At 37.2% G+C, this 144,179-nt stretch overlaps 1 protein-coding gene, 1 long non-coding RNA gene and 1 pseudogene across 2 annotated transcripts; 1 reads left to right on the top strand and 2 right to left on the bottom strand.

Annotated features, from left to right (window-relative positions):
• Window positions 1–32,348: 32,348 nt before the first annotated feature.
• Window positions 32,349–43,816, bottom strand: LOC127484817 (eukaryotic translation initiation factor 3 subunit F pseudogene; annotated as a pseudogene).
• A 477-nt stretch (window positions 43,817–44,293) lies between these two features.
• LOC149119667 (uncharacterized) lies at window positions 44,294–125,011 on the bottom strand. Its single transcript, XR_016228189.1, has 4 exons — window positions 124,649–125,011; window positions 95,794–95,903; window positions 70,594–70,633; window positions 44,294–44,409 (listed from the first exon to the last, which is right to left on the bottom strand). It is a non-coding gene; the product is annotated as an uncharacterized LOC149119667 (long non-coding RNA).
• Window positions 125,012–125,998: 987 nt separating this feature from the next.
• On the top strand, window positions 125,999–129,977 carry POU3F4 (POU class 3 homeobox 4). Its single transcript, XM_017350004.4, has one exon. It carries the CDS (start codon window positions 126,335–126,337, stop codon window positions 127,418–127,420), a length of 1,086 nt encoding a protein of 361 aa, XP_017205493.1. The 5' UTR covers window positions 125,999–126,334; the 3' UTR covers window positions 127,421–129,977.
• Window positions 129,978–144,179: the final 14,202 nt, after the last annotated feature.

The following is a 144,179-nucleotide window of genomic DNA, read 5'->3' as shown; positions in this document are numbered from 1 at the left end:
CGAGTAAATCTTAAGAAAATACTCTTAACCTTTCCTTTTCAACCCTCTAAAACTTAATCAAAACTTGGATGTCAGCCCCAGGGAAAGCATCCCTCAGTTCTCAAACTAGGTGAAACTCCCTTTAATATTTTTCCATGGCACTATGGACCTATCTGCCAGTTTTAATTTGACAGTTATTTATATGAGTGATTGATTAATATATGTTTCCTTGCCATCAACAATGTTTAAGCTCTATGAAGGAAAAAATAGGAATTGTTTTAGTTAATATAGTGTGTTGCATATAGTGAATGCTCAATAAACGTTTGTTGAACAAATTAATAAACTGTTTTTATTTTCCTAGTCATCATTATTACCCATAACTATGCTGAAAATATAAAAGCGTTATCAATTCTTGTTTCATGACCTGATATTGGGACTTAAGTTGAACAAAAACATTGTCCAGAGTTTTCACATTCACTGTTCAACCCTCAGTTGACTAGCTTAAAGTTTTCAAAAATGAAATATTCAGGAAAATACGGTATCCAGTTACTTAAAAATGTAGAAGAGTAGATGAAAACGTAGAAAAATGGGAACATCAAATAAAATACAATAGGTGCCCCTTTATTCAAAGAAGTTAAAAAGTGGAACATTCCAGTCTAATATATTCTTGGTTTTTGTTAATGCTGGGTTTACACCTTTAGCGTGCATGAATTTCCAATTTTTAAAGAAAGATAATAAGACTAATAAAAAAGTAACACTGAAACTATTCTGAGCCTACTTTCATTTTATTTTGAGGACTTAGAATGCACTTTAAAATTTAACAGTGCCCCGAGAATCATCACTGTTAACACCAGTGATCACTGTCTTCCAAACTGTCTGCAGAGAGCTGTTCAACAAAATATCCTAGTTAGGAGTACATATCTGAATGTTCCCACAGCAATAAGTCTAGTTATTACTGTAAGGAGGGATCTGAGGGAGATTTCATTAACATACATGCATGTTCCCTCAGTAGCGGGTGTCAAAACAGAATACAACGGGGTGTGAATTTGTACAAATTCATATTTGCTTTTGGCAGAAAGATGGGCACCCTCCAAAAGTTCTGGTCTGCAGATGGGTATTCTATTGCAAGTTGCCAAATGTCAGTGGCCAGGCATTGTGAGAAACCTTTTCATGTCTATCTTGCTTTTACTTTCTAAGGCTGAGGAGGAGTCCACGTCTTCCCTTTGCTACTGTTAACAGATCGCATTGAGTATTGTTTCAATTAGTTTAGTCATCATTTCCAGATATGCGAATGGAGAATGTGAAATGTGTCAACCGAATCACAGGTATGAGAAAAATATAAAGGGAAGACCAATGTTTAATACTAATTAGAATGACAGAAGAAGACCCAGAATAGTATTTTTCATATGGTTCTCATTTAAAATACATTTTGTAGAAGCATTGACAAAGGAAAGGTATTTTGAGGAATAAAATGTATTTCAGCAAACACGTGTGAAACCTTATTATATAAATGGCTCTCAATAAATGGGACCAATGTTTTAGCAACTGAATTGTGACTGTTCGATGAAATACATAGATCTAAATAAATTACAGAATTTTGTTTCCTTATACAATGGGTGCATGAAGAGATAACTAGTTCACAAAAAAGGAGCAATAATTTATTTCCCTGGATTTTTTTGTCCCTTTCTTCTATGTGATACTAACTTTTGGCTAGTCCACATTCTAAACTAAATCCATATCGTGTGTTACGGTCACAACTTCCAGTATCCAAACACTGTTGTCCTATTTGTCCAACATCTCCCAACACATACACTCATCAGACCAATTAGAGGTGCTCCAAGGATCAAGTGATGAGGGCGAGAATTGATCTGGGGCTACCAGAGTGTTAGGAAGCATACAATCTATTGGGTCCACAGAGATGTTAGTAAAAGAGAGCAGGGCGGAGGCTGGTGTGGTGACATAGTAGACTAATCCTCCACCTGCAGTGTTGGCATCCCATATGCACACCATTTCATGTCCCAGCTGCTCCATTTTAAATCCAGCTCTCTGCTATGGCCTAGGGAAGCAGTGTAGGATGGCCCAAGTACTTGGGCCCCTGTACCCATATAGGAGACCTCGAGGAAGCTACAGGCTCCTAGCTTAGGACTGGCTCAGCTTCGGTCATTACAGCCATTTGAGGAGTGAACCAGCGGAGGAAAGACCTATTTCTCTGACTCTCTTTCTCTTTCTAGCTGTAGCCTCTCAAATAAATAAATAAGATTTTTTTAAATATTTATTTTATTTATTTGAAACACAGAGTTACAGAGAGCGGTAGAAACAGAGAGGTCTTCCATCCGCTGGTTCACTCCCCAGATGGCCACAAACAGCCAGAGCTGTGATATCCAAAGCCAGGAGCCAGGAGCCAGCAGCTTCTTTCAGGTCTCCCATGTGGGTGCAGGGGACCAAGGACTTGGGCCATCTTCTACTTCTTTCCCAGGCCATAGCAGAGAGCTGAATTGGAAGAGGGGCAGCCGGGACTAGAACCGGAGCCCATATGGGATGCCAGAGCTTCAGGCCAGGGCTTTAACCCGCTGTGCCACAGCGCCAGCCCCAATAAATAAAATCTTTAGATTTTTTTAAATTTTTTTTAGAAAACTTTTATTTAATAAATGTGAATTTTGAAAATACAACTTTTGGATTATAGCAGTTTTCCCCCCATAATCTCCCTCCCACCTGCAAACCATCCCATCTCTTATTCTTCTCCCATCCCATTTTTCATTAAGATTCATTTTCAATTATCTTTATATAGAGAATTCCAGTTTCTTTTTAATGCATACATTGGGAGGCATGATTCAAGTACTTGGATCCCTGCTGTCCATGTGGGAGACACAGATTGAATTCAGGTTCATGGCTTTGACCTGGCCTTGCCCTGATGTTTACAGGCATTTAAGGAGTAAATCAAGGTATGGAAACTCTATCTCTCCTGACTTCAAATAAATAAAAATAAAATTAAAAATAAAGTGAATAGAGCTGTATTGTCATCTGTACTGGGTTATAAGAGTAGGTAAGAATCATAGTGTATTCAAAATATCCTTGGTGATTTTTAAAAATGAATATTTTTAAACAAGTGAGCCACCACGGCGCCGGCCCCAAGGCAACTATTCTCTTAACTACTATGCTACTCTGGCCTCAGAATCAGCCCTTAAGGCATTCAGATCTGGCTAAAAAGCCCAAGAGAGTTTCACAGGCTTGGAAAGCCAAGACATTGTGGGGAAAAAAAGTGACCTAAATGAAAGATCTCTGTGAGTGAGATCCCAGTGGGAAGAACGAGCCATCAAAGAAGGAGGTACCTTTCTCTGAAGGGAGTAGAGAACTTCCACTTTGAATATGGCCTTGTCCAAATAAGATTGGAGTTGACGAACTCAAGAGGCTTCCATAGCCTTGGCAGCTCATGACAAGAGCCTCGGGTGATTACTGATGTCATAAATAAGAGTGTCAATTGTTAAATCAACAATGGGAGTCACTGTGCACCTGCTCCCCATGTAGGCCCTCTGTCCTTAGTGTGTTGTACTATGAGAATTAACGGTAAAACTACTACTCAAACAGTGCTCTATACTTTGTGTATTTTTGTGGGTTCAGTCTGTTGAAATCTTTACTTATTATATACTAAGTTGATATTCTGTATATAAAGATAATTGAAAATACATCTTGATGAAGAATGGGATGGGAGAGGGAGTAGGAGATAGGAAGGTAGCAGGTAGGAGGGAGGTTATGGGGGGTAAAGCCGCTATAATTCAAAAGTTGTACTTTGGAAATTTATATTTATTAATAAAAGTTTAAAAACTGCTATGCTAAACACCCACTTCTCCATTCACTTTAAACACAATTTTAAACAAGATCATTACTCTACTGTCTAAAATTCCTTGAAATTTAGACAAATAGACTTCCTTAAAACTTCATGATTTGTTACATATGTGTATATCTCTTCTATTAATCCTAGTGTCTTGTATTTCACTTGTCTTATTGAAAAAGAGACTGTAAAGTAGAAAAGCATTTGTTCTCAAACAAAATCACACAAGGACTAGACTTCAAGTGGGACCACCTAAAACCCTTTGAAGGATGTCTGTTATGTATCTCTGATCCCATTTCCCTGAAAGTAAAGTAGCTTCCCTGATAACCAATTGTGGCAGTGATGAATTTTGCCATTTACACTCAAGGACCTGGGATTTTTTTCCCCTAAACTAGTCCCTGGCAAGAGCCCTGATATCTACTGATTGCTGTCCCTGATGCCAGATTCCCGCCTGCTTATTTGACTCTCCAAATGTCACTTCTCCCTGAATTCCACACTGCTATATTCAGAGGACCCAGCAACGTAAACTGTAATTCCATGTTGGATTCTCTGGTTAGCAACTTGTGATAGTACTCTTCTTTAAGAAAGCTGGTGCCAAGAGACTGGACTTTGAAGAATTGCTCCTTCTAAATAGGAATTTCGGGTTTGAGAAGCTAATAATAATAATAATGATAATAAGAAAAACTGATTTATTTCCCTACTATGAATTTACATTGATTAGTCTATTTAACTCATAAACAACACTACCATGTACATATTTTAATCTAATATTATAGATGAGAGAATAAGACAGAGTTTAGTTCTTATAAGATAAGAGAACAAGGGAATGGCCTGATTTTAGCTTCTATTTCCTGTAGTCAGTCCTACTCCATTGTGGTAATTAAGGCACCCTTATCCTTATCACAAGGTAAGATAGATAACCGTTAAATCTAAAGCATAAAATTGAGTATCAACTGGCGTCTCTAACCTTAAACACACACACACACACTACTAGCTGAGTTTATCAGTTAAATGGACCAATGCAGAACAACGAAGCAACCTTTGGTCAAGTATGGAAATAAGGACCTTGTTGTTTTCTAGCTGCACATTTTGTCTGGTGAATTTAACCAAACGTCTAATCCATTCCTACAAAACAGTTTTTAAAAAATCAGGCCAAAAATCACAACTGTCTCAAGAATTAATGCCCATCACCCTATTAGGGATTCAACCATATAGTTGCCATGAATTACAAAACACCCAAAAGTATGTAACTCATCTGCAGACTATAAATACATCTTCAAATTAAAAGTAGGTATATTTACCAACAATACATAAATGGATGTAACAATACAATGAATTTATGTGGGGTTAAAATAGAGAAGGATTTAAGTTGGTATATACTCCTATATGGGGAAGGAGGGCTCTAGAATTCCTTAAAAAAACGAAATTGAAAAGCCTCACTGAAATTGAAAAAGCTACACTTTAGAGTGGCTCTTCATATTTTGCATTCTTCTATGATTGTGCTTCTGGGTCACAGCTACATCCCACCACTACAATTTTGTTTGACCCAATTTTTTGTTTGACTTTTCCTTATAAAGCTAAAATACATTAATTAATGTCATTTTCAGCAATATCTATGAATAAACCAAGAAGTTGACAGTTATGTGATATCTGTAGACCAAGATTGTCCACGATGTCACTGTTGACATATGACATTGGATAATTCTTTGTTGTGGGGAGAAGGCCTCTGTGTTGTGCATTTTTAGCAACATCCCTGCCTCTACCTATTTAGATGCCAACTAGCACCCTACCCTTTGACTTGTGACAACCAAAAATGTTTCCACATATTGCCAAATTATGGCCCAGAGGGAAAACTCACCTTCGTTTATAAAACACTGCTCTGGACAAAAAAATGAGTTACCTACATTTCTTAAATTATCCCCTCAACAATTTAACTCTCCAATAAAATAATTGCTTATCTGGGGCCTCATACTGTTTGCTGTTTGGAAATTTTGGAGTACAATTGAAATTGGAAGCATTGTCACTCTGTAGAACAGATCTGAACTATTAATTTAACTTTGGTTTTAAATGAAGTTATAGATATTGAGTGTTTATCTTATGTTCACATATGTGAAAAAACACACACATATACATACATGCACAAAAATGTACATATGTATACATATATATAGCTTATATCTTCTATCAGCAAGATCACATATCCATTCATAACTAAGTATATGAGACACAAAACAATTGTTTAATATACTAATGTACACAGAATATTTTTCTTTGAATCATTTTACCCCTTATCCTTTCCTCTGACAAAACTTCCATAAGGTTCAACTGTGCAGGGATGGAGAAGGGAGTCCTTCATGGAGAACTCATTCAGCTGCTTAGCCCAACAGCATAAATTTGATCTTGTAATTAGTATTCAACTCAGCATCTTGGACAGAAACCAGCGTTACAGCCAAGAGGTGGTTTAAATCACATAAATCATAGATCAATGACAGAACTCGAAGCACTGGATAGATTACAAAAGTAAAGCTTTAGTTAAAAATGGATTAACTGTTTCCCTGCAGGAATTCTTTAATCCCACGAAATATATAAAACAAATAAAATTAGATCTGATCATTTTTGTAGCATATGCACATAATGTTGAAATGTAGGTTTGCCCCATAGTCACAGTGAGGTTTTGGAAATGTAAAAATGTATGTTCACTCTGTAGTCATGTAAATATTCCACATTTCTAAGACTTTATTTTTGGATGATGTTATAAGAACCACAAAATACATTTGTTATAAGGAGCAACTGTGTATTAGTGACATGAAAGCTGTTTTAAATTACTTTACGAGCATCAGATTTTTAACTCAAAACACAAACTGAAAAATATGCTTCATTTCTCAGGCAACAATGACTATCTTTCAGTTCAAATCTTGCAACTACCAAAGTACATATGAATTTTGAGGTTATAGTAAAATGAAACTACTAAATGGGAGCGCATATGAATTTAACACAAGAAATCACCCATCAAATAATCATTTCATTAGCCTTTTCATTATTCCATTAGATTCCAGAATTATTTAAAAATATGCAAACATGACTTGTAATCATTTAAATGTATACATTTTTAAGTGTGGCATATTAAAATGTTCTCAATAAAATTGACAATTCAACTTTAAGTCTCATTAAACATTTCTTCTATGGAAATCCCAAGACCTACTTTAAAACAGAGTAGTTTTTACTGCAACACTGAGGAACATAAGCACAGTAAAAAATAAAGTTTTTCTAATACAATTCTAAACAGATGAAAAATACAAATCAATAAAATGCAGAGTTTAGACATGTAATCTTGTCACTTTAAATGCTCTTCTTTGGAGTATTTAAATGCATTTTCAGGTTAAATTTTCTGGAAAAATGATCAAATATTATTTAAGAAACAAAAGCTATATCATGAGGTTTTACAAAAGGAAATTGTTTTATTTTCTGGTATGTACTATCTGAAGAATTAGTACCAATATATCAAAAATGAAGACAACATGTAAGTAAAATTGTTTATCGTTTTATATTTATTATTCTTGTGGCTCCTTTTCATGAAAAAATATTTATAGGTCATGATTATTTTTCTAAAGAAAAGGTAAGAAACACTTTCATAAGCAATATAGCTTTTGTATGAATTTTAATTGTAAAGTGTTGTTGCTAGCAGATACACAAAAATAAAATGTTTAAAAGCCAATATTAGTTAAAGTCATATAGAACTATCTATTACTTTTCTATGTATTGTTGGCTATATATTTAAGTTACATTTTGCTAGGTTTTATTTTATAAGTTTCTGAAAGAATCTTAAGAGATTTGGAATGGATCTCCGATATTGAGATTGAATTATATAAAGCTATAATTAATAAATAATAACCTAATAATTATTTAAAAGATGAAACTGTATGTTTAATTTTTGGATACAATGTCTCTGAGCTTTCCTGTCTGTAATTAAAATGCCTTAAAATATATCAACTTCCACTCTGTCTATTGTACCTAAAACTTTAACATATATCTAAAAATATATAATAAACTCATTAGAAAGCATCAGCCATATTGCTAGAGATCCACTTAAGGAATATTAAATATCCACAGGGTGATGGACCATGTTCCCCCAATTGGTTACAATTCATAAAACCTCCTTTAGATTTTATATGGTGATTTCTTAATGTCTTTACTGTTTAAATATACTTAATGGGCAATGTAAACAACTGACACAATCAAATTCAAAAGAGAATATAATTTTTCAAAACCGCAGCTAACATCTAAGGTTTAAAAAATCCACATTGGATAGAATAGAAACTGCTATTTCAGAATGTGATAGACATTCAAAACCGGCATTTGAAATACTTCTTTACAACTATTAGGAATGAATATTCTGGAATGAGACGAGTATATAGCAGTTAAGTATTCTGTGCATTTTATAAGAAGCGAAAGGATACCACACTGCCTTCAGTATTCACCTGATGAAACATGTGAGACATTAAATGAATGAAGCAGTAAATGCAGCCATAAAAGTTCATCATTTTATCCAGTGATGCCATTATGTCAGTCTCTAAGTTTAATTTTTCATCCAAAATGAATATAGCTAGTATGTCACTGAGAAAGTTTTTCAAAGGGATTGAGACTCACAAATATGTATGCATTTTAATGAGTCCTGATATCAAATGTTTTATAAGGAAAAAAAATAAGAGTGTAGAGTTTGGGAAACTCTACCAGATCTGTTGCAAACTAATGGAATTTTTAAATACCACCTAATGCAAAGCGCACACTATAGCTAGTCATAAGATTAAAAGCTTTTCAAGTTGCTATCTTGGGAAATTTCTTTCAAGGAAATTACTACAAAGCCTTGTTTTAGTACGTTCCCCTACTGTGCTTTCCACTGTGTTTTTTTAATAAGGAAAGCTATCCATCCATAGAGGTGTATCCTGTTCTCTACGCTGCAGTGTCTAGCAGCAGGCAGATACAGTAGACACTCGGGTGTTTGACTCTTTAATTTTCACTCCATAATGTTGATGCCTGCTTTTGCTGACTGATGCATGTAGCTTCATGGTTGTTTAATTATAAGTGGGCACAGATTTTCCCCACCCCATAACCTCCTCCATTTCTAGTCACCCTCAGCCAAAATAACACACAATCTGAGATGTCTTTATGTAAATAAGGTAATACATGTTTGGTGTAATCATAACAAAAAGTCGAACTATCTGTTTCACATTATTGAAAAATGGGCAAATTTAATTACATAGGATCAAACTATTTTATTACTAATATATCCAAAGTAAACATCAGAAGCTATTTTTGAAATTCTGGGATTTTTATTTTCATTTTGCATTTCAAATTACAAGGGGAAAGCATCAAATAAAAGATCATTGAAAAATATTACAGAGGCCTTATAGAGTGGCTTATCAAAATTTGCTCTCACACTATAAAAATTCAGACTGTGAGATTTAAATTATGCAGAAGAAAAAATATTGTTTTAGCACATAGGGATCTCTTTATTTGTTATTTTAAAGTTGAAATACCAAATGTCTTTTTTTTTGTGAAAAAAAGAGCTTCCAATGCAACAATATAACAAAGTGGTTTTTTATTCACAAGAAAAATAAATGTGTGGTCACAAGTAAGAAGAGGACCTTTTGGACATTGCACTTTCAAGGCAGTCAGCTATGGTTTTGGCAAATAGCAGGTCCATTTCCCTGCTCATACACACACACACACACACACACACACATATAGTGTTATTGAATAATAAAAACTAAGCTTTTTGAAAATCCTAAAATTCTTCCCTTATATGGAGTTACATATTGCTTTTCAGGGCCTAGATATCACCATAAGGTCTAGGACAAACATTCTTGTGACCATTTATTTCAGCTGCCAAGATTAGTTACTTCAAGGGAATCTGTACTTGTTCTAATGAAATACATTCTTTAGAACTGATTGTACAACTTTTATAGAACAAATTTTAGGAAAATTAAGATTCTCTGCAAATTGAAAAAACTGCATCTTATTTCTATGAACTGCTATCTCTCCCCACACAACATACCCACAAAAGCGTATAAACAAATTTAATTGAATCAATCAAAATGTTCCATTTTAAGAATCGATGTATTCATGATTTTTGTTCCTGATTTTCATAACTAATAATCAAAGCAATATTTTTCTTAAAAAGAACATTTAAAAAAAACTTCTTACATGCAAAAATAGCCAGTGTGTTCCAAAATTTAAGTGCTTCAAATATCAAATAAATAGCATGGATTTTAGTATAGTGATTAGATTTCACATATAATGAAATTAAAATTGGTAGATAAAAATGAGATTGTACAAAGCCTAGTGGAAAAGTGTCACCAGTATTGGGTTGTGCTGCATCCATGACAACAGAATGGAAGGTTGCCTTTAATACTATTATCTTACATACTCACAGCTGAATGCTAATGCAGCTATACTGAGAAAAATCAAGTTTCAGATCTGAAGCCACTGAACGTACTTGCACGATGCATACAGTTGCAAATGCAGAACATAGAAAGATTAACAGTAAAGTATGAGAATCTCTCAAGAAGTCGTTGCTTTAAAATGTACAGTGATGGACTAATTATTAAACATTTAAGAATCATATAGATGCAAAAAATCAGTAAAAAGGAACACTTTGCTGCCAGGTTCTTATATTCTGTTATAGAGCATAACAGTAAGCTAAAGATTACTCGATTTCCCTCCAATGAAACTCAAAATTGATCATCTATTTCAAATAAGTGTTGACTGTCTTATAAAGTATTGTCTAACTTTGAAAAGAACAAAAAAGGATGCAAAACACAACTATACAACTCTTACTGAGTTGATGAAATAAAGCCTAGATTCATTTTAATAAAACAAAAGGAATGCAATACACAAATTTCAGATTCCTCTTTCCTTTGTTTTAAAAATGAAAATCTATTCCTAAATATAGATGATTAGATAGATGATAGGTAGAAAGAAAGATCAATAGATAAAAACATACATATATAGATACATTCACAAATCCCAAAGTATCCAGGTGACAATAGTATATTAAAATCCATTATTAATTTTACTGCCTAATGATGGAGACTCTTAATTACATTATTGCTAGTTCTGATATCGTCTCAGAGACTATATGAATGCTTCTAGAGATCTGTCTCCAATATGGTGAATCCTTTTCTTGAAAATGGAATTATCCATGTGTCTATACACAGATAGTGTGAAATGGAGATTAGGACTAATTCTAACCATTATAAATATGGGAAACTTGAAAATTAGCCAACTCACCAGAATAGTTCCTCTTGTCAAATTATAAAACCAATATTGGTAGACAGAAACACACACATAAGTATGAGGTAAAGATTGAATCATGTAATATAGGGTAGTTATTCCAAATAACAATCTCAAACAGTCTAGAAAAATCAGTTGTTTGGCTCTTAGATTCCTATCTCTTCTGCCTTAACAGTGGTTGTATCAATGCTCTCTTATTCACTTTTCCATTCTCTTCTCCCTATCTTCTCACATTTTTTAGTAATAAAATCAGATTGTGTTTGTACGTGGAATAATAGGAAATGTGAAAATATTGGTCTTGAGTTTCATATAAAATTAATCTGAAATTAATATTTCTTCCTTTCACTTTTTTAGAAAGATTTATTTATGTATTTGAAAGTCAGAAGTACACAGAGGGAAAAGGAGGAGCGGGGGCGGGGGGGGGGGGCAGAGAGAGAAAGGCCTTCCAACCACTGGTTCACTCCCCAATTGGCTGCAACGACCAGAGCTGCACTGATCTGAAGCCAGGAGCCAGGAGCTTCCTCGGGGTCTTCCCACATGGGTACAAGGGCCAAAGCACTTGGGCCATCTTCTACTGCTTTCCCAGACCATAGCAGAGAGCTGGATTGGAAGTGGAGAAGCCAGGACTCGAACCGGCTCCCATATGGGATGCCAGAACTTTCTTTAGGAAATGCTCAGTGCATGTTTTAGACAATTATAAAAACACCTCAGAAGAAAGATATTACTGGGTCAAAAGTGAGTTGTTTGACTTGCACTGGACATTGCCACTGATTAAGTGTAATGAATAATTACCCAATTTTCTTTCTCATAACAATATTAACAGTTGGGTTGTCCTATATAATTAGCCCATATTCATATTAATTCATCCATTCACTCTCATCCATTCAATAAATGTTTATCAGCAATTTATTATGTGTGTAAGATAAAGGTTATCACTGATTAGCATTCCTAACAGGAAGTAGCACAATATAGTAAAATGAAATCTAGATTTTTGAACAACTGAGGTGAAAATCCAACTACTACCATTTTATAGTTGTATGTCCTTGGATAAATTACTGATCCTCTATGCGCTTCTGTTTTCTCATCTGTAAAATGAAGGTGTTAACAATATTAACTATCTATAAGGTGTGGTATAGATTGAGATGACTGATATAAAGTACTTGACCCAAGAACTGTTGAATATTGAATCCTAATAAGTATTTATCACAGTTTTTCTTCATCCAGATGAATCACCAATAAACCATGAAAGACTCAAACTACAGACGACGGATGCCAAATACAATGTTAGGTAAAATTTTGATACAGGACAGAAATTGGGTAAAAAAAAAAAAAAAAAAAAAAAAAAAAAAAAAACTTTGAGAGGGCGACATGAGGCAACTATAGAAAACTGGATAGCAACAGTGGAATCAGTTGACCAATCATTTCAAACTTTAAATGCAAGTCATGTAAATATAAATAGCAGAAAAAGGCTACCTGAAAAAAAAAGCAACATCAAAAAACTAAAATTAGAACAATAGATTGACAATATGCAAATTACTATGTGAAACGCTTTGTTTATTAAATCTGATTTCAGTCTCCACATACCAGTCATGCTTTCCGTTTGTGTGTGTCTTCCCCTATACTCCTACTCATCCACTTAATGTGTTTTCATTTCTTTAAATCACTGTTCAAGACCTATTTCCTGGAGAGTCTCTTCTCATAAATACAACCTACTTTCTAAAAATAATCTCAACATATTGTATAATCTTCGTTTTGAATTGCATAAGTATTTTTCTGGTTATAATGATATTAGTAGCTAATATTCATGGAGTATTTACCACGTAACAAGATCATTGCTCGGGCCGGCACCGTGGCTCACTAGGCTAATCCTCCACCTAGCGGCGCTGGCACACCGGGTTCTTGTCCCGGTCAGGGTGCCGAATTCTGTCCCGGTTGCCCCTCTTCCAGCCAGCTCTCTGCTGTGGCCCGGGAAGGCAGTGGAGGATGGCCCAAGTCCTTGGGCCCTGCACCCCATGGGAGACCAGGAGAAGCACCTGGCTCCTGCCTTCGGATCAGAGCAGTGCGTCGGCCGCAGCGCACCAGCCATGGCAGCCATTGGAGGGTGAACCAACGGCAAAAGGAAGACCTTTCTCTCTGTCTCTCACTCTCACTATCCACTCTGCCTGTCCAAAAAAAAAAAAATCATTGCTTGGCACTTAACAATTATGTTATTTAGTTTTGATGACATTCTGTGAGATAGGTGGTTTTTTGGTCATCCTCATTTTATAGAAAAGGACACTGATAAGATGGTTCATGACTATCACTTGAATTTAGTCAGTAACTAATTATTTTTTAAAAATTAATTATTTGGGAGGGGCTGGCATTGTAACAGTAGATTAGCCACTAGCTACATGCCATGCTGGCGTCCCCTATGGGGGAGGCACTGGTTCATATTGCAGCTGCTCCACTTCTGATCCAGCTCTCTGCTATGGCCTAGGAAAAACAGTGGAAGATGGCCCAAGTTCTTGGGCCCCTGCCACCTACATGGGAGGCCTGGAAGAAGCTCCTGGCTCCTGGCTTTGACCTGGCCCAGCGCTGGCCATTTTGGCCATCTGGGGAGTGAACTAATGGTTGGAAGACCTCTCTCTTTCTCTTCCTCTTTCTCTCTGTAAATCTGACTTTCAAATAAGTACATCTGATTTTGAAGTAAGTAAGTAACTAACTAAATAAAATTATTTAACATATTATATGTCCCAACATATTCATATTGCTCTGCCCTTTAGGAGCATTAGGAAACGAAGAGTGACTGTGTGCTGACAATTGTCTTTTTCAATAGTGATTTTATATATATATATATATATATATAGAGAGAGAGAGAGAGAGAGAGAGTTGCTTATAATGAACCAAATGTTGCCAAAATTCATTTTTCTAAGCTTTTGATTTGCTCCTGAGTTCTCCTAGCATGTGTTAAGCAGAGGGGCATGAATAGAAAGAGAAACACATCAGATTGTAATGACATCTAGGATTCATCTATAGGACATCAAAACATCTGGCTCATTTAAGTAATTCAATCAATCCTCAAAGTCTTTTAGTTATAAAGTCAGCAGATACAATTCCCCACCCTTGAATTAGGTCACATGTGCCTTTAGATATAATTGTGGGGACAATGGGGCAAAATATTTGAAATTAGAACTCACTTGGAAAATCCGGGGCATATGGTCACTATATCTACGTAACAAAAATAAGTAGGAATGAATTGAGCAGATGTTTTAGCACCATGCAGACACAGGCTTAATTTGTAAAGATTTTATGCATGTTTGAGGAAAACACTGTGTAGCTGTGTTTTTAAATTGTTCTGTTCTGTCTGTTCAAAAGTGTTTAAAATATTCAGAACAACAAAAGGGCAGAGCCCCCTGTGAGAAGCAGTAGAGTTCTGAGAGAAAGCCAGATTGGAAAATGTAGAGTTTTGTTAAAGTGATCCCTTATGATGTAAATGACCCATGAAGAGAAGGAAATGCTCCCTGAGGTTACTGGAAAGGAAAAGCCTAAAAGTAGCTTGTTCTCCCCAGCTTAAGGAGAAAATATATTTCTGGACATAGCATACAATAATCATGTCTTAAATTCTAAGGCATTTTAAGCCTGTCAAATTGATTTACCTTAGCTTAAATTATCAAATATCCAACAAGTTCTTCTCTTAACAGAAAAATGCATCAAAGGATTTGTGCTAACTCAGGTTGAAGTGATAACCAAAATTTAGAATGGATTCACTAATAGGCAATCCTCAAATCAAGAAAATCTCCCTTTTTGAAGGATCCTTAGAGTAATAGTCATTCCATTTGTCTTCCTAAACTATAACCTTCCCTTGACCCATCAAAACATATTTTCTATACTTCTTTTTAAACCTTGTTTACTCCACATGATAGTTAATTATATTGTAGTCTTATTTTCTTTACCAAATTGTGGAGTCTTTAAGGCCAATAGGTATGGTTGCAACCCATAATTGACTAGTAGATGCTCAATAAATGGTTGCTAAACTAATGGAAGTCTATTGTGGCCACACTATAGCTTTATTTTGACAAGTACTTGACAATGTTCCATAACATCTTTGTGAATGAGAAAGAAAACACAAGCCATATGATAGCTCTATTAGGGAAGTTGCACTGGGTTGAGTAATCATACACTAAGACTGTAAGTTAATGAAACCACATCAAACTGGCAAGATTTCCTTGTCCTGTTCAAAACATAGATAATTTAAACAAACATGTTGATGGCTTGTTTAGCAACTCAGTAAATGAGACAAATCTAAGAAATAACGCATAATTCAAAATCTAGACTGTAGAATAAATCTAACTAGATTAAAAAGGACTAGAACAAATGTAACTTCTTTATTAATAATTGATTAAAACCAATGGTACAAATACATACTAAATTTCAATTTTATCTTGTAAAGTAGAAGTTTTCAAGATTATGCACAATATTAAAATAAACCAACCATAAGAAGGAGGACATAAGTGACTCAGGTGGTATGAAAGAGAGCATTAAGTCAATATTGATACTGACATTTTTGGAGTTAAGCAAGTTTGGATTCAAACCTGCCATTTACTGGCTATGAATCCTTGAAATCCTTACTCACTATCTCTGATTCTCAGTGTAATCATCACTGAAATGGGAATAATAAAAGCACCTACTTCACAGGAGTATGATGAAGATTAAATTACATGATTCTGATAGAGTAGCAGTTTTTGATGCATAACAAGCACTCGAACTAATGATAGCCCATAGCAGAAAAGATGGCACCTCAGCATACAAATTATTTTTCTGCATTATACACTGCTCAGAATAAATTTGTGGTAGCATTCCCATTTGTGATCTAATCTTAAGGAGAATGTTGACTCACTGGAGACCATGCAGCAAGAGCCTCATGGGATTTTAAAGAATCTGGAAAAGGTCTCACATAAAGAATTTGGAGAGACTGGAAGGCAGGAAGGGCATGATTAAGTTTTCTTAAGTGTTGAAATGCTATCATGTGAAAAAGAATTTGAATTTTTTTCTGTGTGTTACAATGTGAGAGAAGAAAAAAAATAAGTATTGATGCAAATCACAAAGAGGCGAATATCAGCTTGATATTCAAAAACATTTTCTGACAACATGAAATAACTCATGAAATAAACTCTAGGTTTATAAAATGAGAGCCTCATCTGAAGTTGTCCGAATTGAAATTAAATGATTTCTGTACATGTACATTGAAAAATAACTTCCTCTACTGATAGGGCTTGGCCTTTTCAAATTCTAACATATTCTGATTCTATAAACAGAGTCGTTATTCACATGAGGCAAATAAATTATAATTCCATCTTAGTTATAAACAAAACAAGCAAGCAAACTGACCAATATGAAGTCAGAGTGGTGAATGGCAGATATAAGACAAAAGTCAACATATATACATCTGAATAATGTAGTGGAAGTAACCACAAGTCTGGGAAAAAACACATTATTGACCTGTGTGTCTTTAATGAGATGTCCACTTTTGTTGAATCGCAATTTCCTTTCCATCAAGTCAACATCTGGACTAGATGGTCTGTAAGGACTCTTTGATTTCTTACAGCATCCTGCTGTTCACTTTTTGGAGCACCATTTAGTCTTACATCCTTGACAGCCAACCAAATCTATTAAAAATCATCAAAATTGTTCACTTTCCTTCCACAACCCTACGATAATACAAAATTACCTGCTTATTAAGCATTTTCACTAGGCTATATTTTTTTACTAGGGCTGATCCCATTCATTTCAAACTAACATTATATCAACATTTATTTTCATAGTGAGTAGTGTTTCCAAAATCTCCCTGTCAGACATATTTTCCAAAATTTGGTTTGCATTATTGAGATAACATGCACCATTAGTGCAAGGGGATTAGCTTCTTCCAGACCACAGCACATCTCTTCAAGAGTTTGGAAAGCAAAAATGAAATACATAAATGCTTTCAGTGTTTGCAGTATCAAAGAACAACATCATAGTAAACATAATAAATTCCATCATTTAAATTAGCAAATAAAATCACAAATAAAGACACAGTCCATTGAAAATTCTATACATGTTTGTTCTAGCTCTCTCTCAAATTCCTTCAAACTTATATTTAATTTCAATCTGTTCTGCATTCGAGGTGCTCCCACTGTTCCTTTTTTCCTGGGGGGGGGCGGCAGCCTTTCTTGTCCCTCATCTACCTCTAGTGGCAAACTCCCAGCTACTGGGAGTCAGGGGTGGGGGAGTTTCGTTTTCCATTTTAAAGGCCTTCATCCCATGGAATTAACAATTTGGACTGTTGCCAAGGGGAAACCAATATCCAAGAAAATAAAAGAAAGCCTAGAGGTTGGAGAGAAGGCTTTAGTTTTTGCTAAATGGGCCAAGGTGGCACAACATCTGACCTTCTGATGACCTCATTGAGGACAGACGGGTTGCAAGTGAAGGCATCCTCTATCTACACACTCTTGCTACACTCATATTTCTAAATGAGCACCGTGAAGAAATGCCATTATTGTTAATGTTCTTTTTCCAGATCTACATTTCAGATAATACCCATCCTTCCGCTTGATCAGTTCTACAAAGAGAAATTTTAAGCAGGAAGCTGGTGAGCTCATTTTCCAGTTCAGAAATTCTTAAAAGAAATTAGCCCCTAGTTAGGTAGGTATTTTACTGTAAATTAATTTTAGATACTGTAAGAAATGACCTCAGATACTGTCCCATCTGTTTCTCTTGACAACAATGTTTCTGTTTGAAGTTGTTCTTCAAATTTCACCAGCTCAAAGAGCAAGAGTTTTTTCATAGCGAGTTCCCAAAAGAATCCCCACACCAACAAATAATGTCATTAGCGCTCCAAGAGGTATACAAATTCATCAGGGATTCTTCCTTCCAGCTTGGTAAAATTTGGAAGGTGCACAGATAGTAAAACACACTGCCAAATTTCTCCAACTGTACATTTTTGTTAAGTTTCAGGTGCTTTTACAAACACCTTTCTGCATGATAAAGGTTCACCATCACTCTTCTAGGGATCTGAAAATTTATTAGACACATGAACGTATTCCTGTTTGCTAATGTATTTAAAATGTAAATGTGAGAAAGCAGAGAGTGTGGGAAAATCATGTAATGGGAAGTTAGTAGTTTGGTCTTTTAGTTCCTGGCTAGTTATGTCTGTTGGCTAAATCATGGCATTAATGAGAATAAGGCAACAAGTCTTATCTTCACTGAGCCAATTAACATGACTTCTTTTCAATAACACAAATTGCAACCATCACCCCAGTGAGGCAAATGGCAAACACATAACTGTGCCACAAGACAAAGCAGGTGACTGGTTGGCTCCGTGTAAATGGAAGTCTATGATCAGAAAATCCCTTTCAAAGGACAAGCTCTTCCCATAATGATTATATTCAAAAGTCATCATAAATAGGAGAAAAAAACAATTAACATTTGTATAGCATCCTCTTGTCTGTAAAGCATACTCACAATTATTGTAATACTTGATCCTCTCTAGGAAAGGGAGGGGTATTGCTTTCACTTCATAGAGAAGGAAATATTTGCCATATTTTTTTCAGGCTGTGATAAGCCTCATTAAATCCTACAAGGAATAACAGATTGAGGTACAAAAAGGAATAGAGAATCGTTTTGCGGATTTTGAAATTTTTTATATGGGAGGAAAGTTTATTTTGGGTAGGATGTATCTAAAAAATGAAGGTAAATGCAAAGCTGACTCAAGTCACAAAAAGCATTTCCTTTAAAAATCATCAAATAACTAAGACTGAATACAGTTTCCTAACCAGATTCTCCAGATAATTGTTTCAATTTGACACTTTGTTTTTATATATACATATATAATACAATGTAATATTATATACTATGATACGCTAACATATATACATGAGGCTCCCAAACAGACAGGACTTAAAAATTATTAGTACCCATTTTAATACTCACAGTAGCCTTATGAAGTACATATTATTTATTTTTATAAGTAAGGAAATAAACCCAAAGTTTGTGTGGTTTGCCCATTTTCTTTAGATACATATGTATTTATGAGTTATACAATTAAACATTCATAAATTACGAAAAAACTCCTCAGGTCACATTAAATCATTGATCATCAAATAATACCTGCCTGTCTGAAGTTTAGTTCCACTTTAAGAGTTTATCCACGGTTCCATAGTAGCAAGCCTAAATTCTAAGTATTTTTCATAAGATAAGCAGAACATACTTAGATTATTTCTTTAAACCCATTTTGACTAGCCACCCCTTCCACAAAAGCTACGGTTCTAACTATCCAGATATTCTAAGTAATGCTTTTTTTCTTTGTCTAAAAGTAAGCAAGTATTTCCTTTCTCACCACCAAAGGAAAAAAAAAATAGTTACAGAATCCTGTTGGAAGCAGTGCTAACAGCTAGACAGTTTTTTCCTAGGTTTCTGGATTGAATTTTTTCTGCCAAGTTGATAGAATGCTTAACTGAGTTAACAAACATTTCTTTTGTTGGTTTAAAATTTAAAACAAAAAACCAAATTCTTTCATAACACTTCATTTTATGCAGCATCTTCTAGGTGGCATACCAAAGACCTTTAGGTGATAAAAATGTAGATTCTAGAAATGCTAAACTAGCCATTTCCATTTTGTGTATCTCACCAGATTCACTTTGTTCCACAAGCAAGAAAAATTAAAGGAGAAAAACATTTGTGCAGAGAAAGAAACTCAGCAAATTTGTAGCCACAATCCAACTTTTTTTTTCTTTCCATAATCATGTCAATCTAACAAAGTACAAATTTCATAGGTTTTGTTTCAAATGAAATGCTCTCTGTTGGGTGCAAATTCTTTATAATCCACTCTGATTGAGTTTGGGAAGGGCCACCAGCATTCCAGATAAATTGCATTGCATTTATCCATGCTAATGTAAAACTAACATTCATTTTCTTTAAAAAATGAATAATAGCTGCTAGTGATCTATTACATTTAGAGAATGGAAAAATATGTTCATATTTTTCCATGTTGTTAATTATCAGTGAAATAAAGCCCTTACTCTCTTTTTCCTCTTTTTTGGGGGGGGTGGCTAATGTGTTTGTGGAAATAGAAAAAGAAACAAATCCTTTCACCAGAAACACAAAATCTCTGTTGTACATAGCCAAATGAAAAGGAAAAAAAAATAATGTTTTCTAGTTTTGAGGCTGTTGTCTCAAGCATTAATAAGGTTATCAAATGTGGACTCCATCATACTAAGTCAAAGTACCAATGGAATTGTTATAAAAATTAAACATACTTAGAATTTTGTTTTTAAAGAGGAGATCACCAATCTTAAACAGCTTTTAGTTTATTTACTTATTTATTTTTATTGTTATCAAGAAAAGTACATTAAAAACAGCATAAAGTGTGAGTGAATTAATATTAACAGGGGATTTTTAACTACTACAATATGAGAGAATGCATAACAACCTACTTGAAGTATTTCTTCTTAAGAAATTGTCCTTTATTGAAAATAAATATTTTATTAATAGTATACTACATAATACAGGAAATTTCACCTTGTATTTTCACTTCTAATCTATGTGAGTATATAGAGTCACCATATCCAGAATGCTTTTCCGGAATGAAATATTTCATTATAAAAATTCTATATATTTTATTTTGCTAATATTTCCTTAAAATTCAAAATAAATGGAATCTCCTTTTCAATGTTCTACTAAACTCCTGTTCTAAGACAACATAATAGTTTGAATATCTCTATATCCCACAGTTAATTTAATCGTTCCTATTTTTAAAATTCCAAAGCATTGGTTTGATGCTAAAATAGAGACAGAAAGGCAAATCATAAGAATAAAATGAGTCATTTAATTTATTAAATTGTGTCTACAAAGCCTAAGTTTTAAAACCATGATGTTGTGCATGTGCCTGTTGTGTGTGTAATGATTAAAAATTTACCAAAAACCATGAATGCCATTTCACTGTCACTTCCTTTGATTAACCTTCACCTGACCCCACTCCCTAAGGCAATTTCAGATTCTTTTGTTTCTACATTCACATCTTCAGTCAAGCAGGTGAGTTTATTAAAAATCAGTCATTAAAAAGAATCCCATAGAAGCATTTTTTTGTGATTTTTTTACAGATACTTGCTATAAAAATTAAATTATTTCTCATTAAATGTAACAACCACTTATAACTATTCAATTGGTGGGGCAACTCAATTCAGTGAAGACAGACCTGAACTAGACAATCCTGCAGTTTTAGCAATTATTCCTAAACCAGTGAAAACAGCACAAATAATACATAAATACTCAATATAGCAGGAGGAAGGACATTATAATCATGTGAATTGCTCTGCTGGACCTGGTTTGGAGAAAAATATGTGCGTATTCAAAGAACTCAACAGGACACCATGCCGTGAAAACGGTAAACTTGAAAACAAAGTGAGTACCTAAAAGGTAATCTATAGAAGTGAAATTGACACTTTGAGATGCGAAGATTTTGAACAGCCCTTGTCTGGAATGCTAAAGAAGAGTTGTTTTTTTTTTTTTTTTTTTTCTCATACTATTTGTTGAGCTCTTTACTTAGTGTAGAGTTAATCTTATGTGTATTGCGTTAACTGAAAATAGACCCTAGTAAAAAATAAAAATCAGAACAGGAAAGGGAGGAGGAAGAAAAGTAGGAGTGTGGGAAGGAGGGATGGGAGAGTGGGAAGATTCAATGTGTTCCTAAATTTGTATATATGAAACGTATGAAGTTTGCATACCTTAAATAAAAGGTTTCTAGGTTAACAAAAAGAAAGTTTCTGAAATAATTTCCATCTTATCACATTGTCTTAAAAACCATTGCTTTCTATTAAAATGCTTACTGGAAAAAATTAATGTTAATATTTCCTATTAGTTATTATCATCATTAAATCAAGTATTTGGATTTTCTTTTGAGTGCATTTCTAAAAATAACATATCACAAGTTACTTGCCGGTATTTCATAGAGAAAGTAGAAAGCACAGTATTAAATAGCAAAAATGAAAAAAAAAAATCTTTGTAAAGTGTTGAAAAGGTAATATACCATATTTTGGTATTCATTTCCTATACTTTCTATCCTTGCCCTTTTATTCTTCAAAAATTGCATGCCCAAAAGTATCCATCTCATCTGGTTGCGAAGAGAAATTAAAACTTAGCAATTGAGGGGCCAGATTGTTGCCACTCTAACCAACAATCACATACCATCACTACTAGTGGACAGACAGTATGTGCCTTTTTATAAAATGCAGCCTTGAAGTATGGAGCAGCACCTATGTAATACACTTGCCAAAAAATCTTATCCAGCTTTTCGACTTAACTTTCAGTTTAGAGGAAATAGAGAGACAAGGATGTGAGGAATGAATTAAATACCACAAGAAAGGAAGTAATTAAATCCAGATCAAACATTCTGTAGAATCACAGTCCCCATCTCTTTAACAGTTCAAGTTTGAAAAAAAAAAAGTTGAGGGTCTGTTAGATTATTTTAAAAAATGTGCATGATATTTGATCAGATCCTGATTTGAATAAACTACAAAAGATTTTAGGAACAACAGGGTAATCTGAATATGGACTAGAAATGAAATTACATCAAGGAATTATTGTTGATTATTAGGTGTAATTATGACAGTGTGGATATATAGAAAAAAAGGCTCGATTTTTAGAGATGCCTGTGGGGAAAATAGCAGATAAAGGTCATAATACCTAACATTATCTTTAAAATAATTCAGAAAGTAGTAGATGGGACAAATATGACAAAATAGTCAGGGTCATTTAATGAAAATATTGACTACATGGAGTTCATTATGCAATTATTTCAGCTTATACACACCCAGAAACCTTAAGGAAATCAGAGACCACTTCAGTCAACACTGAAATTCCAAACCAGCAGTTTCCTGTTTCTCCCGTGTCTACTTGTACCTTAGGTGGCATTAAACCCTTCTCCTGCCCAAATTAAGCATCCTTACCTCAAGGTTCCCTACCTGTCTCCCTGCTCCTGCAACGGCTTTCTACTTTCTTACACGAAAGAAAAAAGAATTCTCCGGCTAGATCCCTGCTACAAAAAGCTAATTCCTTCCAGAAAGCTGGAGGGTAAGTCTTGGGCAAGAGCTGTATTGAGATTGTTTAGGCCTTAGGTACTCTTAGATGTAGAAGCCCTTACCACATATCCTATCAAAAATGCCAAAATAATCTAATTTCACTAAACACATCTGATTTTATGTTAAATACAATTTTAGTATGAAAGTGACAAATTTTATACCTGTGAATTTTGTTAAGAAAATATGCTGCACCTTACACTTTGTTATATTTACATAGAATTATTTAAGAATTGAGTTTCAGTTTAGTAGTTCGTGTGTTGGATTACTTAGAAATTTAAACATGTAAATTCTGATATTGCCAATTTTCGGTTCCTATTTGAATTCTGTGTTTTTTCGGGATTTGAGCATGTTTATAGGTCTTTGAAAAGGAGTCCTTGACCTGAACATAAGAATGTTAAACCACCAAAAGAATAACTAAGCCTGGGGGACGGCCCAGCTCACCCCACATTTTACATATTTTGACCAAGCAGTCATCTTCATTAGTATGCAGTGTGCATAAAGAAATGTTATTTAATTCAATTAGAAAAACATAGACTCGAATTATGTTAGAACTGAGAGTATTTACTTCAGGACTCCCAAACTGGAGCGTGTATGTCAGCTTTAGTGGGGTCACAAATCTCAAATTTTTATGAAAATAGTGTAAATATGTGTGAAGAGGGGAGTTGCTCTATTTTCTATTTCCCACAGTACTGAGTTTTCATCAGAGTTTTATGGTTTTGCATTTTTTCTGAAAGTCTCTGCCCCACTTCCGCAAGGAGAGTCACTAATTCTAGTCTAACTTCTTCCCCTTAAAGATAGGAAAACTGAGGCCAGCAAAGGGGAGAGAATTGCCCAAAGCCTCATGGCAGATTAGGGGCTAGAATTTAAGTCTCCTAACTCCCAGTTCTCTATCTTATCACTGGTTCTGAACTTTGTCTTAGAGTGTTGTCCAATCACCATATTATTTTAGGCCTAGGCATGTAGAGAGAGAGCTACCGAACTCCACATGCTTAAGAATACTTTTAATGTCTTACAACAAAGCTGCAGTTTAAAACAAAAGTCCCCTTGCCTTCACTATGCTGGAACATATTCTAGTGGTCTTTGGCATCAAAGAGGTTTCTCTTTATTGTGCAAAAATTCTTAACCAAGGTGAGGTGAACTTTATTTTAGAATTCTTTTGAAAGGGCCATAATCACCAAGGGGAAGGAAGTCGAGTATGGTGGTTGAACACAGGAGTCTGAAGGTCTGGATTTTCTCTTCATTCAGCTACTAAAATATAGGACAGACTCAACGGGCTGGGTAATTATCTTAAGACAGTTTTTAACCTCTTTGTGACTCAGTTTCTTTTTCGGGAAAACAGTAATATCGATTCTGGAGTCACCTACATATGACCCTGTAGCCCATGAAAATGACTACCTTTCTAGAGATTTTTCAAGATTTTCAGACAAAAGGTAGCATATCAATGACAAAGCAAGAGGAAGGCAATACAATCTAACTTGATGTTTCCTACTGAGAAAGCAGCGCCTCTGCTACTTATTCTATCCTTTGACCTCACAATTCGAAATTATTCTTGGGAATTTTCTTCTCTGGATCCACTTTCAACATCCTCTCCCAATCGTGTCAAATAAAATTGCAGATTTTCTATTAAAATTAAAGTAAGTTCTATAAACAAATCTACAAACTAAGCAGTCCCTCTTTCTTTTCTTTTTCCTATGCTGAAAAGGGTCTCCTATTAAGAATGATACAATAATAAAATATGGCAGTAGATCTTAAAATGTGCCCTTCTTCAGGCTGCAGTTATGTAAAAGGTTATCTAGTACAACAGTTATTAATCCTTCTTCACTTTGACAATTGATTTGAATACAGCGTCTGTTGTAGACTCTTTATAATACAAGATCACAAAAGTTCAAAACTAATTTATTGCTCTTTGTTCCACCCGGCAAAAAGTGCACCTTATCAAAACTGTTACTGTCAGATCGATATTGTGCTGAAACAAAAATGCAGATTAGCTGTTAAAGGCTTCTCTTTTTAGCTGCATTCATGAATTACTTTGCAAATTCCAAGCACTGTGGTGGAGGAGAAAAAAAAAAAAACTTCAGAAAAGAATTTTAAAATGGAGTGAAGAGGTAAGTGGGGAAAAAAGGGACTCATAAAGACTTCATTTCTAAAATCCACTGGCGTAAATTTAAGAAATTTACATATTCAAATAAAACATCGATTGTAGTTGGTATGTGCAGATATTGAACTTGAAACTGGAAACTACTAGTGGAGAAGACATTCGTTCCCATTTGGGCTGGTTTCACATTTCCAGTTCAATAATACCTGCACGTAGGGAACACACATCCCAGCAAAGTTCTGCTCAGATGCCAAAAGCAAAAGTATTTGGGCAGACTAGAATTGTTTGGTTCACATTAGTGATGCAAACCTATTGAATTTAGAGGCTAATAAATTCCCAGTTAAAATACAAAGCGCTCATTGATTTAAAAAAGAAAAATCTCTAACTCAACTCTGTTCAACCGGTGTTCACAACAAAGGGCAAAAGGTAGCTGGCTTTGTTTTTCAATTAAGCCTATTTGGAAAATTTATCAATCTTTGTCTCCCCCACTCCTCGCCTAGGCCTTCTCCATTATCACCTCACCTCTGGGGGTCAAAAGGGTGAACAGCTCCACCCGGGGTTAGATGAAAGAGAAGGGAAGGAGGAAGCATTTGGCTGCAGATCTATTTGGATGAAGCTGCACAAATCCTGAAAAGAGATGCTGAAGTAGACCATGCGTTTATGTATTGCCCTCAGACATGGATGCCTTCAAGTTGTATGCATATTTACATTTGTGCATCTTGCTAATAGAACCCTGCAAATTACCTGGCACTTTTGCCATTTCAATAACGCCATGTGATTATTTCTCAAAATACATATATATATATATATATATATGTATATAACAAAAGCAGTATGTTGTACATAATGCCTTTATCCTTTCCCCTAATCTATTTGGTAAGTAGAACTAGAGAGTATATTCCAGTTCTTCCAAATATGAATCTCTTTCTTTTTCTTCCCACAGTATTCCCATTGGAGTTTATAATTTCCAGTGACTTAATATTAGTTAAAAACTGCCCGATTCTCGGTATATGCTCAAGTGGGAGGCTTATATGTATGGGTTGTATTTTTGACTCGGGCTTGTGCTTTTCACTTTTACTTTACCACTATAGAAATGCTTACTTTAAATACTACATAAGAGTCAGCAGTGCCGAATTTAACATTAACGTTTACACAAATTGGAAGAATGAAAAAATAGACTGTTAGAAAAATAATCTGACAGTTATTTTCAGTGGCGTTTACCTCATTTATTACTTTGGAGCTTTCGAGTCACCTTAAAAACTGAAAGCTTTCAAATATAAAGTATATTTAATAGCTGCCTTCTGTTAATTCCAAGTACATAATTTAAACCCACTGGTGTAAAAATGCAATTTCAATTACTAGTAAAAATTCCTCATTTCCTGGAATCTTGTTTCCTGTTTTTGTAAAAATGTTTCTAATTTTTTTCCGCTGAGAGCTCCTCTCCTTGTGCTTTTATTATACAAACTGCATCCTACTGCCGTCTTTGCATTTCCAGTGTAGAGCACACTATGATCTGCATATCATGTCGCTGACTTCCTTTTGATATTTAATTCACAATGTACACCAATTCGCTGGGAGATTCAAATAATAAGGGGGGATTCCAATTTCCAATAGTCTTTGGACAAAAGTATTTAATCCTTATTGTTAAATCTTTTTCTAATACATATTGATGTACACATGGATAAAAGAATATTTTAGGGAGCATATACTTCACAGTTCATCAGGAAAAAAGGGAGCAGTATGAAAATGGCGAAATATTGATAATTATTTCATCTGGGTGTTAAATACATAGGATTCTATTGCTACTGTTTTTCCTTCCTTTCCATATATTTAAAAATTTTAGTAGTAAAAAAGCAGTCCAAAAATGTAAGAACTTGAAAATTTTTGCCCTAGTAGAGTTTGGTAAATTTAGTTGAATCTTCTTTTACCTTAGTGAAGGAACAACCAGATAATCACATGGCAGACACTTTACATACAGTGTCTCATGTGATGTTTGTAACAATCAGTGTAGATAGATATTACTTCTATTTGAAAGAGAAGGAATTGGAGACAAGAGATGGAAAGTTGAGAAATAGCAGCAGATAGGTCTGTTTGACTACAAAACCCACTATGCAGAACCCACTTTATTAAATATCTGCTTCTCACAGAACACTAGTAAATATGGGAAAGCAGGTTAGATGTATGCTAAATTTGAGAACATATTTGGTTTTATTTATTTTGTGCATTACTAATTTCCTAATAAGTGTTTTAGCCTTTTTTGTTTTCTTTGCTTTTTGTGTGTGTGTTTTTTTTTTTTTTTTTTTTTTTTTTTTTTTTTTTTGGCAGTAGAGTTATAGACAGTGAGAGAGAGTCAGAGAGAAAGGTCTTCCTTCCATTGGTTCACCCCCCAAATGGCCGCCATGGTCAGAACTACGCTGATCTGAAACCAGGAGCCAGGTGCTTCTCCTGGTCTCCCATGGGGTGCAGAGCCCAAGCACTTGGACCATCCTCCACTGCCCTCCCAGGCCACAGCAGAGAGCCGGACTGGAAGAGGAGCAACCGGGACTAGAACCGGCGCCCATATGGGATGCAGGCGGAGGATTAACCAAGTGAGCCACGGCACTGGCCCCTTTTTTGTTATTTTTTTTAAGTCTTCATCAGTCAATCTCTGAAAGGCAGAGAATAATGTTAAATTTCCAGCTATAGATTGCAAATTAAAATACAGGACAATATTTGAGGCCTCCTTATAATAAAACTTAGCTAATTTAACTGGAAATCTTATATTTTTATTTGCCAAATCTGACAGCCTTAGATTAGTGAGGCATTCTAGTTAGTTTGGTCATAGTGAATTGAAGTTTTAGTAGACACTGACATGGATATGTAAACACTCTATTACAATGTGGAAACACTTTAACATCTACAGTGTTACAAAAAAACTAGACTTTGCAATAGTAAGTTTAAAATACCAAGTACATTATGTTTCAAAATTTCTGTAATGAATATGTACCACATTTGTAGTAAGAAAAAAGTCATTTTTAATGTTAAAATACATTGATTTTGTACTTTAAAATAATTACCTGAGCAGCTCTGGATAAATGCAATGATATTATTGCTTTGTTTTGGGGAGTAATATTTATTTCCCTCATCACAGACTTTTTCAGGGACTGAACTAAACTAAATACATTACTCTGATTCAGAAAAGTATTAATTCAGTTCACTTAAATTTGTTTCTGGAACTCATTCAATGATGTTTTATTAAAATAGACTACATCCGAAAAAAAAAAAAAAACAACTGAAGATACATATTACAACCACACACACATCGACAGGGACACTCACAAAGATCTTTTTTTTCTTTTTAATAAAAGTGGAAATCCCTCCAACATGCACACCTACTGAAAGTTTGCACCAAATCATTGAGGAAAACTCAAAATATTAATTAAAACCTTAAATTCTTTGGGGCTATTTTTATGCTGTAAAATATGTAGGTGGGTTTATTATGGAATGGGATGGGAACCAGTGAACCAAAATGAGTAACTGAGTCATTTCCATCAACCAGTCAATTTAGTTGGAGTAAGGATAAGAAATGAGTCTGATTTGACTTATTTATACAACTAACTAGTAAGATAAAGCAACTGTATTTTATCCTCAGTTTGCTTGCAAATACCGTGTGCTTCAAGCACTTTACAGGCGAAACAAAGCCAATTGAGAAAAACGCATGCAAGCTTCGTCATTCCAGGCAGAAAAATTATCAAAGCTCTTGGTTGCATCCAAACATGATGAATATATTCTAATGCTTTCTAGCATCTTGTTTTGTCCTGAATAAATATTCATTCTGGAAAAAAAGCAGGTATGATTATCCTCATAGCATTCCATTTGTGAGCCATGCTGGCAAAAAACACTGATCCTTTCATTGGACTATAAAAAGTATGAAAGCCATCAACTCATAATCCCATCCCAAACGATGAATAAGTAGAAGTCAGTAATTGTCTTAGAAAATGTTCTTTACAAAGATAACTTTCAGAAGATTGAATAATGATTTAATTAAATTACATAAAGAGTAAACCCAACAATTAAAACTGCTTAAAGGGGCTGGCACTGTGATGTATTGGGTAAGGCCACCGTCTACAGTGCTGGCATCCCATATGGGAGCTGGTTTGAGTCCTGGCTGCTCCACTTTCAATCCAGCCCTCTGCTGTGGCCTGGGAAAGCAGTAGAAGATGGCCCAAGTCCTTGGGCCCCTGCATCCGTGTGGGAGACCCAGAAGAAGCTCCTGGCTCCTGGCTTTGGATCAGCCCAGCTCTGGCCATTGCAGCCACCAGGGAGTGAACCAGCGGATGGAAGACCTCTCTCTGTCTCTCTCTGCCTCTCCTCTCTCTGTGTAACTCTGACTTTCAAATAAATAGATAAATCTTTAAAAAACCTACTAAAGTGATGCTTGTGAAGATGTACCATTGGTTTTCTACCTATCTGTAACTATGCTTCCCATTTAGCAGAATCACATTTGCATATGCACTTAATTTATAATAAGATCTTTGAAAATGCTAATTAATAGTTTTGATAGGTAAACAGCTCCCAGGGGTGTGGCCCAGGCTCATTAGGACCACCTGGGATGCTATCCTGGCTTTGTGACCGCCAAGCTGATTGGGGAAGCATAGTGGTGCCAGTATCGGTTCTACCCTATAGAATTAGTGTACCCTATAGAATTAGCCCTGAATTAGTTACGCCCCTTCTGCCTGTCTTTTGAAAAGTGTGCATGGTCATTAATAAAGCAGACATGTCCATCCAAAAAAAATAGTTTTGATAAATAATAAAGGTCCTACTTTTCACTGATTTTATTTTCCCCAATGGCTAATATTGCTCTTCACATTTAAAGGTTCTGATCTGTTCATTTTCATATCACTCATGGTCAGTGTTCCTGACCCATACTCATCCCATCCTATCTCCATCTTTCTTAATGTCCGCGATTACATGCCAGATCCCTTGTTGTTTCTCCTCTGCACCACACTGTTTTGACTGACACAGATGACACCTCTACAAATACCTTCCCTCCCAAATACCACCTAACCAACTTTGAAACTTTATGACTCCAGCTCAAATCACAATTGCTCTATGAAATTCTTCCCAAACTATAACCTCCTTACACATCCCCCCCTTTTTTTGCATTTTAAGCTTTTATTCAGTGAGAAAGATGCATAGGAGAGTGAGAGCCCTATCTAAAAGGAGAGAGGTAAATCTGGATTCATACAGCTATGTGAATGAGCATCTAGGCCAGGTAGCCTGGGGTGGGTGGCCCAAAGGCCACTTGCCCTGGAGGTGCAGGGCCACAGCAAGCCCCACACTGGCAAAAGGCCAAAGAAAGGAAAAGGGCGGACACACCATGTCCCAGGCTTTTAATCCACTTCCAGAGGGGAGTGGTTAATTAACCTGATTGGCTGGTGGAAGCACAGGTGTGGCCAGCTAGGGCATGTGGTCACACAGGGGCATGGTGAAGGCGTGGTCTTCCAGCTCACAAACTTAATCAATTTTATTCTATATGCCTGCCTACAACATTCCCCCTTTGGAGACCCCATTCCTTTAATCCTAAGGGATGTTGAGAGGTGTAGAGTCATGGTCTCTTCTGTAGCTGCTTCCTGTTTATGAGGGCGTAGCACAGGCCCTGCCTGTCCAGGGTCTGGAAGTCTCTATCTTAACTAAGAAATTCACTTTGTGAGCTGGAGCAATCTCAATCACTGCCAATGTCTGTGTCCCCTGCATAGTCAGTTACTCCCAGAAGGCAGGGGTGGAATGACCAAGCCATTGAGAGAGGAGCGACACTGCCCCAGGCTCAATGCCTGACCAGGACTCTGCAGGTGCATCCCTGGGCCAGGACCGGGGACCATGGCTGCTGAGGTGGAGACCGAAGACTTGTCCTGCCCACTCCCAGTTTTGGATCTGCCAGAGGGCAGCCCACAGGGAGACACACTGGCTTCCCGCCAGCTCGCAGACCCAGTCAGGGTGGGGGTGCGTTGCCCCTCCCCCCCCCTTTTCTAAGCTCTCAAATATGGTTCTCCAATTCCTGAGGCTTCCATACAGTCTGTGACATCAAAATTATTTCCATTAAAAAATAAGGTATTATCTGCCTTTTTCATTGTGTGGGCATTGTGTGAAAGCAATGGGGGTTAAAATACTATGAACTTAGTGAAAATGAAGGCATTGACACCAAATTGCTAGTAATCATTGTGTATATTAGTCACTGACAAAAAATTAAAGGTAGATACTAGCCACTTATCCGTAACATTCTTGTTGAAGAATAAAGGTGATTAATTCTAATAAATCTAAATGTTTGAACATACAGCTTTTAAACATTTTTATGATAAAATAAAAAGTACACATAAAACATTTTTCTATATACTGAAGTGTGATTGTTATCTCCAGAAAAAGCAATTGTGTGATTGTTTGAGGTAGAAGCTGCTAGTCACTTTTAAAGAAATAAACAGTTTTTTTTTCACTTGAAACAATGACTGAGAGACGAGTATGGTTATTTAGACAGATAGTTGGCAGTTATTTCCTCAAAACTAAAAGGAGCAAGATTGTTACTTGGCAAAAAAAAGTGACAGTATTTGTTGCCAATTATAGAATTTTATCTTTTGTGAAAATATTAATATTGTTGAAAACTTGCATCTGCTGCCATGCATCTGGTAGCCCCTTAGTACTTAAAAATGGTTCTTATGACATGAGTGATATTAAGGATTGTGATTTTTCTCATTTTATATAATGAAACGCATCACTAGAAATGTGCTTAACTCAGTGAACAAATATTTTCATATTTCAAATTCATTAACATTATTTCATATTCCACATTGAAAGTACATTATTTATTGAAGCATTTACTATGTTCTGGGATAATGTCAAATGAAAATATTCCCAGTTATATGAAAAAGGGATTATCTAAAAAGTGCTGAAAGAGTCATTTTTTTGCTTTTGTACAAAAAGTAAGCCATGTTCATTTGGAGTCACACCAAGGAAACTGTTTCTCTTCCACTTCATTCTGAGTCCTTGAGCTGAGAACTAGAGTAAGTAGAGTGCTGCTTGGGGCCTGTCACTGGTTGACCAGTTTACCGTTGAAGGAAACCTGTGACTGTGTGAGACTGTTTAAGTAGGTCAGCGTCAGCAAACCGTTGATATTGCTGTTGACCATGGCATCCTGGACTTACGGAGGAACTATTTTTGGGCACTTGGTTAACCAGACTCAACAAGAAATGGTCCACAGTATTGTCAGCTGACACCTTTCCAGGCAGCATGTCCTCTGCACTGCAGCTCTGTGCTTTGGATATACTGGATAAGAGCTGGCGCCCCTCTTACTCGCTGCACGTCACTTAAGAATCCCATCATTCAGCTGGGCAAAAATAGGTCATCGTGATCAGATCAGCCTTTACATTTCAGTGTCCTAATATTAAAGATGTGAACATTACTCCAATGATCCTTCCTGGGGCAGCCATTGAAGTACTGACATAGGTCTTGGTTCTGGAGACTCTTAACCACAAGGAGTTTTAAGGGGATAGGGAGCCTCTCAGCTACAGTACTCATGGATTAGTACAGATGCTCTATGATGTCATGACCTGTAGCTTATCAGCCCGGGATGAACTCATTTTGAGAGCTTTTTAAAAAAGATTTATTTATGCATTCACTTATTTAATATTTGAAGGCAGAATAACAGACAAAGTGGGAAAGAGATAGGGAGAGAAAGAGCAAGCAACCATCCACTGATTCGTTTCCCAAAAGCCTGAAACATTCACTGCTGAGCCACGTCAAAGCCAGGATCCTGGAACTCCATCCAGCTCTCCCACGTGGGTGGCAGGAACCCAAGTACTTAGGAACTTAGCACATCATCTGCTGCCACCCAGGTGCGTTAGCAGGAAACTGGATCAGATGCCAAAGTAGCTGAGACTTGAACCAGGCACTCTGACATAGGTTTGCAGCTGTCCCAAATAACCACTTAACTGCTGCACCACAACATAGCCTCTGGATAGACTTTTTTGTGTAACTCATACATGCTCTTAGCAAATCCCATGTCAACAGCCCCCTTCATATTCTGACTCTGTGCTGCACTGAAAAGCAATTGGTGAGAAGTTGTCAAAAAAAATACCAGCAGAGTCCAGATAACTCATGCAGAGCCCTCATTTTGTCACTCGTAGCTGCCCACGATGGAGGCTCAAATAACTGGGTGCAGCCTGGTCACATAACTGTCAGGAAAGAGCCCTGAGGGAGCAGGACTCGGAAGTAAGGGTTCCGAGGTCTCTTCTGGGGCTGTGCTAAGGCCAGTGTCTGGTGAGGAGCTGTGATAATAGCCACTGCGACCCCAAGTTCTGTGCATGAGACCAGAATGGCTACTGCAGCTAGAGATGCAGCCAGCACTGTGATGGTGTTAGCACAGTAGCCTGGGTGGCAGCTGGGGTCTGGGTTGGAGTGGCAGGAAGAGCACTCAGCATACTGTCAGTATGGCCATCTTGTTGAGAAAAAAATACTCCTTTTGCCAACCATGTACGTATGTAAGACTGAATTTCCATTACATTTATCAACATGTGGAAAATACAAAACAAGTGTAAGAATCAGCTGTGTTGTGGTCACACCAAAGATGTCAAATGGACCTTCCAGCTAAATTAGGTTTTAATGTTGAACATTTGATCCATTCATGGACCAAAGTGTTTGCAGAGATCTATTTCTTTTATAATGACGTTTTATCGGGAGAGCCTCCACAAATATGTCCAAAAATGACTTGACAAGCTCCACCCCCATTCTAATGTGATGTGCTGCTCCTACTTCGCTGCCCCCACCCCCGCAAAGTTTTAAAAGGACTTGTTCCTGAACACGTGGCTCTCTCACTCTCTCTCTCTCCCCCACCCCCGTCTCCTGATCTCTTTCTGTCTCTGTCTCTCTCTCTCTCTTCCTCTCCGTCTCCTGCCTTCTGTCTCTGTCTCTGTCTCTCTTATGCTCTTCTTCTCCCTCTTTTCCCTTTTTGTCCCTTCCCTCCAATCTGTCGGGTTTCTCCCAATAAATTCTTTCCCTTAAAAAAATGACTTGAGAGAGCAGGTAAGGCTAAATGGACTTGATTTTTATTTTGGTTAGGGGTTTAAGGCTGTACCAGAGTTTAAATGCTTTGAACTTCCCAACGGAACCTAAAGAGTAAGTGGGCATGTATTCTTATTAGATTTCCTAAATGGGGGGCAGAAGGGGAAGAGGTAGGGATGCAGCTTGAGAGCTGTCAACTGTGAAACATTGAAAATCGAATCTGACTTTATTGCCATCTATTTTCTAGTATATCAGATATTCATAAGATTTACAAAAAATGTCAAACTAACTTTCACTAACTTTGTTTAGAAAAACATAGTTTAAAATATTAGTTATTAACATTAACATATAATAGGTTGTTAAAGGATTTAAATTTATTTAAAATTTTTAAAGATTTATTTATTTGATAGGCAGAGTGAACAGAGGGAGAGAGAGGTAGAGAGAAAGAGAGGGAGAGAGGGATTTTCTATCAGCAGGTCCACTCCCCATATGGCCACAATAGCCAGGGCTGGTCCAGGCCAAATCCAGGAGTCTGGAACTCCATCAGAATCTCCCTTCTGAGTGGCAGGGGTCCAGGTGCTTGAGCCATCTTCCACTCTCTTCCTGTTCACATTATCGAGAAGCTGGATTGGAAGTAGAGCAGCCAGGAGTCCAGTCTGTGCTGTGATATGGAATGCCAGCATCACAAGCAGCAGCTTAAGCTATTTGCCACAGTGCTGGCTCCCAAATTTAAAAATTTTAAATAAATATTATCCTGACACTATGCTAGGTTAAGACACTGCAAAAAAGAAAACTAAAAGTCCATATCCCTAATGAACATAGATGCAAAAATCCTCAAAAATACTATCAGATCAAGTCCATCAGCACATTAAAAAGATCATTCATCATAATCAAGTGATATTTATTCAAGGGATGCAAAGAATGCTCCACATATGTAAATCAATAGATGTTACACACAGAATGAAGAAAACCATATAATCATTTTGATAAATGCATTTGACAAAATTCAATGTTCCCAATATGATGAAAATTCTCAACATATTAGGTACAGAAACAAAGTACTTCAAGGCATGTAAGAGAAATCCAGAACTATCATGATTCTCTGTGGAGAAAATTTGGAGCCTTTCTTTTAATATCAGGAACAAGGCAAGATGTTACGTCTCACTACTTCTACTGAACATAGTCCTGAAAATTCTAGCTAGTGTAATTAGGCACCCAATGAGGAAGAAGTTAATTCATTTTTGTTTGTAGATAAAATAGTCATATAGTATATATAAAGTATGCATAGATAGATTATTTATATATAGATTAGTATATATAGATTCTTTAGAATCTACATTTAGAATAAACAAATGCAATGAAGCTGCAGAATAGAAAATCAATGTGCAAAATTCAGTAGTATTTCTATCATTAACAGTGAACTACCTTAAAAAGAAATCAAGAGAATCTAATTGACAACAGCTACAAAAACATAAAATACGTAGGAATAAATTTAAGTAAGTGAGATATCTCTACATTGACAACTATAGAACATTGATAAAGGAAATTGAACTGTCCATCAATGGATGAATGGATAAAGAAAGTGTGGAATATATAGACAATGAAATGATATTCAGCCATAAAAAGGATGAAATATTGTAATTTGCAATGACAGGGTGAGCTTAGATAATATTATGTTAAGTGGAATAACCAGGCACAGAAACATAAATACTACATGATCTTATTCGTGTGTGGACTCTAAAGATACTGATGTCATAGTAGCTAAGAATAGAATTGCAGTTATCAGAGGCTGGGGAGATTAGAGACAAAGAGTGAATGGGAAGAGGGTGGTCAATGAATACAATGTTACAGTCATATAACAGGAAAAAGTTCTGGTATTCTGCTGCACAGTATAGAAACAATAATTAAAAATAATGCAACATATATTTGAAAATAGATGAGAGAATTTTGATATTCTGTCTGAGGATAAATGTTTAAGGTGACAGGCTAATCATTCTGATTTTATCATTTTACTATATATATATGTCTGTGTGTGTGTATTTGTGTGTATGTGTTAAAACCTCACATTACACTCTATAAATAGGTAAAATTAGTCACTTAATAACAAAAATTTTTAAAAAGTTAAAGAAAACACATTGAAAATATAGTGTGAAAAAATTGGAAATACTGTTATTGTTAAAATGATAATTCTTAAAACAATCTATAGATCCATTGAAATGTCTCTCAAAACATCAATGACGTTTTCACAGAAATAGAAAAAAACAATCCTAAAACTCTTATGGAACCACCAGAAAATAACCAGTGCAAGTTTAAGCAAAAAGAACAAAGTTGGAGACATCACATCACATAACTTCAAAATACACTCCAAACATAATAACCAAAATATCGTGGTATAGGGTAAAAACAGACTCATACATCAGGAACAAATAATCACTTATAGCCAACTAACATTTGACAAAAGTGCCAAGAATACACAGTGGTAAAGGAACAGTTTTTTTGGTAAACAGTGTTGGGGAAACTGAATATCCATATGCAAAAGGATCAAAATTGATCCTTATTTCACACCATATACAAAAGTCAACTCAAAATCAATAAAAGGCTTCACAGCAAAATTTGAAAGTATGAAACTGCCAGAAGAAAAAAGTGGAAAATCCCCATGACCTGATTCTGGGCAGTGAATTTTTGAATGTGACCTCAAAGGAAAAGGCAACAAGAGGTCAAGAGATAAATGGGATTACATCCAACTAAGAAGCTTCTGCACAGCAAGGGAAATAATCAAGAATGAAAATGCAGGGGCCAGCGCTCTGGTGCAGCTTGTTAACACCCTGGCCTGAAGCGTAGGCATATCATATGGGTGCTGGTTCGAGTCCTGGCTGCTCCACTTCTGATCCAGCTCTCTGCTATGGCTTGGGACAGCAGTGAAAAATGGCCCAAATCCTTGGGTCCCTGTACCCTCTTGGGAGACCCAGAGGAAGTTCCTACCTCCTGGCTTTGAATCGGTGCAGCTCCAGCTTTTGTGGCCAATTGGGGAGTGAACCATCAGGTGGAAGACCTCTTTCTTTTTCTCTCTCTCTCTGCCTCTCCTCTCTCTGTGTAACTCGGACTTTCAAATGAAATAAAAATAAAATCTAAAAAAGAACAAAAATACAACATAAAAATGGGAAAAGTATTTGCAAACAATATATCTGAAGAGTTGTCAATACTCAAAATATACAAAGAACACAAACAACTCAGTAACAAGTAAATACATACTTTATTTTAAAAATGGGCAATGGACCCGAGTAAACATTTCTCAAGTGAAGACATACAAATGGTCACTAAACATATGAAAAAGAACTGAATATCACTAATCATCAGAGAATCACAAAATAAAATCACCATGTTATAGCACCTGTTGTAATGCCTATTATCAAAAGACAAAATAAGAAGTGTTGGTGGGCATGTGGTGAAAAAGAAACTCTTCCACACTTCTGGTGGAAATGTAAGATACTACAATCATTATTCAAAAGAATGTGTATATTCCTCAAAACTTTAAATATAAAACTATCATATGACCCATGAATACCGTTACTGAGTATATACCAAAGAAAATATGGCAATATTTCAAATAGATAACTAAACTTCTTTATTTACTGCAGCATTATTTATAATAGATAGTGTATATAATCAATTTAAGTCCCCATCAACAGATGAATGTATAAAGAGAATGTGGTATATATACATAGCGAAATGCTACTGGGCTATAAAAAGAATGAAATCCTGTCTTTTGAGACAACATGGATAAACTTGGAGGACATTTATATTAAATGAGATAATCCAAGAACAGAATGACAAATACCACATGATTTCATTCATATATGAAAGCCAAAAGTGTTGATCTCATAGAAGTAGAGAGTGTTATGGTGGTTACCAGGAGGTGAGTCAGTGGGAGGAATAAGATAATTGAAGAGATGTTAATCAAAGTTCATTAAAATTCAAATAGGAGGAATTAGTTCAATCTGTTGTGCAAAGTGATAACTATAGTTAATAACTATATATTCTATTCCTGAAAATGTAGATTTTAAGTGTTCTCACCACAAAATTAACAACGGTGTGAGTTAACACATATGTAAATTAAGTTGACAGCCATTCCACAATGTTTATATATATATATATATGTCAAGACCTCATGTTGCACACTACAAATATACACAATTTTATTAATTTAAAAGTGAAAATATTTAAAAATTTTGAATTTAAATTTTAGTATAATAAATATTAAAAAATAAAATTCACATAAACAAAAGTTCTTTATGAAGCTAATATTTTAAGCATGTGAAGAGTTCTTGAAACCAAAAAGTTTGAAAGCCATAATTCTAGAACTTACATGTATGTTATACTTCCTACAGAATTATATATTTTTCTTATCAGTGATAAAAGACTGTCCGTCAAATAAAGTCTCATGAAGACCCCAGTATATACAATAGATTTTTTCTGAATTGCTATGATTGAAACTAGGGGTGCAGCGTGTCTTCTCCATAGCATTTGGGTAATCTTAGGGTTTTATTAAACCAATTTATTTAGGATTTCAGAAAATAAAATTATTATATTGGTTTCATTGCTTTCTATCAACCTTCCTTCCCATCAGCCTTCTTCTGTACTAATAATCTCAATATATTATGCTTACTTTCATCACTAACTCTTCCCCCATATTGGAAGTGGGAAATAGGAAAGTCTATGTCTTAATGTAGTCTTACCCTTCTTCCAAAAATGACCTTATTTCTCTCTTCAACTCTATCAGCCTCCACTAGTGAAGAACCATTGGATCATCAGATTTGGCAAAAATCTCCTAAAATATTTAATCTACTTACACCTAAGACCCAGATATTCCACTATTATACATTTATTCTATAAATATATTTTAGTCTTTTATGAAAATAGATGAATGTACAAGAAAATTAATTGCTACAATACTTTCATTAGCAAAATCCACCCCCCAATCTCAATATATCATCAACACAGGACTGGCTAAATGAAGTATGATATATCCAAATAGCAGGAAGCTATATAGAAGCTAATATCTGGAGCCAGGCATTTGGTTCAGACGAAAATACATGCTTGCAATGCCCACATTCCATATCAGAGTGTCTGGATTTGAGTATTGGCTATGCTCCTGACTTCAGTTTCCTGCTAATGCACATCCTCTCAGGCAGCAAGTGATGGCACATTTAATTGGGTCCCTACTACTCACACTGGAGACCTAGATTGAGGTTCCACTTCCTAGCTTCAACATGGTCCAGTCCTGGCTGTTGTGGGCATTTGGGGAATGAACCAGAAAATGGAGGATCTCTCTGTGTCTACCTGTGTATCTTACAAATAAATAAGTGAGTCTTTAAGAATCTTTTAATAAGTTGAGCTGATTTTAAAAAGCTAATGAATATAGTAGATATAAATATATATCACAAATTGATAAACATAATATTAAGTGCATAAATCATATTGTAGAGTAGACATACAATATGATTTCATATCTTTGTAAATTAAAATTATGTAGGAAAATCATATCATAGTCAAAGCTAAAAGATTAACAAAAAACTAATTTAAAATATATGTACTACATACAATGAAGGGCTAATATCCGTAACATAAAAAGAGTATGTTTACAAAAGGAAACAAAATCCTAACAGGAAAAATTACTTAGATCATGAACAAGAAAGTGAGTATAAACATAAAAGTTCGTGTAAGTGTTTTGGCCTAGCAGTTAAGATGCTGATTAGGACATCCACATCCCCCAGCAGACTACCTGGGTTTCATACCCAGATCTGGGTCCTGATTCTACTTTCCTGTTAATGCGGATCCTGTGACATAGCAGTGATGGCTGAAGTAGTTGGGTTTCTGCCACCCATGTGGGAGACCTGGATTAAAAACCCAGCTCACTGTTTATACCCTCCTACCACCCAATTTATTGTGGGCATGTGGGGAGTAAATTGACAGATGGAATTCCGTCTTTGTCTCTGTAACGCTCTCTCTCTCAGCTTCTGTAATTAATTAATATGATAAAAATAATTTGAAAATATACTCCTGAAAATTTTCTCAATATCATTCATAATTAAGGAAATATGAGGTAAAGAGTTTACAAATTTTCCCTATCAGACTGGCAAATATCAAAAAGTATAATAATGCTCAGTGTGCAAAACAGAATGGTTAAATAGGCTCTTTATAAAATGTTTATGAGAATGCAATAAATGCATTTATATCTAGAACAAATTAACAGTAGCTGCCAAATTTAAAACACTTTGATTCAGTAATTCCAAATGCAGAAATTTATCATAAAGATTTATATCCCTGTGGATTCTAAGCTGCATGAAAGATGTTCAGTACAACATTATTGTGAGAAAAATAAACGTGTGAGGTTTGATTAAATATAGCATGGTAAATCCAAATAACTGAATATTGAAAAACTTTGTTTTATTTTTCTTTAAAGCTACTCTAATTTGAAAAATTGTATATTTTACATTTTTTATTTATATAAAGCGAACAAATTTCATATATGCAGTTTTCAGAGCATTATGATACTTCCCAGCTTACCCTCCCTCCCTCCCTCCCTCGTGCCCAGTCTGCCTCCTCCTTCCATTCTATACTAACCTCTTTTCTGAATCTCAGAAAGAGATGGGAGACAAAAAGAACCAAGATTGCTGCTTTTTAATTTTAATATAATTGAGGTATAAACGATTTCAGTACTACAGTACAATTATCACTATAGCACTGTAATAAGTCCTGAAGTCAGATAGTGTTCGTCTTCCAACTTTGTACTTCATTATCCAAGTTATTTTGCCATTCTACTTCCTTTCCATTTCCATGTGAATTTTCAAATTAGCATGGGAATTTCAACAACAAAAACCTAATGAAATTTTGACAGGGATTACATTGAACTTATAGATGAATGTGAGGAGAATTAATATCTTAATATTGCCTATTGGGGCCAGTGTTTGCTGCAGTGAGGTAAGCTGCTGCCTGCAATGCCGTCATCCTGTATCAGAGCACCCCTTTGAGTCCCAGCTGCTCCACTTCTGATCCAGCTCCCTGCTAATGAGCCTGGGTGGGCAGAAGTGGATTGCCCAAACCCTTGTATCCCTGCCACCAATGTGGGAGATCCGGATGGAGCTCTGGGCTCCTGGCTTTAGCCTGGACTAGCCTAGGCTGTTTGAGGTCATTTAGGGAATAAACCAGTGCAGGGAAAATCTCTCTCTCTCTCTCTCACGCACACTCACACACATACTCTCTCCTTCAAATAAATAAATAAGTAAATAAATAAATCTCTTTAAAAATTGACTTTTGGATCTATAAACATAATATATTCATCAATTTATTTGGATTTTTAATTTATTCTGGTTTTAAGTATATCACTCATTCACATCTTTTTTCAACTATATGACTCATTCAATATTTTTGCTATTGTAAATGCTATTTATCTATTTATTGATTAAATGTAATTTATTTTTTAAACAGATTTATTTTACTTATTTGAAAGGCAGAATGACACAGAGAGAGGGAGAGACAGAGACAGACACAAAGAGATCTTCCATCTCCTTCTTAGTACACTTTCCAAATGCTCACAATAGCCATAACTGTGCCAGGCTGAAGTCAAAAGCCAAGAACTCCATCTAGTACTGCCAAATGGGTAGCAGAGGCCAAGGAAATGGGGCCACCTTCCACCACTTTCCCAAGCACATTAACAGGGAGCTGAATCAGGAGCAGAGCATCTGAGACTCCAATCAGCACTCCAACACGGGATTCTGGTATCAGTTGCAGGCCATGGCTTAACATGCTGCACTTACTTCTTCCTTTATGATTGTGCTTGAACCAGGTACTCAAACATGAAATGCTGACATCCCAAGCAGTATTGTGCCACAGCACCAACCCTGAATTCAATGAGTCTGTATTGTTATTCAAATCCTTCGCTTCTTTATTTATTTGTTTGGTTGTTCTATCCCTTACTGAAAGAAGGGTAGTGAAGTTTCCCACTAGTATTCTCCCTGTTTTTAAGATTTTATATTTGGGACTCGCATAGTGGTGCTGCTGATTAAGTTGCCACCTGCAACACTGTCATCCCATGTGAATTCCAGTTGGAGTTATGGCTGCTCAGCTTCTGATACAGCTCCCTGCTAGTGTGTCTGGGAAAGCAAAGGAGATGGCCCAAGCACTTGAGCCTCTGCCACCCATGTAGGAGACCCACATGAAGTTCCTGGCTCCTGGCTTCAACCTGGCCTACCCTGGCCATTACAGCTATTTGGAGAGTGAACCAGTGGAAGAAAGATTTTCTTTCTCTCTCTCTCCCCCATATTTCTGTAACTCTGCCTTCCAAATAAATAAATAAATCTTTAAAATTTTTATTTTATGCTTTGATAAATTTGATTATTATATATTGTTGTGCAGTTTCCCCCATGTCCTTAAGGTATACTGAACTTCTTAAATCTGTAAGCTTATAACTTTCATGTAATTTCAAAGATAGTCAGGAATTATTTCTTCAAATAGTTTTATATTTCTACTACTTTCTACTATCTTTTTTGACTTACAATTCTATGTGATGAGCTGCTCAGTCATCCCAAAGCACAATCATTTGTATTTTTTTCATTTTGTATGAATTCTATTGCTATAATTGCATTTTCACTAATATTTTCTTCTGCAATATCAAATTTTCTGTGAATCTCATCCAGAACAATTTTTACCTCAGAAATTGTATTTTGATTGCCAATGTTAAACTTGTATCTTTCACATTTTCTTATATCTACTTAACATGCTCAAATTCTTTTCTATCTTCCTGGTCATATGGAATACAAATATAATATTTTATTTTCTTATTTTGATTGTATCATATATATTATCTCTGTGTAATTTGGATTGACTGAATTGCCTTCTCATTATAGGTCTTATTTTCATGTTTCCTTTCAAGTTTGATAATTTTTGTTGTTGTTTGCCATACATTGTTAATTTTACCTTGTTGAATACTGGATTTTGTTTCATATTCCCAATTTATTTCAACCCAACTGGTTCTTTTATAGGATATTATTATGTACAAATTGCTCTTTTTTTTAATTTTTATTTGACAGGCAAAGTTAGACAGTGAGAGAGAGAAAGACAGAGAGAAAGGTCTTCCTTCCATTGGTTCACTCCGCTAATGGCCACTACAGCAGGCACTGCGCTGATCTCAAGGCAGAAGCCGGGTGCTTCCTCCCGGTCTCCCATGCGGGTGCAGGGACTCATGCACTTGGGCCATCCTCTGCTGCCCTCCCAGGCCACAGCAGAGAGCTGGACTGGAAGAGGAGCAACCGGGACTAGTACCTGGCGCCCCAACCAGGACTAGAACCTGGGGTGCTGGAGCCGCAGGCAGAGGATTAGCCAAGTGAGCCATGGTACCAGCCCAAATTGCTCTTTTTGGGCAGTGACATCAAGATAGCTTACATATGAAGCTGTAAGTACTCATATACTGTTGTCTTTAGTCTTGCTGGTGGTACTCATTGCCTCAAGGGAGTACTATAACTCTTTTGATTGCCTTTCAGTTAACAAAAATAATAAAAATTTCCAATTTTACTAGCAATAGTCTCATGAGCTCTGAGAGGATGGTGACAATGTCTGAAGTATTTTGTATCCCATTGCCTAGTATACAGCTAATGTTCCCCCAAAATGTTTTGAAATGAATGAGACAAAAACCCTGCACAGATTTCCCAACTCTAGACCAGAACCTTCTTCCACTATGCCACACATACTTGAGTATTGAATCTGCTATTAATATCTCCTAAGTTATCTTATCTGTCCTGTCCTTTGTCACAAGGGCAGTCTAAAGAGATATTCTAAAAAGACATTCTCAGCCTAAAGCGATATTGGGTAGCTAGAAAAGGATGACTGTTTTTCAAGATCTTTCTATTATTTCTCTGACATCTTCCATGACCATATTGTGCAGTAATGTTGAAATGGTTTTATAAAGGCTGACTTTCCTCTTACCTTAGCCTCCCAGAAATTGTAAAGAGCATTCCCATCACATGCTTAAACTAACAAACACAGAAAAGGCCAGGAGGCATTTTCAGCATCAGAACTGCTATTGAAGTGTCCCCCTGAAAAACAAGCAAAAACACCTAATAATTAGTTGCTAAGAACTGGGTCCAAAGCTCCTTATACCTCCTCAAGCAGAGTTCTAGCTCCCAGCTACCTCTCTTGGTTGTGTGTAAAGGCAACATTTAGAAAGCCACTTATGGGCAGCAGTGTGAAGAAGTCCTAGGCATGATATTGACAATCCACCAAGCTGATTCTTCATCTTGAGTGCTACGTGAAGAACTTCCACAAAAAGCATCCTTTCAGCTAAAATTCATAAATACCCTTTGTTATACAACAGATGGTTGAGATTGTCAATTTTACATTTAGCAAACTCCTAAAGCAAATATCCCATTGATCAAATATTAATGTCTGGCATTAAGTTTATTAAGTCCTGGGGTCAGCATTATTGGATGAGATTCATGGTGCCAAACACAGACTCCTCAAAGGATCCGCAAGGTGAGCTCAGTGAAGGTTGGACCATATCCAATATCTTTACCAGCCACAGCATTTTAGTACCGGTCTGGGAAGGTCAAAAGTACTTCATAAAGATTTACTAAACTAAAAGGCATTAATTTTATTCCAAGAATATCAAACATAAGCTAGGGTACACATTTAGTGACAATAACTCAAAAATTGACTCTGAGGTGAACTGGAAACAGCAAGTAAAGCTATTTTTCCACAAGCCTAGTTACAAAAAGATGGAATTGTGAGTGTGAGGGATGCAACCTCAAGAGAAGTGTTTTAGTTTTCACTTGAGAAAAGACTTGAGTGCAATTTTAAATTGAGAAAAACCAAAAATACAATCTCCTTTATATTATCCTGACAGAATACTTGATATTTTTGTATTCTTACAAAGAATCACTTTAATGGGATACTAGTATTTAAAAGAAGCAGGCATCCAATGAATAAAACTTAGTAAGATTGGAAAAATGTATATACCTCATGAAATCATCAACACAATCAATGCCACAAAAATGTTCATAGCCTCCATCATTTTTCACCCAAATTTTGCATATACTTAAATATTGCTAACTATAGGCATTATGCTGTGCCTTATTATTCTTGCATAGCTAAAGTGTACCAATACTTCATGCTTTCCTCCTACCTCCACCATTGCCAACCACTAATATACCTATACCCTCTATTGCTATGACTTTGACAATATCCAGTTCTCATGTAACTGGGATCACAGAGTATTTTTTCACTGTGACTGGCTTGTTTCAATTAGGATGATGTCCTCAGGGTTCATTCATGTGGCCACAAATGTTAAAATTTCCTTCTTCTGTTTAAGGTTGAGTTATATTCCACAGTATAGACCTCATTTTCTTTATCCATTCATCCACTAATGAACATTTAGGTTGTTTGCAACTGTTGGCTATTGTGAATAATGGTGCCAGTTCTACTCTTGGCTGCTCCATTTCTTATCAAGCTCTCTTCTAATGCACCTGAGAAAGCAGCAGAAGATGGCCCAGGTGATTATAACCCTGGGACCCAAAAGGGAGACCGGGATGAAGCTCCTGGCTCCTGGTTTTGGACCAGTCCACCTCCAGCTGTTGCTGCCATTTGGGGAGTGAACCAGCGGATGGAAACTCTCTCTCTCTCTCTCTCTCTCTCCTTCTTCCTCTCTCTCTCGCTCCCTCCCTTTGAAATAAATAAATAAAAATGTTTTCAACCCTACCTTACACCTTACACAAAAATTCACTCAACATGGATTAAAGACCTAAACATGTGACCCGACACCATCAAATTATTAGAGAACATTGGAGAAACCCTGCAAGATATCGGCACAGGCAAAGACTTCTTGGAAAAGACCCCGGAGGCACAGGCAGTCAAAGCCAAAATTAACTATTGGGATTGCATCAGATTGAGAAGTTTCTGTACTGCAAAAGAAACAGTCAGGAAAATAAAGAGGCAACCAACAGAATGGGAAAAATATTTGCAAACTATGCAACAGATAAAGGATTAATAACCAGAATCTACAAAGAAATCAAGAAACTCCACAACAACAAAACAAACAACCCACTTAAGAGATGGGCCAAGGACCTCAGTAGACATTTTTCAAAAGAGGAAATCCAAATGGCCAACAGACACATGAAAAAATGTTCAAGATCACTAGCAATCAGGGAAATGCAAATCAAAACCACAATGAGGTTCCACCTCACCCCGGTTAGAATGGCTCACATTCAGAAATCTACCAACAACAGAGGCTGGAGAGGATGTGGGGAAAAAGGGACACTAACCCAATGTTGGTGGCAATGCAAAATGGTTAAGCTACTATGGAAGTCAGTCTGGAGATTCCCCAGAAACCTGCATATAACCCTACCATTCAACCCAGCCATCCCACTCCTTGGAATTTACCCAAAGGAAACTTGACAGGGGATATCTGCATTTTGTTTGATTCATCCACAAAACAAAACAAAATAAATGAATGTGAATGTTTAAATTGTGGTAAAATGGTTGTAAATTAAAATTGGAAATATGTAAAATGATTTGAGCTGTGAACATTTTGTGATTCCTAATTCCTTTGTATCAGTATTCTATTTAAAAGTCTTCATGAGATTTTTTTTTAACTTTTATTTAATGAATATAAATTTCCAAAGTACAGCTTATGGGTTACAATGCCCCCCTACCATAACGTCCCTCCCACCCGCAACCCTCCCCTTTCCCACTCCCTCTCCCCTTCCATTCACATCAAGATTCATTTTCGATTCTCTTTATATACAGGAGATCAGTTTAGCATACATTAAGTAAAGATTTCAACAGTTTGCTCCCACACAGAAACATAAAGTGAAAAACACTGTTTGAGTACTAGTTATAGCATTAAATCTCAATGTACAGCACACTAAGGACAGAGATCCTACATGAGGAGTAAGTGCACAGTGACTCCTGTTGTTGACTTAACAAATTGACACTCTTGTTTATGGCATCAGTAGTCATCCTAGGCTCTTGTCATGAGCTGCCAAGGCTATGGAAGCCCCCTGAGTTCACCGACTCTGATCATATTTAGACAAGGCCATGGTCAAAGTGGAAGTTCTCTCCTCCCTTCAGAGAAAGGTACCTCCTTCTTTGATGACCCGTTCTTTCCACTGGGATCTCACTCGCGGAGATCTTTCATTTAGGTGTTTTTTTTTTTTTTTTTTTTTTTTTTTTTTTTTTTTTTTTTTTTTCCCCCCAGAGTGTCTTGGCTTTCCATGCCTGAAATACTCTCATGGGCTTAAACTCAGGCTCCATGTGGAGTCTTTATAATAACATCACCATCACCATTCCCCAGCCTCATCTTCTTATATTCCCAAGAAGAGCTCAGTTAGCACAAGTATCTTAGTGATGTGTTCATTCTTACCTCTGTGGATCTGTTCCTACAGTTCTCACAATGAATCTTTCTACTTCTTACAATCTTTTTACTCTTTCAGTTCCAATTCAAGCTTCTATAGATTCTCTAAATTTTTGCCTTCTTTTAAGAGCCACAGTGCAATTCAAAAACTCATAATGGACGCGGATGAGTAAGACATAGTCCCTATTGGCAAAAGAACTCAATCTAGTAGGCCAAATCATCACCCTCTACATTTCATGAGTATATGTTACCTCTTTAGCTCTGAGTCAAGGAAAAACAACAGACACAGAAACACAAACAAAAACACATACATATACACATATGATGTATATTTTAAGTCAGCTTCAGATACATCAGTCTCAATGTCAATTCTCACTTTTTATTAGTATAGTAGGTTATGAAAATATGTGTAAAATATTTAGGAGACTGAACTAAACATGAAATAAGCAAGAAATCATCCTTAAGTTTGTACTATTTAATGTTTGTATTATTTAAAGTTTATTTAGTGTCTAGAATTATGTATTTTATTCCCTCAGGCATGGTGAAAAGGAGTTCTGGTCAGTTTAATTTTTTTATATTGGAACTGCAGAGAAACAGAGACAAAGAGAAAGACAAGCATACACACTGAGATCTTCCATTTTCTGATTTACTCCCCAAATGCCTGCAAAAGCCAGGGCCGGAACAGGCCAATGAAGCCAGGAATGGGGAACTCAATCCTGGTCTCTCACATGTTTGTACTTGAGGCTTCTCAAGCAGTATGTTAACCACTGCATTGAATCAATCTCTCTCTCTCTCTATATATATATATATATAACTTTAAAATATAGTTTTAATTTAAAATATAATTTTAAAATTATATATAGATCTAATATACATATCTGTATATAATGTCTATATATATATACATGCATTATTTTATTTATTTCCATTTAAATTTGTAAAATGACAACATACAGAAAAATCGCTCACATCTCTATCAACACTGACTGTAAAGTCTATGATGACAGAGTTACATGAAAACCAAATGAGAGACTATATATTCAAGCATTCTGAAAATTGTAAAATAATACAATAAAATTTGAATAAAATTTAAGTGATCACTAACCTCATCATTCCTTTCTCTTACACAGTCAATGCTTATATAATGTGAAGAATCAGTAAGAATGTGTTGATATATATGTATATATATACCAAATAAAGATTCTTCTGTATCAAATAAAGTACTATTTTTCCCTCAAGATGAGGTGGCATTTGAGGACATACAGTCATTTTTGTCTACATTTTCTTTCAGTCTGAAAAACTGATATATTGAATTAATGATGAACAAGTCCATTGCTTTAATCATTAATTTAATCATTAATTACATTAATCCTTTTGATTAATCTGAGAGAGAAAAAGTAAAAATATAGTCTTTTATTTCATTGAATTATTTTTAATTCATAAATATTTTCCAAACAACACAGTTAACAGTCATACTGGCAACACAGAACAAATATAAAGTAAGAGTACGGTGGGTTAAAAGAGAATTAAAAATCCGTGCTCTCACCTTCTGAACCATTGTTAGGTTAACAATTGTTGTCCCAACCAAAAATACATTTCAATATCAATAATTCTTTTCATTAACCCTATGGAGACATGAAAAATATATGATTTTTTATTAACTAGAATATTTGTGAACAGAGTGGACGCCGTGGCTCACTAGGCTAATCCCCCGCCTTGCGGTGCCGGCACACCGGGTTCTAGTCCCGGTCGGGGCGCTGGATTCTGTCCCGGTTGCCCCTCTTCCAGGCCAGCTCTCTTCTGTGGCCTGGGAGTGCAGTGGAGGATGGCCCAAGTACTTGGGCCCTGCACCCCATGGGAGACCAGGAGAAGCACCTGGCTCCTGCCATTGGATCAGCGCAGCGTGCCAGCTGTGGCGGCCATTGGAGGGTGAACCAACGGCAAAGGAAGACCTTTCTCTCTGTCTCTCTCTCTCTCACTGTCCACTCTGCCTGTCAAAAATAAATAAATAAATAAATAAATAAAATATTTGTGAACAAAAGTTGATTCAATTTAGTTAAGTCTCATTTAAAAAATACTGGATATTTACTGGATTGTTGCAAACTATAACTCAAGGACACCAACCTCATGCAGGCCATACCAGTCCTAAGAGTTTCCAGAAATTTAAAATGCCTCTGCTGTATTCAATATTATCTGAACTAAGAAGCCTGTAGCAACATAAAACCAGAATGGTGACAGAGGTCTCAGATACAGTAAAAGTGAAGAGGTTAGATGACACCAGAAAATGACAAATTGTTTACTTTGTAGAAGCTTAATCTGCTAAAGAGACATGAGAAATCTAATTTCAAAATAAAAATAGGGATGTGCAAATATATCAATACTCAAATGTTTTAAGCACAAATTGGTCTGCATGCCAAAGCAGTGGTCATACGCGTTTTCATCAAGTATTATTGATAACTCCTTCAACAACTTGTTCAAATCCCCAAGCAATATATCATATCTCAGAGTGGCACCAACAATTAGCATCAAGCAAGTTCCAGAAAAAGTCAGTAAGAAAACCCTGCCATTTATTTGTAATCTTCTTATTTTTGAGTTTATGTTTTTATTATTGCTGCTGGTTGCTTTTGTTTGTATGTATACTGTCACATGTCTCCAGAATTAGGGAGGCAGAAGGAATGCTATAGACAATGATGGTAAGGGTATACTAACCAAAGGTTCATGACTAGAACTGAAAGCAGGCTTATGGGTGGGGGATGAGACAGTTCTTTGGAAGCACCCACAAGAGAGATTTCATCTTGAGTGTATTTAGAAGTTTCTTATGTATGGTTGTGAAATATGCTGAGGTCACTCCCAAAAAACAAAGATGAGAAGGTGGGCATAGCAATCATTAACACGGAATTATCATACTATGCCCCATAAATATGTATACATATATGTATAAATGTGTCAATTAAATAAATAAATAGACAAGAGTGAAGGCTAGGCAGTAAATCAGAGTCATGATGGGTTTGGTAAATTTATAAAGAATCAAAAGAGCTAGAGAGAAAGGATCTGAAACTAATAATCAAGAAATAGCCCATGACCAGAACAGGAGGTCAGACAAACAGGCTGAATAGTAATGACTAGATCTTGAGAAGCTTCCCATAGGCATTGAATCAACAGTGCCACCGCAGCAAGTGTCTATGGGTGACACCTTAATCAGGTAAAGGAAATCCATCCACAGTTAAGAACGGACAGAGAGTGCTGGACCTATGGCATAGCGGGTTGGGCCGCTGCCTGCAGCACCAGCATACCATGTGGGTGCTGGCTTGAGTCCTGGCTGTTCAACTTCCAATCCAGCTCCCTGCTGATGTGCCTGGGAAAGCAAGTGGAGGATGGCCCAAGTTTGGGCCTCTGAACCCATATGGGAGATCAGGAAGACGCTCCTGGCTCCTGGCTCCTGGCTCCTGGCTTCGGCCTGGCCCAGTTCCTGTAGTTGCAGCTGTTTGGGGAATGAAGTAGCCGATAGAAGATCTCTCTCCTCTGCCTCTCCTTCTCTCTGTGTGTGTGGCTCCAATTCTCAAATAAATAAAATAAATCTTTGAAAAAAAAAGACAGTTTGTTAGGCATCTTCTGTGTGCCAGACATTGCTGAGAGGTTTATATTCATTATTACATTTGATCCTTACAAATATCTTGCAAGATAAATGTCATGAAAGACAGGTTCTACCTAATTCCAAAACCATTGGTTTACTTTCTTCCACGTTACTTCTCTATTTCTCCCAAATAGAAAAAGACATGACTTAGAATAGAAAGGAATAACTTAGGGGTGGATAACATCTCAGAACAGTTTATTTAAAATCATTAAGGATTTGATTACACAAAAGTCATAAATCCAGATTTTATGGGCTGGATTTTGTCTTAAATTCATATGGTGAAATCCTAACCCTAGAACCTTGGAATTGTATCTGGGGATAGAATCTCTAAGGGGGAAATTAAATTAATGAAGTAATTAAGGTGAGCCATAATACAATATGGTATCCTTGGGAAAAAGAAAATTAGAACACAGACACATGGAGGAAAGACTGCATAAACCCATAGGGAGAAGGTGACCATCTGCAAGCCAAGGAAAGAGACCTCAGAAATAAGCAGGCCTGCAAAACAACAAAGGCATGCCTGTGCTTCAACAAACTTATTGAGGAAAAATTCCAGTGAACAAGTGATAGGAACAGCAAAAGCACAGGGATGCCAAAACCCTGCAGACAGAGAGAAATAAAGCATGCTGCAACTGCTTGCAGCTTCAATGCTTGCTCCCTGGCCAAGGAAACACCATCTTTCCAGGAAAAAGTAAGCAGAAAACACCCTGCCTACCTCCAGCCGCCACCACCACCACCGCAGACTGGGAACCCTAATGGCAAGATACTTCAGTAGTACTCCCTGACTTTAAATCCAGCGTTAAGAGCTGACTGGGATCGGGTCAACTACTTTGCTCCAAAAAAGGAACTCACATTGCCTCTCTCTGACCCCAAAATGCAAAACTCCAAGCTGCTGTGGTAGAGCTGCTTCTTTTTTCTTTAAGATTTATTTTTATTTACTTGAAAATCAGAGTTACACAGAGAGAGAAGGAGAGGCAGAGAGAGAGAGAGAGAGAGAGAGGTCTTCCATCCACTGGTGCATACCCTAATTGGCCACAACAGCCGGAGCTGCGCCGATCTGAAGCCAAGAACCAGGAGCTTCCTCTGGGTCTTCCTATGTGGGTGCAGGGGCCTAAGAACTTGGCCCATCTTCTACTGCTTTCCCAGACCATAGCAGAGAGCTGGATCGGAAGTGGAGCAGCTGGGACTTGAACCGGCGCCCATATGGGATGCTGGCACCGCAGGCGGCAGCCTTACCCGCTACGCCACAGCGCCAGCCCCAGAGCTGCTTCTAAACTCTGCTGAGTTAAAGGACAGGAAGAAATCCCATTGCTCCTAGAAGCCACCAGAGCCTAAGACATGACACTTTATAGGGCAGAGAGCAGACCCCAAGAACTATGCAGCTGGGGGAATTCTGGACACAAGCCCCAGAGACTCACTTGTTCACTGCATGATCCAGGGAATTTCACCCCAGCTACTTAGGGTTTAACACAATCAGCAGGCCATAAAAACTCCTAGAAGACTAGGCCTGGGAAAGTTCTCTCTGCATCTCTTAGCACAGTGTTCTGAGTATCCAGGGCACAAGCACCAGTGTCATCTTGCATGCCCTGTGGGAACTGGTAGGCAGCTTCCTCGGCGCCCTGCAGATCTGAAACTGTTAATGTAGGTGTTAAAATCCCTGGAGTAACTTGCATTCATCTGTGGTTTCTGGAAATCCCTACCTGTATGCCTCTGCTTCAGTATGGTTGCTGCCGGTCTACAATACCCATCACAACTGATTTTCACACTGTGAGACTGGGTGATAACCCTACTACATTCTGCCACTCCAGGACTGTGACTGCTAGTAATAGATTACTCAGAGTCACTGAAATCTACACTGTGGAGCCCAACAAAGAGCCTACTTGAATTCCACCAATCCAGATCCTGACATGACAGAGCGAAAACCCCAATATATCTTGTAATCACCCTGTAGGACTGGGGCAGGGTTCCCGTCACATCCCCTGTGCTGAGAATAAGGTTTTTGGAGCTATAAATTCCAGTACCAGTTACACTTTCCCAGGAGGACATAGGGATGGTCCTATCCACATCACACAGTCCCAGTGCCACAACTATTCTTTTTTTGTTGCCATAACTCTCAGCATCTCTCAGGCTTGCCTGGTGGAAGAAGCCCACTCTGAGTCTCTCAGCACCAAGAACAAAGGTTCAGCTATCATAAACCCTAATGTGATTGACACCCAACTCACTGGGATCTGAAGGTACACACCCTAGGATACCTACATCCACTTCAGAAACAAAAACTAGACAAACTACAAACTAAACTGTGGCACTCATATATACTACTGACATTGATTCAAACTAAAGAAATCACTCAGAGTTTACACTTGTGGGCTCTGCTAGAATCAAAACCAAAGCAACATCCCAAGTTATAGCCCACATACCATCTAAACAAAACATTGTTTTCCTTTAAACCTAATCCATAAAGAATAAAGAATAAACTAGATGCATAGATGTCAACGTAGGCCCACAAGAAATGTGAAGAAACAAGGAAGCATGGTAGAATAAATGAATTAGAAATTCACTAAAGTGATTTAAATCATTAGGAAGAACCAAAGAGAAATTTTGGAGCTGAAAATGTCAATAAATGAAACTTAAAAATTCAATTGAGAGTTCCAGCCACAAAACTGACCAATAAGAGGAAAGAATTTTGGATCTGGAGGACAAAACTTTTGCAATAGTGCAGTCAGATAAAAACAAACAAACAAAAAAAGAATGAAGAAAGCCTATCTAACATATGGGATATCATTAACTGAAAAAAACATTTGTATTATAGGGATACCTAAAGGAGAAGAGAAGGAAATAGGCATGTATTGATTGAATAACATTTGAAAACTTCCAAAGTTTTGAAAGAGATATGAGTGTCTAGAAATAGGAAACTCAAAAACAGACAGACTCAAACAGACTCAACCAAAACAGACCTTTGAGGCATATGATATTCAAGCTGTCAGATGTTAAGGACAAGGAGAGAATCCTAAGACAGTGAGAGACAAACATCAAGTTACATATAAAGGAAAATTTATTAGACTAACAGCAGACATCTCAGCAGAAACCTTACAGATTAGAACACAGAAACAGGGCCGGCGCCGCGGCTCACTAGGCTAATCCTCGGCCTTGCGGCGCCGGCACACCGGGTTCTAGTCCCGGTCAGGGCGCCAGATTCTGTCCTGGTTGCCCCTCTTCCAGGCCAGCTCTCTACTGTGTCCAGGGAGTGCAGTGGAGGATGGCCCAAGTGCTTAGGCCGTGCACCCCATGGGAGACCAGGAAAAGCACCTGGCTCCTGGCTCCTGCCATCGGATCAGAGCGGTGCGCTGGCCGCAGCGCGCCAGCCACGGCGGCCATTGGAGGGTGAACCAACGACAAAGGAAGACCTTTCTCTCTGTCTCTCTCTCACTGTCCACTCTGCCTGTCAAAATAAATTTAAAAAAAAAAAAAAAGAACACAGAAACAAAAAACTACAGATCAATATCCTTGATGAATGTAGTTGCAAAAATTCTTAACAAAATCTTTCTCAACAAAATCTTAGCCAACTGAATCTAACTCTACATCAAAAAGATCAAACACCATAACCTAGTAAGATTTATTCCTAAGATGCAAGAGTGGTTCAACATTTGCAAATTAATACATGTTATAAAGTACATCAACAGAATGAAAAACAAGACTCATGCAAACATTTCAATAGATGTAGAGAAAATATTTGATAAGATTCAACATCTCTTCAAGATAAAAAAATCACCATATCACAAAATTATAAAAGCTAAATATGACAAACAATGAAAATCATTCTTCATAGGAAAAAGCCCAAAGCATTTTTCTCAGATCTGGAATAAGAAAAAGATGTTCACTTTTGCCACTCTTATTCAAAATAAAATTGGAATTATTAGCAAGAGCAATTATGGAAGAGAAAGAAATTAAGGTAGTCAAAGTGGAAAAGAATAAATCAAAATACCAACATTGCAGATGACTTGATTTTGTACACAGAAATACCTAAACATCCCAACTAAAAAGCTATTAGAACTGATAAGCCAATTCAGTAAATTATTAGGATACAGAATCAACAATAAAAAACATTTTTATATGTCAGTAATGATCTTGCTGAAAGAGATAAGAAATAGAGCCCATTTACAATAGCTAAAAAATGTAAATATTTAAGGCTAAATTCACTGAAGACATGAAAGATCTCCACAATGAAAATTATAAAACACTGATGAAAGAAAACATCAGAGACACAAAAATTAGAAAGATATTTCTTGCTCATAGACTGAAAGAATTAATATAATTAAAATGTCCATACCCAGAGCACTCCCTATCAAAATACCAAAGACAGACATTCTTTACAGAATTAAAAACCTAAAATGAATATGGAAACAACAAAGACCCAGAAAAGTGAAAACAATTATGAGCAAAATATTCAAGCTGGAGGCATCACAATATCTCATTTCAAAGCATACTGCATGAAGCTATAGTAATTAAAACAGCATGGTACTGGCATAAAGTCCAGCATGTACATAAGTGGAATGGTATTGGGAGTGCGAAAATTATTTAATGCAAATACAACCAACCTATTTTTATCAAAGATCCCAACAACATACATTATAGAAATGTGAGTCTTTTTGGTAATGGTACTGGAAAACTGTATACTCATATGTAGAAAAATGAAATTAGATCCCTGCTTCTCATTATACACAAAAAGCAACTCAAGACCTAGAAAGACTTCAACTATGAAACTGATATCAGAGAAAACAAAAGGGAAATATCGGTGAAGGCTATGATTTCTTTGAATAAGACCTCAAAAGCACAATCAACAAAGGTGAAACTAGACAAAAGGGATTGTGTCTACTCAGAAGCAAAGGAAGACAGCAAAGGAAATGATCAATAGAGTGAACAGACTTCCAACAGAATGGGAAAAAAATATTTGCAAGCTACTAATATCCAGAATATATCAGGTACTCAAAAAATTCAACAACAAAAATCAACCATCTAATTAAGAAAAACTGAAAAAACAGTTTTCAAAAGAATGAATACAAATAGTCAACAGCCATGAAAAAATGTTCAGGGCCAGCTGCTGTCAGGGCCAGTGCTACTACGGTGCAGCAGGTTACAGCCCCAGGCTGCACACCAGCATCTTATATGGGTGCCGGTTCAAGTCCTGGCTGCTCCACTCCCCATCCAGATCCCTGTGAATGCACCTGGGAAGGCAGCGGAGGATGGCCCAGGTCCTTGGGCTCCTGCACCCAAGTGGGAGACCCAGTAGAAGTTCCTGGCTCCTGGCTTTGGGTCCACTCAGATCTGGCTGTTATAGCCATTTGGGGAGTGAACCAGAAGATGGAAGACCTCCCTCCCTCTCTCTCTCTCTCTCTCTCTCTCTCTCTCTTTTTCTCTCTCTTTCTCCCTCTTTCTGTAACTCCATTTTTCAAATAAATAAAATGAATCTTTAGAAAAAGTTCATTATTACAATCAGGGATATGTAAATTAAGACCACAATGAGATATCACCTCACCCCTGTTAGAATGGCTTTTATGGAAAAACAAAAGTAGCAAATGCAGGAAGAATGTAGAGAAAGTGGTACTCTTACATGCGGTTAGTAAGAAAGTAAATTAGTACAGCCACTATGGAAAACACCTAGATCTTGGACTGCCAGCCTCCAGTCACATGATCCAATTCCTCAGAACAAATGTCTGTTTTTAGGCTATCCCTTCTATGTTACTTCTCTACAGCTACCTAGCAAACTAACGATACACAGGAGGCATTTACAGTCATGGCTATTCTTCAAATGAAAGTGTTGATAAAATATATTTTTGAATTTCCTACAGAACATCACTTCCTAATTCTACTTAAAACACATTATCGTATTTGTATAATCCATTTTTCTATATTTCACTGTTAATTCCCTAAGCACCTCAAATACTCTAGAAAGATGAAAAGTAAGGAAGAAAAAATTTTACTAACACAATACGAACAAGCCATAATTTTTAAAAAAATATTATAAAAGAAGTTATATTTGTCAATACATATCCCCAACTAGATAATCTTATGAAGAATGCAAATTTTCCAAACAACATATTCTAAAATAAGCTACATAAAAGAGATTTGGTCTATCAATTTTTCAGAATAGACATAGCACACATCAAGATTCTCTGGATTTTCTTTTTCCTCACATATCCTAAATTTGGTGCTAAAGTATTTAATAATCCCAAAACACTGACAGGGGCACAGTCACAAATAGTACCGACATAAACTAATTCTCTCTAGTTAAAAGGCCAGTAGAGCTGGCCAAATCAAAGAAAAAAAAAAGCAATGCCAGTGCTATTTCAGACAACACCACAGAAAATAATGCTGTGAACATCTCTTGCAACCAGCAAAGACAGAAGGGAAATACTCAATCTCCATTCCCATCTCCCATTTAAGAAAGCATCCTTATCCCCTTCCAATGCCAATGGAGACAAACTGAGAACCTGGACCTCCAACCCCACTTAATAGTAACCAGACACTCCTCCCCCTTCTCTATTGTGTCAGCAGAAGCCAACTGGGGAATGTGAACTTCTGCTCCCAGTTGGTGTTAAGGAAGCATTCCTTCTACTTCCTGTCAGTGGAAGACAAATGGGGAGTCTAGAATCCATCCCTGCCTAGCAATCATGGATTTCCTTTCAAATATTGACCAAACTATCAGTGGAAACCTGCACTTCTAACTACACCTGGCAATAAGGAGGCAGTGTCCACCATGCCCTACTGTAAATGTAACAGGAAGTCTTTAAAAATATATCCAGAATATAATTGAAAATCTCTCCTAATACTTCTGCTTCAAAAATGCTTATAATTTCTTTTTGAACCATTTTAAGGACTTATTTATTTACTTGAAAGGCAGAGTTACAAAGAGAAGGAGCAACAGAGAGAGATATCTCAACTTGAATTGGAAAAATTAAGCAACATATGCTAACACCAAGATGACAGAAATGTCAGAATTCCTTGACAAGCATTTTAAAGCAGCCATCATAACAATGGCTCAATAAGGGCCAGCATTGTGCCACAGTGGGTTAAACTGCCTGTGATGCTGGCATCACATATGAGCATCAATTTCAGTCCTAGCTGCTCCACTTCTGATTCAAAACCCTGATAATGTACCTGAGAAAGCAGTAGAAGATGGCCCAAGTGGCTGGACCCTTGTTAACCATGTGGGAGACATGGGTTGAGTTCCAAGCTTCTGGCTTTGGCCTGGTCCAAACCTGGCCATTGCAACCATTTGAGAAGTGAACCAGAGGATATAAGATCACTGTTGCTGTCTGTCTCTTCTTCTTTCTGTAACTCTACCTTTCAAGTAAGTAAATGACCTTTTTAAAATGGTTCAAAAAGAAATTATGAGCATTATTGAAACAGAAGTATTCCATTTTATCTGTGTGTGAGTATGTATATATATATATATATGCACATAGGAGTATGTATGTATATCCACTCATCAATCAATGGACAGTGGGTTAATTCCAGGTTTTAACTTAATAATCCTGTAATGACCATGGGAGTGCATATATCTCTTTAACATACTGTATGATTTCAGAAATACATCCAAAAGTGGGATTGCGGATCATATGGTAGTTCTATGTTTAATTTGGTGAAGAACATTCATCATCTTTTCCATGACGACTCTGTCAATTTACATTCTCAGCAATGGTGTGCAAGGATACTCTGTATCCTTGTAAACACTTACGTTCTTTTGTCTTTTTAACAATAGCCATTCCTGCAAGTGTGAGGTGATATATCATTGAAATTTTGGTTTGCATGTATTTCTCTGATGACTAGTGATACTGAATCTTTTCATATACCTGTTGAACATTTATATGTATTCTTTTGAATATTATTTATTCAAGTCTTTTCTTGTAATTTAGTTAGTTGTGATCTCTCTATATTTTTGATATTAGCCCCTTATCAGATGTATAATTTGTAATTATTTCCAAAATCCTGCAGGTTATCTCTTCATTATGTCATTTTTTTTCTTTACTGTGTAGAAATTCTTCCTTTGATGCAATCCCATCTATTTATTTTCACTTTTGTTGCCTGTGCTTTTGGGGGTTAATAAAAATTATTACCAGGATGAATGTCAAGCATCAATATCGGCTCATCAGTTATGATAACTGTACTACATTAAACAAGATGTTAATAGGGGAAACCGAGGAGAGCCATGGGGTACACAGAAGCTCTCAGTACTTTCTGCTCAATTTTCTTATAAACCTAAAATATCTCTAAAAATGAAATTCGTAAACAAAACAAAAATGAGGAAATTCTCTGTACTCTGATATGAAAAGGTCAGCAGGTATTTGTTAATTTAAAAAAGGAAAATTAAAAACATATGTATGGTAATGTTCCATGTCTGTAAAAAGGAAATAAAGAATAAATATTTTATGAACTTCAATATGAATCTTAACATCTCAGGAAGGATGTACTATATAAGAAATTAGTAATAGCAATCTATTATATTCATGATAAATATGGAAGAATAGAAGGGCTATTTTTAAAGGTAAAATGATTTAATATGTTTGTTTAATATTTTAACCATGTAAATATATTCTTCTAAAATATTAAATGAATATTTTAAAATAGTAAGTCTCAACGCTCAATATTTAGCCCATTAACACCCGAACTCCAATCATATGTGAATGTCACATTTTTCCTACATTTGGATAAATTACTTTATCTCAGGTATAGATTTCAAAATTACTGTTTATTTTAGTAATGTCTTGGGCAATTATTTCAATTATGAGTTTAGTATATTAGTTTTACTTTTCTAAACATTAAAGGCATAAATAATATTTTTTAAATTTTCTTTGCCCTACAAAATGTATCTTGCAAACCAGTCACCTTTGACAAACACATGACACTTTAGAAAACACTGTTAAGAGAATGTTATTTTGCCTGCTTGGAAGGTAATGCTCAGAGGATGAAGTGATTAGCATAATAAATACCCCAAGGGTCTGAGACTACACAAAAAGATTGATTCTGGAGACAGGGAAAGGAGGTTTCCTGCCTGTGGTAGGATTTATTTGTAGAGATGGGAAAGAGGTATTGAAAACATTCCAACACAGTATTTTTCTAAGTCTTCCTAATTTCCTACATCAAGTAAATTGAAAATCAAAAGCAGCAAGTGTCTCTATGTTGTACTTCATCTAGGACAATTACTGGGATCTTGTCACACATTGTTGCAGGTTAATAAGACTAAATCCCCAACTGTGTAGAAGCACAAGGCTCAAATCTGGTCTTCTTAGCATCATCTTCCTCCCTTGAGAGATGTTTAAAGAGAGGTATTGAACCTTGCTGAGTGTAGTTGGACAGTTTTCCTGCTGACGGCTGGAGGGGAGGCGAGGAAATTCCACTGTATCTGAAATAACTAGGCTGCAAAGATTGGCAGAAATATTTATGACACCACAAGCAACAGGCAGAAGGTCCAATAAAAGCAAAACTCCTCAGAAAAGAAAGGATTATAACAATAAACACAAAAGCACTTCGAGATTTCATGGAAAGTAGAATTAAAGATAAGTTTATTTGGGTTTAAAAAGTTTTGAAATCCATGTAATGTGTGCACAGCCCAGAAATGGCAGTGAATAACTACTTGTGCCAGAGACCATTAATCTAGAGTACACTGTTATGAAGGTGACATAGCAAAAGGTAAGGAAAAGTCCATGTACTCATCATTTGCCTAAAAGATAAATCCTTAGTGGGAGAGACATAAAACAGTATCATGGTTAATAGGCTGGGGTATGGGGAGAAGGAGAATTCTGTTCAAGTCACACATGCTTGTTTATGACCTAACTTAGTACAAATTTGTTAACCCCCAAGTCCCAGATTTTTCTTCTTTAATATTTAAATCACAGTGGTATGTACTTTATAGCATTAATTTTCTCATATAATACACATACAACATATATGACAGTAGTTGAAACAAAGCAACTACTCAATAAATGTATAGATATAAATAAATAATTTTATTTGGAAAACTGTAATTTTTTTATTTGACAGAGTTAGTGAGAGAGAGAGACAGAGAGAAAGGTGTTCCTTCCATTGGTTTACCCCCCAAAATGGCTGCTACAGCCAGAGCTACACCGATCCAAAGCCAGGAGCCAGGTGCTTCCTCCTGGTTTCCCATGCAGGTGCAGGGGCCCAAGCACTCGGGCCATCCTCCACTGCCTTCCCGGGGCCACAGCAAAGAGCTGGGAGCAACTGTAATTTTTGAATGTTAAACAGGACTTTATAGCACATGATAGAGAAACAGGACAAAGTGGAAGAGAAAGTGACATTGATCATTTAGGATAATCTAAAATATCAAAGTTTCAATAATTGGTTAAAAATAGTCCAGGTCATTAAACCAGAAACAACCCTCCCACCATTAAGCTTAAATTCTATTTCAAAGAACATGGGGGTGGAGAGAGTAACTCAGCAATTCCCCTGAAAGTTTGCTTCTGTACATCTATTATTTGAGTTACTTGTAGGAAAATGATGATTATCTGTTTCTTGAAGAACAATGTTTGAGGATTGGCAACTTCTGATTGCGTAGACATATTGCACAGCAATCACTTCAAAGTTAAAATTATTTGGAGTGAAAATCAACTAACCTTTTTGATAACATATGCTCCACAGGGCTATTTTAATATAACCAATTGAATTTTAAAATATGTCAAATCAGTGCTGCACTCTTTGCCCAAAGATAAAAGAGTTCAACAACATTTTGATATCCTTTCTCAATATTTTTGTCTACAGCAATGCTTGCTAGTGCTGTATTGAGAGGAACTCAAATAGTTCATGGGAAAATGAACCTAAACGATAAGTTAAACTTGTTGCAAAATTTTTTGAAATTCATGCAACATGGGGCTGGTACTGTAGCATAGCTGAGTCATCTTTCACTGCTTTCCCAGGGCATAGCAGAGAGCTGGATTGGAAATGGAACAGCTGGGACTTGAACTGGCCCCCACATGGGATGCCGGCACTGCAGACAGCAGCTTTACCCGCTACACCACAGCCCTGGCCCCAGTTTCTTTTTTAAATCAAAGATTTACTTATTTATTTTGAAAGAGTTACAGAGAGAGAGGGATATATGTGTGTATGTGTGTGTGTGTGTGTGTGTGTCTCCATATATGAGAGAGAGATCTTTCATCCACTGGTTCACTCCTGAAAGGGCCGCAATGGCTGGAGCTGGGCTCGTCCAAAGCCAGGAGGCAGAAGCTCATTCTGGGTCTCCCACATGGGTGACAGGGGCCCAGATGCTTAAATCATCCTCTGCTTTTTGCAGTCGATTAGCAGTGAGATGGATCAGAAGTGGAGCAGCCAGGAGGCAGGCACTGCAGGTGGCAGCTTTATCCACTATGCCTCAGCATTAGCGCCCCGTGCATAGTCTCTTGTGACCACGTGACTAGAACTCAACCTAGGGATTGCATGCCTACAAATTTACCCCAGGGAACTGAAAATTTGTCTTCACACAAAAAACGTATACATTGATTTTCATTATTGCTTTATACATGACAGCTCAAAACTTGATACCATCTAAATCTTCAACAGGTCAATGGTTAAACTGTAGTGTATCTCTGCAAAGATATACTTCTCAGCAATAAAAAGGAATGAAGCATTGATTCAGAACTTGGATCTCAAGGGGAAAATGTGAGTGGGGGAAGAAAAGCCAGTCTCAAAAGGTCACATACTGTATGTTTCCATTTGTATAGAAGGTGGAGAAAAGATTTCTGATGGCCTTGAGATTAGGGATGGAGAGAGGAGAGGCAGGTGGGTAAACTATAGAAGTGTAGGACCAGGGAGGATTTTGTCATGATGTTCTGTATCTTGACTGGCTGTTACATTAATCCATTCATGTGATAAAATGACAAAGAGCTCCCATACACAATGACAATTTCCTGAGTTTGATATTATAATTATGTAAGATATAATCATTGGAGGAAACTGGATGAAGAATGAATGGAATATTTCTGCATTGTTTTGCAACTTCATATTACAAAATAAAAAGTGGAAAAAATAAAACTTTCCATCAAATCTTTTCTTTCCCACTCTGACAGCCAAATGGAGAAAATGTAGACCCACGTGTTGAAAATGACTGAGATTCAAAATGTAAGGAGCCTATGTCCCTGAACCACCATGTTCTCACTTTACCTCTCCAGATTTGACAATTTTGTGAGTGACAAATAAATTTCTGTTTCATTTTTTCAGAGTTTATCCATTTCAAAAGTTGGTGACACCTTGACTTACACAGTATACCACAAAATAAATATCTTAAAATGTGTAACAGTTAGATATGTTTTCTTAAGTATTGTTATGTTAGGTTGCTAGTCAAAAATATAAGACAGCAGATGAGATGGCTAATTTAAATGACTTGTTTGAAGGTTAGACACTGATACAGTTTGGTGAAGCACTTCAGATAGTGTGAAAACCATATTTGGGGTACAAGAAGTCTTTCTGGAGAATGTTGAAATTATCATTCTTAAGATCATAGTTATAAAACCTGGGTGCACATTACAATCTTTTGTAAAATGCTTTTAAATTTTAAAAGGCTTTTAAAAATTACTTAGGAGGCCAGTGCTGTGGTGTAGCAGTTAAAGCCGCCACCTGAAGTGCCAGCATCCCATACGGAGGCTGGTTTGAGTCCCAGCTGCTCCACTTACTTTCCAGATCTCTGCTATAGCCTGGGAAATCAGTAGAAGATGCCCCAAGTCCTTGGGCCCCTGCACCCACGTGGGAGACCCGGAAGAAGCTCCTGGTTCCTGGCTTCGGATCAGTGCAGCTCTGATCATCGAGACCAGTTGGGGAGTGAATCAGCGAATGGAAGGCCTCTCTCCCTCTCTCTCTCTCTGTCTCTCTCTCTCTGCCTCTCCTTCTCTTTCTGTGTAACTCTGACTGTTAAATAAATAAATAAATCTTTTAAAAAATTACTTGTGTCTGAAACCCATACCAAGACACTCAAATGTTTAAAAATCTATGCCAGTAGTTATAATGTACAGCCAATATATAGAAATTTTGGTAAGGAATTTCTCTAAGGTAAGATGAACTCTGTAAACAAGTTGTGGACTGTATATTGGGAATAAGACTACTACTCTGCAGAAATTATTGGCATTACAAAGCTACTTTAAATAAATAATAGAAAGTCAGAGAAAAGGAATCAAAAGTAATAGAATCTATATAAAGAGAAATATGAAATTTTACTGAGAATGAGACAAGTTTTTGGTACAGTGATTAAGACACCACTTAGGATGCCCAGATCTCATGTTTAAGTGCCTAGATTTGAGTTCCGACTCCACATCTGGTTCCAGATCCCTGGCAATGCATACCCTGAGAGGTAGCAATGATGGCTCAAGTAGTTGGGTCCCTGATAACCATGTGGGAGACCTGATTGAGTTTCTAGCTCCTGGCTTTGGCAAGGCTCAGCTGCTGCAAGCATCTGGGAAATGTATTGTAGATGGAAGATCTCTCTGTCTCTCCCATTTTCTCTCCCTGTCCTTCTCTATATTTCAAATAAAAATTAAAAAGAAAAAAATTTACAACATCACTGAGAGATATAAAATGAAATGATTAAATGAAGAGTATCATATCAGTGAATAAGAAAATATTATGAAGATATTGGCCGGCGCCGTGGCTCAACAGGCTAATCCTCCACCTTGAGGCGCCGGCACACCGGGTTCTAGTCCCAGTCGGGGCGCCGGATTCTGTCCCGGTTGCCCCTCTTCCAGGCCAGCTCTCTGCTGTGGCCAGGGAGTGCAGTGGAGGATGGCCCAAGTGCTTGGGCCCTGCACCCACATGGGAGACCAGGAGAAGTACCTGGCTCCTGGCTTCGGATCAGCACGGTGCGCCGGCCGCAGCGTGCTGGCCGCGGCGGCCATTGGAGGGTGAACCAATGGCAAAAGGAACACCTTTCTCTCTGTCTCTCTCTCTCACTGTCCACTCTGCCTGTCAAAAAAAATTATTATAAAGATATAAAATCTTCCAAACTACATTGAGAAATTAATTCCATCCCAAACAAAATCCAAATGGAACTTTTTGGAACTTAATCTAAAAATAAACAAACAATATAAAAAATTAATGAACTTGGGGCCGGCACTGTGTCATAGTAGGCTAAGCCTCTGCCAGTGGTGCTGGCATCCCATATGGGTATCAACTCATCTCCTGGCTGCTCCTCTTCCAAATTCAGCTGTCTACTTATGGTCTAGAAAAGCAGAAAATGGCCCAAGTGCTTGGGCCCCTGCACCCGCATGGGAAACCCAGAAGTTCCTGATTCTTGGCTTCATATGGGCCTAGTCTCAGCCATTGCAGCCATTTGGTGAGTGAACCAGAGGATGGAAGACCCCCCCCACTTCCTCTCTCTGTCTGTAAGCCTAGCTCTCAAATAAATACTATTTTTAAAAAAGAAAATTAATGAAGTTAATTGTATTAAATAATGAGTAAATTGGATTAATTGGAAAATTAATGAAGTTAAATGGATTATTTTGGCCAGTGCCGCGGCTCACTTGGCTAATCCTCTGCCTCAGGTGCCGGCACCCGGGTTCTAGTCCCGGTTGGGGCGCCAGATTCTGTCCCCATTGCGCTTCTTCCAGTCCAGCTCTCTGCTGGCCTGGGAAGGCAGTGGAGGAGGGCCCAAGTGCTTGGGCCACGGCACCCGCATGGGAGACCAGGAAAAAGCACCTGGCTCTTGGCTTTGGATCGGTGCAGCGCACAGGCTGTAGCAGCCATTTGGGGAGTCAACTAACGGAAAAGGAAGACCTTTCTCTCTGTCTCTCTCGCTGTCTAACTCTGCCAGTCAAAAAATTGGATTATTTTAAATGGTTAATAAAATTCATAAATCCACAAAAGGAAAGAAAGGATCAATTAGATGCAAAATTTTGAAATGTCTGCTAGTCATAGTTTCTTAAAACAGCACAGGTTGGAAGAAGTAATTTATTTTTTTTAAGATCTATTTTATTTATTTTTTGAAGATTTATTTTATTTATTTGAAAGAGTTACAGAGAGAGGTCTTCCATCTGCTGGTTCACTCCCCAGATGGCTGCAACAGCCGGAGCTGAGCTGATCTGAAGCCAGGAGCCAGGAGCTTCCTCCCAGTCTCCCACGTGCGTGCGGGGGCCCAAGGACTTGGGCCATCTTCTACTGCTTTCCCAGGCCACAGCAGAGAGCTGGATTGGAAAAGGAGCTGTCGGGAGTAGAACCGGCACCCATATAGGATGCCAGAGATTCAGGCCAGGGTGTTAACCCTCTGCGCCACAGTGCTGGCCCATGAGGAAGTAATTTAAATATATTTTTTTTTAGGAGTGGTCATTTGGTGCAGTGTTTCAGACACCACTTCTGATGCTCACATTTCCTATCAGAATGTCTGGGTTCAAGTCCCAGCTCCACTCTCTCTTCCAGTTTCCAGCACCCTGGAAAGCAGCAGATGATACCTCAAGGACTAAGGTAACTGCCACCCATGGTGGAGACCTGGATGGAGTTCTGGATTGCTGATTTGGAAACTGAATCATTGGACAAAAGATCCCTCTATGTGTCTCTGCCTCTTCCTTTGTTTCTCTGACTTTCAAATAAATGAAAGGTAAATAAACAAAATTCAAATACGTACATTTTGCAAAATAATTTTATGAGAAATATATAAAAATTTCTATATATCAATGATAAACAGAAAATGATACAATGAAAATCAGCAAAACATAGATACTTCACCAAAGAAGAGATAGAGATAGCCAATAAGTACCTGCAAGTACTCAACATAATTATGGCTAACAAAATATACAGTTATACCATAATACTACTACATACATGTGTGAATGGCTAAAATTCAAAAGTCATCACCAAGTGTTGGTGAGGATATGCGGTATTAGGATTCTCATATATTGCTGGAGGGAATGTAAAATGATTCGATCACTTTGGACAATTGTCAGTTTCCAGTAAGATTAATCATACACTTATTCTGTGATTCAGAAGTTCCACATATGTGTTTTTACCCAAGAGGAATAAAAATAAATTGTCAAGAAAATATGCAAGAATGTTTATGGCAGCTTTATTCACAGTAGCCCCAAACTGAAAACAACCCAAATGTTTAAACTACGGATTGCCATTCAGCAATAAAAGCAGATGAACTAGTGATTGCCACAACAGTATAAGCAAATCTCAAAAACATTAGTTTAAATGAAAAATTATAGACACAAAAGTATATATTGTATGATTCCACTTATACAAAGCCCCAAAATTGGTGAATTGATCTATAATGATGGAAATCAGAAAAGTGTTGCTTATTTGTAGACAGATGGACCAGAACTATTCTTGTGGGAATTTTTTGTCTATATTTTGATTGGAGTGTTGCTTACTCAAGTGTATACATTTGTTAAAACTCTTTGAACTATGTACTTAAGATCTGTACATTGTACTATATTGAACTAAATTGAATTAAAATATTCCATTTGAATGATCAAGAAAACTTTAGAAAGTTGAGTAATAAAAAGGAACTTACCATGCAGATCATTTTTTTAAGATTTATTTTATTTTTATTTGAAAGACAGAGTTACAGAGAGAGGTAGAGACAGAAAGTGAGGTCTTCCATCCGCTGGTTCACTGCCCAGATGGTCTCAACGGCTGGAGCTGCGCTGATCTGAAGCCAGGACCCAGGAGCTTCTTCTGGGTCTCTCACGTGGGTGATCCATGGACTTGGACCATCTTCCACTGCTTTCCCAGACCACAGCAGAGAGCTGGACTGGAAGAGGAGCAGCTGGGACTAGAACTGGCGCCCCCATATGGATTGCCAATGCTTCAGGCCAAGGCTTTAACCCACTGTGCCACAGTGCCAGCCCCACTATGCAGATCATAATCGAACTACTAGTTCAGTGGGACAAAGTAAATACATCAAAGGAATAAAATAAAGTATGATTATATTAAAAAGATTAAAAAGTACCCATTACAGTGAGGAATTAATGACAGAAGCACTTGCATAAACAGTTTTTGTGAACTGATAATGCTTTTTGGAGAATGTTTGTTGATTTGGATCAAATATAAAATTTTCACATCTTTATTTGGATCAAATATAAAATTGTCACATCTTTAACCCAAAGTTTCTGCTTTCTTCCTAAGCAAATAATAGGACATATAAGAAAAGACATATACAAGAATATTCACTACATTCATTACATAATCTGTAAAATACAAAACTGAAAATAATCTAAATATGTATCAATATAAGACCTATGAATAAGTATGAAAATATATTAATTTGTAATGACATTTTAACACACATTTTATATCTATTAATAACATATAACATAAAAGAATGATTAAATTATATTGCCATATTAGAACCATACTATAAAAAATCTGTACAGTATGATACTTTTTTGTGAAAAATGTATGCATGTGGATAGAACAAGAATAAAAGCTTGCACATTAAAATAATAGTAGTAGATTTGAAGACGAATAGTAGTATCTTTGAACATGTATAATTTTATACTTCATATTTTCTGATTTTGTAGCTTCTAGAGAAGTTATGAAAATAAAAAATTTTTTAATATAAAAAACAAAAGACCCATTAAGTAAACATATTTGTCTCTTGATGACTCCTTTGTGTGTTTGCATTAGTAAACTGAAGAGTAATGTTGTTTCATGTTTACAAAAAAAAAATACCTTGTACTGTGCTCATTTGGCTTTCTCAAGATGGAAATCAACAATAAACTGTTTCTACTATTAGTTTGACCTGATCTTCCGTGAGACTCTTTTGCAGTACAAATATGTATCCAAATCCATAGAACCAAATATGATCCCTGCAGAATAAACATTTGTGTTCTTTCCCATCCTTCTGCAATATTAACATCTAGAATCTTTAATAGTTAGTACATTAGTTAACCATTGTAAAGAAAGGTTCGGAAGATAAAGTACTTCATAAAGAAAATGGGTCCTAAAATAGTGGGGCAGGCATTGTGGCACAGCCAGTTAAGCTACTTGAGAAGGCCACATCTCATACTGAAGTGGCTGGTTAGAGTCTGGCTACTCTGCTTCAGATCCAGGCTCCTGCTGATGTACCTGGGAGGCAACTAATGATGACCCAAGTACTTGGGTCCCTGCCACCAACATGGGGGACCTGGATGGTGTTCTGGACTCCTGGGTTTAGCCATGCCTAACGTTGGCTATAGCAGGTATTTGTGGGAGTGAACCAGTGGATAGAATATCTCTCTCTTTTCTGTTTTTCCCTTTACTCTTGTCACTATGCCTTTCAAATAAAGTAATTAATTTTAAAAGCTTTTAAATTGAAACAATTCCAGAAAAATATTACCAACATTGTCTAAGAAGAAGAGCACATAAAACTACTTTTTTTCTTTCTCTCTGAGACTTCTTAGAGAATTTTCTAATATGAAATTGGAAACTACATTCAATGATATACAAACAAGAAAGAGAGATTTTACTGAAAGGAGGATACACAATTTGTGTTAGAAAGGAACGAATCTCCACAGTAATTTCTTTGTGAAGTATATGCTAAAGTTTAATTCAGAAGATAGCTCTCTTACTATATACCAGTATTTTATAGATACCCATAAAGATTTAGTCCACATAGTAACTCATCATTTACTAATGTGTGCTCCCTCTGCTGGATTGCTGACCATACAACAAGAGAGAATGTTGGGCGTGAGTATAGAATAGTACTATTCTTGATCACTTCTCATTGGGTAGAATATAAAAATATAAAAGTTTTAAAATATTAATAAACACATAAATAGATGCCAGAAGCTTGTGGTAATCATTTTCTGGCCTAGCCTCTATGCTTTTAGTTCCAAGACGGTGAAGTACATATTTAGTAATCAAGACTGCCTTTTTAATTGAACATTTATAGCTACGGTATTTTTATTACAGATCCATGCATCTTCATCTTTCCTTGATGCTGATATGCTACATTCATTTTAACTTATAATGCAAATATTGGTTTTGAGATGAACTTCATACTTACATGTTGATTTTTATATTCTTTTATCTCTAGGCAACTATGGCCCTGGTTTTCCCAGAAGAATCACAAATTAAGCTTATTGTCCTTGTAAAGGTATTACTAGCAATAATAATAATAATAATAATATTTTTCTCCAAAAAAGCATTTTGTCTGGATGGGAAATGATTGTTCTAGATGTCTTACTCATACTCTTTTTGTTTCTACCAGGCTACAGGCTTCACATGTGTGCTTCTTAGATAAAATATAAAATGGTAAATTTCACCTACCTTACTCCCATTCTCTTCTCTTCTTTAGAGGAAAATTTATCTGTAAACAAAATGGGTGGACAAGCTAAAATATCAGATGATTATGACAGAAAAATAAGCCACTTGCCACAGCTGACAATTGCTTCTTTAATGGGACAACTGATATTGGAAAAATGATGCATACTTTTCTAGCTTGTGAATTCTCAGATCTCACTTGCAGTGACAACCTTTACTTAAGCAAGAACTATTCCTAGGACCGTGTTCTTTGATGCTGTTCTTTGTCCCTTGTGAGCAGTTGAAAGGACTGCTTTATTTTTGATTATTTTTTCTTGATTATGATGACTATAGAAACAAAAGGTGCTAATGAATAAATAAAAAGCATATCCATGAATAAAATAAAAATGACTGCATTAAAAACAAAGTGCACTACTCACTTCTGAATTCTATCTTTCTGATGGAATAAATGAATTAATAAAAACATTTAATGAAAATGGACAAACCAGATCTATGTTAAAATTATTTGAATTCCACTTGTAATTGAGAAAGTATGCATTCAGTTTGCTCTGGCCTGCTCAAGTTGCATCGCCAGAAGTATTAGTTATTTAATTAATTCAGATAATAATAGTAATGCTATATATTAGTAAACAGAAAATGTAAAGTCCAAAAAGACTGCAACAAGGTTACTGAAGAACGATATAAGACTTCATCTAAAATGAGACAAAATTTCAAGATCTATTTTAGAGAAAATTAAATGCATAAAAGTGATGAGAAACTGAAAATAAGTGCTGAGATCTAATTTGCAAGTAGAAAGTGAAGACAGATTACATGGTTTCTATTAACAATTTAAGACCAAGAAAAATTTAAGAAATACTTTATGGATGTCTACATAGAAAAATCATTAATGGTTAATCATTCAATAATCTATGACTGAAATATATTCTCTTTGTATATGAATGCTTAACTGCCAAAGCATTTGCAATTAGGTGGTAAAATGTTTGCTCAACCAGCTTCCTCCAAAGACTTAGTCACAACCCAGACTTGACAACAAAGATCATTAATACGTCAGTCAACCTTGAGAAAAACAATAGATACAGCAAGGAAGCCATGAAGCTCTGTGAAGATGGAACTCACTGACGAGATAAGCAGATTTATGAATAACAGTGGAAATACGAGTACTTAAAGCAACAGTATGTCTATATCTTTTTGCTGACAAAGTGAAGATATAACTTAGTTCTGGAAAGAAAATACAGAACTTAGTGTTCTAATGCATTGTAAGCCAAATGAGAAGGGCTAAATGGGCAAGTTCATTATAAAGAAGGAAGTCAATTAATCTCAAACACCAGTTGTCCCTAAACCCAGTCCTGTAAACATCAAATAACAAAATTAGTAATAAGATAATTAAGCAATAGGGAGCTAGATGAAGTAGGAGGGATGTCTTTTGAAGGAAAGGTGGAAGAAGGAGAGGGGATGATGGGAAGGAGGAACGTGGGGTGGGAGTTAAAGAGAGAGTGAAAGTGAGAGGAAGAGAGGAGGGAGGGAGAAAGAGATTCTAAATGATCTGGCATAGGGATTTAAAATTGCATAAAGAAGCAAAACACAAACATTTTAAAAATTATTGTATGAAATTTTAAATTAATATGAAACACCATATATTTTATGAGGTATAGTTCAATATTTCACATGAATTTGCAAAATAAGCAAATCATAGCAATTAGCCCTTCCATTGTCTTTCATCACAGATTACAGTTAGCCTACTGTTCTCAAATAACAACTTTTAAAAATTTACTTAATCATTTGACATGCAGATTGACAGAGAGAGGAAGAGACCAAGAGAGAAATCTTCCATTGGCTGCTACACTCCCCAAATGCCTACAACGCCCAGGGATGGGTCAGGGGCCCAGAACTCAATCCAGGTCTCCCACGTGGGTAACTGGAATCCAAGTACTCTGCCTCCCAGAGTGCACATCAGCAGGGAGTTGAAATCGGAAATGGAGCTAGGATTTGAACCCAGCAATTCTGACACGGGATGTGAGTGTCCCAAGTGCCATATGTACCATGGATACCCCTGGGATAAGTGGTATTTATAACATGATTTGCCGAAATGCTGACCTTTGTTCTCTAGTTTATTGCAGGGATCCATGCTTTATACAAACAACCCCAGGAAGATAGTAGCATTTAAACAGCCCCCACTTTTATGACAAATAATTATAAATTAATTTAGAAAACAAAGTTTAAAATAGAAAAGAAGAATCTCTAACCACATCAGATATTGTGTCTTGAAAACCAACCAATCATTCATCATTTAAGTAAGTACCTAACTTGACACTATGCTGTTGATTCAATCAGAGACAAAACAGACATGGCCCCTGCTTTCTTAGAGCTCAAATATAGGAAGCAAATTTCTCCCTTCAGCAGCTCTAAAGAGCAGATAATTCGGTTTCAAGATAAAATTCTAAAGAACAATAGTTGCAGGCAGGAAGGCAAGAATTGATAAAAATTCTGTTAAAATAATCTGCTCTTGCTTTCTCAGGTTTGATAATGGCAGTTTCCAAAAAATTCCAAATGGAGTAAATTGAAAAAAAAAAAAAGAAGAAAAAGAAAAATTATCCTTTACTTTACTTATGCTTCCTATGGTTGATTCTTTTTTATTACTACTCTGAGAATTCTAAAGAAGAGTCATTGAATGAAGATGACATTAAAAATACAGTAACTATCTCAATCTGTCTCTCATCCTAACATCAGACTATGAGCTTATTAGGGGAAGGAGCCATTCCCATTAATTTTTATTTCTCTAGTACATAGAACAGTGCCTGGCACAAAGTGTATGCCCCCAAATTATTGAAAGATTGACAGAATATTGAATTTCCCACAATACAATAGCTGTAGTTTCTACTCGTGCATCTAATCATAGGCAGGAGCTGAAGGCATAATTGTATAAGAAGGACATCTCATGAGGTTTTAACTCTATTAATTAAAAAAAGAATTACATGCTTAGGAAAGCAGCAGTGTCACTGGGTAGATTTCATTTGGTTCTTAATTCTCAGTTGCTCAGCTTTTCTACTAATTTGTAAAGTTCTGCTGGAATATTATTTTGATTTTTAAAATAGAAAACTTGAATTTATCACCTTCTGAAAGATGAGATTCTTGGAATATTTTTGATAAGTGAAATTTCCAACACTGTTGTTTGGAGTTTTAAAACACTTTTAGAATGCAATAAAATTGCTTGCATTTATTACTATTATAATACTTTAAATATTATTATAAATTTCCTTATTCTCAAATGATGAATAAATATGCCAGAAGATAGTATTAGATTTTTAAAAATCATGCATGGTGGGGGGAATAACAATAAACTGAAAACAGACATAATTCAGAAATTTAAATATAAATAATATTTAGCTATATAGTGCCCAAGAAAATATTCTTCTGCTTTTTACTTTTAACAAAATATTTTTAGGGGCCGGCACTGTGGCATAGCTGGAAAAGAAGCCACCTACAGCACCAGCATCCCATATGGGTGCTGGTTCAAGTCAAAGCTGCTCCACTCCCGATCCAGCTCTCTGCTATGGCCTGGGAAAACAGTGGAAGAAGACCCAAGTCTTTGGGCCCCTGCACCCATGTGGGAGACCTGGAAGAAGCTCCTGGCTCCTGGCTTCGGGTAGCCCAGCTCAGACTGTGTGTCCATTTAGTGACGCACATTTAGGGAGGATTTCTCTCTCTCTCTCTCTCTCTCTCTCTCTCTCTCTGTCTGCTTCTCAGTAACTCTGCCTTTCAAATAAATAAATAAATCTTCATTTATTAAATATATCATGAATATTTAAAAAATAAATATTTTAAAACTTAGTTGAATTCACTTTTATGAAAGAAATCTCTAAAATTTTGCACATTGCATTATGTTAGGAGTAGTTGGTAGATATTTTTGGTGCTTATAAAAAGTTTATAACAAGAAAAATAGTCAGTTGTTAGGATTACATCATTTTTCTGTTAGTAATTTTGCAAGCAATAAAGGCTGTTTATACAATATCCATTTAGCCTTAGGTCTGGTGTACCATTTATTTTAAATATACATGTATTAGATTCAACAATTTTTTTATATTTCCATATCCTCTTCTTATGTAAATAGTATATACCTATAAATACATACTATTTTTCATTTTTAAGATTTATTTATTTATTTAAAAGGCAGAGTGACAGGGACAAAGACGGAGATGAAGAAAGAGAGATCCTCCATCTGTTGTTTCATTCCCCAAATGGCTACAATAGCCAGGGCTGGGTCAGGCAAAGCCAGGAGCCAGGGGTTCCATCCTAGTCCCACATGAATGGCAGGGACCCAAGTACTTGTGATATCTTCCACTGCTTTATCAGATGTATTAGCAAGAAGCTGAATCAAACATGAAGGAGCCAGGACTGGAACTGGCACTCCAATAGTCCAATGGTAATTTGACCTGCTGCACCACAATACCAGCCACCATATTATTTTTCTTGAAAGCAGAAATATTGATATATAACATGGGCTTCCTGACAAGGATAATAACATCAAGGATGAAGTACGTATTATTATGTCCATGGGAAGCTCAACAAGTCGGACTTTTAGTGATGTTGTCATATTCTCAGCTGTTCAAATAGCTGTATTAAATAGAATGCATTGAATTAGAATAAATTTCTTTGTTAAGATTATTTATTTATTTATTTTATTTGTTTAAAGCTACTTTTGCTAGCTTTTTGGTTTCCATTTGTATTTTTGTTGTGGGGGGTTATGCTTACCTTCACTTTTTTAATTAATTAATTAATTAATGTGTTTGAAAGGCAGAGTTACAGAGAGGCAGAGAGGTCTTCCATCCTCTGGTTCACTCCCCAAATGGCCGCAATGTCTGGAGCTGCACCGATCTGAAGTCAGGAACCTGGAGCTTCTTCTGGATCTCTGATGCGTGTGTACAGGCCCCAGCACTTCGGCCATCTTCTACTGCTTTCCCAGGGCATAGCAGAGAGCTGCACTGGAAGTGAAGCAGCTGGGACTCGAACCAGCACCCATATGGGATGGGATGCACTGCAGACAGAGGTTTAACCTACTACGTCACAGCACTAGCCCCTAAAATGAATTTTCTTAACGTCTACTATTTTCAAAGCAATATTTAGGAAAGATAATTTTGAAATTCAGTTTTTTGAGTGAAAAGAATTTTTCATATTTGAAGCATTTAATATGTATGATGTTATTGTTCCTCATAAACTATATTTGGAATAATATTTTCAATAAACACTGGTGTTGACTTAAGAAATAAACTGGACTATAAATGAAGATTTCTATCATAAATATATCATTTTAGGTTCTAAATCGTATGAATTTTTATTATGAAGATTAGATTTTTTTTGGCCAGCATTGTAGTGTAGCCAGTAAACTTGTGTCACTGGCAACCAATATGAGCAGCAGTTCATGTCACAGCTGCTCCACTACCAACCCAAAACCCTGCTGATGTACTAGGAAGAGTATCAGGATCCCTGCCACCCACGTGGGAGTCCCAGATGAAACTCTTAACTTCCGCCTGTCCCAGTGCTGGCCGTTGCAGCCATCTGGAGCATGAACTAGCAGATGGAAGACCTCTCTCTCTCTCTCTCTCTCTCTCTCACTCTCTGTAACTATGACTTTCAAAATAAATAAAGTAAATTTTGCTTAAATGATTAATACAAATTATTAAAGACTTAAGCAATATAGACAGTAAAAACTTCACTTCTGGATCTTGCATAAATGTCTACAGATAAGCAGAGTAACCTTTTTGAGTTATCTAAAGTCCTTGTTGCTCTAAGTGAAAACCAACCATTTAACAGAAGTGAAGTGTTTTTGTCTAGGTACAAAGTTCTCAACCATTATTACATACAGACTATGGATAGGATGCTTATCTAGAAAATTGCTATAATCAGATTAGCACCAAAGTGTTAATCAACATAATACAATGCCAAACAAAAATATAAAATTTCCAGTACAAGTGAGTAAAATAACGCTTGTGAAACTTTGATACTGCAAATAATAATTCTTTAAAATGACTCCTTTAAGTTAAGCATGGATTCACTCACAAACAGCATAGACCAGTTGTCTAATGACACCTTCGAATTGAATAACCACTTGAAAAAAATTGATACTAGAGAAGAAAAGAAACTTCCCAGAAAGTTTCAAAAAGACTATCAGAATAGTAAAGAACACAGAATAAAACTAGTAACTGTAAAATTTTGAGGCAGGATGTATGTATCTTGGCTATCCCCTACATCCTTTGACTCTGTAGTAGGACCCCCCCCCCTTCCCCTGCCAGAGGAATAGAACCTTTATGTTGATCAGGCCTATACTTAAAAAAAAGAGAAAATAATCAGATACATTCATTTACATCAAGTTATTAATGACTGTGGGGGGACATCCTCCCTTTACCCTTCTCCCTTGGAAAAATTTTAAGCACAGACACTCAACATAGGGAGGAATCTTGAGGGTCATCTAGTACCACTGATCAGTAAAATTACACTTCAATTTATAAATGTTTGTAAGGAGACTAACATTGAGGTACTAACTAGCTTGGCTGAATAAAAATCTATTTTATGTTTCCATGTAACACCATAATTTCAAAAAGAAATATATTTTATAAAAAATTATATGACTAAACTATCTACAAGAAAATTGACTATATTTTATGTGCTTTCTAAGTATGCCAATACCTGATTCTTCTCTCCAATACCCCTAAATGCAGTTATGCAGATGTTTAAAAATTTCAAATAAAAGAGTCTGCTACCTCCACAGACAGCATGTTTCACTTTTGGTCATCTGTGACTGTTAGAAAATTTGAGTTTGAATTTAGACAGATTGCCACAATTTAATTTCCACTGACTGGTTTAATTCTGCCTCTTGGAATCATAAAGAATGACTTGAATCCTTCTTCTACATGATAGACCCTTGAATGTTTGAAGATTTTAATCTGCTTCAACCCCACAATTCCCAGGCTCACTCCCCGAATAGAGTCACCTTTTGCCAAGCTATACCTTCCATTTTTTTATCATGTGATGTGAATTTACTTCATCTTAATCTTCGAACTATCACGTCAAGTCTTTTTTTATATTCATTTTTTAAAATTTATTTTAAAGCCACAGTTACAGAGGAGGAAAGAGAGAGAGAGAGAGAGAGAGAGAGAGATGTTCCATCCCCTGGTTTACTCTCCAAATGGCCACAACAGCCAGGGCTGGGCCAGGCTGAAACCAGGAGCCTGAAGCTTCTTCCAGGTCTCCCAGGTGAGTGCTGAGGCCCAAGGACTTGAGATATCTTCCATTGCTTTCCCAGGCACATTAACAAGGAGCTGGATTGGAAGTGCAACAGCTGGGTCTTGAACATGTGCCCATATAATATGCTGGAGGTACAGGCAGAGGCTTAACCTGCTACTCTACAATGCTGGCCCATAAAGTCTTTTTTTTTTTAAATAATCAACTTCAGTGATTGAATATACTTATACACCCATGAATATGCTTCACTGTATCAGTGATTCTCTAAGATTGGAATTTAGATCTGGATTAAGACCTTCAAAGGCCCTATATATATATACACATATACTTTTTTTTTTGACAGGCAGAGTGGGCAGTGAGAGAGAGAGAGACAGAGAGAAAGGTCTTCCTTTTTTGCAGTTGGTTCACACCTCCAATGGCCGCCGTGGCCAGTGCGCTGCGGCCGGCGCATGGCACTGATCTGATGCCAGGAGCCAGGTGCTTTTCTCCTGGTCTCCCATGGGGTGCAGGGCCCAAGCACTTGGGCCATCCTCCACTGCATTCCCGGGCCACAGCAGAGAGCTGGCCTGGAAGAGGGGCAACCAGAACAGAATCCACCGCCCCGACCGGGACTAGAACCTGGTGTGCTGGCGCTGCAGGCAGAGGATTAGCCTATTAAGCTGCGGTGCCGGCCTACACATATAGTTATATATACATACTTTCCTCTGTACCTTCATGTGTAATGAAAAATAAAATAGAATTAAACATCAGGTAAAATCAATTTTTTCTGGGACCAGCGCAGTGCTGTAGTGGGTAAAGTCACTGTCTACAGCTCTGGCATCCCATATGGGCACCAGTTCTAGTCCTGGCTACTCAACTTCCATTCCAGCTCCATGCTAATGTACTTGGGAAAGCAGGAAAGGATGGTCCAAGTCCTTGGGCCCCTGTGCTCATGTAGGAAACCTAGAGGATGCTCCTGACCATTGTGACCATTTGAAGAGTGAAACAGTAGATGAAAGACCTCTCTTTCTCTGCCTCTCTCTCTGTAACTCTGCCTTTCAAATAAATAAATAAATTATTAAAAATAATAAAATGAAATATATTTTTTCTAAATGACACAAAGTTGCATGAATGTTGAAATTTATCTAGTACTAAATACATAATAGAGGCACCGGGAACTGAGCCTAGTACTTAAGTTGTAGTCTAATGTACGTGGCGCAGAACAGACCTCTTATTACTTCCCTTAGACACAATGCCTTGAGTACTTGAGGCAGTCATAAATTGTTGCCTTAACTAGCTAATCTAATCAACAAAGTAGTCAACTATCTCAAATAGCTTAGTTAGGTCATTTTTTTTTTCTTGACAAGTACAGTTTTTTGACTGAATCCATAGACTCTGCCAGTTATGACGTAATGGAAGACACAGTAGCAGCCATCTTAAAGATTATATTCCCTACACATGCTGAAGAGCTCATCTCCAACCACTTGATAAAGTTAGCTATGAAAAATAATAACGTATTCTTTTTCTTTGACTTTAACTTTTATTCAATGTAGTATTTATTTACCTTACTTGTGGGCCTGCATGCGATTTTTTTATATCAAGGTGAACACTTTTGTGTGAGAGGAAGTGTTGTTTCACTGAGCAGGTTTCTTTTTTGGCTTTTCAGCAGAGTTTGCAGTGAATAACAAAAAGAAAAAAGGCTGGCCATTTTTGCTTATTCCACCCTCTGTCTTCTGCCACTCTAATTTCTGAGAAAACATATCCTAACTCTTTGAGTTTATGTTTCTGTCTTGTTTTCTGTTTTTAAAAAGATACAAAAATCATACTGCTCCTTTGTTTTATTTCACTGCATGGAAGAGAGTATGTTTGGATAGTATATGTTATAGCTACACAAAGGCAAAAGACATGAAGAAAAAAATTTAATCCGTTTATGCAAGTTTAATTATTTTCTTATTCTGAACTTAATTTCTCTCTTAGAACTTGATATGAGCATTTAACAGCTCAAACTATGCAATCATTTAATATTATTCATTGCTAGTAATTTATTTTTAAACATTTACTTATTTATTTGAAAGGCAGAGTGACAGAATGGGTGGGCAGAGAAAAAGAAAAGTGAGAGAGAGGGAGAGAGGTCTTCCATCTTCTGGTCCTCTTCCACAAATTACTGCAACAGCCAGGAAGGGATCAGGTCAAAGCCAGGAACCAGGAACTCCATCCAGCTCTCCCATGTTGATGCCAGGGACACAAGTACTTGAATCATCATTCATTGCCTTCCTAGGCACCTTAGCAGTAAGCTAGATTAAAAACAGAGCATGCAGGACTTGAACCGGCATTCTGATATGGGACAACAGAGTTGTAAGCAGCAGTTTAACCTGCTGCACCATACCAGCCCCCCATTATTAATAGTTTAATAACATAAAAGAATATAGCTTATTTACTGCATAAGATTTTATGTAGAAGAATGATTTAAGGAATACAAAATATACAAATTCTGACAGTGTATAAATCTTTCAGGAGCAATTTTAGAGGAAATTGATCACATTATTTAGTTACTGAATCATTGCTGTTGGGAAAGGAGTTTGGCATAGTAAAGTTTTTGAAGACCTAGATTTGAATCTCAAACTTGCCACTTTCTTGGATCTCGGTTAAACAGTCAAAATAAGGAAAATAATAATATTTGTTCTTGTTACTGCAGAGCTTTTATGGTTATCGGATAAGATGGGAAAGCCTTTCTTGATGACGCTCCATGCAACATTATTAGTCTCAATTATAGACTTCTTTTATTTTTAACTTTTATTTAATGAATATAAATTTCCAAAGTACAGCGTATGGATTACAATGGCTTCCCCCCCCATAACGTCCCTCCCACCCGCAACCCTCCCCTTTCCCACTCCCTCTTCCCTTCCATTCACATAAAGATTCATTTTCAATTCTCTTTATATACAGAAGATCAGTTTAGCATATATTAAGTAAAGATTTCAACAGTTTGCACCCAAATAGAAACACAAGTGAACAATACTGTTTGAGTACTAGTTATAGCATTAAATCACAATGTACAGCACATTAAGGACAGAGATCCTACATGAGGAGTAAGTGCACAGTGACTCCTGTTGTTGACTTAACAAATTGACACTCTTGTTTATGACATCAGTAATCACCCTAGGCTCTTGCCATGAGTTTCCAAGGCTATGGAAGCCTTTTGAGTTCGCCAACTCTGATCATATTTAGACAAGGTCGTAGTCAAAGTGGAAGTTCTCTCCTCCCTTCAGAGATAGGTACCTCCTTCTTTGATGACCTGTTCTTTTCACTGGGAGATCTTTCATTTAGTTTTTGTTTGTTTGTTTGTTTGTTTTGTTTTGTTTTGTTTTGCCAGAGTGTCTTGGCTTTCCATGCCTGTAATACTCTCATGGGCTTTTCAGCCAGATCCGTGTGCCTTAAGGGCTGATCCTGAGGCCAGAGTGCTGTTTAGGACATCTGCCATTCTATGAGTCTGCTGTGTATCTCGCTTCCCATGTTGGATCGTTGATCAATTATAGACTTCTAAAAAGGATTCTGTATTTATCTTTTGTGGTATTTATCCCCATTTAAGTTAATAATTTATATTACAGCTTTAATGATGTTTGTTATTCCTCTTTTTTTATTACGTAAGAAGAACAAATTTCAAATAATTCTTGGATATAATTCTAATTCCTCTTAAGACAGAAAGCTCCTTGAGGGTAGAGGCGGTTCTTGTCTTGTACACCAAGGAGCACAGCAAGTGAATCAGAGGAATCAATCTATAAATAATTGAATGGAGGAAAATACTTTACTAACTTTATGACACTTTGCTGATTTTTTTATTGCCATGATCTCCTACAAGAGTTAACAAAGGCCTAATCACACTCGGGGCCAGTGTTGTGGCGCAGAGGTTTAAGCCACCATCTGAAAGGTCAGCTTTCCATGTATAAGTGCCAGTTAGAGTTCTGGCTGTTCTGCTTCCAGTCCAGCTCTCTGCTAATGCACCTGGGAAGGCAGCAGCAGAAGATGGCCCAAGTCCTTGGCTCCCAGCCACCCATGTGGAAACATTAGATGGAGTTCCTGATTCCTGGCTTCTGCCTGGCCCAGCCCCAACCTTCACAGTTACTTGGGTGTTAAGCACTGGATGGTAAAACTCTTTTTCTCTGTCTCTCCCTCTCTCTGTAATTCTGCCTTTCACCCAAGTAATAAATAAATCTTTTTTGAGATATAATCATCCTAAAAATGAGCAATTTAAATAAAACTATATTTTATCATTTTAATGTTAAAATATCAAAACACTTAAATCAGTTAATTCAAATAGATTGAATAAACATTCTTGTAAATACCGTGTTTTTTCTACCAACAATTATTTTATTAAATGAGAATATTATTTAAATCTTAGTACTTAAAGACCATGCTATAATCTGAAATTTATGTGAATTCAAAGGGTGGTATCATTCCAAGCAGAGAACCACTGAAATATGGTTGGTATTTTTTTTCCTGCATCCTTACTTCCTTCCCTGTCTGTGACCTCAGATACTGAATGTTCATTATGGAAGCAATCTAAAGGGCCAAGTAACTAAACCTGAAAGATGAATTCTCCTACTTCTCAGAGTGTTTTATAAAAGTGATGTTTATCAGTCACCATCCCCTCAACATACATACACAGATATAACTGCACTCTATTCCCATAAGAATTAGAAGAGGCTAAACAACCAAAATGGTTATTTAAAAAAAAAACCACTACCTTTGCTTTCAATTTGTTGAGTTTCACTATTGTAGCATATATTTTCATAATGTGCTCCATTAAAATTGTGCAATAATGTAAAACATCTCTCATCTATTATTGAGAATTACTGTCTCTGAAAGCTGTTAGAAGATGGTCCTTTTAATTTGTACAGCCTAAAAAGGCTTCTGAAGTTTAATCCACATAGAGGGTCATGAAGACCTCTGATAACTAGTTTGATGACTTGAACAAAAATGTTTTACCATTTTTATTCTTTATAGGGAAATGCATAAAGTCATAAATCATATTCAACTAGAAAATATGTGAGGGATTTCTATATGATATAAAGAGAGGAAATGTAACTTCCTGATTTAAAATTAAATCAGATGAAATTAGTAGCCATGTTATTAGAGACAGGATAAATGTCAAGAATTCATTATTTTTTTCAAACCTAGTTTATCATAAATCTGCCCTATGACACATAATAACATGTACTGTTTTGCAGGTTATTTGATAGCAAGTTCAACAGTGTAGGTGAGTGACAATGTGAGTCGCATGATAATGACTCCCCAGGGAAATCAAGCTTTAGGACACAGGGTTAGGATGCATGGGCTTTTATTCAAATAGGAAAACATATTCAAAAGTTTATTATTGGTCTCATAAGATCATCAGCTAATATACAGAAAGTCAATCCAACAGCTAAGTAAGCTTGGAAAAATAATGTAACTGAAATAAATCTGTTGACCCTTCTTGTCTAAATTAAAAACATTTAGCATATTATCTACTGAAAGACATGGATTGACTGTATATAATAGAATTTATATGTTTTAGGCATTGTAGAACATACTAAAATGAATGTTAAAAGAAACAGCAGTCCAATTTGATTTAGTGTGGAAAATATATAAGAATTAATTAAAAAGAACAGAAATTGACCGTTTTAATTTGCCCCAAATAAAAAGCACATCAAAGTATAAGAGCAGCATTAGTTCAAAGGTGTGTAGAAGGCAAACCAGTTAAGATATATTCACTTTTTCATACAATTTATTGATGAATATTAATAAATCATATTGTCTTTCTTCAAGAAGTTTCATTAAACTTGAAATGTGAAATTTAGTGAATAATTTTATATAAACTTACGGAAATGTTTATATTGCAAATGTGTGGGCAGCAATTTCTGTTTAAACACAAGTACCATTTTTAAATGCCAGAGACAGCTTCTTAGAACTCTTGGATATGGAGATGCTGGAAAACTGCCACTCACCTTTTCTTTATGACATAGCAGTTCCCACAGCATAACCCTTCCGCCTGAGTTGTAACTGCATTGGAACACTGACTTGATTATTTAGTTTCTTTTTTCCCTAGGATCTGTAGATTTACAACTTTAATATTTCTGCTTATCACAAGCATATGCATGCTTTACTTGAGAGGTTTGTGTGAGGAAGATAATACATTTTTGAGGGATTTGAAATGAATGTGTAAAAGAACAGAGCCAAAATTCATTCTAAATAAAAACTTAAGATGGTAGAGATAATCATATATGACTTGTACAATTAGGTACTTCGTTATGCTTGTCAAACATCTACCCTGCTTCTAATAATACATTCACATAACCCTTTGTGTGCACTTAAAGGTTGACTCATAACATATCCTTGTTTATTAAAATAAAAATCAGGCTTTATTTTCAAATTTATTTTCTTCAGGAAGAAGAAGCATAAAGTTCTTGGTAACTTTAACACATAAATGAAGAGAATTATGAGAATGAAAAGGACCTCAGTTGTCACTGGTAAACAAAGAATGGTGCTTTCATAAATGTACTGGCCAGTTACACATTTTCAGTTTCCAATTATCAACTTGACTATGCTTTTTTTTCCCTTCACACGGAAGATTAGTCATTGAATGAACAGAAACAAAATTTAGTGCAAGCAACAGCTAATACAAGTACTATAAATACAACCCAAACATGAACCCAACAAAAAACAAAGTTAATTTAACAACTTAGCATGAAACAACCCATGTTATTCTTAAACTGCTTTTATCCTTGCCCAGTATTCAATAAATTATAATATAAAAGTGACATTTAAATTGAATTCACAATTCTAATGGAAAACTGTGTAATGAACACATGAAATAATATTCACTGCCTAATACTAAACTACCACTGAGTTTTGTGAATCAATATGTGTATAACTCAGGCTTTACTTTAAAACTTTCTAGTCAGTATAAAGAGATTTTTATGAATTTGGAATCACAACAGAATATTGAAAATTTTCACAAATATTCAAATATTAAACATAAATTAATATTATTAGCCAATAATCATAGTGGGCTCTTATTACTAATGAGTTATTATATATGCTTAACATGGTTTGAAATGTGAATTTGCAGTATCTGCTGGATGATGTAAAAGAAAATCATCCACACATCAGTATGTATAAATCTTAGAAAGCATAAAGCTTCTGAAAGCCAGTTTAATGGAAGTATTTGCAAATATACACACTGTAAGTCTATTCCTGGTTCTTCCTCTGTGTGGTCTTTTAGAACTGCTGTTATCAGTTTTCTGTTTATTATTGTGCTTGGTTTAAAGGGAATTTGCCTAGTGATCCCTGGACTCCAATCTTCAAGCCTGTTGTCAAGATAAATTAATTTTTGTGGCAACCCACTGTGCCTCAGATACTATCTAAGAAATGCAGGATTAGTGGAATCCCTGTACAAGAATCCTCCTGTAGCTTCTTGGGGGTATAAGAACAGAAAGGAGTACCTTGAAGAGGTAAGACATTTATAATATATAAAATTCAAATGTTTCTGGATTTCATGTATTAATATTCAAAGTAATAAAATATCATATACAATAAATTAGTATGGAGCATATGTCAATATTTTTATCTACTCAGTAACATGGCCCCACGTATGAATACAACAGTTTAATTATCCATTCACTATTTTTTGTCGGTGGACTAAAATATACATTTTTTCAAAATAATGAGTTGTTTATCTTGATCTGAAATATTAATTTAATTTATTCATTTTTAACAAAAATGATGGCTTTCCCTAATTTTGAGTGTTTATTGCTAATAGATGAGTATATTTTCCACTTAGAAATTTTAGAGGTTGAAATATACTTTTATAAAATAAAATATATTTAAGGAGGGACTGAGATTATGCAGAAGTTCCCATACACTCTCAGCTTAACGTCCTATATTTTCCAATGTTTTCATGAATTTTGTGAATTGGGGTGAAGGAGATGTTCAAGGACGCTGAAATTGCCAGATACATGATTTGAGTGGTTTGAATTTATAAGATCGTTGTCATTCCCCATCTCCCTTCACTGATTTTGACAAGAAAAATAAAATGATCTAAAATTATTACCTGACCAGTCTGTCACTAACACAGTGTTTAAACTTGATTAAATAAATAATATCATATATGCCTTTATTAACACATCATTAATAAAGGCATAACATTGCTCACCCATTTGTCTCAGGAAAATTTGTGAGAAAGAGTTTGGGTAAAAACAGCTAAAGAGGAAAAACACTTTGAAAAGATAAAAGGTTTTTCTTAGATCCAAGAAATTGGGATATTGCCGTAGTTTCTCCTGTTTTGAGATATGGAAGAGTGGTACATTAAGATGCAGTATGCAAGAAAATACTCTTCTCAGAACTTTTTTTGGTTTATTTTTACGTATATACAAATTGCCTGGTAGTTTACTAATATGCAGATACTGAGCAGTGGCCTAAGATTCACCTGAAATGCCATACTTCTAATGAGGACGAAAGTCACGATACGTGTTCTAGATTGAGTTCCCAGCTCCCAGTCTCAGCCATGTCTAGCCACAGCCGTTGCAGGCATCTGAAGACTGAATAAGTGGATGGGGATTCCCTCTCTCAGTTTGTCTGCCACAGAGTCTCAAACAAAGAAATAAATAAATAATAGATTTTTAAAGTATTTTTAAAGATTTTTAAAAGATTTTTTTAAAAAGATTTTAAAGATTTTTTAAAGTATTTTTAAAGTATTTCTTCTAAAAAAAATTATGACAGGCTGCCTGTTCATGAAAACACATTTTGACTAGTAAAAATTTTATGGATCTTAGTTTCCTTACTAGTCAAATAGAGCTGTGTCCTTCAGTTTCTTGAGATCAAAATAGATATACAGGAGTAAGTAAAGGCTTCTTTACAGGAAAGAATTTGGTAATTCGTTGGCATTACCTGAGTGCATATAATGTTTTGTGCTGGATTCTGTAAGATCAAACATTTAAAAAAAAAATCTTGCCTTCAGAATTTAAAGTCTAGTTATAATCAAAGTTGCTCCAAAAAATGCAATATTTGTACTGTAGTTACATTTTTCCCCAGTACATCCAGTATACAGTGATCATTTTGTGCTATGTCATGCTGCCAAATGTTTACCCATCAGCCCTCTGAAAATCCATGTTTTTTTTGTGTGTAAATGTTAATAAAATGAAGGATGTCTAGCATACAATCTATAAAAGGTATTTTTAAACCACATTCATCAGCAAAGCACAGAAAGTTTCACACAAGAAGTCTTCTTCCTGCATCAAGCCTCCTTGAATAAAAACCTATAAACTCCAGAAGTAATCGTCAGTATATGGTTTACCCAGGTATAGAGTAGGCAATATAGAACATGGATAGACTAATAGCTGTAGAGGAATTGGAGTTGTGTCACAGTGGGCTAAGCCATCACTTAGGATGTCATCCCATATCAGAATGCTAGTTCAAGGTCCAGCTACTCTACTTCTGATCCAGTTCCTGCTAAGCATCCTGAAGGTCTTAGCTCCTAGCTTTGGCCTGGTCCAGCCCTAGCTGTTGTCAGCATTTAGGGAGTGAAGTAGTATATGGACGATCTCTCTCTTCTCTCTCTCTCCCTTTCTCTCAGTCTGCCTTTCAAATAAATAAATATATAAATAATAAAATAAAATAGCAGTAATTAAAATGGATTTAAAAACAGTATGCTATATATTACAAATAAATATATGAATTATTTTATCCATGTAAAATGTGAATTAAATAATGCAGTTTTCAAAGACCTTTTTTATTTATTTGAAAGGCAGAGCAACAGAGAGAGAAGAAGAAACAGAGAAAGATATTTTCCATCCGCTTGTTCATTTTCCAAATGGCTGCAATAGCTGGGGCTGGGCCAGGCCAGAGCCAGGAATCCAGAACTCCATTTGGGCCTCGCACATGGGTGGCAATGGTCCAAGTATTTAGGCCATCTTCTATTGCTTTCGCGGGAACATTAGCGAAGAGCTGGATCCGAAGTGTAGTAGTTGGAAATTGAACTTGTGCTCAAGTATGGGATGCTGGCAATACAAGCAACAGCTTAACTCACTGTGCCACAATGCGGCCCTGAATTAAATAATATATTTAAGTGCATTGTCTCACTGTCTTTCAGATATATCCCCTACCTTATAGGAAATAAACAAGTCTAAAGAGTTCTATGGTACAATATCAAATATATTGAACATATATACATATATATATAGGTATAGATATATAAAACTTTCAGTTATGCTGAAGAACACTCCTGAAAAATACAAAAAGGATATGGGTCATGCACCCTTGTATGGTCTGGCTGAATTGTTTTAAGAAAGCTATTCCAAAGCAAAGGAAAAGATCACAGAGTACGTAAGAGCCTTGTAAAGTTTATTAATAATATTCGCAAAGGCAACCAGCAGCATACTGCCAAATTATCAGAGAAAATATCAAACCAGGATTTATTTTTGCCTTCTGAGAAATCCTATCAGGTGATCTATTTCTTCTGATAATTAAAACTTTCATATCAGAATACCAAATAATCAGATAACACTGAATCTTTTCCATTAGCCCCCCTCAATTCAAAGAGAGGACCTACCTTGTCATAAGGGACAAAATTTCAGACTCACTTTATGCTTTTCTGGGAAAGCTGTCACCTGAATGATTTACCTTCCTCTGTCATTTCTAATCCATCATTCCATTCTACATACTGCTTTCAGAAACATCTTTCTAAAAAGCTAATTTTCTTGTGGTATGCCCCTGCCAAAAATTTTTCAATGACTCCCCCTTTGCTCATCCTTTTCCTTTACCCATCCTTTCTACAATGTACTACTCGCTTTTGTGTTAGATGAAAGTGAAAGTGTTTCTCCTTCATTCAAGACTCAACTGGAATCTTGCCTCCTTTATGCGTCTTCTTTTGACTTCTCCCAAATGAATTAGTCACTGGATTCCCATAAAACTTTACCCATGCAATGTGTGGGGTGGAAAAAGGAAGAGAGAAAAGGAGAACACAAGTAGAGCAGTGGATTTCACCAGAGAGGTACCGAAGGACTGCCAGATATAATTCCTACTTGACCAAAGGATACTAAATATTATAGCTTATATCACTCTACATAAGATTTCATTTCAAAAAACATTCTGCCTCAGAAAAGAAGCATTATAAAACACAATAATAGTGGGGAAAAAAAGCATGGTCTTTGGAGCCACAGACCTAGATTTTCATTCTTCCAATTACTAGACGTGTGACATTGAGCAATCAGTTCTCTTATATACTTCTCCAACGCCATTATCTATTTCTTACTTCCTTTCAAACTGCTGTAGTTGGGCAGAGTAATTAAAAGTTTCCTAAACACTTCACTCTATTTTGTACCATATTAAATGGGCAGTACCTTTTCCCAAATGCCCTTAATCCACAATCTTCTTATCTTTCACTTATACCTCAAGACCCAGTTGAAGTGCTACTTCTTCTGTGAAGTTATTTTCATTTATTTATTTATTTGTTTGAAAGGCAGTGTTACACACGGGAGAGGGAGGGGGAGGGAGGGGGGAGGGGGAGATCTTCTATCCACTGATTCACCTTCCAAATGGCCAAAGCCAAGAGTCAGGAGCTTCCTCCAAGGGTCTCCCACAAGGGTAGCAGGGAACCAAGCACTTGGGCCCTCCTCCACTGCTTTCTCAGGCACATTAGCAGGGAGCTGGATGCAAGTGGAGCAGACAGGACACTAACTGGGCCCTTTATGGGATGCCAGTGTTGCAGCTTTAGCTGCTGGGCCACAACATCTGCCTCATCTGTAAAGTTTAACCACAGATAGAGCTTAGCAATTTCATCTCTTTGACTTGATTTTATGACATTCATTTATTTATGTTTTTTTTTCATTCTTGTTCACTGGGCTAATTAAGCCTCAATAGGCCCCTGCTAGTTGTTATGATATTGAAATGACCCTACACAGGTTGGTAAACAGCCAGTGTCTCCTCCCCCTTTTTCTCCTCTATTACTCTCCCATGCCAAAACCTCCAATGGCAAAGAAACTAAAGGCTTAACAGCTAGAACAGTGGTGGTCCTCCAAAACTACGCTCTAGCTAAGGCTTGCGTTCATTTTGATCCATTAGCGCCTGTGCCATCCTGGTTCTTATCTTCTTAATATAGTTCCTGGTCATCTTCCTCATAGAAGGTAAACTACCTAGCAGCAGGGAATGGATTGCTATTCATCTCTGTATTCTTGAAGCTAGGCCTTCTGCTATTCCAACTGTTAATTATTTAGTTACTACTTCCTTTCAGTACTCACTGCTCTCACATGTGAATTACTCAATATCTTCAGCAGGTCCTCAGTTACCTCATGGTGTACTTTTAAGTTGTTACAGAATCCTTATCGAAAACTGTCCAATTTGGACTCATGACTGGGTCTTATTTTTTCTCTGTTCCTACATGAAAAAAACTAATCCATTTCCTCAGAGGCCCACAAAGACAAGCATAACAATCATTGTATTTTGAAAAAAAATGCAATTGAGTTTATATTGCTAGCTATAAATTATACTACAGTCTAAAAGTGTAAATGCATCTCACAGAACACAGATGCTCATTGAATAGGTTATCTTCAGTTATTCATATGTAGATGATGTTGTATTATTCTGTCCTTTTGAATAACTAATTTCAGAAACGTTATAATATTAAGCAACCATAATTTGATCCTTTCCACCCTCACCTTTACCTCTAATATATTGTCTGAAACATTATCACTAACTATTGTATATAGAACCTGCAATACATTCTGGAAAAAAAATAACTCCATACCATATATAAAACAAAGTTGTATACAAGTTCTGGAACACTGCAACTAGGAAAATCCTCTTTGGAAAGACCACACATGAATGAGAAATAATAATCACTTTATTGTAAATTAATGCCCAAGTGTAGACAATATGGTAAAGAATGTGTTTTTCAAAAGACAAATTCTATCATCAAACTGGAAACTTGAAATACAACCTATGTTCAAAAATTATTATTACAGTCAAGAAGTTTCTAGTGTATTCTACCCTTAAGTACACAAATTCCTATCTTCTACATCACTTTTAGGGACAGCTATATAGAGTTATATCAAAATAATCACAAAGCGTGATAGCTTTAATAATATTGGGATGCTCGTTATTTGGAAGTTGCGTGCTATTTTGTTTTTACTCATTAATTGATTCATTAATTAAACAAACATACATTGAATGCTAGTTCTGTGCCAGAAGCTAAAAATACAAAGATAAAATATGATGCCTAAAACTATAGTGAGCAAACCAAAATATTTTTAAGCACTCAACTGAAAGTCAATTAACTTAGGTTTGACCTTTCCAGAGCATAGTTAAGAAGTACAAAAAGAGCTAAAAATAAAAAGATACTCTGAAGACTTTTGTTACTTATAATGGTAGACAAGTTAATTTAGTCTAATTTTCCTCTGACTGTTGATAGTCACAATTGAAAAGGCTAGAAAGTAGTTTCCAATATTTTTAAAAATATAAAATAAAAGAAGGGGAGATAATAAAAAATTTCTAAATAGAGATATTGCAGAGAACAAAACAACAAGCCATTTTTCCCTGGAACTACTTTCAGAAGCAGAATAGGAATTTCAGAATTGAGTGAGGGCTGGCACTGTGGTGTAGTGGGTAACGCTGCCTCCTGCAGTGCCGGCATCCCACGTGGGCATTGGCTGGAGTCTGGCTGCTCCACTTCTGATCCAGCTCTCTGCTATGGCCTGGGAAAGCAGTAGAAGATGGCATAGGTCCTTGGGCCCCTGCACCCGCATGGGAAGCTCCTGGCTCCTGGTTTTGGATCAGTGCGGCTCCAGCTGTTGCGGCCATCTAGGGAGTGAACCAGCCAATGGAAGACCTCTCTCTCTCTCTCTCTCTTTCTCTCTCTCCCTCCCGCCCTCCCTCCCTCTGCCTCTGCCTCTCTGTAATTCTGCCTTTCAAATAAATAAGTAAATCTTTTAAAAAAGAGATAATTGAGTGGAGATTCAGTTGCCCCATGAACTTAGGCAGAAAAAATTCAAAGTCCAGGGTCTGCAAAACTTCAGTGCCTGATTTGAATTGATGTAAGAACAAGCCAGAAGCAAATTAAGCCTCACAAAAATTCCAGGCATACAAAACAAACCTTGAATTTGTTCATCTGCTAACGTCCTTAAGGACATAACGAAAGCAAACTAAAATCACCTTTGGAGAAATATATAATTATCTTAATCTTCAAATACATTCTCTAAAATGTATTCAATACTCAGAGTCCATTGACAAATGACCAGACATGCAAGGAAGCAGGACCTCATAAGCTAGAAATTTAAGAAAAAACAGAAATAGCCTCTTTCCTCCTTCCCCTTCTCCCTGGATTCTTGCCTGGAGGGGGCTGGCTGTAGCCCTGTGCCTCCAGGACATGTGGCCTTCTGGCCACCCGCCCTAGGCTCTTGGTCCTAGATGCTCTTGCATGTGGCTGGTTCCTGGTACTCGGTCCTACGGAGAGACTGTAAAGCTGTATAGCTCTGCATGTACTCCTATGGACTTACTTCTAAGGGTACAGTTTAAAACTTGCTATGGGATCGCAAATCCCCTTGGGCTAGATGATAATGGTAACGTCTTAAATTTTAAAGTGATCCTATAGGTGAGATTAAATGTTAAAGTGATCATGTCAATAGAATTAAGTGTTTACTACTACTAATAATAGAGTTAAAGAGGAGTAAATGCTCCAACATGGGAAGGAGTCTGTACAGCAGACTCATAGAGTGGTGATTTCCTTAAGGAGCACTCAGTGACCTCAGAATCGGCCCTAAAGATGTTCTGTTCTGGATAAAAAGTCCCACAAGAGCATTTCAGGCATGGAAAGCCAGGACACTTGTGGAAAAAGTGTCCCTGCATGGAAAACTTCCCTGGGTGAGACCCCAGTGGAAAGGAGTGGTCATCAAAGAAGGATGTACTTCTCTCCGGAGGGAGGAGAGAACTTCCACTTTGTGTATGGCCTTGTCTGAATGCTGATGGAGTTTGTGGAACTCAAAAGGCTTCCATAGCTCAGGCAGCTCTTGTCAAGAGCCTCTGGTGATCACTGACGTCACATATAAGAGTGTTAATTGTTAAATTAACAACAGGAGTCACTGTGTACTAACTTCCCATGTACGACCTCTGTTCTCCAAAGAGCTACAGTATTAACATTAATAATAAAACTTGATCCCAAAGATTTACATTGCTCTATTGTGTGATATTATGCATCATAAGTTCTAGTTATGTTTAAATGTCAAGCTCCGTTGCCTGTATTCTTAGGCGTTTATTTAAAGTTTATTAAGTGCCTCAAACATAAAATCTTGGATATATGTCTCTCTGTGAAATTCCTATCTTGTATGTTTTAACATAGGGTCAGATTTTTAAAGGTAGCCGAGGAGATTTCTGGGAAAGACAAAATTCTGTGGAATTTGGATTCCAAGCTTTTGTATATAGCTTTAAAAATGCCCTGATGAAGACTCCATACTGAAAATGGTAGCTGCAAAAGTTGTTCCAGAAAACTAAGTACGTTCTAACAAAAATCTCCAGTATTGGGAATTGCTGATGTCAGGATTCTATGGAACTTGGACTCCAAGATTTGGATTCCAAGCTTTTATATATAGCTTTAAAGAGGCCCTGATGCAGACTCTGTACTAAAAAGTGTAGCTACAAAAGTTGTTATGGATTCCAGGATTTGGATTCTAAGCCTTGTATTTGCTTAAAAAGCCCCTGACACAGACACACTGTGCTGGACAGGGGAGCCACAGAATGTGTTCCAAGGAATCAAGGAGTTTTTGACAAAAAACTCCAACATTAGAAATTCCTGAGCAAGCCATTCAAAAGATCCTCTTCATATCAGTGTAAATTAAAGGGACCTTACCAGGTGCTATTGAGCACGACTACCTCCGTGAAATTAGGATTAAACGTCTACCTCTTAAGTCTTCACAGGTGAATGCTAAAGACATGCCTGACTATTCCTATAAGCCAATCAGAAACCTTTTGTACCTCTTCAAAGCAAAAAGGATAAGTAAAACTTTTGCCTTTGTCTCTTTAAGGCAAACATACTGTACCTGCCTTTCTTGATTATCTCTGGGAACTGTTATTGATAATAAAGCTACCTAGGGGGGGGAAGCCATTGTAACCCATGAGTCGTACTTTGGAAATTTATATTCATTAAATAAAAGATTAAAAAAAAAAAAACAAAAAAAAAAAATAAAGCTACCTAGTGGGTTCTTCTATTGTGCTCAAGTAAATGGGTTTATAATCTACATAAGGGTAGCCTATCACTACCCACTATCTGGAAATCTGTAAGATACTTTGTTTTCATCTAAAAGGGCACCCCACTTATAATTGGTTTTGTTCCAGTTTTATGTTTCAGAACTCGACTTCTGGGAGTAACTGACCATGCAGGGGTCACAGATGTTGGCAATGAGACTGCCCCAGCTCACAAAGCAAATTTGCTAGATAGGATAGGCAGAGACCTCCAGACCCTGGACAGGCAGGGCCTGCACTACGCTCCTCATAAGCAGGAAGCAGTTACAGAAGAGATGATTCGACGTCCATCAACTCCCCTTAGGATTAAGGGATGGAGTTTCGAGGGGGGAATGAAGTAGGCAGGCATACAGGTTAAGACTGATTAGGTTTGTGAGCTGGAAGACCACACCTCTGCCATGCCTTCACCATGCTCCTCTGTGACCTCATGCCCCTACCTAGCCACACCTGAGAGCCCACCAGCCAATCAGGTTAATTAACCACTCCCCTTTCAGAGTGAATTAAAAGCCTGGAACAAGGTGTGTCCAGACCTTTCTTCCATTTCCCTCACCCTGGCTTCTAGCCAGGAGGGGGCTGGCTGCAGCCTTGTACCTCCAGGGAGCATGGCCTTCGGGCCAACCTGCCCAAGGCTTCCTGGTCTAGATGCTCCTCCACGTGGCTGGTTCCTGGTACTTGGTATGAACCCAGATTTACCTCTCTCTTAGATAAAGCTCTCACTCTCCTATGCATCTTTTGCACTAAATAAAACTTAAAATGTAAAAAAAAAGAGAAAAAACAGAAATGAAAATAGATACATGGAGACTACAGATATTGATATTACAAAAGATAGACTATAAAAGTGTTATACTGATTTTGTTCAAGAAGGTAACTGCCAAGATTGCAAGAATTTACAAGAAAATGAAAAAAAAAAACAGGATAGATACATAAAGAACTAAATTAAAACTTGGATTTGAAAAACAATATAACAAATTAAAAACTGGGTGAATGGGCTTCACAATAAGCTATAAACAGCTGAATATAATCTTAGTGAGCTGTAGAAAAAAAATCAGAAGTTATCCAAAATTAATTCCAAAGGGACATTGTGATAGAAAATAAAAAGAAGAGTCTGGCACTGTGGTGCAGTGAGCGAGGCCTTTGCCTCTGCTGCCAGCATCCCATATGGGCAATGGTTCCTTTCCCAGCTGCTCCTCTTCCAACCCAGCTCTCTGCTATGGCCTGGGAAAGCAGTAGAAGATGGCCCAAGTGCTTGGGCCCCTGCATCTACGAGGGAGACCCAGAAGAAGCTCCTAGTTCCTAGCTTCGGATCAGCCCAACTCCAGCCATTTTGGCAGTTTAGAGAGTGAACCAACAGATGGAAGACTCTCTCTCTCTCTCTCTCTCTCTCTCCTCCTCCTCCTCTCTGTAACTCTGTCTCCCAAATAAATAAATAAAATATTTTTAAAAAGAAAGAAAATAAAGAAGAGAAGATAAAATATAAAAGGTACAGTATTATACATATATGACATTCTGGAGGAGAAAAGAGAAATTATACATGATCAATACTAAAATAAACTATAGCCGAGAATTTATTGTCCAAAACATCACTTCAAAATTGAACAAACCTAATTAATCCCAAGAAGAAAAATTGAAGCAAATTCACAGCTGGGCTCATCATAGAGAAACAATAGAAACCAAAAATAAATATATTTAAATATATTTTTTAATTTTCCAGAATAAAAAGTTATTTACCTTCAGAGAAATGGCAGTTAAGAAGACTCCTGATTTCTCAATAGATTTAATGGAATCCCAAAGGCAAGGGAATGTTGTCTTCAATATTCTTTTAGGAAATAACTGCCAACCTAAAATTATATGGAGATTAAAAAAAACTTTTAAGAATAAAGACAGAGAAAAACTGAAAAAGTTTGCTGCAAGAAAACTGTACTAAAAGAATTCCAAAATATTTAAGAATAAGAGTTAAAATAATTCCAAATGAATAAATGTCATAATGTCATAAATGTGGGAAGAAATGAAATTAAGAACTACATAATGGGTGACTATGTAGGGAAATGTATATTAATAATTGTTATATAAAACAAATGATATCTTGTGTGGAGATATGTATGTATGAAGAGAAGAGAAAAGGAAAGAGGAATAATAAACAGGGAAGGATTAAAATATAGTGCATAATTAGCAGATTAGTCAGTAACAGAGAGAAAAATAAAGTGTTATAAACTCCCTCCATTGCCCTGGAAAAAGAAAAAAATTCAATTATTACTTTATTTTAATAATTTAAATATACATGTAATAACTTTTAGAACAGCTGAATAAAATGTGAGAAACTAAAGGGAGAAGGATGGTAATTATTAAAATTCCTTAAGAAATGAAAAACAGAGCTGGCATTGTGGCATAGCAGGTTAAGCATTTACCTGTGAGGCCAGCATTCCATATTGGAGTGCAGGTTGGAGTCCCGATAGCTTCACTCCCATCCAGCTCCCCAGTAATGTGCCTGGGAAAGCAGCAGAAGATGGTACAAGCACTTGGGCCCCTGTCACCAATGTAGGAGACCCAGATGAAGCGCCAGACTCCAAGTTTGGCATGGCCTAGCCCTAGCCATTGTGGCCATTTGGGGAGTGAATCAGAGGGTGAAAGAGCTCTTTTCTCTGTTTTCCCTTTCTGCAACTCTGCCTTTCAAACAAATAAAATAAATCTTTTTTTTTATAAAAGAAACTGACCAATTGTACCCAAAACACTATAAACAAACAACAAAAATGAAAAACAAGACATGAAAGGAAAGAAATGGAATAATAAAAGACATGAGACATTAAATTCACAATATAATATGATAGATTTAAAACACAAATTTTAATTACATTAAATGTAAGTGGACTAAGTGGTAACCATTTAAGAAAAAAGGATTGCTAGACTAAAAAAAAAAAAACAAGCTCAATTGAAGGATTGAAAATACAGATAAAAAATGTAAGGATACAGAAAGTTTAAAATAAAAGAGTGGAAAAAAAGAAGATGTCGCTATAGAAATATCATCAAATATAAACTGTAGGGCAAAAAGATTATTAGAAATGCAAATAGCAGTATATAATGATAAAACATTTATTTCATCAGGATAAAATGCAAGTTCTACCTGAGTATGTACCTTGAATTAAACATAAAGTAAAACTTGATAAGCCTAAAGGATCATCAGGCAAGTCCATAATTATGGTAGAAGATTTTTAACACATTGCTTTGTCTAATTGAAGATTAGGCAGGGGCCAGCGCCATGGCGCAGTAGGTTAATCCTCCACCTGCGGCGCCCGCATCCCATGTGGGCGCCGGTTCTAGTCCCGGCTGCTCCTCTTCCAGTCCAGCTCTCTGCTATGGCCTGAGAAAAGAGTAAAAGATGGTCCATGGGCACCTGCACCCGCATGGGAGACCAGGAGGAAGCACCTGGCTCCTGGCTTCGAATCAGCACAGCTCCAGCTGTTGCAGCCATCTGGGGAGTGAACCAGTGGATGGAAGACCTCTCTCTCTGTCTCTTCCTCTCACTGTCTGTAACTCTGCCTCTCAAATAAATAAATAAAATCTTAAAAAAAAAGATTAGGCAGACAAAAATTCATTAAAGATATAAATTTGAGTATCATAACTAACAAATGTTACTAAATCCAGATATATTTATAACTGTGCACTCAAAACTGTATAAAACACATTATTTTCAATAATATATGGAATATTTGAAAACAAAGACCATATATGTGGGCCCAAGGCTAATATCAATACAACTCAACTAATCAAAATAATAATGAATAAATTCATATTTCACAATTAAGTATTCTTGAAACCAATAACAAAAAATGAAAAAAAATCTTCCTATGTTTTGAAATTTAGAATATACCTCTAAATAACTTTTTAGATAAAATCAACATAATATAAACAAGAAAAAGTTTTAAATAAATAATAATGAATGCAATAAATACAAGAATTTTGGGAAAGGAGCTAATTCAGAACATGAAAGAAAATGAGTGACCTTTAAATTTTATATTACAAAGCAAGAAAACATGAGAATTAATTAATAATAGCTTTTAAGAAATTAAGATATTTATATCAAAGTAAACCTGACTAGCATAGAATGAAATATAAGATAAAAGCAGAATCTAATACAGAAAGCAAACCTACAATAGAGAAGACCAGTCAAGCTAAAAGTTAGGTTGTTGAAAGGTGAATAATGACACCTCTATGACAAATGAGCAACAAAACAGAAAATAAGCACAATAAACAGCATCAGGAACAAATGGGAGATAAAACCACAAATTCTGATGTCATTATAAAGATATTAAGACACTGTTAACTTAAATGTATGACATACCAATCTGAAAATTTACTTTCAATTAACATAATCCTAGAAATACACAAGTTACCAATACTGCCTAAATAAGTATAAAGAACGATTGTTCTATACCTAATAGGAAATTAAATTCACAAGCAAAATCTCTCCACTAAGAAAATTCACATCCAAATGACTCAACGGATAAGTTTCAGTGAACATGCAAAAGGATAGAATCTTCAATCTTAGGAAAACTTTCCCAATAAATAGAGAAAGTAGAAATGTTTTCAATCTATTTTATGAGACTAGTATATTCTTAATGTCAAAATTCCACAAAAAGGATTGTGATATCACAAAAATGGTAGAGTAAAAAGTCCCAGTCCTTGGATAAAGAAATTATGGGATATGTACTCTATAGAATACCATACAGCAGTAAAAAAACAATGAAATCCGGTCATTTGCAACAAAATGGAGGAATCTGGAAAACATTATGCTGAGTGAAATAAGCAGTCCCAAAGGGACAAATATCTTATGTTCTCCCTGATCGTTGACAACTAACCGAGCACCAAGTAGGAAACCTGTTAAAGTGAAATGGACATTATAAAAAACAGTGACTTGATTAGCCCTTGTCCTGACTGTTGATGAACATCTTAATACGTTATCCCTCTTAGTATTTTTTTCCTGTTCTACTTAATACTATTGGTTTAATTCTGTGATTAATATACAGTTATTCTTAAGTGTTGAAACTTAACTGAAAAGTGATCCCTGTTAAATATAAGAGTGGGAATAAGAGAGGAAAGAGATGTACAATTTGGGACATGCTCAAGCTGACTTGCCCCAAACGGTAGAGTTAGAAACATACCAGGGGATTCCAATTCAATCCCATCAAGGTAGCGTGTACCAATGCCATCCACTAGTCCATTTGATCAATTTCTGTTCACAATTGATCATAATGATAAGATTAAGAGTCAAAGAGATCAGACAAACAAGACTAGTGTCTGCAAATACTAACCGATAGAACAAAAAAAGGGGAGAGAATGATCCAACATGGGAAGCGGGGTACACAGCAGACTCATAGAATGGCGGATGTCCTAAACAGCACTCTGGCCCCAGAATCAGCCCTTAAGGCATGAGGATCCGGCTGAAAAGCCCATGAGAGTATTACAGGCATGGAAAGCCAAGACACTCTGGGGGGAAAAAAAATGACCTAAATGAAAGATCTCCGCAAGTGAGATCCCAGTGGAAAGAACAGGTCATCAAAGAAGGAGGTACCTTTCTCTGAAGGGAGGAGAGAATTTCCACTCTGACTATGACCTTGTCTAAATATGATCAGAGTCGGTGAACTCAAAAGGCTTCCATAGCCTTGGCAACTCATGACAAGAGCCTAGGGTGATAACTGAGGCCATAAACAAGAGTGTCAATTTGTTAAGTCAACAACAGGAATCACTGTGCACTTACTCCTCATGTAGGATCTCTGTCCTTAATGTGCTGTACATTGTGATTTAATGTTATAACTAGTACTCACACAGTATTTTTCCCTTTGTGTTTCTATGTGGGTGCAAACTTTTGAAATCTTTACTTAATATATACTAAACTGATCTTCTGTATATAAAGAGAATTAAAAATGAATCTTGATGTGAATGGAAGGGGAGAGGGAGCGGGAAAGGGGAGGGTTGCGGGTGGGAGGGAAGTTATGGGGGAGGGAAGCCATTGTAATCCATAAGCTGTACTTTGGAAATTTATATTCATTAAATAAAAGTTTAAAAAAATCCCAGTCCTCATTTGTCCCACAGAAACACCCACTTTAATGATCATTTATCAATTAAAATATCTTTATGAGATTTAATAAAGCCCAGTTAAGATGCTGCTGTATTCCAGGTAAGCACAAAGCCAAGAACAGTCACACTGAAAGAAATAAAAAGAGCAATAAAATTTGCCCACGTAGCTCATCCCTCAAGTCAGCACAGCTCAATGTTGTCAAAGAATGTTCCAGAGCATGACTTCTTTTGAGGGATGGGGAGGCAGTAAAACATCTGTCCAAGGTTCTGGCTTTTTGGAGTTCTGCTCAAAGCAATGGTTCTATTTCACGTAACTCCAAGTTCTGAGAGACCTGGCATAGTTTGGATACCTGGGGTCACTGAAAATAAGAGCAGGAGGGGCAACTTACTTTAGCTACCATGACTTGGTAAAATCAAGAGAAGGTATGCAACTTGAGGCCTTTCTCATAGGAGAGAGGGAGAAAAGTATAATGTACATTCAATGTCCTAGATTTTTGAAGAGCTGCCTGAGAGACTAACTCCTGTCTTTCCTGACATGAGACACAGATGAGGAATTGAATGCCTGGTAGCTGCTGAGAACAACAGAGAATGGCATGCAATACTGTTGAAGAGCAAGAAAACTTGGAGTGACACAAACAGGCACCAGAGGGAGCAAGATATTAGAAGCTGCTGAAAAAGAAATTGGCAATCCCAATCAATTAAGAAATTACATGCACAAACCTAGAGAAGTTACATCCCCCCAAAAATAGGTTTTACTCTTGCCACAACCTCCAGCTGGGCTTATTGGTGAGGATTATTCTGGATATGAAGCTAGTCCATAAATAAATGGAGGAGGTGGCTAATTTTTCAAATGCATAAATCCCAAAACAAAGTTATGAGACACCAAGAAATAGGGAGACATAGCGTAAGAATAAAATCCAAAATGAATCTCCAGAAATTGATCCAACAGAAATGAAGACACATGAGTTATTGGACAAAGAATACACAATAACCAATATAAAGATGCTCTATGCTCTCAAGAAAAGTATTCATCAAAAATATGGGAATACCAAAAATGATAAAGAAAGTTTTTAAACTTTTGAAGGTAAAGAATACTGAACATTTTCACAGGATGAATTCAATAACAAATTTGATCAAACAGAAGAAAAGAACTAACATAAAAAACAGACCGCTTGAATTATGCAGTTAAAGGAACAAAAATGAAATAGAATGAAACATACATGGAAGACATTTTAAAGGACTTATGGAACACCATCAAAGAGACCAAATCAAGCATTATGGAAATTCCAGATGTAAAGGAGAAAAAAGGGGGAAAAGATTATTAAAGATACAATGATCTCAAAATTCCCAAATCTAGGATATGAAATGGACATGCAAATTCAAGATGGCCAACAAACTCTAACAAGGGAGAACCTAAAGAAATCCACATCAAGACACATAATCAAAGTGTCAACAGTCAAATAACTTTTAAAGCAGAAAGAGAACTATGATAAAATCATAGTTTTTAGTAGAAACATTGAAGGCCAGAAGAAAATAGAATGATATTTTTTAAAAGTGCTGAAATAAAAAAATGCCTATCAATAATAATGAATCCTTCAAAAGCTAAGGAAAAAGAGACATACTCAGATAAATAAAGTTGAAGTTCATCAACAATAGATCTGCCTTACAAGAAATGGGAAGAGAGTAATTTGTCATTGCAGTTAAAATGAAAGGACTTTAAAGACCACAAAAATATAAATGTTTACATTTCACTAGTAAAAGCAAATATATAAAAAAACAGAAATTACTGGGATAATATAATTGTGATGCATAAGAGTAGATTATGTAAATTTTGTTGTTTAAGAAATGAAAGTATAAAACTATTCTTGTAAAAATATGTTAATGGAGCCGGCGCCGCGGCTCACTAGGCTAATCCTCCGCCTAGCGGCGCCGGCACACCGGGTTCTAGTCCCGGTCGGGGCGCCGGATTCTGTCCCGGTTGCCCCTCTTCCAGGCCAGCCCTCTGCTGTGGCCAGGGAGTGCAGTGGAGGATGGCCCAGGTGCTTGGGCCCTGCACCCCATGGGAGACCAGGAAAAGCACCTGGCTCCTGGCTCCTGCCATCGGATCAGCGCGGTGCGCCGGCCGCAGCGCGCCGGCCGCGGCGGCCATTGGAGGGTGAACCAACGGCAAAGGAAGACCTTTCTCTCTGTCTCTCTCTCTCTGTCCACTCTGCCTGTCAAAAATAAAAAAAAAAATAAAAATAAAAAAAAATAAAAAAAAATATGTTAATGGAAACACAGTTTAAAAATACAATTTGTGTCATAGGTAGCATAAAGTGTGAGAGGGAGAAGTAAAAGCATAGAGTATTTGAACACAGTTAAGTTGCTATCAGCTCAAAACAGGTTGTTTTAACTGAAAGATATTTTGTATAGGCACCACAGTAACTACAAATAAAGTACCTATAGAAGACATCTAGAAGACAATGGGAAAAGAACCAAAGCTCGTCTCTACAAAAAAATCAACACAACAAAAAGACAGAAAAAATAATTGCAGCACAAACAGAAAACAATGAAGGAAAAGAAGATATAGAAAACCCTTTTTATCAATAATTAATTTAAGTGGATTAAACTCTACAAGCAAAAACATAAAATAGCTGAATAGGTTATTTTATGCTTTAACTATATATTGTTTGCAAAAGGTTCCCTTTAGATTTAAAAACACATGTAAACCGAAAATGAAAGGATAGAATAAAAATGCCATGCAGTTGGTAACAGAAAGACAGCAGGAATGGCAAAATGTACTATAAGTTAAAACTTGCCAAAAGAAACAAAGGGCGGGTGGGCATCTAGAGCAGTGGTTAAGTTGCTGCTTGAAACACCTGCCTCCTATATCAGAGAGCCTGGGTTTGAATCCCAGCTCTTCTTCCAACACAATTTCCTGCTAATGTACATCCTAGGAGGATCAAGTAGTTGTGTCCCTGCTACCCAGGTGGAAGTTCTAGATTGAGTTTCATGCTCCTGGCTTCAGTCTGGTCCAGTTCCAGCAGATCTGGGCATTTAAGAAGTGAGCCAGCAGATGGGAATGCTCTCTTTCTCTGTCTCTCAAAATAATAATCATAATATTGTCTTCAGTGAATTATAACTGGTACATAATAATATAAACTTTTCCTCACTTTTTGATTGTTAAAAATGAATCCCATATTGTGATATTAATATTCTTGTTTTCAAGAAAAATATTATGTATGTGTATGTATAATATTTTATATGAAGTGAATATGGAAAATGTTTTTAAAAATTCTTAAATTTAGGGGCCAACTCTGTGGCGTAGCAGGTTAAGCTGCAGCCTACAGCACTGGCATCCCATTTGGGTGCCAGTTTGAGTCCCGGGAGCTCCTCTTCCAATCCAGCTTCTTGCTAATGTGCCTGGGAAGAGTGGAAGGCAGCCCAAGTCCTTGGGCCCCTGCACCTATGTGGGAGAACCAGAAAAAGCTCCAGGCTCCTAGCTTTGGGTCAGCCCAGCTCTGGTCATTGCAGCCATTAGGGGAGTGAACCAGCAGATGGAAGACATCTCTCTATATTTCTCTCTCTTTATCTCTCTCTAACTCTGCCTTACAAATAAATAATAAATCTTTTTTTTTAAATCTTAAATCTATAAAATATAATTTTACAAGAATTAAAGAAATTGAAGTACATATAGTCCTATAGAATAGAATAAAATGCATAGTCCAGAAATTTACTCACTCGTACATGTGCAAAATATCTTCAACAATGTTGTCAAAACTATACAAAGGGGGCCGGCGCCGTGGCTCAATAGGCTAATCCTCCGCCTGCGGCACTGGCACACCGGGTTCTAGTCCCAGTCAGGGCGCCAGATTCTGTCCCGGTTGCCCCTCTTCCAGGCCAGGTCTCTGCTATGGCCCAGAAGTGCAGTGGAGGATGGCCCAGGTGCTTGGGCCCTGCACCCCATGGGAGACCAGGAGAAGCACCTGGCTCCTGCCATCGGATCAGAGCGGTGCGCCGCCTGCAGCGCGCCTGCTGCAGCGGCCATTGAGGGGTAAACCAACGGCAAAAGAAGACCTTTCTCTCTGTCTCTCTCTCTCACTGTCCACTCTGCCTATCCCCCCCCCCAAAAAAAAAACTATACAAAGGGGAAAGAACAGTCTCTTCAACAAATAGTGTTGGAAAAGATGGATATCCAAATGCAAAAAAATGAAATTGGATTCTGCTCTTCTACCATACACTAAAATAAGCCAAAAACAGAATAAAAACTTAGACATAAAATCTGAAACTATAAAACTCATAAAAGAAAGTATAGGGGAAACTTCTTGACATTGGTCTTAGCAACAATTTCTTGGCCAAAATCATAGGCAACAAAAGCAGAAATAGACAAGTGAAGATACATCAAACTACAAAGCTTCAATACAGATAAGAAAGCAATCCTCAGAGTGAAAAAGCAACCCATGAAATGGGAGAAAATATTTATAAATGTGCAAAATATTTGAAAAGACATTTCATAAAAGGAACACAAATGGCCAGTAGGTAATCAAAGAGATGCTGATCAGTAACCATTAGAAAAAAAATGCATTTTGAAACCACAATGACATATCACCTCACAACTATTAGCATGACAATTATTAAAAAAAAAGCAGAAGATAAGAAGTGTTGGAAAAATGCCAAGAAATGTGAACACTTTTGCACCATTGGTGTGTATACACAATGATGCAGCCATTGTGGAAAACCATATGAAGATTCCTCCAACACAAATAATCAAAGTACCACATAATACATCCAATTGCACTTCTAAGATTTTTGTTGTTTCTTTATTTTTTATTCATATAAGTGGGTACTTCTGGGTTTTATCCAGAAGAGTTAAAATCAAAATTAAAGATATGTTTGCACTCTGATGTTTTTGCAGCAGTATTCACAATAGCTAAGAGGTGGAACAACCTACCTGTCTGTCCATTAATGAATAAATGAATAAAGAAGGTATCTGGATATGCACATGAAATGGAATATTATCCAACCTTAAAAAACAAAAAGATATGCTCTCATATGTGGCAACATGAATTAATCTTGGGGTCAAAATCAAATAAGCCAACCACAAAAGGACTAATGTCAAACTCATTAAAATAAAAAGTAGAATGGTGTTGCCAGGTTTTGGGAGAAGGAAAAAATGGGGATTATTCTTCAATGAGTCCAGAGTTCCAGTCATGCAAGATGAAAACCTTCTGGATATCTCCTGAAGAACATCGGCTTTATAGTTAATAATATTGTGGTGTACACTTAAACACTTGTTAAGAAGGTAGGTTTAATGTATTGTTTTTCACCGCAATAAAAAAACAAACAAAGTCAATAAAGAAAATCACTAGCCAGTCTCATCTATGAAAGTATATGTAAGTATTCTAACCACAGTATTTCCAAACTAATTTCCACAATATTATGTGAAATGAATCAGCACCACGTTAGTTTTATCCAAAGGATGCAATATTGATTCAACACTCAGAAATCCACAAAGTCAGAATACAGAAGAAAAATTACGTGATTATTTGAGTATATGTAGAAAAGTTTTTGGTCAAAATCAATTTTCCTTCATGATACAGTATTTTAGTAAACCAAAAATTAAAATAAAACTCCGTGATGTTTTTAAAAAGAAAGTAACAAAATCTATGCAAAATCATGTTTAATGATACCATGTTGAACATTTCCAGTTTGAGATATGGAACAAGAAAAGGAAGCATTGTACTAGAGGTACTAGTCAAATCACTAAGTCAACAAAATGGCTAATTTTGTAAAAATAATTTAACAATACGAATTAGATAAACACCTATTAGAAGGAAAATTGTAAAGGCAAATTATAAACACTAAGGAAAATAACTGCAGAAACAAAATGACCTCTAGAGGTGGAGTGACAGAAGCAAGAAGTTAAATGCTTAGAGGTAAAATTTTGAAAAGCTGGTACCCAAATCGCTCTGAGGGGAGTGATACCTGATTAGTAAAATTACCCAGGTCTTGGAACTTAGATATCTGAAGATGAGCTATTGCTAATACCTCTGATTGGGATAAAAATCTACAAGGAAGCACAACAAGGCTGGTTTGGGAAGTAGGGGGTAATGAAGGCACTGGAAGCAACTGTTACAGAAGCCAAATGTCAATGAATGAGTAAAGAGTCATTGCTTGAGTGATGCTGGCAAAAACAGGAAGCAATGAAGAAATCAAGTTAGTTTTTGTCTTCTGAGCCCCACCCTTGAGGAAATGTAATGCTGAACCAGATTGCAAAGGACAAATATACTACATAGAGCTTCAGTCCCAGAACCATAAAGAAGAACATAAAAGGGTAAATTTAGATCAGAGAAACAATAACTTAATAACTAACACAAAAATAAAAGGTAAAAAAAAGTGTATTTTATTTCAGCTCTACCATGTTAACATCTCCCACATTTCAACAACATTTATTTCTTGCTCACATTACATGAGTGATGTGGATTGGTTATACTTCTGTTCAGTTCTGCTTGGATTCCCATGTCTTCTTATTCTTAGTCCAAGTTTGAGCACCAGCCCAACTTGGATTATACTCCTATTTACATGGAATACATATGGGTTCAAAGACTCTAAGCAAATCTACAAGACGACAGTGAAAGCTTCTGTTCAAACATGAAAACATATTCATTCTCATCCTACTGGCCAAGGTATGTCGCATGTCCAATTCTCACATCATTGTTGTGAGAGGTATTGCCTTCCTATAGCTGTTAGCAGATAGAAAAGGATACACAAGCAAGTTACCTGAAAATGATCCGAGTTGTATAATTTCATTTCACAGAATAAGTTAAAGATTGGGAAAAATAATGCAAAATTTCACATATTTGAAGTGAAAAATAATGTTTCTATTCATAAGTTATATAATTGTGTTCCCAGATAATCTAACAAAAATTATATGTTGAATACTAAAATTAATAAAATATTTCATCAAGATTGTTGGAAACCAAACAACAATGAATTGCAAAAAAACAGTTTTACTTCTATAAATTTATTTTTATAAAATGCTATTCATAAAAATGTGCCTAAACAAAAATTTTAACAGATAATAAGTAAGATTTCTATAGAAAAACATAAAAATTTAACAAAAGTTTTGAAAAATTTCAATATATAGAGAGATACTATATGGAAGACCCCATATGATCAAAATATGTATAATTTAAATGAAATCCTAATCAATATCTCAATGAACCCTTTGTGATAATTGACAAGAATATTCTGAAATATTCAAAAAATATTAAGAATAAGAAGAGCCAAGATATATTTGGCAAAGAAGAATAAATCGAAACAGGTTTGGTTTATACAATCATATTATTTGGAATATATTTGCACAAATATATAACATTCCAAATGTGGATTTGAACATTGAAACAGACAAATACATACAGGATCTTTGATTTATACAATTTTAAACATGTAAATCAATCTTTTTAATAAATAATGTTACAACCAGAGTATCAATATAGAAAAAAATTAAATTAGAGTCCTACCTCACACAGTCACAAAAATTAATCACAGATATATTAAAGATTTACATATAAAACGCAACACAATAAAGGTTTCAGCTCATAAGAGGATATCATTATACTCTCCAAATAAGAAAATATTTCTTTTTTTTTTAACAGGCAGAGTGGACAGTGAGAGAGAGACAGAGAGAAAGGTCTTCCTTTGCCGTTGGTTCAACCCCCAATGGCCGCTGCAGCTGGCGCACTGCGGCTGGCACACCGTGCTGATCCGAAGCCAGGAGTCAGGTGCTTCTCCTGGTCTCCCATGCAGGTGCAGGGCCCAAGCACTTGGGCCATCCTCCACTGCACTCCTGGGCCACAGCAGAGAGCTGGACTGGAAGAGGAGCAACTGGGACAGAAATTGGTACCTCGCGCTGCAGGCGGAGGATTAGCCTATTGAGCTGCGGTGCCGGCCAATAAAATATTTCTTAACATATAAAAGTCATTAAGCATAAGGGAAAAGATTAATAAATTTGAATTTTAAAATTGAGAATTTATATTCATTAAAAGATAAATTAAGAAAATAAAAAGATAAGGCACAGAATAGGAAAAGATAGTTAAAAAACTATAAATGAAAAATGGATCCTTTTTAGAACACAGAAAGAATTACAATAAAACCACAAGAAAATGTAAGGCAACCAGAAAATAATTTAACAGGAACTTCACAAAAGAGGAGATCCACTTAGCCAAAGTCCCTTAACATTATTAGTAATTATGTAACAGCAAAATTAAAACCATTAGATACCTCTATACACCAGCCAAGTTGGCTAAAATATAAAAATCTTAAAATATTAAATATAGGTGATAACATGAAACAATGAGAAATCTTATACCCTGAATGAGTGTGGAGTGAGAGGTTGCTAACTGGTACAAATATTCTGAAAAATAATTGAGATTAATCTAGTAATAATTATCTAGTAATAATAATAATCTAGTAGTAATCATATCTGGATTAAGTTGGAGATACCTTGAAACCAATTAATTTTAGTCCTAATACATATGCTTTACAGAAATATCAGTTTATGTGCACCAGAATCCATATGCAAGAATACTCATAGTAGAATTCCTTATAACCGGCCGGCGCCGTGGCTCACTAGGCTAATCCTCCGCCTAGCGGCGCCAGCACACCGGGTTCTAGTCCCGGTCGGGGCGCCGGATTCTATCCCGGTTGCCCCTCTTCCAGGCCAGCCCTCTGCTGTGGCCAGGGAGTGCAGTGGAGGATGGCCCAGGTGCTTGGGCCCTGCACCCCATGGGAGACCAGGAAAAGCACCTGGCTCCTGGCTCCTGCCATCGGATCAGCGCGGTGCGCCGGCCGCAGCGCGCCGGCCGCGGCGGCCATTGGAGGGTGAACCAACGGCAAAGGAAGACCTTTCTCTCTGTCTCTCTCTCTCTCACTGTCCACTCTGCCTGTCAAAAAAAAAAAAAAAAGAATTCCTTATAACCAAAACTAGATACAATGTCCATCAATAATACAGAGATAAATGAATTATATTATATTCACACAATGCAATACTATACAGCAACATTAATGAATATTCTACAACTATACAACAAAGTGAATGAAATTTAACCTTAATATGTTAAGCAAACACAACCAGATGCAAACTAGCACAAACTATATGATCCCATTGATATAACACTCAAAAGCAGGCAAAATTAAACTATGTCGTTTAGGAAGTATACTTGAGCAATGAAACAAAAAAAGTAAATGAAAGAAATCAGAGGAGCAATTACTCTTATTGGAGGAGTGGGCTAACTTCAAGAAAGTGTACATTGAGAAATTCTGCAGTGTTGACAGTGTTTTATTTCTTGATGTGGAGGATTACATTGGCATTACTTTAGAATAAATTTTAAATTATACCTTTATATTGTCATGTGGTATATGAGTCATAATTCACAATAAAATGTAAGGCTAAATTCTCTGATTAAATACATTTTACAGTCTTTAGCTGAACAATTAGGCTTGAATCTGAGCAATAAAACGTTGGGCACAACTTTTAACTTTTATGAGCCTCCACCATTTTCCCTTCTTTAATCTGAGCATAATTATATGTATTCATTCAAAAAGTGTCAAATGAATTCTTAGATATGAATGCACACTGTAGACTGTATAATACAGACCAGCTGTTGATATTCTGTTTTCTGAGCTTACAATACATTAGAGAAAAGGGGGAAAGAAAATGAGGTTGAGGCTATTACAGGCATGTACATTCACAGCCTCTTTTAACCATGAATGCTTAAAAAAAAACTAGAAAAGTCAGGTAAAGATCTGAAAAAACAAAGCTTGGAATATTTTAAGGGATGGGGCAAATACAGTTCTTAATACCTCAGCAGTCCAATGAGAACAGAGCACAAAGAAGAGAATTTCTTGTGATCACCCAGAATAATTAGGAAACATATGGGTTATGTTTATTATAGTTCATTGAAATAAACAAGGAATATAATACAAATATTTTGATCAATATGGATAATTTTTTCGATTTGCCATTCAGATAGAAATACACACTTATATGGAAAAAGTTTCATTAATGAAAAATTACAGAACGCTCTACCTTGTGTTAGGTGCACAGAGCTAGGATTTATCTAGATATTACTTTATTTTATTTAGTTTTTAAGATAATCTCACATACTATGTTCTTTTACTATCTCCATTTTATAAATGAGGAAACAGATTTAAAGAATGATGATTTTCTGATATATCTTGGGAGGGACAGATATGGAATTTGACCCAAACATGATGAATTTCAAAATCAGGTTGCCTATCCTATCATAAACTCATTTTCATTTCTTTTTTAAAAAATTAATTTATTTATTTGAAAGTCGGAGTTAGAGGGGGAGAGACAGAGATATCTTCCATCCACTGGCTCACTTCCCAAATGGCCACAAAGGCTGGGGTTGTACTAGGACAAAGCCAAGAACCAGGAGCTTCATATGTGTCTCCCATATGTGTTCAGGGGCCCAAGCACTTGGAACATTCTCCGCTGCTTTTTCCTGGCTATTTGTAGGGAGCTGGATGGGGAAGTGGAGCAACCAGGACTCGAACTGGCAGCCATATGGGATGCTGGGGTGGTAGATGGTGGCCTCATCTACTATGCCACAATGTTGGCACCCCACTTTCATTTCTTGAAGATAGTAGAAAACATGATTAAGCAGATCCTTATGTGTCCAGTCACACGGTCAGGTTCTCTTATATTTTAATTAATCTAACTATTTACAGCAACGTGACCTCATGTTTTTTATTAATCATCTTAATGTTTTCAATTCTAAAGCACTGGTTATTTTGTTACTTATAGATATGCCATCATTTTAGGTGAGACACACAAGGTTTTTTTCTCTGAGTAATTTAGAATCCCAGTTCATCATCTCCATCTGTATGTCAGTCAGCACCTATATATACTTTCATATTTGCAGTTTTTGATGAAGCAGTTTAGAATTCTAGGGCAAAGTTTTAGACTGGTTTCATAAACACATTTGAAATGATTGAACAACATAACTATCTCATAATTTTAATTTTATATTCTAAATACTACTACTCTAAAACAATGGATATGTCAAAATAATTTTTATGAAATCTGAACTTATCTGTTAAAATAGCCCTAAAAGCAAGTTCTCAAAATTTATTTCAACAATCTATAATTGGCTAATTAGAATGTCTTCATCTAAGAATAATTTTAATAAACAGTTTTTAGAGAACTTAAGCACTAAATGTCTTTAAAGTCATCTGGCTGATGGGGCCGGCGCTGTGGCGTAGTGGGTGAAGCCGCCACCTGCAGTGCCAGCATCCCATATGAGCGCTGGTACAAGACCCAGCTGCTCTACTTCTGATCCAGCTCTCTGCTGGGAAAGCAGTAGGAGATAGCCCAAGTCCTTGGGCCCCTGCACTTGTGTGGGAGACCCAGAAGAAGCTCCTGGCTCCTAGCTTCGGATCAGCACAGCTCTGGCCGTTGTGGCCAACTGGGGAGTGAACCAGTGGATGGAAGACCCTTCTGTCTCTGTCTCTGTCTCTCTCTCTCTCTCTCCCTCTTCCTCTTCTCTCTCTAACTCTGACTTTCAATTAAATAAATAAATCTTAAAAAAAAGCTGCCAAAAGTCATCCAGCTTAATTCTGGCCCACTAAACTCTATTTCTATTCATGCTTCATACAACTTTTTCTTTAGTGCCTTAACTGGATAAAGAAATGACTCTTGTAGATTTATTTCTTAATGCTAGCTATGTAATATTTTTACTTCACAACAGCATTGCTTCTTAGCAATATAAAACTACAATTCTATAATTTCAGCATATTGTTGTTTTAAGTAAGAGCTAGCGAATAGGAGGGAAACAAATAACTGAATCTCAGCAAGAGAAAAATGATAGATTCTAGAAATTATAAACCAAGGTTAACATTAATGCCTAGCAGAACTCCCAAATAGATTATTAAAATCTTTTGAATTTTTTTTTAAAAATCCAGGGTGCTCAGTAGGAGCCGTTACAGATTCACTAAAAACAATTCATATTGAATCAACCTCATTTTTCCCTGCTAGGATTGCTATACAGAACTGTTGATAGCTGTGGTAGCCTTTTGACAAATCATTCAAAATTTCATAATAGGGGCCTGGGTTGTGTGATCATCTAAAGTCATTTTGGCTTTAAAATCCCATATATTTTACCTGATGGACATAAACATAAATTGTTGCTCTATGACAGGGGATTCATAATTTCATATACAAATTTTCCCAAAGAGAGTTTATTGGTGAATCTTTGTAAACCTGAATAGAAATCTCAAGAGGTAAAACTCTGACTTTGTGTTTTACATTATTCTTGTCTATATTTTTTTCAATGTGTAACAAGATGGAAAAGGATTTTTAATTCGCACATGACACAATTCTAAAAAGGATAGCTAATGTACGAGAGTAAAACCAAAATTTGTGTGTATGTGTGTTTATGTGTGTGTGTGTGTCTAGAGTGTAAAACCAAGAGGGAAAATCATAAAATGTTTTAAAATTAATTTTGCCTTTAAATAAAAATTATACTTCATTTATGGTATTGAACAAGTCAACAAAAAGGAAGTTTTGTGTAAATTATAGTATATGCTTAAGATGAAATAGTATGCAACCTTTAAAAATATTCATGAAGAGTATGTAATAACACAGAAAAATCATTTAATATAATGTTAAGTTAAAAAGTAGCACATAAAATTACTTATAAAATATAACTACAGTTATATTTGTAGATAATTTAAAACAGAGGAAATTCAGAGTAAGTCACCAAAGTGTTAAAATGTGAGTGGTAGGATTGTTATTTTTCACTTAAGTATTGGGACCATACTCTCATTCTTCCTCACACAGGCAACGAGACCTAAGCCCTATTCCCACTCTTGCCACATTTCCTCTGGAAGGAATTCCTGGATGATTTCCAGGGATAGAAGCAGTTTCCAAAGGACTATGATTCCAGGGGAGACTCCACAGGGCAAGGGTAAAGTTGAAACATTTGAGAAAGCCCCACAGGGTCTGTTGTATTAGAGATTCAACAGTGATGACCAGGATCTAAAAGAACTGCCAGAATAGATGGCAAGAAATTAAGATTTGGGGTTGACGAAGAAGGCAATTCCAGTGGCAAATGAATGGTGGTGGGGGCACTAGTGAGAGCAACTAAGAGTGGTACAGCAGAGGTCATGCCCATACAGGAATATTAAAAAACTCCAAATTGGGAAGAACATGCAGCATGGGCGTGACATTTAAACAAATCCAAATTAAGACAAACTATAGAAACTTCGCAATAAAATAATGTATCAAATATTTATGATAATAATTAACACTTATTGATCATTGCAATATGTCAGGCACTAGAATGAATAATTATATGTGTTATGTCATTTAATTATCCTAACAATCACATGAGGTTGGGTCTGATGCTACCATCATTTTACTAAAGGGAAGTCAGAAACTCAAAGATGATACAGAATTTAAGTCCACTTAGTGACAGTGCTAAGATACGAAATCAACTCTGCCTTAGTTCACTTTTTAACCTATGTGCTATTCTGTAAAGGTTTTTACATTATAGCTCAAAGTTTTGTCGCAAACCACATAATAATTTTATGCACACATGAAAATATTTCCTGGAGATAGAGGAACTTCTTTAAATTTCTTTTTGAAATAAACCAAAAGTGAGAAGACTTATCTTTTTAAACAATTGTCTTTGTGGTTATGGTTTTGTTGAACATCCCTGTTTTCAGATGCAACCTACTACCACATTCATGTATCACACAAAAATGAATTCTAGTTCATTCTACATACTCTAGAGTTACTTTCTGTAAGAACTAAAGAATATTTGGCTTTGTCCCATGCCCATATCTCCCAATTTGAGTAAACTATAGCCAGTCAATTTGTTGAACATTAAAAAGTATCTTTCAACACTCGGTGCTGTCTATAAATCATTTCACTCTTTCCATGCCCCTCAACTTTTGACAAAGCATTTTACTGTAAACAAATTTGGGGGCCACTCTGTGGTTATTCCCGCTTGGAAAATATACTATTTCCTCCTCATGAAACTAGAACAGAAGGTCTAAGAAAAAGAAAATTATTAAGCATTCTACTGAGTTTTTCCCCCCAACAAAAACTAAGATAGAGGTCAATGAATAAGTATGTGCAGACTGGAACTTGAATCCTCTAGGGTGACTGTAGGCTAATTAATAATTAATGCCAGAGCCATGGTGTTTGAAATGCAGATGTGATAACTGGAGGCCTGGCAGAGCTGTTCAGAGGAAGCAGATTTAGATGCTATAGGGAATAGGCACTCCCTTGCCGGCTGGCTCAGAGAGCCAGCCTGGGTGCAAAGCAGGGCCTATGGTTTAGATTATATTCCCCTCAGCTGTTAATTACCTGAACCTACTTTGAAGTTCTTCTCTTTTTATCCTCTGCATGAAAAGAGATTGGTTCAGCCAAGGGACTTGGAGAAATGATCAAATACATGGGGTGGAGGGAAGGGGGGGGTGGGAATAGAACTTCAGATATAAGAAGATAACGAAGAAAAACACATAGTAGAACATATAAGAACATACATTATTAGGAAATGTTGAATTGCAGCTCATTGTTTCAAGCACATTGTTTCTATTAGTTATTCTAGTGAAGTCGATTTTAAGTAAAAGTGTAAACTTCCACTGAATAGATATAACAAAAAAATTTCCATCTCCATTATTAAATAGAGATTTGATATGAGACTACCACAGGTGTTTGTAATGTCATTTTTAATGTAATAAAACCATTTAAAACTTTCATATTTAAAGCCAACTAATGATAAGGATGAAATTAATATAATCAGCCAACAACAGCTTCCATATAACTTGTTTTCGTTGAAATCATTCGTTTCCAGAACACAAATAGAAAGCACCACTGCTGAATGTGGAGAACTATAGGACATTAGGAAATTGTGGAAAGGGGCTGCAGTTGAAAGAAATTTAAAAACAAATGATGGTAGATTTAAATGCATTAAAATCATGCTGTATTCTTTTCTCCTGAATGTAGGTGCATACCTGTGAAATTTAAAAAAGCATGGCCATTAACTGTCCTGCAAGTGAACTACAGTGTGCCGATTTGGATACAAATACTCAGGGTCTGCTCTGTTTTAGTTTTTTAGTGCTGTCTTTATTCTAGCTATTCCAGGTAAATCTTCTCCCCGAGACACATACTACTCACACTGGACACTATTCTCTATTTTGGTGCAAGAACATGCAGTCATGAAGTAGGTAATTTTCAACTGTATCTCTGTATCTTTTTGACAGAGAAATGGTACTAATATCACTATCAAACAAAAAGCGTGCACCTATGTTGTAAATGACACCTGTGGATGCAGCATCATCTGACTAAGGTGACATCCAAAGCATAAAACCAATTGAATTATGATCATTCGGTTCAGGAACAGACCTCTATACACGGTTCTGGTTTGGGAGTTCTATTTTATTTAAAGTTATTTCTATGTAAAGGGAAATTTTGGTGAGCAAAGTCTTTAAAACTTTAAACAAGGATTAAAAAAAATTACACATTTGCTCATTCAAATTTATTATTCAAAGCATCAATGCCACCCTAAAAAACAACAACAACAACAACAAAAGGTAAGATGACATCATGACATCGTTGCCCAAGCTAAATTTCCTTAAAACAATCATGTAGCTATAAGTCTTCTATCAAAAGAAAAATACACTGGAAATTCTAACTATTTGTGAGAGACAGCTGCCTCAGTTGTGAATTTCATTCAAAAAACACATGTACATGAACACTACAATTATGCAATAAAAACAAAAACAAAAGCAAATCCATCTCCATGCAATTTCAACTCTAACTTATACTGACATAAGGCAGGTGGGCCAAATCACAGAAAGCAGAGTCCACTTTCATGCTGATTTTGTCATCAATCACTTCTCTCTGCAGTATTATATTGCTAGGGTTCAGAGTATTAACGAAAATTTAGCATTTTCTGCAGGCTTTAAACATAAACACTTTGTTGAAATCCGTGCTATTAAGAAAACGGGAAAACAGAAAAGTGTTTGGAAAAGGTATGCAGCAAACCGGAGGCAAAATGTGAAAAATCTACCACTTAGATCAGAACCTAAGATGGCCTTAGCCCTTTCCTCCACAGGTACTCATGATTATTCACGTGGGCAACAATCAATGTTAAAGCACAAACAGAACAAAACACATTTCCCACAATGGAACAGTGCTTATCTCTCAAACTTGAATCTGAATAATTGTTCCCCAATACCAAATGAAAGTAGATTTGAGACTGGTTATCATCGGGCTTCATTCATGTGTGTTTCTACTTTTTTTAATACTAACAATGTGCTGCTACCAAATTAATTTATTTAAATATATCATTTCTACCTATATATTTTTAATACTCTCACTATTTGGCTTATCCAATATAAGGAGAAAGGTAACTGAAACTGTGATCTCCAGCAAAGTTTCATGCAAAGTTTTGGCTTTGAGAAATATGAAAGGTCAGATACAGATTATAAAATAGCACAATGATGTCACCACAGAATTAGGTCAAATTGTCCTTTATTTCAACTTGTATGTTTTACATCTCCATTTTTTTCATTCCCACATGACTGTGTCTTCAACTAAAAATTGCATTATTTTGTGAACATGATTCAATTTTTTAAAGCACATTTCTGAAGGCTTAAATGTAATCCAGTGTCACGACTTTGTGTTAATCTCTAGGGATTAATATATTTTTAAGTAATGTAAAAAAATTAACTTTCTGCAGAGTAACAAATTTTTAAACCATGGAACCTTGAGGCCATAATTTAAATGCTTTTTATATTAACTTGGAACAACTATAGCATTCTGTTCTATGTCAACACTCTATTTTAAATATTTTTTTCCTGTTGATATATGTTTCCCACAGATAATATTCCATCATGTATTCATATTGTAAAAATTCTTGATTAGAAGCTCCTACACATTTACACAATATTCTGCCTTTCTCTACTGCAATCTAAAATGTGGCTAGATTATCTACTTTGTTTTGTGTCCTTTTTACCTGCAGCTACAGGGAGACTGAAATGAAGTTCTCAGCTCTTTATTAGTAAAAAGCCTCAGAAAAGTAAATAGATCTGAACAGAAATGTTTTTCTGCCTCCAGTATGAGTGATGTGTGTTGCATGCACTACGCACTGCAAAGCGGAAGAAGACTTCTTTACCCTGCAAAAGGAAAAGTAAAGCATTGAAAAAAGATTTTAATGAAATCATAACATTAAAATAGTTTTATATTAAATCCTGCTAATTTTCTAGGTGAAGGCTGTGAAGTGAATGTGAGGAAACATTAAAAGGGAATTGAATTTGCATTCCTTATGCTACAGGCACATGTTTACATGACCTTTAAAACAGAATTAAAGCTGTATCATCAGCAGCTGTAGGCAATTCACATTACTAAGGCAATCAAATCAGAATGCTAAACTAACTATAAAACATAAATTAAACTGATAGAGAATCATCTTAATTCACTAGGTTTACTTGCAATCCACTTACACACTACTAGTCATTTCAAAGCAGTTTACAGATCCACCAAATGAGAAATAACCCTACACATCTGAAAACATTGTCCAACTATGAGAATGTAAACTAGAAATACCTAATGTATCTTTCTTAACAAATCTCCATCATTCATCAGAGTTAGCTAATTTCATAAACATTATTTACTTTCAACAATAACCTCCAAGCATAAGCATCATCCTATGAAGACATAATACTATCTGATATGCTGTACACAGCAGAGACCATTTTTATCTCCCAACAATTGGGAACAGTTTATAACTGAATGTTTGAAGGCTGGTAAAACTTAAACTTCTGTTTACTCTAAACTTCACTGTATTATCTTCCAAGATCTCCCAAATCTTCCAATAACTGTATTCTGGTTTTCTTTCGTAACACCTATAGACATCCCTCCATTTAAAATATGGTAGTATGTATTATTAAATAATTATAATTCCAATTGTCTGGGATGAGATTTGCACTGAAATCATGAAAAGAGAAAATTTATGTATAATACAAGTCATCATCTAACTAAAAGTGGTTTTAGAAAGCTTATTTCTTTTCTTCATGTGTAGTAGTAAATTTTCAGGGAAAAAAACCATGTTTACCAAAGTGTTTCTATTTGTGTGTTGTGACTTATTTTTCTCCTTTTTAGAAAATTTTTCAGACTCCTTGATATTATTAAAAATATACACTTTTTGTAAGTGCGATTCTTCTACTCTGAGGGATAAAAGAAGGAGTAAAAGACTCAAATATTTCTTGCATTACTAATGTGGGTGTGTATGAGAAACCTCAGTTCTTTACAAAGCTGTCAACTAGCTGTTAAAAGAAAACCAATTCTCCACAGCTCTAAGATTCAGCTGCTGCAGAGCTGAGATCCATATTTAAAGTTGAGATCATTATTAAAGGCCATTTATACTCAAACAGATTTATTCTCCAATATTCAAAGGTTCAACCCTGTAAACTCTCTCTCTCTCTCTCTCTCTCACACACACACACACACACACACACACACACAAAGATGTGTGATCCATTTGTTTAAAGGAGAGGAAACATACCAAATGCCTACATCAAGTACCTAGGGATATAGTGTATATAAATATAAAGATGAGAGCAGATGTGATTGAATTGTAGTTTAATTGGAAGCAGGAATCCTAATACCTCTCCAAAATTAGAAGTGTTAAGAAGAAGATAGAGGAAAGAAAAAGTCTCACTCTCATGATGATTTGAGTAAGTTAAAAGAAATAGCTGAGATGTCCAAGAGAAATTTGAGTGTTGATGTTCAGAAAACCCTAAACATCTTTCCTTCTTGCCACTATCAATTGAAAGAAAGAAAGAAAGAAAGAAAGAAAGAAAGAACAGGAAATGTATTCCTTTTGAGGAGGATTAGGCAGATTTAAGTCCTGTGGCTTCAATGTGAAGTGAGTTAATGACTTAGTGCCTGGACAACATATTTTAGGGCGACTATAACCCTAACATTTACACGGAAAGTCATGGAGGGTGTTGCTTTCCTCAGCACTTGACGGGGCGGAGGGAGGGGTGGTCGCTAAGGCAGGGCTTGGTGACACAGGGCATTTTGTTGGTGAAAAGATCTGGGCCTTGCCTCCTAAGCAGTACCTTGAGTGCTTTATCCCAGTGCAGGCCTAGGGAGCAGAACACTGGGTCTGGAAGTCTTCAAGAGGCCAAAGCTGCCTTAGGAAGGAGAGGCTTGCCCATGGGAAAGAATGCTCAGCCAGGCCCAAAATGCGCTTGGCTATTCTGAAACCAGCAAGGACGACTCCGAAAATGCCCCCAGGGCAGCACAGCCATTTTGGTGTCCCTACTTGTAGTTCCCCTCCCTCTCCCTCCACTTCCAACCAAGCGCATTCGTCCTGGCCTCTATCCCTCAGGTACTGCTCCAAACAGAAGACTGAGGATGGAGGTGGGGGGTGGGGTGGGGTGGCGCCTGTGGGATACTGGAGCCTGTTGAAATAAACTCGTTTCACCAGCTGCCCGGTTGTCGCCATAGGATCTATTCGACCCGGGGAAAAAAAAATGCCCTTCACTGACTTGAGACACAACCTCTCCTGTGAAAGTTCCCAACCACTCCCTACTCCCCTCTGGTCAAACCGCCTCCATTTAGCTTGTGTCTGGAAGACCACGTTCAGGACTGGCGGCTCTCTCATCTTGCTCCCCAGGAGGTACCAGGAGGTAAACGGTCCTCTGGCCTCCCAGATCGCACCCCTCCCTCCCGCCGAGGCCGCGTCCTGAACTTTGGAACAACTCTTCTTTTCTCCGTAGCTCTCATCCTCCCTAGGTTGGAGAGAATGAACTTGGGTTCGCAGCAACATGCAAATTGGGAACAGACTGCAGAATTGCAAGGGAGCCCAGAGCAGACCCATTAAAGGCAAAGAGCTACTGAGGAGATGATTTCTTCTGCCAGCCGCTTGAGCTCTTGTACATTGGAGACTCCAAAAAGTTTTTGGCTATAAAATGTACTCACGTCTATAGCAAGCAGGGCAGTCGTGAGCGCGTGCGCGGGTGCACACACGCACACGCACACACACACACAGAATGGCCCAACTGACACATCCACAAGCAACTGGAATCTGACAAACCAGATCATATTGACATCTACTCCGACAGGGGAGTTAAATCTAGAATCCCGAAATCTAGACTGGGGCAAAATGCAAAAGTCCACCCAAAGAAAAGTTATAGAAGAGGGAGATTCTAATAACACTCGGGAAGCCAACACCCTCCCCTCAAGAAAAACTAACACAATAGTCACAATAGAGGAAGCATTAATATCTTATTTAAAAATGGATTCCCAATATATTCCTGAAAAGTGATCCTTCCCCTAAACGTTTCTAATCTTTCTCCACCATATATATATGCATATATACATACATGCATATGTTTTTCTCACAGCCCTCAACCCTGCTCTTTACAGTTTCCCTCATGCAGAATAATAATAATGATAATATAATCATCAAATGCCTGAATAATAGCAAGTTAAATATGGTCTCTTGCTCATTTTGAAATGCAATAGATTCCAGCCCCTGTGGGGCCCCAAAATGATAACCTGAGCACCACTCAGCTGATAACTGACTAAAAAGTTTTCTTAGAAGGAACCCATATTTCAGTTGATAATCAAGCTTCCTATAGTACCATAACCACACAGGACCATGGACAGAATGCTTGCGATTTCACATAAGTACTGTGTTCTACAGGGTAGGGTAACAGGGCTGGGGGATGGGGTTTGCAGGGAAGACACATATGATCTCTGTTATGAATGAAACCCTAGCATTCTTAACAATTTTGTACATCAAAACTTTAATCTGTCCTTGAGAAGGAAGTGTGTGGCAATTTGAGTGGCTCTATCAATTACTAAAGTAACTTATAGAAAGCATTTAATGTTCAGCTAAATGACTTACTGATGCCTCAAATGCTGACCCACAGAGTGTAATGTAATAGTCTCTGCATGTCTCTGATCGATCATGTAGGAACTCTTGTCCTTCATCTTTTAATTCTCGCACCATTTCTGCTTTAAGACAATAATTAAAATGAAAAACTACCAATGCAATTTAAATCTGGAAATATTAAAGGGGAATAATTCCACATAGGATATATATATATATATATATATATATATATGTCTTCAATTAGGTTCTCAGAAGCAAAGTTCCCTGTCTGCAGTGCAAAACAAGTGACTGGCAAGTGTCCATGATTCCTAGAACCCTCAGATCCTGGTGCAGGAAAAAAAGATAGCCAGGCTGAATGCTGCACAATAGCTCTGTCTCCATAGAGCTCTTTTCTTGGGACCCTGTAAGATCAGGGTTCACCCACTGAAAATGGCAGTGCACAGAAAGATGTGACCGCAGAAGAGAAACTGAGATTGGATCAACCCGACCTGGCTGTGGGAGTATGCATCCTTTTCCTCTGCAGAGAAGGTCTCTATTGTCCCTGCCTGTCCTCTAACCGTCCTGTCGGCAGTCCCAGCCACACAATGCCACAGCACTTTCCCATTGACATTCCATTTTGTTAGCAAATGACTAGGGTTTCAGTAGATTGGAGTATTTGCATTGCGTTTTAAATGATGAATATTTTATTTTTTAAGTTACCCTGTTTCTGTTGCAGCACTCCCTGTGTGCGATCACCCTCTCTCATCTCCCTCTTCCCTTTTCTCTGAAGATCTTTTCTCTCACAATCAAGAATACCTTAAAAATGAACTAATTGAGCCTGCGTAAGCATTGACCAATGTCTGCTACTGCCATCTAAATTCTCTTTAAAAAATTATCCCCCAGAATATTACCAGCTTCTTACCTTCCCCCACCCCCCATGCAGTTGGCGGAGAAAAAAGAAGGGAGGAAGAAAGGAGACTACAAGAGCAGCTACAGTGGGCTGGTGCTCTGAAGGGCAGCTGTGTCTCACACCCAGAACGTCTCATGAGCTCAACAGACACCAGGAGAAAGGCTTCTTTCTCTGCTGCTTTGAGAAGCTTTTCAATTGTTTCCCTTCCTCTTATAAGCTCCCGGTTTTATAAAGAAAAATGTGCACTTGTCCCTACCAAGCCCAATGTAACTTGTCCTGTTTCCAAAGTGAACTTGTGTTGAAGGTGAAGTTTTCAGTCTCGAGGTCACGCCTCTGTGCCACGTCCTACCGTCTGGAGCTTCATGCTGTATTACACACAATCAAATCTGGCCTTTTGGACTTCTTTCCCGACCCCCACCCCCACCCCCCGCTAGCTCCAGCTCCAGACTGCCTTCTCCCCCCTCCTCCAATTTGTACGCATAATGAGAACGCCTGGTAATCTACACTCAAATATGAAATCGGCAAGAAACGTAATCCCCATGGCTGGGACGCTTTCCGAAAGAGCCTGGGCGCAAGCTGCCCAGCTGCGGCCAAGCTCGCGTGCTTCCACAGAAGCGCGACCTGAACCACATTAATCTGCTTAATTTCTTTTGTGAGTCCTTCCTTGCTTCGAAAGAGAGGGGCGTGGGTCTCTGAAGACGCTCAGGAGCTGCTACCCTTAAATCTTGTGAGGGAGGAAAGCTACTGAGTGACCCCATGTTAAAAAAAAAATGAACATATAAGTAAATCAAGCCAACCTGACTTTATTTGAAATATTAACTGAATTACCCTTAGAAACGAAGCAAGAGGGATGCATAAGGCGGGTGGAGAAATGGATTCATTCTAAAGGCAATTCAACCAGGAATGAAGATGGTACCAGGTGCTTGTATGGCACAGGAATTGAAACCTGCACGGTCTAGCAGGAGATAGGTTGTGAACTCCAGATAGTCACAGTTGCTTCACTTCAAAGCCAGGCTCCTCTCTAGGGCGACTTTTAGCTGCTGTAGCTCAGCTATTGCGATACTATTCAAACAACAGATCTAGTGGGTCTGGGAAGAATGATATCTGAGGACCAGTCATGAACTTCAAGATCAGAATGAGAGGCACAACTGCTGAAAAAGAGTGGCTTTACCAGTGATAACTAAGATTTTAAAGCAAAATGCAGCCTATGGAAAATAAGTTACCAGTTCTTTGCAACAGTAGCTTCGCAAAGACTTATTTTTTCTCCCATGTCCAGACGGGGTCGTCTATTGAATGAGGCTCTTTTATTTTGCATGGGGCAGGGGATTTGTGACCATGGTCCCCCCTTTTATTCCTCTCTCTATGGAAACCCAGATCATGGGGAGAAATATGTGAGGCTGAATAAAGAGAAGCCGCAGAAAGGAGCGCTTGAGAGCAGCATCTGTTACACTTGGGAAGTTAGACTGGCAGGAGAGGGCGAAGGAAACCTCTCCAGTAGATTAGTTAGAACAGCAAGAAGATTTGACTATATGCAGATATTTTCTTCAAAAAACAAAACACCTTTTTTACATACAAGAGACGATTTCTATCACAGCTGATAAAAGTTGTGATTGCAACTGAATTCAATAGGTGGTATCTATATTCATGAGAACAGTTTTTTAAGGAGAGAGAGAGAGAGAGAGAGAGAGAGAGAGAGAGAGAGAATGACAATGATGATGATTTCTGCTCCTAACAACAGCTATTCTTACATTAAAGATTGCAAAACAACGGTGCGGAAAAACCTGATGCCTTGGGCTCTGATGCCTTCTCCTTGCTACACCCACCCACCCACCCCCCCCCCCAACCTTGGGCAAATGGTCTGAACCACAATTGCAGGGCTGGCGAAACTGGGTACCTGGAGCAGAGGCTGTGAGCAAGAGGAAGGTTGATTGTAAGAACTCAGGCAAGTCAGAATTGGAAAAATATCCCCTTTTCATGCAAAAGCCTCATTGGTTGATAATTACCTTAAACCCCTGCTTGGCCAGACTAAGATTAGCAACACTTTCACCCAAACGCAGCTGCAAGGTGGGGGTTGGGAACCTACCAACGACATGGCAATGATCATGATCGTTTTGCATGTACTATTTCTCCAATGCGTTTCTTTCTGACCTCTAAACTGACCTGACACAGACCGGCAAATGGATCCCCAGACAGCCCAACAGAACACCAAAAAACTTTTATTTTTGTTTGATTATTAACAGTTTCCTTTTTCTTCGGAAACCAATTCATTCCCAAATGACATTGCATTCTTACAAAGTAAGATGCACACATTTGGCAGTAAGAAATGATGTTCCTCAGCAGAAGATGAGAGAGAGAGAGAGAGAGAGAGAGAGAGAGAGAGAGAAGAAAAATCAATTTCTGGTTTAAAAGCAGATAAGCCCTTACAATACGATATCGGCAAATGAAACTACAATTTCAATCAGGGAGGGGGGATGGAGATGGCAAATGGTCCTCTATACCAATAATTACTAAGTGTTTTTTTTTTTTTTTAAGATCGAAAGAAATAGATCTCAAGCAGATAGTAGGTTTTCCTGTCTAATAGACACGTTTACATTTACCAGTACCAGCCCCTCTTGCTCTGTGCTCTCATAAGAAATCACTCATTTCACAGGAAATAGATGCTGTTTAGCTATATAAAGGAATGGGAGAATAAGCTCACCTTGTTTTTATTTTTTCTTATTTTCTTGCATTTTCTTCAGATCTGTCTTCTTAGAGAAACTAATGCCTTAATGACTTTCTGGTAGCTGCAAGCCTTCTTTTATTTCTGCTAAATATATGAAAATGTATGCAAATTTAAATCAAGCTTAACCTAGGAGCTCTTGCAATATATTTAATGGAATTTCAAACCAATAAGGGAACTCTGATGCCGTCTTCTGTAAGTGCAAATATAATTACGCAGCTAGGTTACCTCCAAAATTATGCAATGAAAGGTCATTTTTTTAACTTCAGAAGACGGCGTTGGGTATCGGGTGTTTCCTTTTCCCAGCTAGAGCAAATCTAAAATCTTTGCATTTCCCCCTACTCTGCTTCCAAGCAACGCCTTTGCGCGGGGCTGTGGAGCACACAGACTTGTCCTTCCCTAACTTACAAAAGCTTGGAGTATAACTATTTCCTCTCTTTTCTTCTAAACAAAATGTAAAAGCAGCCCTGTCTTCCCAAGCTGAAGACAAATTTAAACTCGATGTGGACTGGGGAGAGGTGAAGATACTTGATGTCAAACAACCCATCATTTCGCGCTCTGAATTTCTAGAGCACATTAAATGATTCAGTTGAGGGGAGGGAGAGTGTTAAAAGCAGTTTTCCAAGGGGACAGCATCAAGAACAGTGTCCTGAATATTTTTCTGTGTACCTATGGAAGTGAGCCCGCTGAGTGACTGGGGGTGAGCGTAAGGGCTGCCGGCTTCAGCAACCAGCGCCTTTGACAGAAGTTCTGGCACCTCTGATGGGAGCTGACACGGAGCAGTAATAAAGCACGGCTTCCAGTTGACCAGCTGGACTGGGGAGCAAACTTCAACACAATAATTTTGCCAGTATTACGTTAGACATTATTTTCACAGAAATTTTTTAGTTCTTCATAGCTTAAATAAATTTTTCCAGGTGAATTTGATAATCTTTTCCTAGACGCTTTCAGATCTTGATATCGAGTCTCTTACCACTGATAAAATGAAATAAAAATAAATTGTAATAGTTCTTTAGTATCATAGACCTCAACTTTGTTGATTTAGAGTCTTACAGAAGATGCTACTTTGTTCAAAGTTCTTAGCGACGCTTTGTTTTGCAGTCCCTGGCAGACAACTAACCCAGAGCGCTGAGCGATTCTGAAAAACCCCTATGCACTAAGATGAAAATGACATTGAAACTAGTATTTTTTTCTTTATTTAGGTAAATCTAAATCAAAAAGAGTTCTAAAACCCATTTGTCGCCTTATCCCCGTCCACCCCACCCACCCCCAACACACACACAAGCACGTCCCTCTCTTACTTCTTCCTCCACCACAAACACCCTCCTAGTCCTGGGGGCGGGGGGGGGGGGGAGGGAAAGGGTTAATCAAATGAACCACCGCCACTCTGCACCAGGCAGCCAATGGAGCCGAAAGACTGATTCACTTCCTGCTTGGGTCTCGCTGAAACTCCCGAGCTAAAGCAGCCTAATTTGGAAAGCGAGCTCAGCCTCCTGCGCAGCCATTGGCGGTGCTCATGCCTGGTCAGGCAGAGGCGTGCTCCAATTGGTCGCGGCGGGTGCCGGTAACCCGCGCTAGCTGCCTTGGCTCCCCCGCACCGTAGATGTCAAAGGCTGAAGCTGCTCCCTTTGCCACATTATAACTAGTAGGGGATCCTCATCGACCATGGCCACAGCTGCCTCGAATCCCTACAGCATTCTCAGTTCCAGCTCCCTGGTCCATGCGGACTCTGCGGGCATGCAGCAGGGGAGTCCTTTCCGCAACCCTCAGAAACTTCTCCAAAGTGATTACTTGCAGGGAGTTCCCAGCAATGGGCATCCCCTCGGGCATCACTGGGTGACCAGTCTGAGCGACGGGGGCCCGTGGTCCTCTACACTGGCCACTAGCCCCCTGGACCAGCAGGACGTGAAGCCTGGGCGTGAAGACCTGCAACTGGGTGCGATCATCCATCACCGCTCTCCACACGTAGCCCATCACTCGCCGCACACTAACCATCCGAACGCCTGGGGGGCGAGCCCGGCTCCAAACCCGTCCATCACGTCAAGCGGTCAACCCCTCAACGTGTACTCGCAACCGGGTTTCACGGTGAGCGGCATGTTGGAGCACGGGGCGCTCACCCCACCGCCGCCCGCCGCCTCTGCACAGAGCCTGCACCCGGTCCTCCGAGAGCCTCCGGACCACGGCGAACTGGGCTCACACCACTGCCAGGACCACTCGGACGAGGAGACGCCAACCTCGGATGAGTTGGAACAGTTCGCCAAACAATTCAAACAAAGAAGAATCAAGTTGGGTTTCACGCAGGCCGACGTGGGGCTGGCGCTGGGTACACTGTACGGCAACGTGTTCTCGCAGACCACCATCTGCAGGTTCGAGGCCTTGCAGTTGAGCTTCAAGAATATGTGCAAGCTGAAGCCTCTGCTGAACAAGTGGCTGGAGGAGGCGGATTCGTCCACAGGGAGTCCGACCAGCATTGACAAGATCGCCGCGCAGGGCCGCAAGCGCAAGAAGCGAACCTCTATCGAGGTGAGTGTCAAGGGCGTACTGGAGACGCATTTCCTCAAGTGTCCCAAGCCTGCCGCGCAGGAGATCTCCTCGCTGGCAGACAGCCTCCAGTTGGAGAAAGAAGTGGTGCGTGTCTGGTTCTGTAATCGAAGACAAAAAGAGAAAAGAATGACTCCACCAGGGGACCAGCAGCCGCATGAGGTTTATTCGCACACCGTGAAAACAGACACGTCCTGCCATGATCTCTGACTGGAGGAAGTGAGGAGGCGGCGGCCGCACTGGGAGCAGCGCGGATTTCTTTTTTCTTTCCCTCTATTCCTTTCACTGTAACATTCTTTATTATTGCTCTCTTTCTCTCTGATTCATTCTCTCTCTCTCTCTCTCTCTCTCTCTCTCTCCCTCCCTCCATCCCTCCCTCCCTCCCTCCTTCCCTCTCCCCTCTTTCGTTGATTCGTTCTTTCTTTCTAACGGGGGGTTCTAACTTATGTTGAGAAAGAAAACACACACTCACGCTCCTATTCAGGCTACTCTATGCGTATACACACTTACATTAAGCAGTCCAGGCGGGAACCTCATATTCCCTGCCATGCGCACAGTCCCTTCCAACCTTTTCTGTTGAGCGGTACATATTGTTTACTCTGAGTAAGATTTGTTTGGGTCACTCCTCTCTAGGAAGAGCAAGGAGTGGGATAATGTGGGGGCGGGGAGGGGAGGGGGAGAGGGGTGGGAAGACAGATGTGTGCCTCTGAATAACCTTCCAGCGCCTTGGTTATAGCAGCTGTATTTCAGGTGAAATCTGTTTTACAATAGACTAGTTTTGCATTTTTTAAAACTTCTATAGCGTTTCTAAATGTCTGCGGTGTTTTACTACAAGCTGTACACAATATTTGTGAGATAATTTGTATCTAATCGACCACTCCACATTATTATTGCTATTATTATTATTCCTTCATTGAGCTGATGGTTTTTTAATTGCTTAGAAAAGGGAGGGGAGGCTGGGAGGAGGAGGAGGAGGGAAGATGCCTACCCACCCACCTACTCCCATCCCAAATCTGTATGGAGAAGGGAGGATACAATGGAGAGGGTTGCCGATGATGATATTGGTTATATATATATTTTTTTTCCGGGGGTTGGAGTGTCTGTTTTGGGCACAATAGGCAACCCGATTGGGTTTGCAAACTAGCGCGAAGTAGAAGAGGCGATATCGCAGCTTTTGGCCCTCCCTCCCAGAACTGTGGAACCCCTGCAGGCTTCCACAGCTTAGATCCAGGTGCCTGCGAAGGATTCGGCGGTGGTGCCGGTCTAAAAAGAGGTGGCCTGAGCGACTGGGGGGTTCCGAATCCACTGCAGTCCGGGATGCCTGCGAGCGAAGTTCCCCACAGGCCCGCAGTCTCTCCAGGGCGACAGCCCGCGCAACCCCACCTCGGCTCTCCTAGACGAAAGACTGCCTTCTCAAGCGATTGCTTTCGCTGGAGACCACGACCCAGGGACGCTGGCGACATACTGGGCCAGCGCCTCCCAGTTTGGTCCACCTCCACTTCTTCGCCCGTCCTGGAAGGAAGAAATCCTCCGGGAGGGGTGGTGGGGTGAAAGGGGGGACAAGGCGCTCTCTGCTCAGTGCAGAACGACAATGAAACGATTGGCAAAGGTCACAGGGATTCTGGTCCAGCCGCTGTCTGTGTGTTGGGAGCCTTCTCGGCTTCTCTGACAAGCACAGCTGGTGGAAGCCCACGGCGAGCGAGCGAGCTAGCGAGCGCCTGGGGGCGGCTGGGCTCCTGCTTTTTTATCTCTCTGTGTGTATGTGTCTCTGTGCGTGGGTGCGTGCGTGCGAGTGCAAACGTGTGTGTGTAGATAGATGTGCGTATTGTATTACTATATACAAAAAACAAAACTACAAAAAAATCTCGCTAGGCTATGTAGAGATCCCAAAAATATGCAGTTGCTGTGGCTTTATTGCTAGCCCTCATGTCCACATGCCAAGTCACAGGTGCACTTCATTCCCAGCGAGCACCCATGTGTGGGGCCGGTCAACCACCCAACACCCAGCCGCCGCCGGCGGGACCTGGCTGGGGACTCCACACGCCTGGGCTGGTCACCCTACCTGACTTCCAGGAGCAGCTGCGGTAGACAAAGCTTCAAACTACCTAAGGACCAGAAAACCCCGTGCCCCATTTCGAGGATGCGCTAGTATGGGCTGCCAGGCCTCTGGTCCATCACACTGTGTCTCCCCCAGCTGCAGGTCCAAGAGCATGTGTTAATTCAAATCCCGGACCCTTATACTTTTTGTTGTCAAGCCTCTGCATTCTGTTAGTACTTAGGCTTTAGTTCTGGGATTTTTTTTTTTTTTTCCGAACTGACTTCATGTTTTACAACTGTTTGGGGTATTTTGTTTGTTCCAATTTTTTTCTTTGCAGTTAAATGCTATGGTTCAAACCTGAGTTAACCCAAATATTTCTGCCGACTTTATAATTGTACAGTTTTGTATATTAAACGTTTTTGAAGTTATTAATTTAAAAAAGATCATTTAGTTTATTCATTTAGTAACTGATGTATAATAAACGCTATTTTCATTAAGAGTTGCTTTTTCAACTATTTTATTCAAATTGCCTATTGCAGTTGCCAACAATTATTTATTTTCAATAAATTCTGCGTTGTGTTTAAAAGGAAATTCTTTCAAAGATGAGTTGGGTGTCAAAAAGAAAACAATTCGCTGTAATGTTTGATGTGAACAGTTTTAGTCAAGGGGTTTATATTGACGCAATATTTTATTGTTGTAAAAGATTAAAAAGGTTTAAATAAAACATTTTTCCAAAAAACATATGTACATGTATCTCTCTCTATGTATGGATATGTATGTGTTTGTGTGTGTGTGTGTGTGTGTTTTCTTCTGGCTGTATTGTGTGCTGTGTGAAGTGGAGCGTTTAAACAGAGGCACGTTCCGGGTGAGCAGCGCGTCTGCTTTGCTTCAGGTTGGAAATCATTAGTCATTGTTTTGATTCTTGATTCTTTTCCTTTGACTTTTGGCCTTGCAGCTCAGCCCTGGAGTACACACATACACACACACAAATACACATACAAGGCGGCCTGCTTGGGCTCCCACTCACACAAGGAACACCCAGATTAGTGTGAAATGGCTGGGGAAATCAGTGAAGGGGGGGAGCAGATTTCATTTCAGAAGGTGCAATCTTATTAATGTTTTCCAAAAGGATAGACTCCTCCACCTTCTCTCTCTGTCTCTCTCCCTCTCTCTCTACCCAATCCCCCCTTCTCTCTCTCTCTCAAATACATAGACCCTTCTCCTAATGTGTTCTTTCTGAAACTGGACTGAGAGTTTGCCTGGGATTTCTTCTTGCCTGGCTGCGCTCACCTTCTTCCTCCCCATTCCTGCCCAGGATCCCCTCTGATATGGGAGCCCCCATTGCCCCATTGCCCCATTGCCCTGATGTGGGATGGGGAGATGATTGTGTGTAAAGAGAAGTACCCTTCTTCTTAAGTCTCTCTCTGGGCCCAGGATCCTGATGAACTGTTTTTCCCAGTAAGGCTGAATTTTGTCCATTCCTACTTGAGTTTGGGCGATGAAAAAAATATTACACTGAGACGTTTGGGAGGAAGAATTTTTATTACACTCTTCCTCTCATTCACATGTTATTTTCTTTTACAAGACCATCCTTAAAATAAGGGACCTATTCTGATGGCTGAGGAGTATTTTATTAAGTCTCAAGGACTTCTGTTTTAAAGGTTTGATTATACATTCATTATTCAACTTTTTGATAGATGCATATTAAGAAATAAGTAAAATATTTACCTACAATTTTCCATAAATAAAGCCCTCCTCAATTCAAAATCTGAGATAGGTGTTTTGTTATTGTTGTTGGACAGAGCAAAACTATTTAATCATTCTAATAGGTAATGGTTATCACATGTAATGTCTTGCATTTTTGAAATTGCTTAATGATTTACAGATGTATGGTGCACTATACATGTGTGTACTGTATATGAAATATGCCACATGTTATGTGGATACTCAAGGGCATTTTCTCTTTTTCTAGACAGTGTTGATTTCATAGAGATATACCTACAAGCACAAAATCCATAGCTATATACCTGTAGGTTCTCTTGCTGTTCATATCAACCAACCTCATTCTTACTCAATATCCAATACAAATTTTGAGTTGATTAAAAAGTCATAGTTTTCCTTCCTAGAGTACTGTATACAGAAACCAAGTTGCAGTGTATCCTAAACTATTTAATAGAACCATGTGTAGATGTTTTAGTAGATAAGTAAATAGAAAGATATAGACATTCATCAGTATTTACCTGTATATTTTGCTGATATTTATTATTGATACATATATTTTCCATATTTATAAAACTTGCTTCCTTTGCTCCCTTTATTTTTTATCCTAAAATGTAACCAAGGCCTAGTTGTCTTTTAGGAAATCTTATCAATTTCTATGTGTATAATAAACATAATATTTTCCTTAAATTCAGGAGATGCTGATGGCTCTGCCTGGGGCTTTCCTTGTTGAGATAGCTACAATTCTTGCTGCCAACCAAGATCTCAGTAGGAGACGCAACTTTGTGCCCAGTTTGTCACAGGTCCTCACAACAGTGGCTCTCTGTCGTGATATAAAAATTAGTGGGTTCAAAATGAATAATAATAATCATACTAGGGTGAATGCAATGAAATTTCATCCCCAATGTTAAATCAGAGCAATAGAACATTCAGATATATGAACAAACTCAAATTTGAGAACCAAGCATGCAGAGTGTGTGTGTTGTCTACATGGTTGTTGTCCCTCTGCATGCATAACAAAAAAGAAATAAACAACTAAATAACATTTCTCTTTTCAATAATAAAGGAAGAAAAGTATTATCCTTGGAAAGTGGTTTCTTATACTAAAAAGAAAAAGGTAGGTAGAGAAAACTGTTGCCTAAATTAGAGAATGAACTGTATTTGTCTTTAATAAAATCAAACACTGTTCCCTTGGAAGTATTTAGCATTTCTCCTTGCTCCCAAGCCAGGCTGCTGTTGTTCCTTTAATTGCCAGTAGGCTATAAGAAGAAACATAAGAAGAAATATTTAAGAAACATTTTATTCAAAATACCTTTTCTTAGGAATAGGGAGAATCAGAAATAGAATGGAGAAGAAAAACGTTAGGGCTAAAAAGTAGTTTCCCAAATGAAGAATGTGTTTTTCCATCTGTCAGATCTCTTTAAAGGCACATATGGAACCATAGCATTGTAGAAATTATTTCCATGACTTGGCACTTACAAATCCAAAGATGTGACCCTTTTAAAACAAGTCTTGGAAGGAAGAAAAAGTAAGAACGCAAAATAATACCATTTGAATTGATGTCACTCACATTCATCAATTCAGTAAAATAAGAATAGAACATTCTCTACAGATGCCCCCATAGTAGTTTCAAAATAACAATCTTCAAACTTACTCATTTACAGATGTTAATTTTTGAAGCATTAAGAAAAGCGAATATAAAATATATTTGAACTCAATTAAGGTTTTTTTTTTTAAATAAGATTTTAAAAAAGTACCTTTGCTTAAGAGCACTGCTGGTGGAACATTCTCCGAAATTAGGGGATTATTTAAAAGAGTATGAGTACAGTCTGAAAAGTAAAATCCAGTTAATTTCTGCAACCTCAAAGAAGTAAGGAAGGAAATTCTACAAAAGGACGTAGGTTGCTGCCCTTGTAAATAGAATCCATAAAATTAAACCTTTGTGTATCCCAGTAAAAAAATATTATGTCACTATGCTTGCTTCCATAAACAAGAGTATAGAACATACACCTCTTCACATATTATTTAACTTGCTAGCCAGAACACTGAATTGTCTCTTCGCAACATTATTTTTTACCAAGGAATACTGATATAAGACTGGTTCATCTTGGATGTCTTCAATGGGGGCTGGTTTATTCAACTACCAAAAGGATTTTAATATATCTTTACCCTCTGTGGGAGGGGATCATGGAATAGCGTGCTTTGGAGTGAAACTCTATAGTTCTTAGTATACGCATGTGTATGTAGACACATATCCAAAAGTAAAAACGTGCTCCCCATCTATTTTTTTGCTCTCCCTCTCACTTGCACATAGGCAAGATGATTTTAGCAGAAAGCAGATTGAGTTCAAAGATAGAAAACAAAGAGGTCAACTCATTGACCAGTTCATCAGGTGTGTTTTTTCATCTTTCCAGTTACTCAAGCTGTGTCCACACTATTTTTATGCAGCCAATTGAAAAAAGGGAAAACAATCACTTTATCAAACTCTTGTTTTATCTTTATAATATCAAAAATCCTAGTTTGAGTGACCTTTTCTTCAACTCCAGTGAATACACAGTGAATTGATTGCTTGCATTGTCATCTTGTAAACAATGTTTGTTATATTAGCATCAGTTCCTAGGAGGAAAAAGGGTCATATAAACATTTTTAATACTGATTGCTTTGCATCTTCCACAGTTAATTTTCACATATTGTAGAATTCCATTATAATGTGACTAATTATCTTCCAGATTTGGCCAGAATGGAGACTAGTCCCCACTTTGTCTCCCTTTCATGGGAGTAGAAAAGATTACTAAAAATGTATGCTTATAAATTGAGTGTTAGTATCCCAATATTATAAAGAGATTTCTTCCACCTTATTTCTATCTGATAACACATTTTTCCTATCATAATTCTTTAAATCTTAGCACAGACATTCACATGCATACCCATATAACCTGCAAAGATTATTGCTTGATATCATATTTTTAAATCACAATAAACAGAAGAATATGGAGCAGAGAAGTAGTTTGTAGAGCTTCAATGACACATGATTCCAAGATTCAGAAAAAGCTATCTGGGTGAACTCATTGCACAAAGAAATAATACTTAATGTTCTATTATTTGTGGTTTACCTGCACAGGTGGTGTTAGTATTCATATTTAATTAATATCAGTTTTTTTCCTATTAAAATATATATGATATTTGACAGAAGTCAGAATCAAAGACAGAGGTCTCTATTGAATCTGTAGTGGCCTAGGGAAATCATATTTGTTAGATATATTTGAATAATCAGGTTCTTTGTTTACAACCATGTACAGTAGCCACTGTTAAGGAATGGGACTCGACTTGCTCCCCAGTGAACAGCAATTTTCAATGATTTCCTTTTAGCAACGGAAAAGGAGCTGAGTATATTTAACCTGAAATTCTGAATTTGGAGCCTTTGCAGTGAGAGTGGTTGAAATTCTAAATAAAATTACTGTTGTTAACCACCTTCATTTTCTGTTTTATTTCTTGTGAGAGAGAACCTGCAGTCCTCCAGATTTTACACTTAAAGGGAAACTAAAGTAATTTTTCAGTGCGGTTCTTTGATCTGCCTTGAGTCCCTTTCCCATTGTTGTCCAGGGACTAGTGGGAAGTTTTGGCTCTATGGATGTTCCAGCACCCTCCTTAGGGCAGAGCTACGAAAGTTGGTGTGGAAGGCATTGCAGAATTCTGTCATTTACAGTGGGAGTTCAACTGATAAGATCAAGACCTATAATGTATTTTATCTCTTAGCACTGTGTTTCTGCATGTCCTAGTTTGATATCTTCTGTCGAATTAGAAAATGAACTAGCTTTGTTTTCAGTGGATTAAAGATACATTTGAACAAGTGAATTTTTTTAGTTGTTAACTTGAAATTATTTTATTTTTTAGAGCTTTCTTTGTACATCTGATTTTCACTTTGTGCAACTATATTTATGCATAATTTTGAGGACTCACAAAGAGAAAAAAATTAAATAAAGGCAGTAATAATCTTTCTAATTTATGCTACCAAGGCACTTTGGAAAGGTGCCTATATGTAAATCACAAAATATGACCATTTTAGGGCCAGCGCCGTGGCTCACTTGTCTAATCCTCTGCCTGTGGCACCAGCACCCGGGGTTCTAGTCCCAGTCGGGGCGCCGGATTCTGTCCCAGTTGCTCCTCTTCCAGCCAGCTCTCTGCTATGGCCCAGGAAGGCAGTGGAGGATGGCCCAAGTGCTTGGGCCCTGCACCCGCATGGGAGACCAGGAGGAAGCGCCTGGCTCCTGGCTTCGGATTGGTGCAATGCGCCGGCCGCAGCGTGCCAGCCATGGCGGCCATTTGGGGGGTGAACCAAGGGAAAAAGGAAGACTTTTCTCTCTGTCTCTCTCTCTCACAGTCTAACTCTGCCTGTCAAATAAATAAATAAATAAATAAAATGACCATTTTAGATCTCCAAAAATGCTAAAACTCAGTCTAGGCAAAAAACAAAAACAAATCTCATTAATTTCAATAGACTCCCTGTACTAATGGCAGTACATACCATGGGTGTTATTCACTTCAATGTAAGAGTATGAAAGTCCATGGTAGGGGGCAGTGGGCATTGTAGTGCAGCAGGTTAAGTCACCCCAAGGAACACACACATCTCACATCAAAATCAAATTCCCAGCACCCTTGCCTCTGATCCAGCTTCCTTTTAATGTGTCCTGGGAGGCTGCAGATAATGGCATAAGTGCTTCTACTCCTGCCACCAAAATGAGAGCTCAGGGTGAAGTTCTGTGCTCCAGGCATCAGTCTGCCCAGCTCTGGCTGTTGGGAGGGGAGCATTTGGGGAGTGAGCCAGTGGAGGGAAGATCTCTCTCTCTCTCCCCCCCCCCCACCTCTCAAGTAGATGAAAATAGTTTCTTCTTTAAAAACAAACTACCTGGACTCAAATCTCAAAGTAATCAAGCTTTGCATTTAAAACTCACGTAAGAGAAATGCAAGCAAGATGAATTTATATAATTGTTAGTCAAACTTGTCTTTGAACCTTTTGGAGAAAAAACTATATTTCAATTAGTACAAACTCTCTAGACTAATTACTTCAAAATTAATAATTGAAACTGTCTTACCAATAGTCATCATGCCAGCAACAACCCCCATCCAGCAATAACACCACCCACATATTAATATGAATTTTGTGAAAATGACCAAGCTGTTCGGCTGGGGGTGGTGGCAGTGTTGACATATTTGATGAATTAAGGTAAAAGGGAACTTTCAGGGCAGAGACCTTTAAGAGCTTAATAGAGACTACTTTCTGGCTTGCTCTTAACCCCTTTGACAATGAAATATGTAATATCAATGGTGGCTCCTCTTTTTAAAAAAATATTTATTTATTTATTTATTTATTTATTTATTTATTTGAAAGGCAGAGAGAGAAGTCTTCCATCCACTGGTTCACTCCCCAAATGGCTGCAATGGGCGAAACTGGGCAGATCTGAAGCCAGGAGCCTGGAGTTTCTTCTGGGTCTCACACACAGGTGCAGGGACCCAAGAACTTGGGCCATCTTTCACTGCTTTCCCAGGCACATTTGCAGGGAGCTGGGTCGGAAGTGGAGCAGCCAGGACTTGAACCAGCGCCCATATGGGATGGCGGCACTGCAGGTGACGGCTTTACGCGCTATACCAGAGGTCAGGCCCCAGTGGTGAAAAGAGTGCATCTTATAGTATCATTATCTCCTGACAGTATACAATCATGTTTTTTGAATTTTTTTGAAAAAATATAAAATATCGACCTATCTGCAATAAAACTGAGTATTTAACTAGAGAATATTTGTTGCTCTAAACTCTGCACTTGCCCTTACCCTGTTTCCCTTCTCTGGCTATCAGAATTGTGTAGTACCTGCTCAAACTTTAGTGTGAAATTAAGAAGTAACAAGAATGGGGTGCCATAAATAATAGCTTAAAGCTATTCTCTATGTGGATTTCAAAATCCAGCACTTTCTTTGCTGAATAATTATGTTCAGATTATATATATATATATGTGTGTGTGTGTGTGTGTGTGTGTGTGTTTGCAGAATAAAAATAGCCACAGAATAAAAACAGACACAGCATTCAAGTTAACATACATTTATTGACTGCCTACTATGTTCAAGACTTTGCTAAAGTGGGGTGAGAAGAGTGTGGAGTAAGGAAAGGACTTTGTTTTGAAGAGTTAACACTCCCTAGGATAAGATAGGAATGAACTACAAATGTACACAATTAACAATTAAATGAGTACTAAAGATATGTTCTATTATCAATGTGGGAGCCACTACATATATTTTATTGTTTCTTTGAAATCTATTTGTTTATTTATTTATTTGAATTTTATTTAAAGGCAGAAAGCAGAGAGACACACACAGAAAGAGATCTTTCATCCGCTAGTTCACTCCCCAGATGTCCACCACGGCTGGAGCAAGATCAAGGTAAGGCCAGGAGCCCGAGAATCAATCACAGTTTCCCACGTGGGTGAAAGGACCCAAGTACTTGAGCCATGTTCTGCTGATTTCTCTGGCACATTACCATAGAGTTGAATTGGAAGCAGAATAGCTGGAACTTGAACTGGCACTCCAATATGGGATGTCAGCTGTTGCAAGTGGTGTCTTAACCTACTGCACCACAACACTGGGCCCCCTATGATGTCTTAACCACTGTGCCATAGTGCCTGCCCCCCAAGTGCAGAATTACTCTGTGCGGTTTTAATATTACTCATCCTTGTAGAAGTAGATGCAATTGTTAGTTGATTTATAACTCTAGACACTGAAGTCTTTACTTATAAATTCCTATAACAATTCTCGTTTGGTCAGCTTTGAATACTTCTTGTGAAGAAAATTTAAGAATAAATTGTGCAAGAATAAACGCAGGTTAAGCTGCAGTCTGTGATGCTGGCATCCAATATGGGTGCAGGTTTGCATTCCAGCTGCTCCACTTCCGACCCAAATCGCTGCTGATGTGCCTGGGAGAGCAGCAGAAGATGTCCCAAGCCCCTGCACCCACGTGGGAGACCCAGAAGAAGTCTTTAGCTCCTGACTTCAGCCTGGCCCATCCCTAGCTATTGCAGCCATTTGGGGAGTGAACCAGCGGATAGAATATCTTTCTCTCTCTGTAACTCAGCCTTTCAAACAAATAAATAAATATTTAAAAAAAAATAACAAACACATTGCAAGCTTCTAAAAATCAGTTCAATCCCTCCCTTCCCCACATAACAAACCGGAGATAAGTGGCAGGTAACCTGAGAAATGTGAACTCTTCCCCCTGTTCTTCATTAGAGAATTAGTCTGTCTCAAAGATCTTCAACAAGTAAGTAACTGCTTATGCTTGAATTAAGGCGGAGGGAAAGCTTAACCAGCAGATGCTGGAAATCAGACTCCAAAACAAGGAAATTTTGTGTGATGGTTCTTTTCCCACTTTGGATTTCATCATGTAAGATTTATGAAGTGGCTAAGACAAGCATGAAAATACATGTCCAGTCCAGAAATTTGTGTTGGAAAATATAAGAGTATTACGATTTAAACAAGGAAGAAAAAAAAAAAAAAACCTTCACAAGCCCAGTAGGAGCTTTTGGTAACCAAATTGTTCCCAGCTTAAAAATAGGACTCACTGAGATTTTCAGTAATGCCTTTCTGTTGACTAGCAATGTACGAATTCATTTCTATCAGTTCACAACCTGTGCGGAAATGGCATTGATGTTTAAAATGTGACTATTTAGTTGAGTTGTTAGGATGATTTTCAGAGCTTGAAGAAACCTGAATCTCTAACAAAAGCTCATTAAGCCTGGAATGCATTCTGTCTTCTTTTTTTCCACATTTTTTTTTCCTTTTCAATATGTATTCAACAAAGCAAGGCTTGCAGCACTATTTCAAAATTTCCAATTATTTTTTGGAAAATGTGCTCAGTGTGAAAGATGTTCCCTAACACTGATAAAGGAAATAATCAGAGGAATAAAAATCATTTTCAATGGACCTGCATTTATACCCTTAAGTTAATATAGAGAAATGAGATGCAGAAGCATGCTTATCTTAGAGGAAAGGGATAGAAACAAAGTAGAAAAAAAATCTCCTGACCATGCTGTCTTCCTAGCTAAATCTTCCAGGACAGACTGCCACTATTTTCAGTCATGCTCTTCAAGAAGCAGGAATATAGAGTCACATCAATGTAATAGTGAACAGAGCTCCAGTGGAATTCTAGTTGACTAACAAATACATCTCGGATTTGTCAAACATCAGTCCAGGAGTATTTACATCAATATCATAGTTGAGATATCGTGCCATAGTTTTGTAAGTTGTTACGTTGGGGGAAGCTGAGTAAAGGATACACAAGTGTTTCTGTTATTTTCATCACAATTTTGTTTCTACAATTATCTCCAAAAAATTTCAATGCAAAAGATCACGACACAATTTTAACAATTTAAAAAGTTGACTCAAATTACTTTTCTATCACTGAATTTTAGTGGCTCTAAATATCAACCTTTCATTTTTCTGACTTTTTAATTTTCTTTTTGTTGGGGGGTGGATATTGAGGCAGGCAGTGTTTAAGTACAAGTAGCCTGTTCTGTGTTCTTGAACTTGCAATAAGCTTCTGTCTCTGGCAATTAGACTGCCCCTAGCCCCACACTAAGACGCTAGAAACCCTGGCTCTCCACCTGGAATGCATTCTGTTGGGCCCGTATCCTGCTTCTGGCTGAGAAGACTGCTTACAATATCAGACTCAATTCTAATTCAGGGAATGGCAACCCAATTAAATAGGTACCCAAGGAATAACGCCTCAAAAGCTAGGTATGAATTCCCTGGGGGAAAGTATAGTTTTAATGATTTCAGGACGGTCTGTTGATTCAACAAACATTTGCTGTGTACCTGTTACATAACATAATTTTGATTTCAGCACAGCTTTGGGGGTTTTATTTTTTGTATTCTAGGTTTTGCCTTGGGTTTGAATTCCAGGTCTTCAGTTTAACTAGCAATGGAATATTGACCAAAATCTTTTCATTTCTGTGTCTCACTTTGCCACCTGTAAAATGATAATGATAATTGTACATAATAGGGTTGCTGTGAAAATTAAAAATATAATCCATACAAAATGTGTGTGTTGGTGCTTGACCTATAGTAAATGTTCACTTAATCTTGGCTCTCATTGCATTGCTCATTTTTCTTCCTTTCCTATATTCTATATGATAAGGGACATTGCAATATGGTTGTAATTTATTTAAACAGAATGGAGAACAAGTTTCCTTTTCAGAATTGACTACTTAAAACATTTTTTCTCCCCACAGCAATGCATGTGACATGTATATAAGCAACACACTCAATGATTTTTCCCAGCATTATGTGCAATTCCCTGGATATTAAGTATAATGCAATAGTATGGGAGTGATATCATCAAGACAACCCAGAATTTGTTCTGATTTGTTTTTCAACATGGCAAATATGTCACACACTTTGGTAAGGGAACCACCATAGTAACACATACTTTTTGACACACCTCACAACACATTAATACACAATAGTATGTTGTCAAACCAAAGTTGAAAAATTGCTAGTGTACAAGCAATCTAAGATGTAGGCAAGAAACATTGCTATTCTCCTAGATAACCAATTTTAACCACTGTTATATCTTTTTCCCATTGAATTTAAAAACAACTCCACTATAATAATGTAGCAATCTCTAGAAAAGAAGCTTAAATATCTCCTTTACGTTCACCATCACTTAAGAAAAAAGATTCATATTAGCTTCTTTCTCACCATTTCAAACTTAAACATAAGAAGTTTCGCTGAAATTGTGAAACCTTACATATTCTAAGTCAAAGAATAAGCAGCTGCATAACTTTGACCTTTTCAGAGTTTGTGCAGTGTGATTCCCTATCCATTCTTATTCTTCCTGTTTACAGTCTCAGTAACCTGTGGAGATAAAGCACTATGGGCAGCCAATCAAAATGCAGAATATTGAAAAGGTTAAAGCCTATGTTTATGAGTCTATTAAATGTTTATAGTCTTTCTCAGACTGCACTGGGCATTAAAACTATTGCATCTTATTCTGGTAATTAACATTGTAACAAGAAAAAAAGTAGGCAAAAACAATTTCATTCTCAGGGCAAAATTTGCAATGAGAATTCAAAATGACATGATATATTAATTTATTCACAAGACGATAACTACATGGAAAGTGGAACATAATGCAAGCATAAATCACTCATTAAGATGGTGACTGAAATTATTAGATAATTGTAAGAAACTCAGGTTAAGTACTCTAGTCTTCAGAGTGACAACTTATGTTTTTTTTTTTTTTCCTTTGGAGAAAGGTAAAGAACTTCTGAACGTTTTTAAATGCATAGCCATGAACCAAATGACTTCCTTCTAGCCTTTCTGGCTGAAGACAGCTAACCTATTTGATTTTTATTGGTCAGGTTACCAAGGTAGCTGCATGTGCTTTATTTACACATCTATTTTATATTTACACATATTGTTATTTTCCTAGATAGCATCTTGAAGCACCTAAAACTTTATAATGCAGTTATATGTTATACAAAAATATTTCTTTTGTCTTATCATTAGGTCAGATGTTGTCTCATTATGAGTAAATAAAATTCACCTTTCATCTGTTATCCTCATCCAAATTAACTGTATTTAGAATGCTCCCTCAAGAAAACCCTATTTTGAGACAAATCTAATAGACTACTAGATGTAAGCTGCAGTTACAGTGACATTCATTACAATTTATTAATCGTTTTGTTTGTTTTAAAAGAAAATTTATTAGGGACCAGCACTACGACATAGAAGGTTAGGCCTCTGTCTGCAGTGCAGTGCCGGCATCCCGTAAGGGTGTGGGAACGGAGTTCTGGCTGCTCCACTTCCAATCCAGCTCTTGTTAATGCACCTGGGAAAGCCGTGGAGGATGGCTCAAGTGTGTGGGCCCCTGCACTCACATGGGAGACCTGGGTGAAGCTCCGGGCTTCTGCTTGGCCCAGCTCTGCCTGTTTGCGACCATTTGGGGAGTGAACTAGTGGATGGAAGATTCTCTCTCTCTCTCTCTCTCTCTCTCTCTCTCTCTCTCTCTCCTTTCCTCCCTCCCTCCCTCCCTCCTTCCCTCCCTCCTTCTCTCTCTGCGTATTTCTGCCTCTCAAATAAATAATCTTTAAACAGTAAATTTGTTAATACATTCCAATATTACTACAAATCCTAGCAAAAGTAACAAACACTTCTGTCATAATTGCAGTGTGTTCTACCACAGAAGAATGAAGAGATATTTTATGTTTATTGGAACAGTGATTTCCATAGTGTAACGCTAATGAGAACAGTATTAGTCATTTTACACCACCTGTATTTAAAATAATATCAATTTGAGATTAATATTTGCTAGCTTCTTTCAATTACAGAAAAACCTAAGTACTGCATATCTAACACAATTTAAAGCCTAGGGATTAATACATAGTTGCATTTGAAAGGTAGCATTTTAAGCTACTTTTAGATTATATGATTCACCCTTTCCTGTTTCTAGCAGTCCTGTAGAAGACAGCTGCTGAAGTTGGAAAGAAAATAGAAACGAATCGATGGCTATCATAATGACCTAATTTTAGCACATGGTGGACTTCTAGCGTCTTTTCAAGTCTGGACACTTCATCTATCAGAATTATACATAATATGCTGACTGAGAAAATATTAAAAACTTCATACTGAATGTTAGGCTCTGCTGAGGGTAAGATTCTTTTTGGATGCTTACTCTCAGGCTTGCTACACAGTTACTCTTGGCTGAGCTAGCCCTACAGCACAAGTCCTGACTATCACCTAAAGCTTTCTTTTCTTGTGTAACCTCTGTTGAAAGATCTATTCCTTCATTGGATGTCTCACTCTTACTGGATCATATCTCCTAGAATTGTGACCATTTTAAAAGAGGAATGTTTATATCTTTCTGCCCTGTCCCACAAGTCTACCTAACCTCCAGTTAACCACAACAAAGATTCTTATTTTCCTCACTTTTTCATATCAGACATTTATCAGAGTAGGGTGGCCTCAAGTCACCACTTACTTTCTAGTACAGCAGAAAATAACAGCTAGCACTTATATAGTATTTACTATGTACCATTATCCTAAGTACTTTACATCTATTGACCCATTTAGCCTTCATAATAACTCTAAGATATAGATATTATTATTTCCAACCTCATTTTGCAGATAAGGAAACTTAGGTAAGAGAAGTTTCTGTAAATTGTCAGACTTTATAATTAATAAATGCCAGAATGCGCTTCAAACTTGGACATTGTGCTCTAAAGTCTGCATTCTTAACCATTACGCCTCATTGATTCCCTACAGCAAGCGCATGTACACAATCCAGCTCAGTTTTATTTGTCTTTGATTGTCCCTGTACATTTTTTCTTTGAATGTTGGTGTTTTCCATATATAGGTATAATATGCATGTGAGTGTGTAGATGTGTGTGTATCCCACAATAAGGTACCTCTAAGATTCCAGAGTCTAGAAATGAGGTGTTGAATTATAAACTATCTAATACAAGTATCTGGGACCCATGAAGATAATCAAAGCCTAAAAGGTGAGGGTTTCCCAAGGTTATTTATTTTATATATTCCGATTAACAAATTTAAAGATTTTATTTGAATCAGTTAATTAAAAGCATTATAAAACCAATAAATAATTTTGGATATGCATAATAATAAATAAATATAGTGTATGTTTATTTAGTTACATTGTTATTTCCAGTTTATGATTCAGTTATGTCTCAGGTTAAATATTAGCTACTAGACTTCTTTTTTTCAATATTTATTGATTTATCTGAAAGGCAGAGTAACAGAGACAGAGAGAGAGACAGTGGTTTTCTATTCACTGGTTCACTCCCCAAATGCTCACAACAGCCTATGCTGGGAAGGCCAAAGCCAGGAATCAGGAACTCCATTAATGTCTCCATTTTGATGGCAGGAACCCAAAAACTTGAGCCATCATCTGCTGCCTTCCATATGCATTAACAGTAAGCTGGCTCAGAACTAAAATGCACTTGGGACTGGACCAAGGTACTCTGACATCGGATGCAGGTGGTTCAAGCAGGAGCTTAACCTACTCTTGTGTCACAACGCCAGCACCACATTACTAGACTTCTAATCCAGAAAGTCAGGAACTGAGCCTTATTTCCCCAGAACCTAGAGTCTTGCCTGACATATAGTGAATAACAACAGCTACTAGTAGTGATTACCAAGTGTTAAACCCTGT

Source organism: Oryctolagus cuniculus, chromosome X (genome assembly GCF_051225735.1).
Source record: "Oryctolagus cuniculus isolate XC-2025 breed Fujian yellow rabbit chromosome X, ASM5122573v1, whole genome shotgun sequence".
NCBI lineage: Eukaryota > Metazoa > Chordata > Mammalia > Lagomorpha > Leporidae > Oryctolagus > Oryctolagus cuniculus.
Note: the sequence above shows the minus strand (reverse complement) of the source record. Positions and strands in the feature narration are given on the sequence as shown.

Excerpts from the sequence above, each read along its gene's own strand:
- POU3F4 (XM_017350004.4), top strand. The coding sequence starts at position 126,335 with ATGGCCACAGCTGCCTCGAATCCCTACAGCATTCTCAGTTCCAGCTCC.